The following is a 144179-nucleotide window of genomic DNA, read 5'->3' as shown; positions in this document are numbered from 1 at the left end:
AACTTCAAATGTCCAATGTGTGAAAAGTATCACAATGTTTGTAATAATGATAATAATATTAAACTCGAATGCATTGATTGTCATAGACTGTTTTATTCAGAAGAATGTTTTGACAATCATAAAACAATAAATGTTTCCGGAAAAAGTTTATGCGAAACAAAGAAAATTTGTGTCCAGTGTGGTGATATGATTGACATGCGTTCACGCAAGTCTCAACATGAATGTGGTGAACGTTATTGTAAAACATGTTATACATATGTAAGCGTTGACCATATTTGTTTTGTTCAAACGGCTATGATGCAGCATGTAGATACCTTTTTGTACATTATCTTTGATGTAGAAACAATGTTACTTCCTAAAAATGAACAAGGAGAACAAGAACATCACGTAAATTTTGTAAATTGTATTCATGCCTGTTACAAGTGTAAGGACATGAAACTTCATGATACATGCTTTGTATGCGGTGATAAAAATGGAATCCGTTCGTTTGATTTCAACAACATTGAAGAATTTGTTAATCATGTATTAATAACTCGACCAATGTTTAAAAAATCATTGTGCTTTCCCATAATGGCAGTAATTATGATATGCAATTCTGTGCTAAAACTTTGATCATAAACCATCATTTTACACCTGAAGTAATAATGTCCGGGCAAAAAATTATTGAAATGCGTTTAGGACAAAAGATTTACTTTCGTGACACATATTTGTATATGGGAGTTAAATTATCTAAATTACCTAAGGCATTAGGTCTTTCTGCAAATTTACGAAAGGGAGATTTCCCGTACTTGTTTAATACATTAGAAAACCAAAATTACATAGGCAAAATTCCTGATCTAAAATATTTTGATCCTGATTCAAGGAGCACTGAAGATCGAGAGCAACTTATCATATGGCACGAAGAACGTGCTGCAAGTAATGAGGAGTATAATCTCCAAAAGGAAATGATTGAATATTGTCGGAATGATGTTAAAATTTTAGCAGAGGCTGTCATTAAATTTTCAAACTTAATTGAAGACAAAACAAATGGTATCCAATGTTTTATCGCTGCACCAACTATTGCTAGTTTGGCAATACTAACATATCGTACCTTATATTTACCCAAAGAAATTATTCCAATTATTCCACCTTATGGGTTTGACCATCGTGATCGTCAAAGTCTCAAGGCAATGTATTGGCTACGATACTTAGAACGTACTACTGGTAATAAAATTCTTCATTCTGGAAATGGCTTGGAAAAACGATTCGGGAGATATAAGGTTGATGGATTTGAAAGTAAAACAAATACAGTTTACGAATTTCATGGATGTTACTATCACGGATGTTTAAACTGTTATCCTACACTACGACACGTGTCCCTAGATTCTATCTCTAAGCAAGGTACATCACTACAAGATCGGTATGAAAACACCACCACAAAAATAGCATTTCTTAAAAAATTAAATCTTAATGTCATTGAAATGTGGGAATGTGAATGGGACCTCATGGTAAAAAATAATAAAAAATTACAACAGTTTATTCAAACACAGTGTCATGATCTTGTCGACCACCTGGTACCTAAAGATAGTTTTCATGGGGGACGTACAGAATGTTTTAATGCCTTGTACGAATGTACCAGCGAAGAGTTTGTGTCATATTATGATGTTACCAGTCTTTACCCGTGGGTAATGGCACGTAAGCCATTGCCTATAGGTAAACCTATAATATACAAGGGGCCTGACTTTCCACAAGTGCAAAGTATTCATGGATTAGTCAAATGTAGTATCTTACCTCCGAAAGACTTATATTTTCCAATTTTACCATATACATGTAATGAACGCCTTTTGTTTGGGTTATGTCGTACGTGTATGGAACAAAGTGACAACAATTGCATCCATAATGATGCCGAGCGTGTCCTTACTGGTACATACTGTACTCCTGAACTTCATGTAGCTTTAGATCTCGGATACAAAATTCTACAAATTATCGAAATTTGGGAATTCAAATTATCCGGATCAGAAAATAATCTGTTTAAAGATTATGTCAATTCCTTCTTAAAAATGAAACAGGAGTCTTCAGGATTTCCTAGTTGGTGCAAAACTAAACAAGATCAAGAAAAATATATTGCAGACTATTATGAACATGAATGCATTCAGTTAACGGAAAATAACATTGAATCAAATCCTGGTCTAAGATATATTTCCAAAATATTTCTCAATTCGTTGTATGGGAAATGGGGACAAAGAACAGATTTATCTCAATCTGTAATTGTAGATACTCCAGAAAAATTTTTAAGTTATCTATGGGCACCACAATATGAGGTACAAACTGTATTGCCTATTGGAGAGCGACATCTCATTGTATCATATAAAAACATTGAAAACAAAAACAAGCCATGGAAATTTTCCAATGTTGTCCTTGCAGCCTTCATCACCTCCTGGGCGCGTCTAAAACTTTACGAATTAGTAACAGCTATAGATCCTGATCGTGTATTGTACTGCGACACTGATAGTATTATGTTTGTGCAGCAACGTAATGAAAAGCCTCCACTTTCTTTGGGTTCCTATTTAGGTCAGTTAACTAATGAAGTTCCTGATGGCTGGGAAATTGATGCATTTATAGGCTTAGGGCCAAAAAATTATGCCTATAGAATGAAAGAAGTTCAAACAGGAAAAGTAGATTATGTATTTAAAATTAGAGGAATAACTTTAAATCATCGTACACGACAAGAAATTAACTTTGATCATTTTTATCAACTAGTTCGGGATAAAGCTGACAAAAAACAGTTACACAATCCAGGAAGAATTGTTCGTAAGCCTGGGTTTGTCATCATATCCAAGTCTGAAACTAAAACACATCAGAAAGTTCAAAATAAAAGACGACGATTAAATCATAACAGTATTACTGACTATAGAACATTGCCATATGGTTATCAAAGTATTAAGTGTGTTAAATGATTGGTATTCTGTGTATATGTAAATAGTAGACTGCCTAAAGGTATCAAGATGTCATAACATAGTCATAATATCAACAAATATGTCCATAAGTTTTTCACAAAACCTATTAGTTGGTACTTCTACGTATATATAATGTAAATATGTCAATAAGTTATTAAGAATATTCTAAGTATAGTAAATATCTTATCTAAATATATCTATATATGTATATAAATATGCCAATATTGGAAAATACAATATTGTAGACTATATAAATATAATAAAGCGTTACAATTTACAATATTATGTTTTATTTCTCCAAACAAATATTCATATAATACGAAGTATCTGTATTCTATATAAGATAAAGGAAGAATACGTATGCTTCATATAAGGTTATTTATGCGTATTTATCATATTTTATGTTCCTACAATAAATGACCCTAAGTTGGAAACCATGTTGATGTCATAATGTCTTCTACAAGGTGAACAAGCATCTTAGAAGTAAGTAAAAGTATGAATATATGGCATTAGAATACTGTAGTGAAAATATATCTATATGTAAATGGCTTATAACACAGTGAAATCCTATGTGGTTAAAATACCACTAGAACATGTCTAACAAGTATCTGCGTACGTAAAAAATCATAATATATACATTCTAACATGGTATTCAAGGTAATCTAAAACACTTATATACATACGGATTCAAAATATAAGCCTACATTATAATCCAATATTAATATAATACAATTAGTTCAGGCATTTGCATTCATCTAGCATATCACCAAAACAAGATATACAACTCTACAATACGATAAAATAAGGCTACAATCCAATATTAATACAATAGAAACACTTCAGGTGTTTGCATCCCCCATATTATAGCCCCTAAAGCTACGCAACCAACAACACATGTTTAAAAACTTACATGAAAACAACACATAATATGTCTACAATATGATACATATATTCCTGTCCCGATATCAAAACCAATATACATACATACATACATGTACCCACTTACAAACTAATCACATATACATGCAATTTCTTATTCGCCTAAGCTTCGTACACCATTAGACCCATACAGTATCCAAAAGATGATATTCTATGCTAAAATCTCATATCAGCTACACATACATGTACCCACTTACAAACTAATCATATATACATGCAATTTCTTATTCATCTAAGCTTCGTACACCATTAGACCCATACAGTATCCAAAACATGATATTCTATGCTAAAATAACATATCAGCTACTAAAAATACAATATCAATACATAAAATACGTTTCTTACAGTTGCGCCATTTCCTCCCACATTATCTCATACATTTATGTACAATATGTAGTGCTCTATATTACATATATCCGCAACATACCTCTAAATATACGAAAAACACTAAAAATCATTCTTTGTAACCCATTCTTTAGCATCTCATTAATATTCATTATCATCTCATTAATATTCATAAATAATTAATTTAATAATCTAGTTTTTAAAAGGATAAAATCATTTATGCGGAAATATCTTAAAAATCTTGTTTGAAAACTTCTTCCAAAAAAGCACAAAAGGGAAAGTTCCCTTACGTACACAATTCATTCACTCTTTTTCCTCTTTGGAACTCAGGTAGGAAGGGCCACCCTTTCTCTCCCCTCTACGTATGTGGCAAGGTCTTAACAAAATGCGTAACAAGGCAAACGCTAATTTAAACTGGTCCTTTGCTCAAAATAACAACACAGTTCCCTCATGCAATCCTACGTGCGGTCTCTCAGTATGGGGAGCAATACATTAACTTTTAAAAGTAACATGTCACATTTAACTATCTCTTTCTTAAAATTTCTGTCCTCAAAATAATGATTCCTATTTCTTTTTTTCACATATTTTCAGTCTCCATGCGGTAAAAGTCACAGCCCCAATTAAACAACGTCTTTTACTCCCAGGACAGTACACTTCGCCCCCATCCATCACCGTGGGCCACCCAAAATTACAGCACAGCTGTGTCTATGTTTCTTTCTTTAGTACATATCAAAGGGCTCTCTCCCTCCTACGCCATCGATCTTAAACAGTCAATGTCTTTTACTCCAAAGGACAGTACACTTCGCCCATCCATAACCCTGAAACACACACATACAAGCAGGTGTCTATGTTTCTTTCTTTACTCTTCTCCATCAAAAAATTCTCTCCCTCCCGCGCCCTCGATCTTAAACAGTCAATGTCTTTTAACATTTGTTCTTTATCGACATTTTCCCATGTTTCTAAAAGTTATTTGACACGTTTAAAACACTCTTTTCTGGTTTCCAACAGTTAAAGTATTGTCCGACATCTATATGTCACGTTTAAGTGACAGTTTCTTATTTCTCTAATTGACACAATGATGAAAATACGTGACAGTTACATAAGACCATCTGTTACATATACAAGCCTTTGCTATTCATTAAACAAAGGACCCCCTGCGTCGATGGTATGTGGACATATCCCGATATCCCTACTCCATTTTCCCTCCTCCTGTGCCCTTTCCCCTGTGGTTACCTCACCTTACGACATCCCATTCTTTCTTTAGAATTAGTTTCTTGAATACTAAGACCAACTGTGTTCAAGATTAACGAAAAAAGACCTGTGTGGACATGTTCTGAAGTTCCTTTAGGTATTTTCACCACTTGAGGGATGAATAAGGAAGGAAGAAACAAGTTTCTTAAAGGCTTGGGGAAAAACGGTAAGTAATCAGCATAAATTGTATAAATTAACATAAAATTGTATTAAAATATATAATAAAATAAATCAGAGGAAATTTACACCCATTTTCGTGAGAAATTCGTACTGTTAATCAATTGTTACCAGAATGAAGGAAATTTGCATTCATTTTCGTGAGATTTTGGGAACATGGGTAAATTTTGGTAGAAAATGGCGGATTTTAGCCCCATTTTCGTGAGATTTTGGGAACATGGGTAAATTTTGGTACAAAATGGCGGATTTTAGGCCCATTTTCGTGAGAAATTCGGAACAAGTTCGTGAGATGTGCACGCTATACTACTCCGGTTGCCACAAAGGAAAGTGAGATGAAATTAATTCCCTTGCTGTTTAATATACAACAGATTCACCTTCGAAATCAGATTCATCTACCGTAATATACGTCTCATCCCCCCCTCACCCCGAATAAGCCCCAAATTTGGTCTGCTGAAGATAACTCTGCTCCCCTGATCCTCCACAGCATTATTTTTCAACTTCATAAAATGGGACATTCCACGTCATATTATCACCTTCTTACTCATATAAAACTATTTTTGTCCTAAGGATTCGCCTTACCGCCACCTTAAGCTGATTCTCTCTCTCTCTCTCTCTCTCAATATATATATATATATATATATATATATATATATATATATATATATATATATATATATATATATATATATATATATATATATATATATATATGTGTGTGTGTGTGTGTGTGTGTGTGTGTGTGTGTGTAAGGGCTCGAAAAAAAACGGCTTTTTTGAAAAAAACTCGGTTTTTTCTGCTTCGCTTTTTTGCTTGGGAAATTTTGGGCTTTTTTCAAAATTCTGCTTTAAATTGAACAACCAGATTTTATTTTGCTTCTCTATAACACAAAAAGTCATTTAATTAGTGGTTGATGCCGATAATAATATAAAACCTTGAAAATAAACCATGAATTTCGAAAAGATATTTCAAACAGTTTTACTTCTCAACATATTTACATAATGAATTCCAAGGGATTAACCAATGTATATAATAAGATTTTTTTAACCTCCTACATACAAAAGTAAGCAGGGTTGGCAAGAACCATGGTTGTTTTTGAAAATGCCAAAAACCCTTTTTTTTGGGGGGAGTTTAAAATAGTTTTTTTGGTTTAAGCCAGGTTTTTTGGGTTTAGATATTTTGCTTTATGTATTTATATTACATATTGACAGAAATAAGTTTGTTTCGCCTTGATGTTATTATGCAACAACGGGGTTATGCTCGAAGATGTCACATAAGTTTAAAGAAGTCCGGTCAGTAAATTTCTTAAATTGGGAAACTCCCACCCTAGCCATCGAGAAAATCCCGTCATTACTCTAAATGTAAAACAATAAGGAAAAAATCCTGTTATTGCTTTGCATGTAAAATTTAAAGGTCAACGTATCATAATCAGTACACTAAAACTGAGGTTTCAAATTACAAATTCAGTACGTACATATTGAAAGTCCAATCCAAGCTAATGTTGGAAGCTACGTAGGCAATCGATAAATTTTGCCAATTTCTATCAATATATTTAAGCAACCTTGGCTTCTTTATAAAACAGCAGGCATTCAAGCATGCAGAAATATACAATTTGGTTTCGTTTCGTATGTTCAAGCTTAACATCCTTACGTAATACCGAGATTATCAAGGAGAAGACTTTCGCTTAAAGTTACATCCGAACCGCTACTTTGTTTACGCATGAAAAATGGGTTGTGGTTCGACCGAGAATTGAACATGGGACACCTTGATTAAAAGGTGAAAAAGAAAATAAAACTAATGCAGATTTTTTGATGTGGGGAAACGTCAGCATGAAGTTCACACGATTCGCATTTTTTGTTCTTTTTATTTTTTGGTTTAAACCAGTTTTTTATTTAAAAAAACAGCTGGTGTAAACCAGCCAACCCTAAAAGTAAATACTTCTTTTTAAAAATACACAAATAACTAGCAGAATTCTATGTAGTATTTTTCAAAATATTCCATACCCTCTTTTTGGAACAAAATAAAATTAAAATAAAAGATAAGAAAAATACTTAGATTTATATGATACACTTAAAGGCTGCACATCTACAGTTTTATATAACCACCATCACGGTTTACTCAGTCCTCAAGGTTTCTGAATTTTTAACAAGAGGGATTCAACATATGAAGGGTGTGAGGCAAGAACATGATAACCCTCAATCTTACTATTTTAAGAAATTAGAAATTTTCTGCTGCACAATCCATTTTGAAAGGTGGAAAGCTGATTTTTTACATAAGACTATACATGAAGGATTAAACGAAGCGGAATGCGTTGTTGTCTATCTGGTTATGCATAACTCAGCAATTGAAAATTTGTTAGTTACCATGTTCTTGGCTCATACCCTTCATGTCATTATGGAACTCTTCCCACCCCACCACCAACACACACACACACACAAAAAAAAAGGAATATATTTAAGTAAAGATAAATACAACTGCACAACAAACATGACTGAGTGGAGCTTTTGCGCTTCTATCGGAAAGTCCAGAATTCAACTCAGCATTCGACCATTCTGACAAAGCTTTTCTTCATTCCATCTGTGAAGTAGAAATAGTGCGTGTACTGTGAGTTGGCTGACTTCCTTCCTTATTGTTTTTAAATCGTTATTATTACTAATTACCAGCAGTGACGCTTTTGCGAAGGTTAGGGGGCGGTCTTTCAGACTGAAGCCTGTTCCCCAAAATTACCGAATGTTTAAAACAAACGAAATATCTATTAGTCATGCCTTTACTCATAAACTTTAAGCTCCCGTCAAATAAAAATTACGAATGTTTAGAAAAACTAAACACTAGCAAGAAAAAGAACTCCCAAAATACTTTTCTAAATCCGCCACTGATTCTCAGTATAAACTGATCTTCAAGTTTGTATCCGGAAGATTATTGATAAATATATAAACGAAACTAAATATTAGTTACGCTGTACTCATAAACTTCAAGCTCCTCCCAAATAAAATTAGGACATTTTAGAAAACGAAATCAGAGAAACCCCTCCCAAATTACTTTTCTAAATCCGCTACTCATTATTTGTATAAATTAGTATTCAAGGTTATATCCGGAAAATTATTGCTAAATCGTTGCACAGCTACAAAGAAATGTTGAAGTACGGTTTGACGGATATATTGAAAAACGTACGCTTTGCCGGATATATAGAAAAACGTAAGTTTAACTTTTGCGCTAGAAGCTAGAGTACTAAGCTCTTAGAAATGAAATACGGATGACAAACTGAAATGATCCCGGGAAGAAAAAAATGTCGATAATTCAAAAGTTAAAATAAAGTCAAATAACCTCTAAAATTGCCCTCAAATACTACATTCTTCATGTTAGCTTTAATTCGTAAAACACGTGCTCCAACCATCTTGATGGTGAATTTTAGAGCGAAATATGGCATTTAGGTCATGGAATTCTTATCCAACTATAGAATATACTATAAGAAAACTATTTAGATAGAAAAATCATGATAATGAAAAAAGCCAAAATTTCCAAAATTCTCGTTTTTTTCCTAAAAAAGCCGGCTTTTTGCATATATACACCGTGTATATATATATATATATATATATATATATATATATATATATATATATATATATATATATATATATATATATATATATATATATATATATATATATATATATATATAATAGATAGATAGATAGATAGATATAAGGTGTTTCAAAACAACACCGTCAACGTTTGGGAGGTGATTCCTGACATCACCATCAGACAAAAAATACAGACCATCCTGGGTGCACAAATGCTTCCTTTCGGAGTTATAGGCTGCCGAAATCATGAAAAACTGAACTTTAAAGGTCCTAGCTCCGAAACTATGGGACCTACCGTAGTTGGGTCAGGACTTAACTTAGGTACTAATATGGGCACTATACAAAAATACATATTTCAGAATCCTAAGGTACTCACGCAACAAATTTTATAGAGGGAGTTTGGCTACGGGCATTTAATGAAAAGCACTCATAACTATCTCCAAAAAAATGTTGCGAAAGTACCGCAGGACTTGATATTTCTTCTAATTCTTGATATTTCTTCTTGAAATTCGAATCTCAGATCTTGATTCGTATCCAAATCTACATCTGAAATTGTGATGATAAAATTGAATATCTAAAATTCGTCAAAACATTTTTGGGATTCACTAATATAGTAGATTGCTGTGCTTTAAAATGTTTCCATAACACGTTTGTGCTACCTTTGTTCTTTATTTCATTTTAATCTTGCAATATTTACATGTTGCACTTTCTGTCGAAGTCTCTTCAGTAAAATGTTTCTAAGTTTGACTTCTTCCCATTTCAGAATATAGTGAACTGTCTGAAAACTGATGTAAATGGTAACAAATTCTCCTGTTTAGCTTCTCTTCAAAACTTCACATTGAAAATATGTATTTTATTCTTAGAAAATAAACTTTACTATTTTCTCATATACAAATGAAATATCTTTTAGATAAGACCCTTCTAATCGCAGGAGTACTAGATAAAACAAACTTTTTATTAATTGTAGTTTCGGACTCACTAGAGTCCAACCATCAACAAATGTAATGAATATCTTTCACTTCGAAGATGCAACAAAAAATATAGACTGGTTGGCGTGGCACAACAGTAGATTTTTAAACACACACACGAGAATCTCAGGAGAGCGATATGGTTGTGTAGTATTATTAGTATTAATAAAAGTGTTCATTGTATGATTTTATCACCTAACTTATCGCTTGCCCTTCTGAGGTCGGAGTTTGTTGAAGGGGTAAATAAAAAAAGAGATTTCTGTTATTTTTCTTCACCCTCCAGGTTTCTTTAATCATATATTGCAGGACGTAACCAAAACATATTCATCAGGGTGTCTATCGGTCACGAAAGTCATGAAGAAGTCACGAAATCAGAAAACGGTCATGAAAGTCATGAAAAAGTCACGAATTTTAACTTTTAGGTCATGATTTTTTTCTATCTGTACAAATATAAGTATAGACTGGAAAATTTTGTTCTATAAAGTGAATTTTGAACTTTATATAAAATGTCTATGGACGACTTTAGACGCTGCCATAATCGCAATCAAAGCACGCTTCTCTCGCATGCATGAAAATTCGGTCCAATTCGGACCCAAATTCGCTCTTGAGAATGTTACTAAATTTTATAGTTTGGGAAAGAAAAGGTCACGAAAAAGTCACGAAATTTCATTTTGGAATTTTAGTAGACACCCTGTTCATGCATCGTATCATTGAAGTGTTTTGTATTTTGTATATTAAAGTGTTCAAAAATATTTAACATATTCGCATTTGTTCATGTGATCTCAGGTTCAATTCTCGGTGGGAATATATATGAGACAATTGAAAGCTAAAACAATATGAATATGGTATTTAAAAGTCAGGAAATTGATATTAAAACTTAAATTATCTGTTGGGACTGTAAGGCTGTAGTTAAATTAACCCACACATTTAGTGAAGATGTATTATATCGTTATTGTTTATTTACTATAAGCTACCAGATACGAGCTCCTCCGTGGCTTAGCGTACGCGCCTTTGGCGTGGGAGACCCGGGTTCGATTCCCGGCGGGAGCTCATGTGGTTCGGATTCCACGTTAATCAGTAGGTCCACGTCTCATATAGCCTCGCTGCTGAAAGGGACGCTAAATTAAAAATCAACTCAACTCAACTACCAGTTACATCCTCACAGGCCACTTTACACTGTAGTAATCAATAGATGAAAACAACATTGGAAAAGGAATGGAAGGAAGGTCTCACTTCCTATAGTGGCAGGAAAAAGACCCGCTTTTGTAAACAAACACACTAAGTACGTGCCTATAGCTGCAATGTCCGTGCAAAGAAACATAGGCAAAACTAGAAAAAATAGGGAAAACGAGGGGAAAATGATACAACGCCCTTCAACTTAAAGAAAAAGCTAAAATAACTAAACTTAGAGCTACGAAAAACACCAAACAAATTTTATTGAAAAGATTGTTTTTCCTTAGTGATTAGTTGTGCTGACTATGAACATGAATTAATAATAAAAAAAAGAAAAAAAAAAACAAGAAGCTAGCTTTGAGTTTCGCAAACCAGTTGAAAAGAAGATATTGGATAAAATTTAATATTAAAGAAGGCATTTATGATAATTAAAACAAACTAGACTCTTGGCACGACAGTCCTTTGGTTCCTACCAGCGGGCTTACATTCAAAGTGGGAATGTGTAGTCAACGCATCGACACTAGAAGTCCCTAATGCCGGCTTTTTAGACTGGAGTCCGCTACCTCTTATTTCAGATAACTCCCCAATAGGCCCACGATGCTGGGTCAACACCGAAATTGTTGAGTGCCTCTCCTGAAATTGAACCCATGACTACGGGCACCGAAGGTACGCGCTAACCATTGTTTATATATATATATATATATATATATATATATATATATATATGAAAAGATAACAGCTTTCCCTAATAGCATCCGATATCCATCGGATGTTCTGAACAAGTCCCATTGATGTCACTGTCGTACGGGATATTGGGACATAGTCAGGATAGCCTGAGGATATCCTATCGGGGTAATCCCGGCTTTGTCAGTAGAGCGATATCCGTGGATATCCTGGCAGGATAATCCCGACTTTGTCAGTAGAGCGATATCCTGGCAGGATAATCCCGCGGTTATTATTATTATTATTATTATTATTATTATTATTATTATTATTATTATTATTATTATTATTATTATTATTATTATTATTATTATTATTATTATTTATTAAGCAGGGGTGTCCACAAGGGGGGGCTATGACGCAAAGTGCGTTATTGAAATATTTGGGGGGTAAAAATCTGTATAAATATGTTTGAGGGGGTGTAAAAATTAATCGAAAAGATTTTTTCATGGAAGAACACCTATGGATAGACAATTAGGGGGGTGCGTCATGGACATAAGGGGGGGCACCACTGTATTAAGTAATAATATAATAACAGAAAAGTATTATATAATTACTATATTGGTCCATCGTATTGTATAATTCTGCAATAACGAAGTAATAATGTTCAGATAATTAATAATGATAATAAAGTTCAATCACTATCAAATTATTTATTTAACCTACTGAACGCTTTGCATGGATTACGCTGTAACCATTACGACACCACACACACATGTAAGTAAACGAGGACAGTTAAAAACACCTAGCGGAAAGTCGGACAAAACCGGAACCCAAAATGTTTTTGCTTGTTCCTCAGCATCTATGGATAGTATAGCTTGAATTAGTTTTCAAATGCTAAATAAATTTGTTATTGACACAAAAATGTTTATTTCAGTGGAAAAAGCTGGTAAATTTCGAGAGCAAAAACATTTTTTAAAGGATCTTGGCCGAGCTCCTGATAAACTGTCTTTCAACAAGGTGAATTGTGGCAATCCGATACTTACATGAGGAAATTTTCCGGTTCAAGCGAAAGCTTCCATAATCAGCACCCTAATCAGTGGAATGTGCCCTGCTAATTTTTCCCCAATGTGAAAGTACCTAACTTTATTGTTAAAAATGAAAATGCCTTTATTTCATACAAGTCGCCATTAGATTTCGTATTTGAACACAACACTCATGAAAAGTCATGTTAAAGCGCGACTTACCCCTGAAAACGAATATTTATCTGTTTTTAGTTTCTCGTGTACCCCAAAGTACATGCGGACTTAGTGCAAGTGCCTTCCGCTCGCATTACAAACGGCTACGATCTTGGTACTAGCATATGTTTCGGTTTCCAGATCTCAAATAATTATTTATCATTCAGCCTGATTCTATATGAATCCGAAATTTCAAATCTAGATAAGGGGCACCAAAATTCATAGTTTATTTCAGTGCTTATATTGTGATTTACTAAAAAAAATATTAAATCTAATTGTAAGGCTAGTTTTAGACGGAAGCATTTATCGTAGCATTTCTTGTAGCAAAAATCGATATCCTACCGTGTAAAGTAGCAAATGCTATAGCATTTCCCATGCCATGGCATATCCTATGGCATTTCTTATCGATAGAACCTGATCTATTTCGTAGCATTTTCCCCAGCATTTCTGCTCCGATTGCAGCGCCGTGGTGTGTTAAAAGGAAGCGATGTGTGGGAAATTGAATTGTAGTAAAGAAAAAAAGTTAGAGTAGGGATGCTATTATTATGTTGATTAAAAAGATATGAGGAACATCCTTGTTTGTACAAAGTTAAAGCGTGCAGTTTCACTATACGGATATATACAGAAATTCATTTTAAAAAAAACTTTCTCGTTTCATTTATTGGTGTGCTCTTGCATTCTCCGGTGCAGGTTCACTTTAACAGGTGGTAACGTGTAGTTTTACTATACGGATCCATAGTATAAGTAGTAGTAGTAGTAGTAAGAGGAGGAGGAGTAAGTAGTAGTAGTAAGCAGTAGTAGTAGTAAGCAGTAGTAGTAGTAGTAATAGTAGTAGTAGTAGTAGTAAGAATAATAGTAGTAGTAGTACTAGTAGTAGGAGAAGTAAGTAGTAGTAAGAATAATAGTAGTAGTAGTACTAGTAGTAGGAGGAGAAGTAAGTAGTAGTAAGAGTAGTAGTAGGAGTACTTAATAATAGTAACAGTAGCTGTAGGTGTAGTAATAGTAAGAGTAGTAGTATTAGGAATAGGAACGGGTAGTAGTAGTAGTTGGAATAGGAGTAGTAGTGGTAGCAGTAGTAGTAGCAGTAGCAGTGGGAATGGGTTAGAAGCCCCGATGGGGATGGTTGGGTTCTGTTTTCGATACAAAATGGGGAAGTTAGAGATCTGTCAAAATTTTATGGCAGCTTATTGAAAATTACGTGTATTTCAGGTTCGACTTTAATTTCTATATTTCCACATGAATACGCATCTCAGATGTAAGTGCACACCATATTTCCATTACTTATACACTACTCTATTAAAACATTAGAAATTTCTTCTGTAAATTTTAAAATCTATGGATCTGTATAGTATAACTGCATCGTTAAAAGTCCTTTGTATCATAATAACCATATGCGAAAACGGGCTTTAGAAGAAATAGTGACTGAAATATCTGTTTTTAGTTTTGGAGCCATAATTGCGCTCTTCTCCAGTGATTTGTTTGCTACGTCACGACAAAATGCTTATCAAAATGCTACCATGTATTATAAAAGCACAATATACTTTTCATGCCATAGAATATTATACGAGATTTTTGGCAGCACATCTGCTACGATAAATGCTTTCGTCTAAAACTGGCCTAAGGTATACATTTGATATTTTGAGCAGACTGAGCAAGATAAATATACGTAAAAACTAGTCAATACTTGCCTTAACTTTATATTTTCTTACCCGTAAATGAAATAGGTCTCTTGAGGAATTTTAAATTTTCGAATTTTGTATTCCGGTTTCAAATGTATACTAGTTTCAGATGTTCCAAATCCCAGGTGTGTATCTCGGTCCTGGAACCGGGCGGACCTAAATTGGGCATTCGAACTCTCATCCGGATCAAATCAGATTTTATTTATTTATTTATTTTTAGTAAGGTAACCATTTGATCTTTAGAGTAGAATGAAGGTGACAAATAGACTTCTCAATATTCCTCTTAATTTTCTGTTTTCTTCTCCATTGTCAGGACTTCGTGAAATTACTTTCGGCGAAATTTAAATATTCAAGTTTATCACAATTTGGGATGTGGGTTTGGATAAGAATCAAGATCTGAGATCCGAATTTCGGACCCAGATCCGAGATTAGAATTTCGAATTCAGGTCCAGCATCCGGATCCAGATCCGAGATTCGAGATCCAGATTCAGATCCGAAATTCGAGATCCGGATCCTTTGGATCCGGACCCAATCAAATCCGGATCTTCGGATCTGGCCACCCTACTATAAACCTCATCAGTCAGCATCAGGATTATAATATAGTATCTCTCTTATCCTGATGTGAATAGTAGCATATCGGTTATATGTACGGGGTGTTTCAAAACAACACCGACAACATTTGGGAGATGATTCCTAATCCTAACACCAAGATAAGACAAACTATAAACCAGCCTTCATTCTCAAACAGGGGGGTCGGAACTGGGGAGGCAAGGAGGCAGCTGCTTCCCTGAAATTTTCATGAGGAGCAAGATACTCATTTTGACCCCCTCTCACTTTCAGACTGTTAAAACGTCACACAACAGTGATTATATGGACTAACTTTTGTTTTCTATGGTAATGTGAAAATATTATCTATTCCACCTTATCTTTTTCTTTGAGACATAAGATCGGGCGCTTTTTCTGCCCCATATTAGGCAGACAGATTTAGGAAAAAGATTTGAAAATTCTCTTTATTTCCATCGGTGTAGATTCTCAAAAGACTAAATTCTTTAAGAATTGTTGTTTAAGTAATCGTTGGTATGCAATATGAAACGAGTCGTCGATCAAGATTTTAAAGTTTAAAAAAGATAACAGTTTAATTGCATAACAGGATTTAAATATATGTTCTATAAATTTAAATTACTGTTCTTACAAATAATATGCACGGTAACAGTAAGTTTTATAGTAAAAGGAAAAATGTATCCCTTGTTTGGATGGATCATTCGTAACCAGACGGTGGGATGGCTTGATGCAGAGGAGGGGAGAGTACCCCATCCACACCTGCAAATCGCACACTGCAAAGGCATATATATATATATATATATATATATATATATATATATATATATATATATATATATATATATATATATATATATATATAGATAGATAGATAGATAGATAATATACATATATATAATTATTATTACCCCCGTAGGGAAATTCCAACAAACGTCTCCTTAATGCGGAAGATGCGGAAGGTCTCTTTTCGGGGAAAGGAACTTCGCTCTCCGTATGTGTGCAATATTAATGAGTAGGTGTAGAGCCTAGTCATTAATTTCCTTAAAAAGAAATTTGTCTTAAATCTACATCCCGATAATTCACAATATATTTTCACCTGTCTCTACACCGAACGTAAATAGCAGATTTTGGAAGAATTGGATGGTTTCACAGTGTCTGAACTAAATGCCAAGCTTCTCAAATGCGATCGCTTAACACCAGTTTCAGCTCTCCTTTCAGACCAAATTCGTAAACAACAAGAACAAGCAATACAGTCGCTACTTGTAATAATTAGTAGTCTTAGATATCTAACTATTGTAGTGGTCAAACAATCCGTGGACATTTTCACAATATGGGTAATTCGATATTACTCCTGGATGAAACAAAAATGAATGTGCTTGTTCTCAATCAATGGATTAATCGACTGGATGACTGGTTTAGAATGATTGCCAGAATAAAAAAAAAATGAAGATTATGGCACATACAATACAGGGAGACGTGATAGTGGAAGTCAAAGAGTCTCCATTTCATGCAATCATAGCCGACTCCACGACTGATATTTCGAAGACAGAAGAGTTGTCTCTCTATGTGCGCTGTGTTGACTCTGATTCATTAAGCCCAAAAGAAATATTTATGGGAATGATCAACCCACATGGCACAAAATCGGAAACATTAGCATTAGCGAACGAAGATTCTCTAACGAGACCTTACCTGAATGCAGATACAGTATATGCGCGGCCAGTGTTATGATGGTGTAGCCAACGTACCAGAACGAGTGAATGGTGTGTTGAAAATAATTTCAACTCAACATCCGAAAACTGTATAAGCCTACATTCAACTTGTAAATTATTCATTACAGCTTTGGAAAATTCAAAATTGCTAATAAAACTCGAACTGACCAAAGTAGTATAATATATTACATATATATATATATTTGGTCTAGGAATTAATTCGTTCGGGTGGACAAGAGATGGCGCAACGAACGGAGCGTCCCACAGTTCCGTGTATCCACACATGTGTTGCAAACCCCTGTCATCGCGTATCGTTCGTAGTATAGGGCAGTGGATTAAAGCGTCAACAACACCAGTTTGTAGTTAAGTGAACATGGCGCAATTTGTGCCTGATAAAGTGTTTTTGCGGGGTGTCCTGCAGCATTACTTTAACATGCAGAAAAGTGCGACTGAAAGTCATCGTATTTTGGTGGAAGTGTATGGTGACCATGCTCTAGCTGAGCGAGCGTGTCAGAAGTGGTTTGCACGGTTTAGAAGTGGTGATTTCGGCTTGGCAGACCGAGAGCGAGCTGGACAGCCAAAAAAATTTCAAGACGAAGAATTGACAGCATTGCTCGAGCAGGATTCGTGTCAAACGCAGGAACAACTTGCAGCAGCATTAGGCGTTGATCAAACAACAGTCTCCAAACGCTTGAAAGCCATGGGAATGATTCAAAAGATGTCACATTGGGTTCCACATGAATTGAAAGACAGAGACGTTGAAAGACGAAAAACCATTTGCGAATTGCTGCTTCAACGACAGAGCAGAAAGGGGTTTCTGCATCGAATTATTACGGGTGATGAGAAGTGGATCCATTACGAGAACCCTAAACGAAAAAAGGCCTGGGTGAAACCAGGTGAACCAGGTCCATCACAACCAAAACGAGATATTCACTGTGCAAAGGTTATGCTGTGCATATGGTGGGATATGAAAGGTGTGGTGTACTATGAGCTGCTGCAACCGGGTGAAACTATGAATGGAGAACGTTATCGACGACAATTAATGCGTTTGAAGCAAGCTCTGGCCAGAACACGACCAGAATGGGAGAACAGACATGATAAACTTATTGTTCAACATGATAACGCTCGCCCACATGTCGCAAAATCGGTCAAAACCTATTTAGAAAATGTCGGATGGGAAGTTTTACCCCACCCGCCGTATTCACCAGACGTTGCTCCTTCGGACTACTACTTGTTCGATTGCATGAACAACGATTTGATTGGACAGCGGTTTACTTCTTCAGAAGATATCGAAACATGGGTCTCTGACTGGATCGCTTCCAAGGATGAGGACTTCTTTCGCCACGGAATCCGTACATTGCCTGACAGATGGGCGAAAGTGGTGGCTAGCGATGGACAATATTTTTCTTAAGGTATTTTGTGTTTGTACTACAGCTTCAATGTGTGCGTACCAACCGCACGAATTAATTCCTAGACCAAATATATATATATATATATATATATATATATATATATATATATATATATATATATATATATATATATATATATATATATATATATATATATATATATATATATACTGCTTTGGTCAGTTGGAGTTTTATTAGCAATCTGTATGCATTCATTTCAGTAATCATACATTAGATCTTGCATTATAGGAAGCAGTACGAAAATGCAAATATTTATGTGACGTACTGGCCATAGTGACATTTGTTACATCATCCTGAATTCTGCAAACCGAAAGACAACTTACGCCGATATTGTTTTTGAACTCTGTAGAACTAACAGTGAAACTGCTGCTGATTCTGCCTTTACCTTACTCGATGGTGTGTTGGGGAAAATCTCTAATCAGATTTTAATCTAACTACAAACGAATTCAAATCACGTTGGAAGAAATCATCAGTAATATAAGTGGTCTAAATGTTGATCGAAAAGTAGTACTGAAAGAGTATTTGAAAAGAATGAATACATTCGAAATGTTTTTTCCTGATAGTCAGTATACATGCTTTTGTACCTTGCGAACAATTGTCGAAAATACTTCAAAATTCTGAAGCTTCTGCTTTTGGAGTTAAAAGAACAGCGATTCTAGAAGATACCCTGAGAAACATACGAACGGGCAGTACATTTGAAAACATCTATAAGGAAGCAAAGGAAAATGCAGACACACTACACTTGAAATTGCCCACTTCATCAAGAATATATAAAACACAAACTAGGTTGGAGCAAACTGATAATCCTTCTAAAGCAGCTACCCTAGAACCTGTATCAGACCTTCGAAAAAAGTACATCGAAATCATTGACGTTGAATGTTGAATGAAGTACAGCATCGTTTTAGTTATCCAGGCTTCAAACAACTCATATAACTCGAGAAGGTACTTAGTGAAGAAACTGTATGTTGTGAGCATCTCCCAAGAGATTCTATTTGAAACAGGAATTAGGAGTTAATGCGTCGGATTTTGACCTGGATAGATTATGCACTCAGCTCACACTGCTTCTACCTACTTTGATGACGACCAAGTCACTGATGACCACCAGCATATTAAAAACTATTAGTGCTGAAATCCCAACTGTTCACAGCCTTCTCGACCAAATTGTTCGTCTAGGGAGTCTCGTTCTCACTTGCCAGCTTCTTCAGCATCTTACAAAAAATCATTCAGATCTTTGCGTCGTCTAAAGACATATTTGAGAACTTCCATAACGCAGGAAAGATAGTCTCATCTACTGTTGTTGTATGTGCATAATGTCCAGAAAGACAAAGGAAAGGAAAGATACTTTTGGTCACTTTTAAAAAGGAATAAATCTAGAATCAAAGAAGTTAAAATTTTATGCGTTATATAACCAATTCTTTATATTACAAAATAGCACTCAAAATAAATTTGATTCCTTATTAATTGCGTCGTACTTTATTACTGTGAAGTGAATATAATGACATTAGGAAGAGAGAAGATGAATGTAATAACAAACTGGATATACTGAAACGAGTGTAGTAGCAAAAAGTACAAATAAATCTGGATAATTGGTGTAATTGAATTTTCTATACAAATTTTAGTCTATACATACATTGTATAATTTCTACATAAGTCTTTGGTGAAAATTCCCTCTTCCCATTATTGTCATAAAGTCAAGTAAGTAGAAAAAATATTTTCTTATTTGTTACTTGATTATGTAGTTTGTTTTAGAATGTTTAAATTACTTTGTACTACAAAATTTATAGTTGTAATAGCAATTTCATGTTACAGTGTACTGCAACACCAGAACTGAATTTTTTAAAAATATAATTTTAATTTCCTCGTTCCCAGGTGATTTAAGTAGCTTCAAGATTCTTGAATAGATCCATGTGGTCATTTCCAACACAGTTAAAAATACGTATATAAAATGGTAAAAATTGTACTTACCATTATAAGTAGTAAATTTTTACCATTTTATTTGTTTTTAACTGTGATTTAAGTGGTTGAAAATTTCTGCACCATACCAAAATCCAGCACTCGATTAATTAATCTTAAAAATGTAAAGCAAGATGCTTCTCGTATATGGAAATTTTACCCTCGAAAATGTTAGAGCTGTATTATTATTATTATTATTATTATTATTATTATTATTATTATTATTATTATTATTATTATTATTATTATTATTATTATTATTATTCAACACAAATCCAATCATTGTTACATTACAAACATATATTTGCATTATCTTATCTATGTTACATTCCTGTGTCTATTTTCAAGACAGCATTTCAAAAGCAGTTTTACACCCTCCAGCTGAAAAATACTTCCGACATCATTGTGCAAAATGCTTCCTTTCGGTGCTATGACCAGCCGAAAATTTGTCGAAAAAATGCAAAAACATCCATAAATATTGGATCGAAGTCGAGTAAAAGGGAAAGTACATTACGCCCTATTTTTAGTTGTAATAAAGCTGGTACAAAGCTGACACAAAATTTCGACTGGTCAAAGCGCCGAAAGGAAGCATTTGTGCACCCGGGTTGGTCTATTTTTTTTTTTTTTTTTGGTGTGTGTGTGTGTGTGTGTGTGTTATCTTGGTGTCAGGAATTATCTCCCAAACGTTGTCGGCGTTGTTTTGAAACACTCGGTATATACCCTTCAAACTGTTGGTATCCTTGTTGTTGGTACTGAAGGTTTCCATCAGCTGAAGTAATGTATTTATGAAATTCAATGTCAAAAGCTAATTCGAACAAACTTCCATGAGATTTTCCTATGTGCGAAGTTACTCATCGTGCGACATCACAAGCAAGATACGAATTGTCTTGACTCCGTCCAATATTTGCGGTGAATTTATACAGATCTCTCGCCCCGTAAACCCTCTGCCTTGACCTATCTCAGATTGGCTGTTCCACGCTGTGGTCAATTAGAGGCCGGCCTAAGGATTGAAGATCGCTTGGCCGAGCTCGGTTAGGAACAGACTTGGCTCGGTTTGTATATGGTACTATATTCCTCGGTAACTACAGTCGAATGTGAACGAAATTTGGTGGGCAAGTAACCTGGCATCAAAAGGTGTGTATGTGTTCTAAGCTTTGCACGCCGCTCACCGGGAGTTTCTGAAATCGACTCACTGACTGTTTCTTTCGTCCCTAACTCTTTAAATATAAGTGTCTTTCCTTAGAATGTGTACGTAAAATGGAAATAATAATAATAATAATAATAATAATAATAATAATAATAATAATAATAATAATAAAAACTACCAGAAAAATAATAATAAGCCACCTCACACAATTGCCATAAAATCAGATTAGCATTTTATATTTATTATAGGGTTTTAAGGAAGAGAAAAAGATGAAATAACGAATGAAACAATTTTATTCTGGCGGTTATTTATACTTTATTACAAAATACACATGTCTAAGTAATTAATAATATATTTAGAAGAACGCTCACTAAAATTCTCATCTTTTTATGAATATTCACATTTTTATCCGCTATCCTCACAGAAACTAAAAGTACGGTATGTGGATATCCGCATTCGCACAGGTCCCTACTTCAGAGCTAGGCGCTCCTACTGTTATACAGTGGCAGATCCAGGATGGCAGGATATGGATCCAGGATATGGGCATATGGTCAAGGTAGGGGCTAAACCATAATTTGCTGCGTTATGTGCAGGGTGGCCCGTTTTAATCTTTTCACAGAAATATCTTGAAAACGGTTGAACATAAATGAACTGAACAAAAGCTCAAATAAGAAATACCATGGGGCAAATCGAATGATGCTGTCGTGGTTCCCCCAGGGCCACTCTTCAAGGGGGCCTGGGGCCCAACTTGAAAAATTTAAATGGAAACTTGGGGCTAGTGACACCTCGTTCGATAGATCTTTAAAAACTAAAAAGCGATGTGGCAAAAGATTTTAGTAATAAGTAAAGTATAAGACATCACTAGTAATAAGTAAAAACTTGTGACTTTATTGAAACGTTTGGGTTATAAGCGGAACAAGCAAAAAACTTTTTAACAAATCTATTTCTTTGCAAAGCGACAATATTGATTTAATAGGGTGCCAATACGTTTTCGGGGCGAATAGGGATGCATTCGAGTCGAGTCGAGTCGAGATTTAAGCCTGTCTCGACTCGTCTCGAGAAAATGTTGTCTCGACTCGTGTCTCGACTCGAAAATATGTTTCTGTCTCGACTCGTGTCTCGACTCGACAGTCTCTGTCTCGACTCGACTCGAATTCGAGTCGAGACGTCTCGAAATTCGAGTCGAGACAAAATGTACGAGTTAAAATATACGCACACATCAGCCAGACCATCATGACTACCTACCTAATTGTCAGTATGTCGACTTTTGGCATGGATAAAAACGGCGACACGTCTTGGCATACACGCAATGATCCTTGATAGGTCACTGGAGAGAGCTGGCACCACATGTGCTCACTCAGGTCACCTAATTCCCGTAAATTCCGGGAAGGAGGGCGATGTGTTCTGACGTCACGTTCAATCACATCCCACAAGGGACATCACTCAAATGTACGGCTCCAATTTCAATGAAACTTTTTTTTTGCTGATAGAAGGCATGTATGCATCATTACTTGTGATGACAAATTTTTGCCATGGTGCATGTTTTCTATTTTTTAAAAAATAACTTTTAAGAGTTGTGATGTGGTTATTAGAGATTACTACAGAAGTCCCTTACTACCCTTTGTAAACGAAGCGTTAATGAAGAAAAGTGAAGAAAAACCATGTGGATACATATAAGTCCTGGGGGAAGTCGTATGGTAGATATGTCCTTGATGGCAGCCATCTTGAAATCCGCCATTTTGAATTAAGGTCAAGTTTTCAAAATGGGAATAGGGTAATATGATACATAATTTCGGGCTAGAATTTAATTAGAAAAATAATGGTGAGGTTAGTTTTAAGATACACCCATTTGGGGGAAAGTTACAGGCATATTAATTGTTTTTACTTACTGTGTGCGTAAGTACCTTCTTACTTTCGTCTCAAGACCTGTAAATCGATCGCAACGGCAGAGTCCGGTTTCGCACTAGTGTTTAGAAATCTTTAAACTCACTTGAGGCAATTTTTGTGGATTATTGTATTGTATTTTGCCTTTAATTAAATTTGAACCCACTTCATGATCTTGTGTAAAGTATCACTAAAAGAGAATTTCTGTTTTTATGGAGTACGTAAGCATGGCAATTATAAAAGGTGAGTAAGGTGCGTATATATTTATAAGAAAGTTTATTTTACGAGTCTTTTGTGGTTCCGCCAACGTATTCTTTAGTTTTTTTTTCAAAATACTCATATCTCATAAATAAAAGAGCTATTATAAAATCTCTTACCACTATACTTTAATACTTATAAAATTTTATTTATTGTAAAAGCACTGGCGAGATATTTCTTATCGCCCACTAAAATTATAGTGGAGCTCCTTCGTGGCTAACGGTTAGCATACTTGCCTTTGGCGTGGGAAACCTGGGCTTGATTCCCGGGGGAGTTCATGTGGTTTGGATTCCACATTAATCAGTAGGTCCACGTCTCACATAGCCTCACTGCTGAACGGGACGTTAAACTCAGAATCAATTCAACTCAAAATTATGATTTTGACTTTATTATGATGTCATTAGTTTAAACGCCCAAATGCCCAGTAATTATAAACATTGACTACATTATAAAATTGTAATTTGTGACGACTAAAATATCAGAAATTAAAGATTATTCTTTGGGTTTTGGAACATTTTGAAAAACGTGAAAAACTGGTACTGTACCGATACAACACACCTTTTGGATTTGTCATAACATGTCTTACATAGCTTTGGTTCGATTCTCAACACGGACTGCAACTACCCGTTAAATTGTGCATCCGAAAGGCACTCTTGGTTAAACCTCGCTTATCACCGCTCATCTTAATAATATAACTTCACCGCGAAGCAAATGTTGCATTTCTCTCTTTCATCCTAACACAAAACAAAACTAACCACAGCTGTGACACGAAGGAGCTATTTCGAAAAGAAACAAGCTGTGCTTCATAGAGATGTGTACCAAATGATAGAAGTATAAAGTATTGTTTTCTTTCCTGTTTATTGATATCAGTTGGTGTTCTTAATGAGTTTACTCATTAGTTTAGAAATAGTATATATGGAATTTGGACATATGTTGTACGTATTTTCCTGAGAAATTGATGAGACCAGAAAAATTATAAGGACAGATGGAATAGGTTTAAGTGCATCTACGTGACTTTATCAAATATTTATTCTCCATAATGGTACCACGCGGAAAACTTGGTATACTATAATCTTTGCCTCCCTCTGTTAGCTGTTTCGTATCATATATATTGGATGGTTTTGATATTTCTTCTGATCATTAAAATATAGCAATGGTACCTGTGTGCGTGCAGAAATGCAAAAGCACAAGATAACTTCCTATTTGTTTTGGAAACAACAACACCCATTTCACGTGTGCGAGAGAAATTGAGCACAGCGAGATCGGGTGTTTATGTTTACTCACGGTCAGTTCGCAGCAGGAGTCCATGGTAAAAGATTTGGCTAACTATCTCTTCATATTGACGTGAAAACACTCGCAAAACCCTACAAATACAAAAGAATGCGCTTCAAAGAAAGTTTAGACACAGATGTTTCAATTTTCTCTTAGCATCTTTCTTCAGCAAAAGAGTCGGTTCATTGTATTCGAAAAAGGGAAGGGAGAAAGGGTAAATTTATATTTTATGGGGGGGGGTAACATTGTAAGTAGTATAAACAATACATACCGCTTCCGACTCGACCCTCATCCTACCTCAAGTTGTAAAGTAGAAACTACTAGAAAGGGACAGAAGTATTCAACATGACTGCGACTTGAGTTTCAGTTCACAATACTAAAACCAGTGAGCAAGTAAACAGTCTTTTGTAGGATCGTGTTTTACTTCTTGAATTTATTTTTGAACATTTCTGTGAATTCAACAACAGAACGCAGTAGAAATGCGGACTAGTTTTTACTCCAAGCATTACTTTCGCTCCAACCCAGGGATGCCACATTTATGATTTCGTATAATACTAGATTTAGTGATTTTACTATTGAACTAGTGATCTAGTACGTACTTTGGGTAAATAGGCACATTCTAGTGATTTTTTTGCATTTTTTTCTGACGCAGACAAATGGTTCTTAGAATAAAAGGAAGAAGTATATTGCAGTTCAAAACAAATGTAGAAACTTTAAATTATTTTTTTTTCTCTCTGACTGAGTGAAACCCCTGCTGTGTAACGGCCTTAGGTAAACAACGGCTATCTTTGGTCCGCTACCTCCTTTTGTTAGCCGACATGAGATGGGTTACTTTTTTTTTTTTTTGAAGAAAGTGAAGAAATAATTATCCAGTACATTTACGTTTTGTCAGGCACACAGGCGCAGTCTGTACTTGTTTCCTAACGAATTTTAGCAACATAAATGAAACATGTGTACCAGAAAATAGAGGCAGTACAAACGGACATTTTCATCTGTGACACATTTGATGAGAAATATAGTTAGATGTCACGTGCAAGCACTCTAAACATGTCCTATCCTTTAATTCTATTCGTATGTTTATGTAGGTGAGACTGAGAAATCAAGAAACAATAATAACTGGTTTTCTTCCAGGGCAAAAATCTAAATGTGAAGGGGTGTTACACTGGGACTTTAATTGCGTCCTTTGTACAAGATTGACAAGTAATCGCAATTTTACAAGATTAACAAGTAATCGCAATTTTTTAATTTATTAGTTCTTGGGGAGAGGAAGATGGAAGCGAACCCTCGTAAGGACCTCTGCAAGAAAACATGAATACTATCCGCCACTGTTTGTTACATTACACAAAATAGTTATATATATACAGGGGCGGATCCAGGATATGATCAAGGGAGGGGCTAAACCATATTTTTCCGTTTTATCCAGTGTAAAGCAGGATTGAAGTCCATTTTATCCTGTGTATACCCGAGCGTCAAGGGGGGGTATAGCCCCTATAGCCCCCCCTTAGATCCGCCACTGTATATATATATATATATATATATATATATATATATATATATATATATATATATATATATATATATATATATATATATAATATTGAGTTTTAGTCAGGGTTTTCATTCTGCAGGAGAGGGGAGGATAGTAATACCTGGCGAACATTTTCTATTCTCAGAGTGTTGCAAATGATAGCATTTCCTTCATTATAGCTTGGCCAAGCTAGTTGCATTATATATAAGGATTAAGTTAGCCTAAAAAGCTTAAATTTTTATGGCAGTTTTACTCTGTAGCCATGTTTCTCATTTTCGGTCTACGGGACTCTGTGTCCGGAAATTTTCGATGGCTTCCAAGTCGGAAAATAAGTGTATCAAAGACATATATATTATATATATGGTTATATGAGGCATGAATCTACAGTTTAAAGTGGGATACCGGTAACAACTTCATGAGCTTCCACCGTAAATCGAACCAGAGTCCCCCGCGATCAAGGTGTATGTGTTAACCATACAGCCACGAGGAAATTCACATAAGCACACACACATATATATTGTTGAGTTGATTTTGACTTTACCGTCTCTTTCAGCAGCGAGGATATATGAAGTGTAGACCTACTGATTAACGTGGAATCCGAACTACATGAGCTCGCGCAGGGAATTGAACCCGAGTCTTCCACGACAAAGACGCGTACACTAGCCACGGAGTTCAAACACACACACACAGATACAGCGTCCTCACACACCAAGGGTGAAAGCTGTGCCACTGAGTCACAGCAGCCACGAGGCTAGGTCGAGTCCACTTTACGTTCATAGTTTCTTAGTACATAAATGTTACGATTACGAAATAGATTTTCCTTAATGAGCTGCATATAAACAAAAGCTTTCGAAATGTATTAAACAATTAGCTCGATTTGAGTGTGAACTTAAAGTTATATCAGAGTGTAAATACGGATACGCACCAAAGCTCGAAAACTTAATACACTATTTCTCCTATATAGTCAGCATGTACCAAGCAATCGTTCAGCTTTCATTTGAGAGGATGGAAATCGAAGGCTCCTGAACAACTATGTTACTAATGTGCGGAATGTATTTATCTTACAGTGAACTGCTTCGATGCCAAGTGGCCTAACTCCAAAATTGAAATTTTCCAGGAGTGAAAGTTAAAGTTTAATATCTCATGAACAATTCATATTTCTTTTATGTTGGGAACCAAAACCATAACTACTGTATGTAGTTCATTGTTTTATAATTTAGTGTTTACAAAAATCCTTTAAAAAAATACCTATTCACAGAAGTGAAAGGTACTTATCTGTACTAGTTCTTGGCATCCAAGCAGTCCATTTATTGTAATACTAGCCTAATATACCCATTCTTCGCATGGGGGCTGTATTTGGAAGTCAACACCTGTGGAACTATCACCATTCATTTCAGCGACCGCGAAAACTATGGATTTGACACTAGTATCAATCAATATGGGCTATTTATACATGTCTCGGTATTCCTCACCCGCTGACACCCGGCCCGCATACAGTGGTAGCTGAATTTGCAAGTCATCGCTGATGGAAGTGTCACCATTGATCTCAGCGACCGTGAAAACTATGGATTTGACACTAATGTCGATCAATTTGGATTACTTTTACTACATGTCTCGGTAAACGCCCCCCTGAGACCCCCTGGTTACAATTTTGACAAAAACGCTTTGCCTTAGACTGGGACCTGGACCAAGGTATCCGTGACCAAAATTTTTTAACTCTCGGTCAACTTGTCTGGTCCCCAGGTCGGTCCCAGTAAACGTCCCCTCCGAGACCCCCCTGGTTCGAAATTTAAAAAAAAACGCTTCGTCTTGATCTGGGGCCTGGACCAAGGTACCCGTGACCAAATTTTGGGAACTCTCGGTCCACTCGTCTGGTCCCCAGGTCGCACACAAACAGACAGACAAACTCACAAACAAACTCTTTATTTTATTTATATTAAATAAGATATACTATGTAAGATAGTCTCGTATCACAATATGTGATGTACAACAAATGTTTCATTATATATTATCCGTAGCTCTTGATATGCTGCAACATATTAAAGCCTCAAAATAGTTGGGCAAGCGAATAATCCAGAAGTTACGTAACCCTATTGCGTTCATGGGAACAAAAACAATAATTATAACTATGCTAAATTACTATAGACTATCAACTGCTCATTCAGAGAATTTATGAAGTTCACTTTATCGCAATAGTTTTATACAAACTAGATTTAAACTACGGATAATAGTTTTATACAAATTAGATAATCAATTATTATTATTATCATTATATTTGCAGTACAACCAAATACAACAACATTAACTATTAGTTCTAGTTAACTGAATTGAGCTGAAAATTAAATCTTGATCTTTAAAGATTAACTATTAATTTTATGCTTTCTGTGCCTTTCTGAAGGAATAAAAGCTGGAATTAGTTTCAAGGCTGTTTCTGAGTGAATACTTTCTTCAAAATAATATTAAAAATTATAGAAAAATTTTCGAGACATTCGAGTCGAGTCGAGATTTTTAAGAGCCGTCAAAATTCGAGTCGAGACACGAGTCGAGTCGAGACGGCTCTTAAAAATCTCGACTCGACTCGAATGTCTCGAAAATTTTTCTATAATTTTTAATATTATTTTGAAGAAAGTATTCACTCAGAAACAGCCTTGAAACTAATTCCAGCTTTTATTCCTTCAGAAAGGCACAGAAAGCATAAAATTAATAGTTAATCTTTAAAGATCAAGATTTAATTTTCAGCTCAATTCAGTTAACTAGAACTAATAGTTAATGTTGTTGTATTTGGTTGTACTGCAAATATAATGATAATAATAATAATTGATTATCTAGTTTGTATAAAACTATTATCCGTAGTTTAAATCTAGTTTGTATAAAACTATTGCGATAAAGTGAACTTCATAAATTCTCTGAATGAGCAGTTGATAGTCTATAGTAATTTAGCATAGTTATAATTATTGTTTTTGTTCCCATGAACGCAACAGGGTTACGTAACTTCTGGATTATTCGCTTGCCCAACTATTTTGAGGCTTTAATATGTTGCAGCATATCAAGAGCTACGGATAATATATAATGAAACATTTGTTGTACATCACATATTGTGATACGAGACTATCTTACATAGTATATCTTATCTAATATAAATAAAATAAAGAGTTTGTTTGTGAGTTTGTCTGTCTGTTTGTGTGCGACCTGGGGACCAGACGAGTGGACCGAGAGTTCCCAAAATTTGGTCACGGGTACCTTGGTCCAGGCCCCAGATCAAGACGAAGCGTTTTTTTTTAAATTTCGAACCAGGGGGGTCTCGGAGGGGACGTTTACTGGGACCGACCTGGGGACCAGACAAGTTGACCGAGAGTTAAAAAATTTTGGTCACGGATACCTTGGTCCAGGTCCCAGTCTAAGGCAAAGCGTTTTTGTCAAAATTGTAACCAGGGGGGTCTCAGGGGGGCGTTTACCGAGACATGTAGTAAAAGTAATCCAAATTGATCGACATTAGTGTCAAATCCATAGTTTTCACGGTCGCTGAGATCAATGGTGACACTTCCATCAGCGATGACTTGCAAATTCAGCTACCACTGTATGCGGGCCGGGTGTCAGCGGGTGAGGAATACCGAGACATGTATAAATAGCCCATATTGATTGATACTAGTGTCAAATCCATAGTTTTCGCGGTCGCTGAAATGAATGGTGATAGTTCCACAGGTGTTGACTTCCAAATACAGCCCCCATGCGAAGAATGGGTATATTAGGCTAGTATTACAATAAATGGACTGCTTGGATGCCAAGAACTAGTACAGATAAGTACCTTTCACTTCTGTGAATAGGTATTTTTTTTAAAGGATTTTTGTAAACACTAAATTATAAAACAATGAACTACATACAGTAGTTATGGTTTTGGTTCCCAACATAAAAGAAATATGAATTGTTCATGAGATATTGAACTTTAACTTTCACTCCTGGAAAATTTCAATTTTGGAGTTAGGCCACTTGGCATCGAAGCAGTTCACTGTAAGATAAATACATTCCGCACATTAGTAACATAGTTGTTCAGGAGCCTTCGATTTCCATCCTCTCAAATGAAAGCTGAACGATTGCTTGGTACATGCTGACTATATAGGAGAAATAGTGTATTAAGTTTTCGAGCTTTGGTGCGTATCCGTATTTACACTCTGATATAACTTTAAGTTCACACTCAAATCGAGCTAATTGTTTAATACATTTCGAAAGCTTTTGTTTATATGCAGCTCATTAAGGAAAATCTATTTCGTAATCGTAACATTTATGTACTAAGAAACTATGAACGTAAAGTGGACTCGACCTAGCCTCGTGGCTGCTGTGACTCAGTGGCACAGCTTTCACCCTTGGTGTGTGAGGACGCTGTATCTGTGTGTGTGTGTTTGAACTCCGTGGCTAGTGTACGCGTCTTTGTCGTGGAAGACTCGGGTTCAATTCCCTGCGCGAGCTCATGTAGTTCGGATTCCACGTTAATCAGTAGGTCTACACTTCATATATCCTCGCTGCTGAAAGAGACGGTAAAGTCAAAATCAACTCAACAATATATATGTGTGTGTGCTTATGTGAATTTCCTCGTGGCTGTATGGTTAACACATACACCTTGATCGCGGGGGACTCTGGTTCGATTTACGGTGGAAGCTCATGAAGTTGTTACCGGTATCCCACTTTAAACTGTAGATTCATGCCTCATATAACCATATATATAATATATATGTCTTTGATACACTTATTTTCCGACTTGGAAGCCATCGAAAATTTCCGGACACAGAGTCCCGTAGACCGAAAATGAGAAACATGGCTACAGAGTAAAACTGCCATAAAAATTTAAGCTTTTTAGGCTAACTTAATCCTTATATATAATGCAACTAGCTTGGCCAAGCTATAATGAAGGAAATGCTATCATTTGCAACACTCTGAGAATAGAAAATGTTCGCCAGGTATTACTATCCTCCCCTCTCCTGCAGAATGAAAACCCTGACTAAAACTCAATATTATATATATATATATATATATATATATATATATATATATATATATATATATATATATATATATATATATATATATACAGTGGCGGATCTAAGGGGGGGCTATAGGGGCTATACCCCCCCTTGACGCTCGGGTATACACAGGATAAAATGGACTTCAATCCTGCTTTACACTGGATAAAACGGAAAAATATGGTTTAGCCCCTCCCTTGATCATATCCTGGATCCGCCCCTGTATATATATAACTATTTTGTGTAATGTAACAAACAGTGGCGGATAGTATTCATGTTTTCTTGCAGAGGTCCTTACGAGGGTTCGCTTCCATCTTCCTCTCCCCAAGAACTAATAAATTAAAAAATTGCGATTACTTGTTAATCTTGTAAAATTGCGATTACTTGTCAATCTTGTACAAAGGACGCAATTAAAGTCCCAGTGTAACACCCCTTCACATTTAGATTTTTGCCCTGGAAGAAAACCAGTTATTATTGTTTCTTGATTTCTCAGTCTCACCTACATAAACATACGAATAGAATTAAAGGATAGGACATGTTTAGAGTGCTTGCACGTGACATCTAACTATATTTCTCATCAAATGTGTCACAGATGAAAATGTCCGTTTGTACTGCCTCTATTTTCTGGTACACATGTTTCATTTATGTTGCTAAAATTCGTTAGGAAACAAGTACAGACTGCGCCTGTGTGCCTGACAAAACGTAAATGTACTGGATAATTATTTCTTCACTTTCTTAAAAAAAAAAAAAAGTAACCCATCTCATGTCGGCTAACAAAAGGAGGTAGCGGACCAAAGATAGCCGTTGTTTACCTAAGGCCGTTACACAGCAGGGGTTTCACTCAGTCAGAGAGAAAAAAAAATAATTTAAAGTTTCTACATTTGTTTTGAACTGCAATATACTTCTTCCTTTTATTCTAAGAACCATTTGTCTGCGTCAGAAAAAAATGCAAAAAAATCACTAGAATGTGCCTATTTACCCAAAGTACGTACTAGATCACTAGTTCAATAGTAAAATCACTAAATCTAGTATTATACGAAATCATAAATGTGGCATCCCTGGGTTGGAGCGAAAGTAATGCTTGGAGTAAAAACTAGTCCGCATTTCTACTGCGTTCTGTTGTTGAATTCACAGAAATGTTCAAAAATAAATTCAAGAAGTAAAACACGATCCTACAAAAGACTGTTTACTTGCTCACTGGTTTTAGTATTGTGAACTGAAACTAAAGTCGCAGTCATGTTGAATACTTCTGTCCCTTTCTAGTAGTTTCTACTTTACAACTTGAGGTAGGATGAGGGTCGAGTCGGAAGCGGTATGTATTGTTTATACTACTTACAATGTTACCCCCCCCCCATAAAATATAAATTTACCCTTTCTCCCTTCCCTTTTTCGAATACAATGAACCGACTCTTTTGCTGAAGAAAGATGCTAAGAGAAAATTGAAACATCTGTGTCTAAACTTTCTTTGAAGCGCATTCTTTTGTATTTGTAGGGTTTTGCGAGTGTTTTCACGTCAATATGAAGAGATAGTTAGCCAAATCTTTTACCATGGACTCCTGCTGCGAACTGACCGTGAGTAAACATAAACACCCGATCTCGCTGTGCTCAATTTCTCTCGCACACGTGAAATGGGTGTTGTTGTTTCCAAAACAAATAGGAAGTTATCTTGTGCTTTTGCATTTCTGCACGCACACAGGTACCATTGCTATATTTTAATGATCAGAAGAAATATCAAAACCATCCAATATATATGATACGAAACAGCTAACAGAGGGAGGCAAAGATTATAGTATACCAAGTTTTCCGCGTGGTACCATTATGGAGAATAAATATTTGATAAAGTCACGTAGATGCACTTAAACCTATTCCATCTGTCCTTATAATTTTTCTGGTCTCATCAATTTCTCAGGAAAATACGTACAACATATGTCCAAATTCCATATATACTATTTCTAAACTAATGAGTAAACTCATTAAGAACACCAACTGATATCAATAAACAGGAAAGAAAACAATACTTTATACTTCTATCATTTGGTACACATCTCTATGAAGCACAGCTTGTTTCTTTTCGAAATAGCTCCTTCGTGTCACAGCTGTGGTTAGTTTTGTTTTGTGTTAGGATGAAAGAGAGAAATGCAACATTTGCTTCGCGGTGAAGTTATATTATTAAGATGAGCGGTGATAAGCGAGGTTTAACCAAGAGTGCCTTTCGGATGCACAATTTAACGGGTAGTTGCAGTCCGTGTTGAGAATCGAACCAAAGCTATGTAAGACATGTTATGACAAATCCAAAAGGTGTGTTGTATCGGTACAGTACCAGTTTTTCACGTTTTTCAAAATGTTCCAAAACCCAAAGAATAATCTTTAATTTCTGATATTTTAGTCGTCACAAATTACAATTTTATAATGTAGTCAATGTTTATAATTACTGGGCATTTGGGCGTTTAAACTAATGACATCATAATAAAGTCAAAATCATAATTTTGAGTTGAATTGATTCTGAGTTTAACGTCCCGTTCAGCAGTGAGGCTATGTGAGACGTGGACCTACTGATTAATGTGGAATCCAAACCACATGAACTCCCCCGGGAATCAAGCCCAGGTTTCCCACGCCAAAGGCAAGTATGCTAACCGTTAGCCACGAAGGAGCTCCACTATAATTTTAGTGGGCGATAAGAAATATCTCGCCAGTGCTTTTACAATAAATAAAATTTTATAAGTATTAAAGTATAGTGGTAAGAGATTTTATAATAGCTCTTTTATTTATGAGATATGAGTATTTTGAAAAAAAAAAAACTAAAGAATACGTTGGCGGAACCACAAAAGACTCGTAAAATAAACTTTCTTATAAATATATACGCACCTTACTCACCTTTTATAATTGCCATGCTTACGTACTCCATAAAAACAGAAATTCTCTTTTAGTGATACTTTACACAAGATCATGAAGTGGGTTCAAATTTAATTAAAGGCAAAATACAATACAATAATCCACAAAAATTGCCTCAAGTGAGTTTAAAGATTTCTAAACACTAGTGCGAAACCGGACTCTGCCGTTGCGATCGATTTACAGGTCTTGAGACGAAAGTAAGAAGGTACTTACGCACACAGTAAGTAAAAACAATTAATATGCCTGTAACTTCCCCCAAATGGGTGTATCTTAAAACTAACCTCACCATTATTTTTCTAATTAAATTCTAGCCCGAAATTATGTATCATATTACCCTATTCCCATTTTGAAAACTTGACCTTAATTCAAAATGGCGGATTTCAAGATGGCTGCCATCAAGGACATATCTACCATACGACTTCCCCCCAGGACTTATATGTATCCACATGGTTTTTCTTCACTTTTCTTCATTAACGCTTCGTTTACAAAGGGTAGTAAGGGACTTCTGTAGTAATCTCTAATAACCACATCACAACTCTTAAAAGTTATTTTTAAAAAATAGAAAACATGCACCATGGCAAAAATTTGTCATCACAAGTAATGATGCATACATGCCTTCTATCAGCAAAAAAAAAGTTTCATTGAAATTGGAGTCGTACATTTGAGTGATGTCCCTTGTGGGATGTGATTGAACGTGACGTCAGAACACATCGCCCTCCTTCCCGGAATTTACGGGAATTAGGTGACCTGAGTGAGCACATGTGGTGCCAGCTCTCTCCAGTGACCTATCAAGAATCATTGCGTGTATGCCAAGACGTGTCGCCGTTTTTATCCATGCCAAAAGTCGACATACTGACAATTAGGTAGGTAGTCATGATGGTCTGGCTGATGTGTGCGTATATTTTAACTCGTACATTTTGTCTCGACTCGAATTTCGAGACGTCTCGACTCGAATTCGAGTCGAGTCGAGACAGAGACTGTCGAGTCGAGACAGAAACATATTTTCGAGTCGAGACAACATTTTCTCGAGACGAGTCGAGACAGGCTTAAATCTCGACTCGACTCGACTCGAATGCATCCCTACTTATAGATATTATTATTTGTAAATATAGAAAACAGTGGTATTTTTTTTTCTTCTGATTACTGATTTTCGCACAGAGAAGAAAGCTCGATCACTGGGTTTTCCCCGTGATAAATCACTATGCTTATTTTTCATTTTAATTTAGAAACGGAAAACAATTGCAATGAAATATTGGATTTAGGTTTTTAAAAATACGCTTTCTTTTTCGAAAACTGTATCCAACCTTTTACTAAGAAGGAAAACCACTAAATAACGAACGAACAAACAAATCTCTTTTACTTGTAAAACACAAATGTAGGTAATTTGTCGAAAGGAATGAATGATATTTTAAATTTTCAAGTTACGAAATGGTCTGCAACAATAAAGAAGCAATAATGGTCATAACCATAACAAATCCTTTTTTCAACATTAGAAATGTACAGAAAAGTAACATGGTATGAAACTTAAAATTGTAAATTTCTAGTAAAGGTTCATAGTAATGTTCAATACAAATATACATTTTCCCCTACGTTTTGCAGTTTGATGCTATAGAATTAATAATTTTGTTTCAATTTCCTCGCGGCACACCAGCGACCATTCACGACACACCAGTTGGGAAACGCTGCTATAAGGTATAGTTAATAATTGTCATCATAGTAATGCATTTCGAATTATTGAGTTTACTTTCTCGACATTCGCTTTTTTAAATTCTGAACTATAAAGTTTGTACTTACGGACAAATATTATTTAAACTTTATTCAAACAAGCAAAACAAAACAAAAGCAAAAATAAGAAATAAAAAACAAAAGTAGTGCGATGGCCGGGAATCGAACCCGGGTCAACTGCTTGGAAGGCAACTATGCTCACCACTACACCACCATCGCAACACAATTTTAGACTTCGATTTTACTGTTATAACTGAATGGTGCTTAAGTGGTATCTATCTCATGGGAAAGTATGTTTCCTTTTGTCTGTTAATTAATTCCATGATTGGCAAAAACTTTTTACCCTGTATATTCTTCGCGTTAATGTACCGAAACAAGTGATAGTTTTGGTACAAAGGATAGACGCACAGAAAAGCGCTGGAAGTTTGTTTCATCGAAGTCGCCATTTTGAGGCCAAAGAGATACAACTGTTTTTGCTAGAAATTATCTCTTGCACAAAATACAGGCAAGCATATTTAAACATAGAACATCGATGTTAGAATAATTAAAATAGTCATTCTAGAAATACAGCTTCTCAAAAATTTGGAAATATAGATTTAATAATCTGTGCAATTTTATTGATTGTGGTATCTAATAATTTGTTGAATTTAACAAAAGATTTGCAAGAGTTAACGCTCACTTTTAATTTCTAAAGTGTAATTAAAAATCGTGAACAGACTCTTATGTAAAAGTCAAAGAGGTATCAACGAATTGCTCTAATCAACATTTGCAGATCACTATGCAACAAGCAAATATAACCATTGAACATAAATATGAAATCGTAACTAAATAAACGTAAATTCAACAGTAGAAGATGCTTTTCATTAATAAACGAATGCTTATTGGTTATTTCATTGTGCACTCACAGCGAGTAAGAAATTAAAGGTGTCATTATAAGGACAATACTCTGAAAACAGGAAATAATTTTTACAGAAAAAAAAATATATATATATAAGTATAATTTTCTTTTTGCTGATAGTTTGTCAATCTGCACAACTTTCTTTTGACCGAGAGTTATATTGAAAAATAGAAGTATAGAAAGATTATTCTCTTTTTGTTAGACGTTTGGCAGGGCTATAATTAAATATTTAGAGTTAACATTGTTTCTTCAATTTTTTTGGGTGCTTACTCTGCAATAAACATCAGCATACATTTTTTTTTAAGACACAATATGGCTACAGCACGTCTGATTCATGTTAACCAATCAAATCAGTTTACTCAAGTTTCTCACCCTGTTCTTTAATGATCTTTATATGGATCACCACCGGCACGACAAGATTCTAACAAAAGGACATGGCTTCTGCATTGGAACAGTTTGTAAATAATGTTCGTACACTCTCTGCACAAGGTAATAATTGTAATGAATATGTTTTATGTGTATAATGATACTGGTAAGAGTTTGACTCATTCAGAATGCTAACATTAAATTAAAATTTCACAACTATCCGGCTTTGATTCTTGTGAATGATGGTGCATGTGTCATTTTGTATGAATTCTTTTATTCAAATGACAGCGAATTAAGCGACAGTTAGCTGCTAATAGTTGTTTTGCGTACGTAATTTCTGTTCTACACAGATGAGGGATGCAAGTCGATACTGACTGTCTAAATTTAACAATGTGACTGTTCTTTATTGTACTTTATTTTTTGGTCCGATTAAGAAAAGAAATATTAAGATTTGACAAAATAGTACTGTCGTTAGGCTTGTGAGTTTAAAGCTAACAAATGCGTGATATACAATTTGCATATTGATATTCATGAAATATGAACTTCCCTTAGCAGCAAACTTGCTATTCCATTTTATGGGAGAATACTTATATTTTTATGTGAACTTAGTAGGATGCACTCTTCCTGCCTTTTTCTTAAGGAACAAGATGCGTTGAATGGTGGCAAATTTACTTTAGAAGGGCTGAGTATAAAACACGAACAAACTTGAAAAACAAACCAACTTAAGGTAGGGTCCACTAAAAAGCACGAATAGTATCGAAGCCAGAGCAGGAGCGCATGAGTGGAGACCAGGCGCATCAGCGATGGTGGGTATGTATGTAAACTACGTCTGCCAACACAACTAGTTCACTTCCGATACTTAGCATGTTCAATTACGGGAACTTCCCTAGCGCTAGCAAAACTGTTCTTTCCCAAAAATGAATTTATAAGAATTAACAAAGAGGTAATTCATATTTTATAAAGTAAATGTTTCAAAATGTCTTCAATGAAATTAAATATATTCTAGCTTAAAATAGTTTTATTGTTGAAGTATTCACTTCCGATGCTTTGTGCGTGCGGTTTGAAAAACTTATTAACAACTAAGGCCATTGCTTTTCATAAATATTCAACATTTTAAACTAACCTTTCATCAGTAATATGCTACTGCAATTTATGTGTAAAAATCAAATGTTATGACCCAAGATCTTGAGTTTTAAACTATGTATATAACAGCACAGTTTAGTAACTATACATGTTACGAACTAAAGCACACATGTATTATTTGTTTACGAAAAAATTCAAGAAGATAATAATTATTAAATAATCACTTGCTCCATTAAAACAATAATATAACAGAGATTAATACCATATTTACTCATTATACAGTGCGTTCAAATAGTTGCTCCGCAGCAGATGTACGTACTTGTTATTGTGAGAAAGGGACTGAAACATTCACTTTTCTCTTTGTGTATGTATGTGTGTTATACAAATATTCGACACAGTCAGGCTTTTAATTTTCCACTCAAGAGAGACATTTCTACGATAAAAACTGTTCTCGTTACAATGTAACCAGCTATTGTGTTGAAAAGGTGATCACAGTTCTGTTGAGTGTCGAGTAATACATGTGTGTGTTAAAATACTAACAACGCAACAATAAGTGTTTTTTTTTTTTTTTTTTTGATCGACGTAAAACTACTAAAATATTGGAGGACGCTGTTACATATACGGCACATACATTTTATTCATCATCAATCTCCATTTCCAAAAATCGTTCACTTTAAGGTCCCACAATTATGACCTTTTACGCTAAGGGAGATGATGATTAAAACAAGTGAATGACGATGGAAGATTTGATGGAATGAGAAAGTGCGAGAAGACGAGGATACCAGAGAAAACTTAAAAAAAAAAAAAATGAAATCTTTGAGTTTTACGTCCCATAGTTATGCCGGTGGAATGAAGAAAAGTAGGAGGAAACGGGAGAACCCCGAGGAAACCCACACACACGGTGTCTGTCCACCACAAAGTCCACTTGGCGGGGGCTGGAATCGAACCCGGGACCCCAAGCAGCAGAGGTAAACGCTCTATCACTAAGCCACCGAAAAAACCACTGAGCCACCGTGGCACCCTAATCTTTCCTTGAAATTGTAAGTTTTACTTCCCACGATTATGCCGGTTAGGCTAAAGGAGACGGTGATAATGAGAGATGAGTGAAATGGTGGAATGAAAAAGTGGGAGGGAACAGGAGAACACCAAGAAAACCCACGAGCACGGTGTTTGTCCACCACAAAGTCATCATGGCGTGAGCTGGGATCGAACCAGGGACTCCAACCACCGGAGGTGAACGCTCTATCACTGAGCCACCGCGCCCTCAATCTTTCCTTCGAGTATTCGCAAAAATGTATAGGAGGATTAACCTGAACCATCAAACGAACATAAACCATTTTCAACCTTTGCTGTAATGGAGTGTTTCTATATATTCCTTTGCCACTACCGAGCGACATTTTAAATTCACTGTTTAATGTGATAGCCAGGGCCCGGATCTTGTTGATCTAAAATTTTCTAAAAAGTGACCTATAAAATGACACTAAACTTCCTGTAAAATAACCCTAAAATTCACAAAAATTGACCTTAAAATTTACGTTTTTTTTTTTAAACGTTTATTTCGTTAAACATTGTCATTCTTTGAATATCTATTGGATTTTAATTATCGTTTCTCACTCATTCTCAAAAATTTTGTTTCAGTTAGTTGTAGTCTATTGATCAGTTCATTGTACGGCATTTTACGTATTGAAAGCGTCAATTCACTCCCGAATTGAAACTAGGAGCAGACTTAAAGAATAGAAGTTCGCAAGTGTAGACTGAATACATGAGAATAATAGATTTAAAAAAAAAAACTGTTTAAAATCTCTGTAAGTCTTCTAATCCACTTTTAGTTATTCTCGTGATCACATCCTTTGTGGTCAATAATCAAAAGCCTTCTATTTGGACTCGTACCAATCCTTATCCCTAATCAACCAGCTACAGCTTATTGATAATTAGCTTTTTTAGAAATGCACTTTTCCATCCCAATAGTCAGGAACCGGGAAAAGATATAACTTTGTATTTTTCGAATCCGTAAACAGTGTTCAGTTTAGGAGTTTCTTATGTAGAAGAAGAAAGATGAAAAAGACCATAAATGATCTGAAAGTTACCTTAAAATATTAAAAAAATGACCTGAAAATTGACCTCAGGCAAAAGGCAAAAAGTGACCCTAAAACAATACACTTTAAGAACCTTGAGTTGAAGGATAACATTTTTATTTGAAGTTGCCTTGTCCTATCCGTAAGAGAAAAAAGTTGACTTGTCAACAAGATCCGGGCCCTGGTGATAACTATGTTACTTCAACTGGTATGTATGTCTTCTAGCGGGCATATTAACATTCGTTTCCGAAGTTTAAAAAAAATCTCCAAAATTATCACAAGAGTTAAGTGAGTTTGCTATACAAGTTCAAAGTACAGAAAACTATAGATAGCAAAAATATTTCCTTTCGGTAGTGAAACAGATTAACAAAACTGACCTAACCAGATGTCCTCGTATGTAGGAAACAACGCTAATATTTGTTCTTAAGTCAATAATCCTAGTCACCTTATAAAGTTATTGATTGGTATCAGTATGTACAGGAAATGGTGGTTACGTTGAAGGCAACAACGAACGCAAAATTAATTGTTATGTAATTACAAAAAGCACTTTAATAAGATTAATCATTCAATGGTAGAGACTTTCTATTCCATCTGTGCCCTTCTGGCGATGCTATCGATGTGTGTTTTCCCTCCCTCCCCCCCTCCAATGAGGAGGGACAAGTTGCTGTGACCGAGCTACTGTGGCGGACACCTTATTTCAAGTATTATTATTACATTTTTTTTTTTTTTTTAAGTCTATAAATGAAAAGTAACACAAATCACCTCTATTACTCAACCAAATTAGATATTATAGACAGATTAATATTTGCAAATGATATTTTCTAAAAACAAAGAAATTAGTTATTTTGAGTTTAATTTTGTGCTATATAAGACGAAACTTTCTTTTTTTCTATTCTACAATTTAACGTAGGATTCGAACTGTATGTTTCCAACCGATAATCGGACCTGAGTTTTCTACATGGCATGCGAGAACACTAAGCACTTAGAGAAAAAAAAGTGGAAAAGTTCAAAGAAAAGTAATATTTTGTTATATAAATTGGATACGTACGTAATTGTTTAAATATTCTCAATACTATGCAATCTTAAATCTTTTAGTTTTACATCTCATACTTTTGGCATGGGGAGTAAAGGGTGTTAAGTGATTGCTCGAAATGAATGACAATGCAATAATTGGTGAAATGAGAAACTGGAAGGGAGCAAGAGAACGTCAAACCAACGGCGCAAATCTGTCTTCATCATTAGTGGCAACGGGTAAGACCATTCGCATAATCTTTTTTTTCTTCTTCTTCTTTTTTTAAATTTTCTAAGCAATGTTAATTATGAAGTTGAAAAACAATGCTGTGGAGGATCAGAAGAGCACAGTTGTATTCAACATTGGCGGGCAGGCAGATTTGAGGCCTATTCTGGGGAAGGGGAGATATAAGACTCATATTATGGTACGTGAATCTGATTTCTGAGATGAACCTGTTGTATGTCATAGTCTACATACAGCAAGGGACATCAATTTCATCTCACTTTCCTTTGTGACAGTCGGACAGAAATCATCACATTTCTTCCCAAAAAAACACATTTCAAGTCGGATTATTGGGAGGACAGTCCTCAGGTTCCAAGATTGGGGACATGTCTCCCATCGCCCCGGGATTTGCGCCAGTGTGTCACACTACACGAAATGTCATGGCATGGGATCGAACCTATTTGGAGGTCTATAAATTTTTAATTTTTTTAAAAAACGTAAACTAAGGGGGTATAACGATATTCATACACAGACATACTCTCACACACCCTGACTTAACATTGTAGAGATGAAAATTACCTACAATACGTGTACTTCTGGATCTTTTTTCCCATCCTCCTTTGGATTTTACAACATTCCCAGAATAGCTTTTGAAAGAGACACTATATGGAAACTTAATTTTAATATTCTGAAAGAAATTCAGCTTCGTAGAGCGATGTACGAGTTTTCGTATAGCAAAAAAATTCCAGAAGTATGCCCGTAAATATTTAAAAGGCAAACCAAATGAAATTGTCAGCTTGGCTCTCAAAAGAGCCTATTAAAAAGTCCAGAGTGAAGTTCTTACATCAATGGTTCCACACCTGATAAGCTATGTGTGTCGTCGTCACTGCTGGTCTCAATTTCGTAATCGTCATCGCTGGGAAGACTTTCATCATCGTCGTCGTTGCTGTCAACCCCACAATAACAAGTCTTTCGGCTTCTTCATTTGATATTCCATCCTGCTGCCGATACATATTCTCTAAGCGTTCAACATGATCACAACCCCTCACCCATTCCTCAACATAAGCTGAACGAAATGTTTCTTCTGTCAACTTCAATGTATCTTGCAGAGACAATTCAACATTTTGTGCCGCAACTCGCTGCTTTACAGTTCCCCATATCTTTTCAATGGGTGAAAAATCACAATGATATGGCGGCAATTGTATGGGAATTTGGCCGCTTTTTTTTTTTTTCTAAAACGCGATGGGAATAGTATGTTGGATTTGGCTTATTTTTCCTCAATGAGTTCTATTTTCATCGAAGGGAATATTATTTAAACGAAGCCAATTTTGAATATTTAATTTCTTCGCGCTGGTCGATGGTGGTTTGTTTATCTGATGAACGTGATAAGATGCTTTGTCCATCACACGCCGCCCTGGTATTAACTTTTCCTGCAACCACTTTTCAAAATTTGTAGCATTCATGTCATCATGGTAATCACCTGTTTTACATTGTGATTTGAATATAAGCAGCGCATTTTGAACAAATGCTAATCTACCCCCAGCCAGCATGAACAATAATGAGTCGTGATCCAGAACTGCTATTTACAAGAACACCATCTTCGTCTACACTTTGCCAACATTTTTTAACTTTGCAACTAGGGTGAATATACGTCTCATCTACACACACAATATTTTTCCCTTGTTCTCTGTATTTTTTTAATATTCCTGAGGAAATGTGCTCGCATGCTACAACATCAACCCTTTCCATAAGTTTGTACGGCTTATCTTTATACCTCTTATATTTGAATCCCATTTCAAGAAGAACCTTCCTTAACGTTTCAACACAACCCTTAAATTCTATTTCCTTTTTGGCACATAAAAGTATTTTGCGTAATGCAGAAACTTCATTTACGTAAAATTCATGCAAAATTCTAGGAAGTATACATTTATCCATATCATCAACTTCGATAAGTTTTCTTTGTTTTTTCTTACCTGATGTTGATAATTTCTCCCCCTCTTTGAGTGTTCGTGCCTCTCTTCTTATCTTCTTAATAAATCGTTCAGATTAATTAAGCATTTCCGCTGCTCTTTTCGTAGCATTGTCCCGAGGTAATATCCAGGAATTGGCTTCCTTTTCCCTGTCACAGAAATCGATGACATTCCGAATTACTTCACGGGCTTCGCTATGCACTGTCTTGTTAGCCATTCTAAATAGCTTACGATCTTCACTCGCCAAAACCAAATGACTGAATGACAAATTGACAACACAGCCGACGTCATTCACTTCCTCCCCAAAGCAAAGGGAAGATTTCCTCCGCAAGAAGGTGGCGGAGGTGGGGCCGAAGTATAGTTTACACATTTTTCGAGGGCACAGGTGAGTTGGACAGGCTCTAACGTATCTATTCTACAGTACAGATTAAGAACAAGGAACAAATTTATGTCACAGTGAAGATCAAAATGTCTTAGCAGAAATAGTATTTTTATGCCTTCTATACTATACTATTGTTGATTCATGCTGATACTCCACTTGGAACAGAGAAAGTTCAGGAGCGCCACCAGAGACATTTCAAAATTTTCAATTCTTTCACTGTCTGCTAATGCCTTCTGGTCTGTTATTTTCTTGGCGCCAGCCCAAAATCACAAACTTCCATGAGAAAAACACGCACCATACTAGGCTGTATAGTCACTACATCCTGCATCTGTTTCGGTTTCAGGCAAGGCTTGTTCTAGATGGTTACAAACTACCTTTACATTACAACTGCATAGTAAAGAACCACAGCTTTTAACGTTGTCTCTAATTAATAAATTATAAATATGTTCTCCGGCCATAACAGCAAGTTCCTTAAGAATTACTCTTACTTAGAGATACCAATAGATTTTACGTCTGAACTTTCACATAAGTGTCCCTTAATCTTCACTTTTTTTTCTTTTTTTTTAAACAGAAGCTACATGCAGTTTTTATAAAGTCAAGCAACAGCTCTATTTCGTCTATAAAGTCAAAGTTCTATTTCGTTCAGTTTTGTTTGAATTACTTGCCTACTGTTTTGCTCTTTGTTATTTAATGTTGCTCCGGTTCCCTACTCCGACCCTATGATTTGTTTACGCAAAAATAAACTACTCAAATAACTTATAATCCAAAAACCGGAATATTCGAGATCTATTTGTCAATAAAAATATACAGGAGGTGGGGGCCTAGCCGCACAATACGAACAGGAATATCGCAAAATGAAATGAAATCTTCGCGGTTATGCCGTGTAGGCTAAAGGAGACGATGAAGATGAGAAATGAATGAAATGGTGGAATGAAGAAAGTGTAGGAGAACATCGAGAAAACCCACGCACACGGTGTTTGTCCACCACAAACAGGAATAACGCAATACTTCTTCAGCCGAGTTTGAAGTTCATAATCTGCGTACCAGGAACAATCGTACTTGGGGAGCCTGAACTGCAGAAAAGTCTAATTTTTAGAAAAGGCGATTATCTATTGAGCTTGCGGGCATGTTAGTCCATATAGAATCTCGGTTTCAATTTTTACTTGCTATCCCATTTTAGGATGCTTAACTTTGTAAAATCAACGGAAGAAATATGTTACTAGATTTCACAATAAGATTGTATAAGTAATCAAAATATAACGGGTTCTTACCTCTCATATGTACAATAAGGCAGAAATATATTCTTTATCACATAGTACTTCATAAGGAAGACATGAGGAAGTGAAGTGCTATGTAAAGGTAGCGTTCAGAAAGCAGCATAAAAGTATCCAAAGTTGTGCCACACACAAGACATGTGCTTTTATGCTATGGATATGAAGTGTTTTTCAACTATCTTTGTTTATGCGTATACCCACAGTCGCTGATGTGCCTACTCCCTAAAAATGCAGCCCCGTCTGGGCTTAACTATTGCGCTACAGCCCTGACCCTAGGTAAAAATTTTAGTGGCCACCTAGCTGAACGACTGAATGGAGGTTAGAAGCTCGGCAGGGCCCGTATTTTTCTACCTTTATCATGTTGAAAATGGCCGGACATTTTGAAATTTTACGTTGGATCGCCGTCATTATATATATATATATATATATATATATATATATATATATATATATATATATATATATATATATATACAGCGAAATTAGTGTGTCTCCTGCTTCTACTCTGAAAATTCCTATTTAAAAGACCGAAGATTGTGCTTTGTAGCATGGATACCTGCTATTAAAAAAAAAAAAAAAAAAAAAAAAAAAAGATGCCATGTTGAAATTTTACATTGGAATGCCGCCAAAGTCTATACAGGAAATTGAGTGCGTCTCGTAGTTGGGCCTTGAATATTTAAACCCAAAGACCGAAAATTGTATCCGATAATGTGTGTGGTACAGGCAGACAAACGAACAAATGTACATCGAATCATCCCAGAAGTCTTAGTAACGTTCGCCAAATATGAATACCAAATATATTGATTTAAAACAAAGACATAATTCATGTATTATAAAATAAATGTTTCAAAATGTCTTGTATGGCACATATTTTCCAGCGTAAAATAAATGGTTTTATTTTGGCAGAACCATTTATTTTACGCTGGAAAATATTTGCCATACAAGACATTTTGAAACATTTATTTTATAATATATGAATTATGTCTTTGTTTTAAATCAATATATTTGGTATTCATATTTGGCGAACGTTACTAAGACTTCTGGGATGATTCGATGTACATTTGTTCGTTTGTCTGCCTGTACCACACACATTATCGGATACAATTTTCGGTCTTTGGGTTTAAATATTCAAGGCCCAACTACGAGACGCACTCAATTTCCTGTATAGACTTTGGCGGCATTCCAATGTAAAATTTCAAAATGGCATTTTTTTTTTTTTTTTTTTTTTTTAAATAGCAGGTATCCATGCTACAAAGCACAATCTTCGGTCTTTTAAATAGGAATTTTCAGAGTAGAAGCAGGAGACACTCTAATTTAGCTGTATATATATATATATATATATATATATATATATATATATATATATATATATATAATAATGACGGCGATCCAACGTAAAATTTCAAAATGCCGGCCATTTTCAACTAGCAAATATCAACGCTACATGGTGCAGTTTTCAGACTTTTAAGTTGAAATTTTGAGGGTAGAAGCAAGAGACATTCTAAATTTGCTGAGTAGATATTCTCGGCGACCCAATGTAAAATTTCAAAATGGCGGCCATTTTTTCAAAACAGTAATCACTTTTTTCAGAACATAAAATTGTTACAAGTCGCGACAATGACAATCTTGAAATGTAAATCACATTTTAATACTTTTACCCCAAATACATTGAAATATTTCGAAAAAAAAAAAAAAAACGAAAATACCCGAAAATCCCATATGGGCCTATGTGGGTTGGGTTTTTCCAAACCCTTCCGCTAGCCACTAGATGACCTGGGAAGGCTGTTGTATATGTCGTGCATAACAAGTTGCACAAGATATGTTTGATCCTTTCCCAACACTTAAAATTTGTTTTCCAGTTTGGTATAGTTGAAACTGCACTATTTCGACTCGCCCTTTTAAGAGTTGTAAATTATCGGTTTTCATGAGAGTCACACATGTGATAAGTGTCATTATTTATTGGATGTAATACGTAGTATTATTTCTGTCAACTTGTATTAAATGTATTAGATATTCTTATTTTAACACTGATTTTTATTATTCTTCAGGAAATTTTCGGGAACTCTGTGACTTGCTCAACAAATCAACGGAAGTTTTGATAAAGAATGGACAACATTTAGACACAGTGTTAGAGACATTAGATTTACAACAACATTCTTTAGGTGTTCTTGCAATTTTACGAGTGAAATTCTCTCTCCCGGCTCCAGCGACACCAGATCATGAACTTCTGTTCGCGCAGGTGCAGGAATTTATCACTGGGTGCAACGGAGAACAAGTGCGTTTCGCACCTGATACTTGTAAGTACTATATATACCACTATAAATATACCACATTGACTTGACACCTAGTCTTCCGTTTCAGGCGCTGCTATCGGCTGAAGGAATTCCACTCTCTTTCGCTAAGGCTCTCTCGCTTAGCAGCTGCTGAACCCTTATTGGCTAAGCGCGTGGGTGTGTCGGGGTGTGAGCTTTAGTTCGCGTTTTTGCCACGGCTCAAAACATTTTGGCAGCACAATAAAAGCATTTAACAAATACTGACTCGTTCAAAATTGTTGCAGTAGTATTGTAGCTTGGCTAATTTATTTAGAATAATCAGTTTCATAGGAACTGGTTCCTCGGACCAGTTTAGAACTGTTCCAAGGGACTACGTTTCACGGTGAATATATATATATATAGGGTGCGTCAAAAAATGTATACACACTGAACCGTCATAGAAAATTTATGTTCCGTTCTACAAGGTTCAATAGCTGGAAATGGAAAGCTTAAAGTCCAATTTGTTGCACAGATGTACTTTCTCACGCAAATGTGATTACTGTTCAAAATGGCGACCTTCAGTATCCATTCTGACATCTTGATAATACTTTTTTTTTAATTATTATTATTATTATTTTTTTTTTTTTTTTTTTTGTCCCGGCAAAAATAAGTGTGTTACAAAAATACATGTATTATTAATGGGAGAGAATCCTCCCTTTTACGAATACGGACAGGAATTATTCTCAGCTCAGACATCTTTTGCAATTTGAAAATAAATGTTGAGTCCTTCAACTAATTCAGCAGTTACAATCAAACTTCAATCAAGAACTTGGGTCCACAGACAACTATTGCCGAGTTTCTTTCCAAGAAATTCATAAACCATTATAATTAGTTATTTTTGCCCGTTTTCAGTATGTAATAATGTTGCTTGCTTTTGTTAAATTAATTTTATTTTTAGTGAATTAAGAAACGTTTTATGGTGGTTTGACTTATACTTGAAAAGAAAATTTCTTAAACTTATATTTTCCAGAGTTACATAAATTTGTGTATTATGATTCAAGACCGGCAGTTATGCAGGGTGTCTGTCGGTCACGAAGAAGTCACGAAATCAGAAAACGATCATGAAAGTCAAGAAATTTAATTTTTTGGGTCACTTTTTTTTTTTTTTTTTTTTTTAATCTGTACACATATAAGTACTGACTGAAAACTTTGTTCCATAAAACGTCAAAATTTACCGCCAAAAATGTCTATAGTCGGCTTTAGACGCTAGCAAATTGCAAGCAAAGCATGCTTTCTTTCGCATACATGAAAATTCAGCCTGATTCGCACTTAAATTCGTCCTTAAGAGTGCTACGAAATTTTATGGTTTTGGAAAGAAAAAGTCACTAAATTTCATTTTGGAATTTTAGTAGACACTCTGTTATGGCAAAGTCTCACATATTACCATTTTTACAAGAAATCGAGAGTAAATTAGGGTTCCTACTGGTCAAAGAAGTCAAGGTATACTTAGGGAAATTTTATAAAATAGATTTTTTCTAACATTAGTTGTACACCAATTTCAGCTTAGGCAACAATTATAATACCTATTTGATTTCTTTTTTTTTTTTTTTTTTTTTTTTTTTTTTTTTTTTTTTTTTAATTCTGAAATATTGTGTCTTCAGAGTAATTGATTGTCAGACGTTTGTGTGTAGATATTAATGATCTTAGTACGGGACGTTGCTCACTTTTTGATGGGAGGTAAGTGGAATGTGTGTAGCAATTGATTACTATTTGTCTCTATAGAACAAATGTTCTTACATATAAATATTCACAGTTATTTATTTCTTTATCGTATGTGTCAACGTCATCCGACACGTGTCATGAAAGTCAGGAAATTTCCTGCCAGAAGTCAGGGAAAGTCAGGGAAATAAGATTTCTCCAGATCTGTAGGAACCCTGTAATTGCAGTTTACCGGAAATACGATTACATTGCTTGCCGTTATCGAGGAATGCTCCTCTTCTCTCAGATATGGGATATAACGCTTTTCAGCGCTAGGGATGAATCATTGTTGACTAATTAAAAGCTTTGAAAACTTGTTTGATGTTCCTATGAAGGTAAGGTTTTAACGTTCATCAAATATGATCCTTTTACATCGGTAGATACTAAACGATTATTCTTTTTGGGGCCTCAAACATCATCTTGAAGGTTGAAGGACCTAAATATCGTATGAACAACCTAAAGAAAATACGATATTGTGGAATCAGACGTTAAACTATATTGTATGGCATTACTGCTTTATCAAGTACCCTGGTAGACTTTACGTGTTTGAACTGTTTTATTTAACATAGTTTTTGGCCACTATATTCATTACAGGGTTCCGACTGGTCAGGGAAACTCAGGGAAAAAGACTGGAAATCAGGGAAAGTCAGGAAAAATTTTATAAAACATATTTTTTCTAACATTAATTGTACACTAATTTCAGCTTAGCCAACCATTATAATACCTATTTATGGGAGGTAAGTAGAATGTACGTATGACCAATTGATTACTATTTGTCTCTATAGCAGGGTGTCTATTGGTACTGGAAATACTTGAATTATACTGGAATATAATTTTGATACTGGAAATATACTGGAATTTTGATCCAAATATTGGAAAAATTATGAAACGTAATTTGTCAACAGTACTTTTTTTTTTTTTTTTTTTTGTAATTATTTTAGTAGTCTTAGAAAATTTTTTACCCATTGAGATTGTAAATTTTTCCAAAGCAAGAGTTGTATACGTTTTGTAATTAGATATTTAAAGCAATAGGTGGAGTGGAGAGCTGTGAGGGAAGTTGGAAAGCCCTTTAAAAATATTAAAAAAATCATCCTATTAAAAAAAAATCAAGGTTAAATAAATTTATTACAAATAAAATATTCTTTTGATGGTAAAATAATTACAAACCTGAAATCATCAAGAGTGTGATTATTCTTAAAGAACTTTAAAAAAATCATTGTATTAGGTACATGAATTTTGCTGATAGTTATACAGAATAAACTGGAAAAATACTTGGGGGCCGCGGTGGCTCAGAGATAGAGCATTCACCTCTGGTACTAGGGGTCCGGGTTCGATCCCAGCCCTTGCCAAGTGAACTTTGTGGTGGACAAACACTGTGTGAGTGGGTTTCCTCGGGGTTATCCCGTTTCCTCCCACTTTCTTCATTCCACCATTTCATTCATCTCACATCATCACCGTCTCCTTTAGCCTAGCCGGCATAACCGTGGGACGTAAAACTCAATAATTTCATTTCATTTCATGGAAATATACTGGGATTTTGTAAATGAAACTCAGTAGACACCCTGTATAGAATAAATGTTCCCATATATAAATATTTACCGTTATTTATTCCTTAGTTATATGTCAACGTCATCCGACACGTGTCATGAAAGTCTGGGAATTTCATGCCAAAGATCAGGGAGAAGTCAGGGAAATAGATTTCTCCAGATCAGTAGGAACCTTGCATTAATGAATTTTCTTGTAGTTTTATGTTAATAATACTAATTCTGTGACTTGTAATTTTCTTTCGTGTTTCGTTTTGATGTGTTCTGGTTTTTGACACTTTGAAAGGCATACTTAATAATCGGTTACAATCCTTAGTGTAAATTGTAGTATTAACGCATTTAATGTGGGCTTTGGTAAAATAGTGACAAAAATACAATAAAAATATTAATTTTTCCAATATAAACTAGTATTTTTTTAATTGCCGTTTTAAAAATTTATTTTGTCATTTTGTTTGCAATTTTTGCTGTTCTATTTTTCCACAAGTGCAAGTCTTTAGTTACGATATTATTCTTTCTATATTAACATCGGTACCGTCATCGTCAACTCGTAATGTACATTTATCTTTCATCCACAGATGCCGAACTATGCCACGCCTTCACCCATAGTCTTGTAGAATTAAAGCTTCCTCAAAGAGGGATAGTTCTATTAAAGAAAGCCATTCAAAAAATTCAACTCTTCGATTCGCAGCTCACTTCTATTCATGCTGATTTATGTCAGTTGTGCTTGTTAGCAAAATGTTTAAAACCAGCTTTGAAGTTTTTGGACACTGATGTTACAAGTATTAGTCAAGAGGTAAGTAATCTAATAGTAACGTAAGGTAAATGATATTTAATTAAGAAATTAGTCCAACTATTGCTTGTACGGATTTTTGTGCACCGACAGCATTGTTCTCTCTTTCTAGTATTCCTCATCTGTCTCTTGAAATTCCAGTCCGACTTTAGTATGATAACATATTCTTCTGTCGTACAATTGAAAATATGTGACCAAATCTTCCTCCTCTCCCCTCTCTCTCTTCTTTTAGTAATTCCTTTGTCAAGTCGTTTGAAGAATACACACCCTGCAATATTCCCAAAACTACTCAATTTTTCTTCCTCCTGCAGTAAAGATTATTATATATACTAGCTGGACCTGCGCTCTCTATACAGCGCATCATTTACATATGAGCAGCAATCTCCTTGTTATTCCAAACAACACATGTAGGCCTACGTGGCCCTTTACAGACACAAGTGAAAGACGTCGTGATAAAAATCGGTAAACGGTACCATAAAGGGGAGATTTTTTCGATTATTTTCTCAGTATCTCGCACCGTTTGCAAGATCTGAGCCTACTTCCGGATGGGGTTTCTAATTCATGTATGATCAGTTTTTTTTTTCTTGCATGCTGTTTGTAAAAGCGAATACATTACACACACAATTAATTATGTGAGTGATACATAGTGTTCATTGGGCAAAACACTCCAAACAATAAAGATTCATTTTAGACTGGAGAAATAGTAAATCCTTCGTTTTTCATTATCATTTAACCATGAAACAAACGCCTGAAAGATATACAACTATGTTGTTGGAATGTATAACTCGTAGGATATAATGCTTTATTTTTTTTTTTTAAATTTCAACATTTCCAGTGTACTCCTAAAAAATGTAATAAAGAAATAACGGCCATGCTTAAAGAACTGAAAATCTACACAAAGTTTGCAATCGATCAGTGAAAACCCAATCTTTCTAGAGCCTATCGTTCCCGAGAACTCATTATCGAAAGGATTGGCCGCAAACATAAACTTTACTAGCATTTTAATATATAGATGTTTCTGGTGTTTTACATACTTTGTTTCTTAGATGTATTATCAAACATACTTCCAAAATGATGTGACGTGACAAATATATTTACTGTTTTTTTCGACGATTTTGATTTACTTGCCTTTTAAAGCCAAATGCTTTTCTGTTTAGGTTCACCTAAATAACTCACTGGTGCTTATACTTGAAAACATACCTTTTTTTCTGAACGAAGTCATGTAATTTATTTACATTCCATCTTATTTTATTGTCGTTTACTTCGTAGCAAATCATGCGTGCCGTTTCATAATTGGAAATTATTTCACGTTTGGTGATCTTTGTAGTGCGATACATATAAAGGTGAAATGTAATCTGTATTTTAGTTGATAATAAATTGTAGGTAAAGTTTTAACAGTCTTCATTATGCTGAAAGTGTAAGTCAAATATCTAAAATAATCTCTAAATAAAAAGACACGTGTAGCGTCAATAATTTCAATGACCTGCTGTTTTTTGTAAACGAGTAAACCGTGAATTACTTGTTGAGCTGCTGACAGTTTACATGTTTATCTTGTGATTTCTTCATCCATCTGGAAATAATTAATTTTCCTAAGTACTCCGTAAATGTTGACACTCACCAATCACTAGGGAATATATTAAAGGCAATTTAATGTTAAATTAAAATCAGTTACTAATATAATTGTACTACTTACCAGGGTTGGAAAAAACATGGTTTTTATTAAAAAAAAAAAAAAAAAAAAACAAGTTTGTTTTGGTTTAAACCAGTTTTTTTTTTTTTTTTTTGTTTAAATAATTTACGCTATGTATTTATATTAGATATGGACAGAAACTAGTTTGTTTCGCCTTGGTGTTATTATACAACAACAAGGTTATACTGGAAGGGGTCTAATAAGCTTAAAACGGAATCTAAACCGCTTCTCTACTTACATCCAAGAGAAATTCTCTCATTTGGACACGAAACCGGAACTAATTGGTCATAAATACGATTGCCAACTCACTCACGAAGGACTCCTGATAAAAATACGTTGTACTGATCTTTACATAGCAGTACTTGTTAATATAATTGTCAAAGTCATTTCAAAAGGACAAAAAGATAAACAGTTACATAAGTAGAATTATATATAAATCGGGAAACTCCCGCCTTAGCGATTGGAAAAATCCTGTTATTAATTTAAATGTATTAGTATGTAAAATTTTAAGGTCAACATATAATAATCACTACGCTAAAACTGAGGTATTAAATTACAAATTTGGTATGTAGATATCATTCAATAAAACTAAAACAAAGTCAAATCCAAGTTGATGTTGGAAGCTACGTAGGCAGTTGATAAATTTTGCCAATTTCTATCAATAAGAGGCAAGCTTGGCTTCTTTATAAAACAACAGGCATTCATTCAAGTAGAAATACATAATTTGGTTTCATTTCGTATGTACGGTATCCTTATGAAATACCAAGGTTATCACGGAGAAGACTTTCGCTTAAAGGGATAACTCGAATCGCTACTTGGTTTACACTTGAAAGATGGGTTATGGTTCGAGCGAGAATTGAACCATTGATTGAAAGGTGAAAAGTAGATAAACGTAATGCGGATGGTTTGATATGTGGAAACGTCACCATTAAGTTCACACGATTTAAAGCATTTTTCGTTTTTTTCTTTCTTTTTTTGTTTAAACCAGTTTTTTTTTTTATTTTTGAAAAAAAAAACAGCTGGTATAAACCAAGGTTTAAACCACCTTGGTTTAAACCAGCCAACCCTGCTACTTACTTTCCTTCAGTGACTTTAATTTAGCATTTGATTGCTTTTAGTACATTATAAGAAATTTAATTTTTAATTCCTTTGTTCGAATTAAAAACAAGTAAGGTCCCTATGCATGTCTTTGTATTAACAATGAAAATTTTTGATCATACACTTGAGCGATGTTGTGCTTCGTATCTATTTTGTTTGTTTTGAAAGACTCGATGTTTGAGCATCATTTTATGTCGTTTTTGTCAGATGTATATGTGTTCCTTTTCATTCAGTTTAACCTTCATCGATTATGCCCTTTAGGCTGAGAGAGACGGATGATTAAAGCAAGTGAATGATATTGAAGAATTGGTGGAATGAGAGTGTGGGAGGAAATGGGAGTACTCCGAGAAAATCCACGGGTACAATGTTGGCTACCGCAAACGTACTTGGTCTGGTATCGAACCAGGGATTCCACGTACCAGAGGTAAGCGTTCTACCACTGAGCCACCGTGCTCCCCAATGTTCCATTTCGTCGTGCCTATATAAGTGATTTAGCAGGTACATGAGATTTTATAGACATTTGGAGAATCCAGCGGGTTAATTGAAAAAAACTTCATAACATGTTCTTTGGGAGCACTCATGCTGTGTTAAAAAATATAGTTAGTGAACTTATGCTCAAAATTATTCATATATGTGAAAAGAATACTATTCTTATCCATTATTCGATAAGCTCGTTCGTCATGTAACTTTCCAATGTGGATTATTTTCTTTGATTTCAGAATGGCCACTTCGATGCTAGGCACTTTCTTCAATATTATTATTACGGTGGAATGATATATGCGGCTTTGAAGAACTATGATCGGGCGCTGTATTTCTTTGAAGTAGCCATTACAACTCCTGCAATGGCAGTCTCTCATGTGATGTTAGAAGCCTACAAAAAGTACATTCTAGTGTCTCTTATTTTACATGGCAAAGTAAGTACATCTCTAGTGAAATATGTTGTAGTGTTATAAAAATTCTATACCGAATTCCACTGTTTGACATCATTAAAGTAGTAATATGAATATCGGCATTTATGTACTAAGCTTTCCACAGGTATACGAAGATTAAATTTATTTATCCCTCAGTGTATTTTGATAAAGCTGCTTCTTACATTTCAAGCTGTAAGTATTGAGATTTTAATATGTGATAGATATCATTTTACACAAAGTGTACTATGTGAATAGTAAAACTTGTTACTTTTTTGCGCGCGATTATTGACTTGATTAATATTTCAAGCAGCGTCTTTATTGTGCCCTTTCTTATTATACAAGGTGTGGCTATTAATATCCAGGACTGACGTCACAGCACGAAACCGATCACTTGCCCGAGAGAGAAGCACTGCTGGTATCCGGAAGGTAGTACAATTGCACATCCTCCCCGAAGCGCGCGCAAGTTGGAAACAAGAGCTTGGCTGGGAAAGACGCGTGGAAACGTATCTGCTGCAGTGTTGTTGTCAAAGTGGTAAAGTGGTGTTGTGGAAGTGCAGAAATGGAGCAAAGGGTGAACATCAAATTCTGCTTCAAACTGGGCAAAGGTGCGACAGAAACACATGCAATGTTGAAGCAGGTGTATGGTGAGAAAACATTATTCCGTTCTCGCACATTTGAATGGAATGGACGTTTTTGGGACGGGCGCGAAAGTGTTGAAGATGACGCCCACACTGGAAGGCCGATTTCCTGAAAGAATTGAGAGTTTCCGAGCTTGTAACATCGGATCAGCGACTGACTATTCGAATACTGGCCAGTGAACTGGACATCGACAAAGAAATGGTTCGCCAAATTTTGACGCAAGACCTAGGGAAACGCAAGGTGTGTTCCAGATTTGTTCCGCACTGTTTATCGGACGAACAAAAACAACTCAGAATGGACGCATGTGGTGAACTCATCGACAACATTGACGCTGACCCTGCTTTCCTGGATTCGATAGTAACGGGTGACGAATCTTGCTGTTACCAATACGACCCTGAAACCAAGAGACAGAGCGCAGAATGGCGGTCTCCCACTCCCCTAAACAGAAAAAGTTTCAATTTCAAAAATCAAAGGTCATGTTAATCTCTTTCTTCGATAGTGAAGGACTTATCTTGAATTTGTTCCACCTGGCACGACTATTACAGGACAGTATTACGCAGAAGTTCTTGCCCGACTCCGACAAAGAATTCGCAGAGTACGTCCCGGTTTTCGACAGAATGGGAGTTGGTTTTTGTTGCACGACAACGCCCGCCCCCCACATTGCATTGCCAGTGAATCTTTTTTTGTTTGCTAAGCATGAGGTCGTGGAGCGCATCATTCGCCATACTCTCCTGACTTGGCCTCCGCACTTTTTTTTGTTTGTTTGTTTGTTCCCACAATTCAAAACTGTGATGAAAGGAACACTGTGGATGTTGAAGACATCAAGAAGCACGTGAGTCGATATTGAAGAGCCTTCCGAAAGAGGACTTTAAAAGTTGTTTCCACAACTTATACAGCCGAGCACAGAAGTGTATTACGGCAGGTGGGGATTACTTCAAAACATATTAAAAGGGTACGTTTTTCACATCATCTGTTCTGGTGTTATTACAGCAGTCCTGGAAATTAATAGCCACACCTTGTATGATTTTTTCCATAGTAAAGGAGATGGTTGAAATAATAATCAAGTCGCTATAGGCCATTTGTTACAATTTGTCCTTGTGACAGTTGCTTTCCTGTTTTTTTTCCTTCTTGCACGGGGGTTCATAACAATTAGGCAAGAACTGTTTCTATGGCAACAGCACGTTCAGCCAATTATAGTGGCTCATTTCTCTCGCTCTGCAACATTCCATCCTTTCCGCACGTTGTTAATTTGAATATAAACAAATGCAGATTGTTTTAGTCGAACGTCAACTTGAGTAATGGACCTGCTTGTTATTGAGAGTATTCTTTTTAGTTCTCTTTTGTATTATTTAATTTTATAAAACAGATTTACTTGCAGTGAATAATTTCCTGTTTCAACACCCGTCGCAAAAGCTGGCAACACAGCGTTGAGTACCATGTGCGCGCAGCAAGCTGTTAGAAAGGACAAGTAGTATCAATTGAAGTTTAAATCACGCAAGAATCCAGTCCCATATTGAAGTTCTTCCTCAAAAGAACAAAAGTGAGATCAAAATAGGTTACAAGTAGGCCATTCAGAAAAAAAGGGAACGTTTTCGTGTTTATCTGTAATGGTGCTGTATTATCCAAAGATTGCTGAAACAGCTTAGTACGGTTGAAGTGCATTTGGACGTAGTTAATTGTTTCACTTGTGGTATCAGATCATATCTTTAATATCCATTAAATTTATTAAAAACTCATCTTGTGTGTAATTTAGTTGTCGCTTTGTTGTAATAACACAGAAACCATTTTGCAAAGACGACAAAGTAATCGTATTCCCAAGTATGCAGTGAAGCGTTTCACAAGTATTAACAAAATTCTTATATACTTACCATTCCGTGTGTTTCCTCAGTTTCTCTTTATTTCTCAAGGCATTGATTTTTTTTTTCAAGACTTAAAAGGACAAAAGTTGAGATATAGAAGAGGTTACAAGGATAAAACCAATCGGAGGAATAAACATCAAAATGACTTAGATAAAATAGTCATATGACTATAGACACTTGGTCATCACCGAGGCACTTCTTCGAAAGAAAAATGAGATATGGTAAATAAATAATACGACTTAAAAACAAAAATGAAATAGAAACGTCTTTTGACACACGTTGAATTTACGAAGATTGTTATTTCAATTTTACCTTATACCTGTTGTACTTTCTCTTTTACCCTTTCGAGGAAGAACCTAGATATGACTTGGAGAAAAGTAAACATTAATGGTAAATGTCAGAAATGATTTTTGTAATGGTCTATCTGTGACGCACGTATAGTAAAAACTTTTAAACATTAAAGTAACTTCTGTGGATAACAATTTGCTCCTTGCGATCTGTACAATGATGATGCTTTGTATTGTAGGTCCTTAATATACCAAAATGTACATCACAAGTAGTAGGAAGATTCATTAAACCTCTTAGCCAGCCATATCACGATTTAGCAACTGCCTATGCTACCAACAGCTCCGAGGAAGTACGCACAGTGTTAAATAAATACCAGGAAACTTTTGTCAGGTATGTATATGGACTCATTTTACTTCATATAATTGTTTGTTCTTTGTATGAGTTCTCTGATAAATAATTGAGACCAAAGGGACTTAAAATAACCTAACTTAAAACAATCACTCGAAGAAACAAACATGCAAACATATATCGTATCCTGTTTCAATCTAATCCATTCAGAATTGTTATAATCTGTCTTCCTGTGGACTTCTTAAGTAAATTATGTATGTCTCCCTTTTGTATTTCTCATTTAGCTAATGTCGTGTCTATCTTAAAGGTGTCAATTAGCGACTGAAAATATATTCGCTGAGGACTTGTCCTCCTCTCTTTTGGCTCCTCTTACAAGTAGTATACTCACCACTGTTAGAACTGTGCGTCACTGTTAGGAAAATACAACAAAAGTTACAATCTGCTAATCAGCCATTAAACTGTCCGTGGATCATTCGTGTAACCAGTTCTCTGTGAATGAATCATACAGTGATCCATAAACAGTCAGTATAGAGTAGAATAGTTTTTGTTCGTGTGTTTGCGTCATTTACAGCCCGAGATAGAAATAAAAACATTTGTCGAAATAGCCGGTTGGTTCAGACATTTTCTAGTAATTTCAGGGAACAGTTTATAGGTTATTTTTTAATTTTTTTTAACGTATCCAGTACATAAATAATGTTTCACTTAAAAAGAACCTGTAAACTATGCATCAGAATTTATCAATCAGATCATTTTGTTTAGCTCTATGTGATCTATCGAGTGATATGTGTCCTATCTGTATACAATGTTTCAGTTAACCAAAAACTGAAGTATAAGAGTTAATAAAAAAAAAAATCAGCTATATCTCATTAAGGTTACTCTGTACTGTTGTGTTCCAGTACCATAATGAAAATTTCGATGAGGTTATAATTCAGCATAAGTTTCATGATAATGGGTGACTTGATAGCATTAAATTTTTGGCTTACGAAAAATATCATTTTCTCGAAAACTGCCCACAAGGACTTACCCTTATATGCAGAATTGTGTTCAACTAATGAGATCTGTCGATTGGTATATGTCTAAGGTTTGGATGTATTTTTTTTTTCTCTCTCTCTTAATCGCTAGTAATGTTTGAGTTTTCCTCTAAACTTTGTAGTTTTCAAGAAACACGTACATTCATTCATGCGAAATTAGAACGCCCAAGTTTTTGCACTCGTATAGTATAAAAGTAACCAAGAAAGTTCTGTCGCTTTGTGTGGAGGTCTATGTTCAGTTGGCTCTCACACCGTGAGTTGAATGCGAATGGATGGAGATAAGGCGAGGTCAGTTGTTAGTGTGGGTATATCCAACCTACTACCTAGTTGTGGCAGTTCAGTTACACCGTGACCTTACGGTAAGGACAAAGTGAACATGGGACCTCCACAGAGCGTTATAAGGGCGTGTATAGTTTACGAGCTCACACTGGGGTCAAACACCGCTGCAGCGGGGCGGAAAATATGCCTGGCCTTTGGTGACGGTGTCGCGACTACGCGGACAGTGCAGCGGTGGTTTAACAAGTTTAAGGACGGCGACGAAACACTCGAAGACGCACCACGTGCCGGAAGACCAACAAATGTGAAAATGAAGATGTTCAGGCAGCAATTGAGGCACACAGTGTCCAGACATGTGAGGAACTGGGACTAGAGTGGAGAAACAATTCCGCAGCACCTCCATCAACTTGGGAAGCACTACAAGTTGGGTAGATGGGTCTCACATGATTTGACTCCGGGCCAGAAGGCAATGCGAGCAGACACTTGTGTTTCTTTGCTGTCTCGTCTGAGAAAGGAGCCATTTCTGGACAGGATGTTGACATGTGATGTGAAGTGGGTTCTGTACGAAGTTCCACGGCGCGATCATCATTGGTTAGCATTCCATGAATCGATTCCAAAGCAGCCGAAACCAGCATTGCACCAGAAGAAGGTCCTCCATGTGTGTTTGGTGGACTGCTCGCGACATCGTGCATTAACTGCTACCAGTTAGAGCATCAATCCAGCTGTATACTGTCAGCAGTTGAACCGTGTTCAAGAAAAACTCAAAACTCTGTAGCCAGCACTTCTGAATCACAAAGGGGTCCTCCTGTTACAGGACAACGCTAAGCCCCAAGTGGCTAGGATGATCCGGGACACCATTCTACGCCTTGGATGGGAAACACTTTTGTATCCGCCATACTCCCTGGACATTGCACCGTCCGATTATCACCTGTTCCATTCCTTGGACAATCACCTTAGAGGACGCGTGTTCAAACCCTAGTAGAAGTGCAGAATGCACTTTATACCTTCTTCGCTTCACGGCCTATAACGTTCTACTGCGATGGAATCCATGGCCTTCCAAAACGTTGGCAGAAGGTGGTCGATGCTGATGGGGACTATTTTTGATCTTCCAGGTACGTCCTGAGTGACATATCGATGTTCGAAGGTGGTGGGTGAAAAAGCAATAAAACTTTCTTGGTTACTTTTATACAATCTACAAAATTGTGATTTTATGTATTTTTAGTTCCAATTTCTTCAATAGCAGTCACGGTGTCATCAGGTTTCATATGAAATACTGGCACAAGTTTTCCGCCATTAATCTCCTATTTATTTCTTTGGTAACTTTGTTTTTATTTCTCACTTAGGTTTATTTCCTACGCAAAATAAAGGGACACTTACTAAATAAACATTGATGTTCTGTTAATTCTATTACATTTTTAAAGTGTAAAGTTTCCTGTTACAAGAATCAGCGTTAAAATGAATAATTTTGCCTTTTGAAGTTTTGTATTCTTCTGTGTGTCAGCCAATACTGAAGAGTAAAGAGGAGTTGAACACAAGGTCCTGGCGCCTGACAGCACCCAACCTTTGAGTTATTGCTGTTATCAGAAGTTAGCATCATTAACTACTGATCCTCTAAAGAATCAATCTAATTGTTCTACGAATGTAGAATTACAAATCCCCGCCGTTTGAATATCCACTATCGAATATTGAAGTTCTAATTTAATTATAATTGGAGACTTCTGAGTGATGCATGTTTAAATTACTGTACTACTGTGAAATAAGGTGAAAACGAAACGAAGAAGGCTACCACCCGATTACAGTTGTGGACCAAGGTGGTCTAATAAACATTTACATTTATATCCTCCCCCCCCCCCCAAAAAAAAAAAAGTCAGTTTCTTGTACAAATCTATAGTGCAGCATACAAGTTGAGAGTTTCGTTGTACTAGTTGCCAAAATTTTCAGAAAAGCATGGACAACTTTTGAGCCTGTGTTTTTAATGTTTAAAATTATATTTGATTAGACCACTGTTGCACCAAAGTTCTAAATTGTTAAGCAGTATTAAACTGTGTAACTCCTACTTCAAAATAGAAAGGTTATGTGGCTACCAGAATCCGTAGAAGCCTCTCAGTTTGCGGTAAATTACCTTCAGTGATGGCAGAATATGTACTGTTTCGAAATGAAATGAAATCTTTCAATTTTACGTCTCACGGTAATGCCGTGTAGGCTGAAGGAGACGGTGGTGATGAGAAAGGAATGAAAACTGGAAGGAAAAAGGGGGAAAACCACGAGAAAACCCATGCACACAGTGTTTGTCCCCACAAAGCCTACTTTGTGCAAAGGGGAATCGAACCAGAGACCCCACACATCAAAGGCGAACGCTCTACCACTGAGCTACCGCGGCCCACGTGCTATTTTGTTGATAGTAATATCTATATTTAATTACTATCCCTAGTTTCTAAGACCTCAGTCTTTCGTAAGTCAAATAAATGATATTCCATGTTTGCGTAATTCAACGTGAAAAGGCCAAGAACGTATCATTCTTCAGTATCACTGATTTCTCGAATCCGTCGTAGGAGCTTTCAATCACAAGGCGAGATTATCCCCTTTGTTGTCGAAAAGTTGCATGCTGATTATTGTGTTCAATTAATTTTCCCTTTGTACATGCTATAAAGTAAATTTTATTCCTTAATGCGTAATAATTTTATTCCTTAATGCGTAAATTTTATTCCTTTTGCGTAATTCAACGTGAAAAGGCCAAGAACGTATCATTCTTCAGTATCACTGATTTCTCGAATCCGTCGTAGGAGCTTTCAATCACAAGGCGAGATTATCCCCTTTGTTGTCGAAAAGTTGCATGCTGATTATTGTGTTCAATTAATTTTCTCTTTGTACATGCTATAAAGTAAATTTTATTCCTTCTAGGGACAAAAATTTGGGGCTTGCTAAACAGGTGTTAGCGTCTCTGTACAAGAAAAACATACAACGACTGACCAAAACATTCCTCACGTTATCTCTGTCAGATGTGGCCAGTAGAGTCCAGTTGAGAGGGCCTTCTGATGCAGAGAAATATATTCTTAATATGGTAAGATATTTAAAATGCTTCTAAAATTAGAAATTTAAAATATTTGTCTCAAACTAACAGGACAAATGTCATTAATAGTTACCGAATATGGTACCAAGTTTTCTCTGTAAAATTTTATGCACAAGTTTGTATCCACTCTGAGATTTTCTCCAGGTTCATTTATTAGGAAATGACTGCTGATGGTTTCTTCTTCTTCTCCTTTTTCCTTTACTCGCCCTTTGGTAACAAAAAAAGCTGATGAAAACTGCAGTAATTGCTGAAAATTTGTTTACAAATATTAGCCGAAAAGACTACATAAAAGTTGGGAATTTAGAAGTGCAAAAATTATACTAGTTTTATTACTAACTAGCTTTTCTTGTTATTTTCCAGTCTTTTTTAGTAAAATTTATACTGTATTTGTATTGGAGAAACATTAAACGTAGATTATTCTAAAATATATAGAAAGCGCAATACTACAGTATGCGGCAAAACAAACAGTACTGAAATTCGCGTACGGATGGTGCGCAGATGCAATACGGTATGAGCTGTGAGCGCCACACGTGTGCTCAGTCGTGTGTGGACTAGCGTAGTGTGCAGTTGGCGCAAAGATAATGTTACAACAGAGGAAAAGGTTTTTATTGTCGAGCACTATTTCCGCTCATACGGTGTTGGAGCAGCATCTCACTGCAGGAGATAAGCGCCCACGTCTACTGTATTGCTCTGGAGCTATGGCATATGAACATGAAGTCTTCATTAGTAACATATGGTTCAGTGATGAAAGCCATGTGTACCTTGATCGCTATGTCGATCGCCAGTTGATTATTGATCTATTCTTGCATCTTTTGCGAGGTTTGCGCCGCACCAAAAATCTGTCGTTACAATAACAATGGATGCAGAAACTAGGGGATACCACCCACATTGCAACTGGGTCACTTATCTTTCTGCCTATGAGAGTTTAGACATCACTTGATTTCCTGCAAAATGGATTTTCCATATCTTTCCCATTCCCCTGGCCTCAGGGCTCCAGACCCCTACATATGGGGTATGCTGAAGGAAGCAATTTTCCGAACAGATAACCCCCTACCAGTATACCGTAGTTCAGAGAGAAGATTCGCTCATTGTTCTGTCGTTCCAGCCACCCGTGTTCACTAACATGTCCATCGATCTATAGGCCCACTATGAAGAATGTGCGCGATGTAATGGTCAACATTTTGAATACATGATGTGCAGGCACGAGTCTTCTTAAATTTACAATATGGGTTGAGTAACGTTTAGTTGACATCCATATGACAACGTTTCTTACGTTTCATTATGTTGTACAACAAATAAATAAATAAATGCCAACGATGGGATTTTAGTTTAGTACTGTTTGTTTTGCCGCATACTGAATATATCACTATTAAATGATAGCTTAGTGTTTTTTTTCAATCTTACACAAATCAGAAGGCAATTGTCATTTACTGTTACATTTTTGTGTTCGCGTAGCATGTGAGAAGATATGAATGAATGTAGAAATGGTAACTACTGTTTTTCTGTTATAGATCGAAGATGGTGAAATATTTGCTACTATAAACCAAAAAGACGGCATGGTGGTGTTTCATGATGATCCTGAAAAGTACAACAGTCCTGCGATGCTCAAACGCTTAGAAGAGGAGGTAAGTTACCATTATTTGCACTTGTAAGTAGAACAACTGATACTATAATTTCTTTTTCGTAATATTAGTGGAAATTTTCGTTGAAAACTATAACTTTTGTATTTATTTTATTTTATTTTTTTATTATTTTCCTGGTGATATGTCATCGTCAGTATTGGTATAAGCTTTCTTACCTGCGTTGCATATTTAGGAATTAGTGTGTAATAAATAGAATTTAACAATATGATAAATTCAATTAAACTAAAGATACATATGTGTATTAAAAAAAGCAAAACTTATTTTCTTCCAACGTTTAATTTTACTATAGGGGAGAGTCAGTGTAAAAGAAAAATAAGTGTTTGGCTGGAGGTCGAAAGTAGAAGTACTGCATACCATTTCGGATAACCACTATGCCATTTAGTTCTGCCGGAGACCAGCCCGGTATTTTTTATTTTCATGGGGCGTGCTGTCTTATATCACGTGGGCTGTAACAGAACCGACTCCGCCGATCTAGTGCAAGGTGCAGGGAATCCTGGGTCCGCTTTCCAATGGAACACAGTAAAAACATTGTAATGGTTCAGATTCCACTTTAAATTGTAGGTCAACGCCCCATATAGTTTCAGTGCTCACAAGGACTCTAAACTTGAAGCATTCAGAACCGACATCTGTTGTACTTTGGACGAAATAAAGGATTATTCTGAATGAACTCGTCAGTGGTTGTAATATTTTTATGAATATGGGGAAAGAGTCCCGAGGATCTCCGTACTTTTGATGTGCATCTCGTACTTTGAATAGTATGATAAATAAAATATATATCATACTTCTGTCCACCGCACCGCACAGGCACTGTTTCTGTTATTTTATTAAATGTAATATGAGGATACTTTTTTTTCTACAAAGTTTCATCACTTTATATGTAATCCTAATATTGGAATGCGTTACTTTTTTTCTTCATTTTCCACTTCAAATCACAACAATCAACATAACATACAACAATATTATAACACAACAAACCAAGAAATGGTTGTGTGTATTGACTTTTAATGCTTGTATTGTTCTGGTCACTAGAGTAAAGCATTCATACCTTCTCTTCCAACAATTTCAACCAATAATTTCATATAAACACACAACAGCGACTCCACAAAACAAACGCACGTACTCATCAGATAGGTAAATGAAGGATGTGTAGGTCACAGCCGTCTGTAACCATTTATCTTGGGCAGTTATCCTTATTATTTGTACTTAAATTCCTATATACGTAAAACAAATTAGTGAAAACATAATATACATTGAAAGATCTTCGTTATAAGTTATTTCGCTAAATATTTCATCAGACAAGAAAGAAAAGTAGAGAAAGAAACACGTAGAACAGATAAGTAGCTCTGAGCGGTGTGTTGAATCTCCATTTTCTTTATCATTCCCATCTCTTTTCCCTAGTTCTTTCCAACAAACTTAAAAATTTCGTTACTGAATTTTTCTCTCTCTCTCTCTCTCTCTCTCTCTCTCTCTCTCTCTCTCTCTCTATATATATATATATATATATATATATATATATATATATATATATATATATATATATATATATATATATATATATAATATGTCTCTGTCTGTCTGTCTGTTATTTGCAATTTTTTTCCAATTTTAAGGCCTCCACTTATAGAGAATCAAATACTACCTGAGAAAGTGATGGAAATTGTAGCGTCGCTCTTACCGTTCCCGAGATATTACGTAAAAAATGTCCGATTTCCGGAGATTTAAGGAGTCATATCTCGGGAACCCTAACGCATGCAAAGATCATATAGGTGTTGATCAATACCTAAGATTATGGTGGACATCTTGGTACTAAATAGTAACCGGTGGCCACTGGGCAACTGGCCACCGTTCCCCAGATATTGGCCAAAAAGAAAAAAAAGTTCAAATTTTGGGAGATTTAAGGAGCCATATCTCGGGACCCGTAAGTCATAGCGAGATGACACTTTGCGGATTTTTCCGAGAAACAGAAGAAGGTGCGGATAAAAAGATTTACTTTTACATGTAGGAGCAATCACGTTATCCTTCCCACATCATCTCTTTATTCTTTTTAAGTTCATTCTGGCATTGCTCCTGGAGCATTCTTAATTTTTTCTTTTTAAACCACTCACTTCTTTCTTTTCTTCATATTTACATTTCGAAGGATTGTAGCACCCACGCTTCTGCTCTGTACAATCAATATTGGACAAATACTGAATTGTTTTTTTCCGTTATTTATTCTGCTTTTCTTCTTCCTAAATCTTTCTCAGTTTCTGTTTTTCGTCATCCAAATAAGTTTGTGGTGAACAACATCGTGTCCGTGGGTTTTCTCGGGTACACCCGTTTTTTGTCACATTCTCATTCCATCAATTCTACCATCATCATTCACTTGCCGTAATCAGCCGTTTCCCTTAGCCTAACGGGCATAATCATGGGACATTAAACTGAAAGATCTTATTTCATTTTTTCAGTTTCTATTCTTATTTTTTAGATTTTGTGCAAAAAAACTAGTCGTTTACGTGATTTTTTTTCTCTTACAACCTTTCTCGATAACAGTTTTTGTGGTTTGGATACCACATTAAGGTGTACAAGCATTTTTATCGTCAGTGCTGGAAAAGACGTTAAATTCCCAACGTACTAACTATACTTAAGAAATGTAAACCTGTCTTTGTATCTCAAGATTCATCTCTGAGACACAAAGTTACTGCTATGTTTCTTCTTAGTAGTATGTGTCCGTCAGCTTCAGTTGGTACGAAGATGCTCAAGAAAGTAATGTCTACAAGGTGATACTTTTATTTGTGTTTGACAGATAGCACCGATACAGGTGTCAGTGGAAAGTTTGCAATGTCAGCTACAAATGATGACATCTATTTTCAACATGGGCAACCTAGTTTCGCCAACGCGAAACAAGGTTTTTCATGCCATCAACAAAGAATTATGGTGGCTGCAGACGACACCATTGCCAAAGTGCTGCTTCCATCTCCGCGACACAACTGTAGCGTTGGCCCTTAAGGTGATTCTTAAGTTTGAGGAAGGGCCAAAAGTCGCAGGCCGCAAGATCCGAACTATAGCAGGATGAGGCAAAATGTAACAACACTTTGCAACTTTGAATTTTTTTGGCGGAGGAAAGGACGTGTGGCGGTACTCCATCGACTGATGCTTCGCTTTCGGGTCGTAATTGTGTATCCACGACTCGTCGCCGGCGATGAATGTTCCTGAGTGCACAACCTTCCGTAGTCAGAAATTTTAGGACAGTCCGCTGTTTCAGTGAGACGCGATGCCATGGATTTGTCCATTAGTCTATTGAAGAGGTAGGAAGGTGAAACAGGTGACATTCTACTATAGCAGTGTATTAATAAACAGTTCAGAATGTTTGCAGTACTATTGACCAAGTAGTAGTCTCAGAGGCATTACTTTCTGAATCATTCTCGTAAATAACTATACTGACTTTGTAAGTGCTACAGCTCCCTTTCTTCGAGTCACTATGCTTTCGTAGAAATGAAATACTATAACACAAATAAAGTTAGATCTTAGGGCTCTTGGCAAAGCTCACTCCCATGTTTTTGTAATTTTAGTGAAGAGATAATAGAGAACATAAAAAAATTAGCAACTGGTCCAGATAGTGTCTACAAAATGCTATTACATTAACTAATACTTCATTTCGAAACCTTTTATGTAGGGCAGGAATTTGCCCGATAATTTAACATCGTAAACTGTGGCTAGATTACTGGTCTATAAGGAAAAACTTGACCTGAGTTGTAAGTTCATGTAATAGTATTTGATACTATCTGGCTTAGTTCATTTAATAGCATTTGATACTGTCAGACTTAGTTCATTTAATAGCATTTGATACTGTCAGACTTAGTTCATTTAATAGGATTTAATATAATTCCTGTTAATGAAATAAATCCTAATTCATTTCGTCTATTAGATGTAGATAATCGTATCGTATTACCCATTAATATTGATATTCGTATCTTATCTGGCTTAGTTCATTTCATAGCATTTGATACTATCTGGCTCACTGACTGAGTTCTGCGTGTTCATCATTATCTTAAGTAATTCACTAAAATAATAATAATAAAATGGGATGAACGTAGAGCCGCAAATTTAATGTCTCACCTTTACATTATTTAGGCCAGTAGTTTTACACCTGGCGGGGAGAAGCGTAAAGAGCGAGCAAGGGAGCGCAAGTAACTAAGATAGAAATAAACTGTGGGATCATGAATAAAGCACCATTTGTAGATCATCACTTACAATTTTTAGCTTCATCAAACTTCGCAGATGGTATCTTTCACATTTTGTCTTTGTTATGGGAATGAGGACGGTGCGAAGTATGCAAGGTTTACAACAACGAGGAAGGGGTTTGGCGAACACAAACAAGGTTGGGAACTACTGTTTACGCTGATAAATACAAATAGGTAATAAGGCAAGAATAATTTGGTAGAAAACTACATCTCTATAATAATATAATAAAAAAAAAAAAGTTTCAATCCCTTTGCCACAATAAGCTATGTTCGTAAGACATGTGAACTGATAGACAATTAGTTTATATCAAAAATACGTGAAGGAAAATTGGGGGGGGGGATCATTTTGAATTATGAATTGCAACTCTATGCTCTAGTTGACGAGATAAATTGATCTCCAGCATTGTAATTGATACGATAGTTCAAATCAAAGTAAGAACATAACAAGATATAGTATAAAAGGAAAACATTCACTCTTAGGAACGGTTCTTTAGAATAAAGTATGCATTTTCATATTGTAAATGATTTTTACTTATTAATTTTGCACAAAATACTGTTTGTTTAGGTTTCTATAACAGTTGTGACGTAACTTTTTTGCTTTTCCAGATGGCAATTTGTACGGAGCTAGACAAGAAAATTCAGTGTATGGAAGAAGATATAATGGTGAATCCGCAGTATGTGAAGAAGTCTTGCGGCGCTCAGGACGATGATCTACCTCCAACTTCAACCCAGGGTACTAAGATCACATCGTATTCTATGTGAGGTTAGCAAGTACAGCACACACAGGTTGCTGTATGTCAATGTGAGGTAGATGCCAAGTACCTGCAAACAGGCACAAAGCTATAGAATTTTCGCATGCTAGCAGCTAAACGTACAACAAAAACACACTGTTGCCAAAAATATTCGGTCGTCTCAGACTGAAATTTGCGTGTAAGGGGAAGCCACGGTAGCTTAGTGACAAAGCGCTTATTTCTAAATGCGAGGAGTCTCTTGTTTGATCATAGGTTATGTATAATTTGCAGTGGACATCACCATGTTATTGGGTTTTGTCAGGGTTTTCAGATTGTCATTCTACCAATTCAGGATTTTCAGATTTTCAGATTGTCATTCTACCAATTCAGAATTTTCAGATTGCCTTTCCATCAATTCAGAGTTTTCAGATTGTCATTCCAATTCAGGGATTTTAGATTGTCATTCCACCAATTCAGGGTTTTCAGATTGCCTTTCCATCAATTCAGTTTTCAGATTGTCATTCCAATTCAGAGCTTTATATTGTCATTCCACTAATTCAGGGGTTTCAAATTGTCATTCCACCAATTCAGGGATTTTAGATTGTCATTCCACCAATTCAGCGTTTTCAGATTGCCATTCCACCAATTCAGAGTTTTCAGATTGCCATTCCACCAATTCAGAGTTTTCAGATTGCCATTCCACCAATTCATGCATAATCATTCATTTTCATTGATCATCCGTCTTCTTTAGTCTAAAGGCGTAAGCGTGGAACACTTAAATAAAGAGACATTTCAAGTATTTTTTGTGAAGACTGAATGGAATACAAGGCTGAGTTGTTCTAAAAGTGGATAAAATTTATTTCTATTTTTCAGTATGAAGTTCTTGCTTACAGACAGGCCTGCAACTAGAGGGGGGCTGCCCCCCCTAAACTTTTCGTGGCCCCTCCAGACCTGAATACAAATTGCTATCATTAATACAAGAAAACACAATTTAGATATTTGTAAGAGACTTTTTAATGACTTGAACCCCCCCCCCCCACCTCAAACCTTTGACTGGTTTCGGGCCTGCTTACAGAAGATAGTTTGAAGCTAGTAAGGATTTATGAAGTGCAAAAGGGAGATACAGCTCATGGATTTAGATGTGAACAGTGTATACAATATGCGCAGTAGAGTTGGAAGAGTCCATCACGGAGTGATAAGAAAGAAAGGAGTTTGTTGGGTCAGTCGGATTTTAGCATTGAAACGGTGCGTATCGTGCGGTGTCGCGTATGGATCCGTTTTGCCCGGTGTTGCCAACCGTACAGTGATTGCACCAGTACAAAGTAAACTCAAGGGTAAAGTGCTGCACAGCCAAACGCGGGAGGTTGTTGGGAACGTGTATAAGTTCATGAAAACGGAAGCTGAGCAGGGAGCTCTTACTATTAAATTAAGTTCTGTTTTAGAGGGAGTTTCCAGAGCAACTGGCGTATCCCTAAGTGCAGTACGTCGGATAAAAGATGAACTGGCAAGTATCGAGTCGGGTGCATCTGCGTCATTCACAACACCACATAAAGAAAGGCCCAGAAGATGAAGGAAGGCGGAACTAGATGACTTCAATGAAACTTGTGCGTCCAACAGTAAATGATTTTTATATAACAGAAAAGCAAAGGCCAACCTTAAAAAAAAAGTCCACTGTAAATAAACCCAGTCTATAAGTTTCGATGACTGCCTCAACACACTTAGGAACATACTCCTTACTCTTGGATTTAAAAAAAAAAAAAAAAAAAAAAAAACCTAGAAAAAATAGACAAGTTTTAATTGAACAGAGCAATATCCGGACACAAAGAATTTCCTTTTTGCGAAGCATAAGGAAATACAGAAATTATTTCTCGCCCTGTTATATACATGGATGAGACACGTACATGCGTCGCACACGCCACCTTATGACTGGAGCGATCAATCATTACATGGATTATTCTCCCCGATTTCAAAGAGGAAGAGAATAATAATCATTCACGCCGGCAGCGAAGAAGATTTTGCGCCAAATGCGTATGTAAGATTTAAATCTGGCCAGAAAACTGGGGATTACCATAATGATATGAATTATCAAAATTATAAAAAGTGGTTGAAAGAAAAATTAATTCCCAATTTACCCTCTCGAAGTGTGGTCGTCATTGATAACGCTTCATACATAATAAACAAATTAATCCTCCTCCCAATACCAATTCAACTCGAAAGATAATGGTATCTTGGCTTACTGAAAACGGCATTCCTTTCAGTGAAGACATGTTGAAACCACAGTTGTACGCAATAATCAAAGCAAATAAACCAGTCCATCGCACCTACAAAAAGATACTATTCTATCTGAACGTGGCCACACAGTTCTCCGTTTGCCGCCTTATCATCCAGAATTTAACCCAATAGAATTGATCTGGGCAGATGCAAAAATGGATTGCAGACAAGAACACAACCTTTAAATTAGATGATGTGATGAAGCTGACAGATGAGAAATTTGCGTCAATTTCAAAGGAAGAATGGAAACGAAAGTGTGACAATGTTAAGGCTATTGAGGAAGCATATTTTAGAAGAGAGGGTTTGTTGGATCAGGGGATGAAAAGAATAATCGTTAATGTTGGAGAAGACACTGATTCGGATATGAGTGATAGTGATAATAGTTTTACTGACAGTGGTGATGAGGGTGATGATTGGGGGGGGGGAACTTCCGGTGTGACAATGTCGGGTATTCGTCCCATAGACGTAGACAACGATAGTGAGTGAATAGTTCCAGTACCGTGATGTGAGTTTTCTTCCTTGTGATTGTTTCACTTTTGTAACTCTTTGTGTGTGTGTGTGTGTGTGTATTTGTCTTTTCACATTTTGGAATACAAAACTATATTTCCTTTGTTATCCAATAAAACCACAGTGAATTGTGAGAAGAGAAAAATTATGGAGGAAACAGCACTTTCTTAATAAGGTAAGTTTAATTGATTTTAACCCTTATCTTTGTCATACGATAGTTTGCTGAAGTGTGGTTTTATTCAATTGAGATCAATTTATTTATGCTATTGAGCCAACTTTGGCTGAAGCCGGTGTGGTTGAATAGCATTTGCATAACTCAACCTTACTGCAGTTTCTTAACTTCTTTGAAGGTCGACACATTTTGGACACCCTCTATTGAAGTATGTCGATACTTCTGGGAGTCCCACCTAGCCACGGTAGCCAAGTGATATTGTCGCAGACTTCGGACTGGCAGTGGGGAGGTGCGTGGATTCCAACCCACTGCCGACCATCCTGAATGAAGGTTTTCCCCAGTCCCGCTAGGCAAATGCCGAGACTGTATCTTCATAATAGGACCTGACCCACAACCTTCTCAAGCTCTGTCCCGGCCTGAGCCATAATTGTCTAAAGGCAATAAAATAAATTTAAATTCTGGGAGCTGTAAGGGAAATGTATGCTGTAACTACTTTTTTTATTTGGTTACTTCCTACGAATAAAATAGAAGAGGACAAAAGTACTATTCTACAGTACATTTTCAACTTCGTCTTTTTAAATTCACAACATAGCATCTGTTCTTGACCTACTGCTGAACACCGAAGACCATTTCTAACAGCCTTTTTTGTTCCTTCTGTGTCCAAGCATTAGTTACGGAAGTTATACTGTCGTTACGAAAGAATGAAAACCACTTAGTGTTGTTATATGGTGGAATCATCGGAGTGGATGAAGAGGGAGATAGCCAAAATAGCCTCACGCGGTGTTGTTCCTGTCACAGCTTATCAACCAGGAAAAAATATGACGTAGTTGTCAGAACAAATGGCACCTTTGTATTTATGAAACACGTGTTCACGGATCAATTCCTTGAGTCATTTTTTTTCCTCTTTCGTCTTCCTATGCAAGTAAACATTTCAAGTCAATTTATTTATTTATTTATTCATTTATTTTTGTCCAGAATTTAATTTTCGTCTGTTGTTTCAGAGCACAATTTTTTGACAAATTCTGCCCTAACAGAGTTGGTACCATTGCAGCCTTCCTTTTTGAAACAATCTTATCGCTCTCGCTACTTGGTCTTTCCCTTCGAACATAACCCACACCACTATGCTGTTCGCTCCTCCACGTACCCTTCTCGCGCAGCTTACTATTCACGTCTATTTGCATGAGCTATAGTATAACTTGTAGGGGTACGGGGGTCTGTATTATCTTTCACTTTGGATGTTAATAAATTGCTCATACGAGCACTACTGGAAAAGTTTCTGAAAACTACTGGCGATATTATAAAATTAGGAAGAATAGATCTTTCTATGTTTAAGCCTTTTTGTTTATTTTTCAGAACAATTTGTAGAAGTGTCTCAAACTACTATTCAGAATGCGTCAATAGCTGCTTCAGACGACACAAGTTACTCTTCACACATCTTAATTTTCGTGTGTGGAAACCAAAGAAGTCATTAGGTGTTAATCAGGAGAGCACGAGCAGTGAATCATTACTTCAACATTTTTACGGGAAAACATCAACAGTTTGGTGTGCTAAGTGGGAATTGAAGTTTTAATGGAAAAGAATGATGTGACGATTTGGGTTTGTTTTACGCAATTCATTGGTGACCTCGGGTAAACAAATTGTTGCCTATCATTCAGCATTTAGTCCTTTGATCCTTTAAAGCTATGGTTGCCACTTGTCTGGTATAACCGAAGAAACGAGGAATCATTGCTTGTCAGCACTCCTTGAACGAACAACTTTTGTTGGTTTTGGCTCACTTTGAAACACGCAAACAGTGGATTGCTATTTTGTTTCGAGTTCGTATGAATAGACCCAAATTACATCCCCTTGAACGATGTAATACACAAAATTTTACCTTTTTTTTTTTTAACCAATTTACACGACCCTGTTTTTAAGCTTTGAGTAAAATTAAGTAGAATCTGACTTACTGAAAGTTACATATGTTCAGGTGGCCATTCAAAATCGTATGTATTGATTTCATGTTGATGTGCAAGAATAACTGAATTTTACGGTATGTTGCACTCCGGATTCTCTCAGTCATTTCACGAATAGCGTCAATATTGCTGGCAACAATATACATGTATGGACGACTTCACGAAATTCATCACTGTGAAATGTGCAACCACGGTGGAATTCATAAAACCAATTGTACACAGTCCTGTTGGATGGTACTTCATCCCCAAAAGCCAAATTATATCTCTTGATGCATTATTTTGGACTTAAACTACATTTGAAATCATAAAAAATCATTTCCCGAAAGTGTGCACGAGAAATTTCCATTCCCAACAGAAAACAGCTACTTCAGATTACTGTGATAAATAGACGCATCAGCTTAAACAATCAAAGATAGTTTAAACATAGAAAAGTGTATTCTTCCGAATTTTGTAACAGCAAACATTAGCACCATTGTAAGTAGTGGTTTGCAGAAACTTTTCCAGCAGCTCTCGTATTACAGTTTGCAGACTGTGTCCGTGGGAATAGACTTTTATGTAGTCGATTGGGCAAGCCACTCACATTTCAGTGTTCAGCCACTATCGTGAGGTAGATCGGAACAACTTGAATTTGGGAGTCACAGCTCGACTGTAGAAAGACATAAATGTGATGGAGGATGATTTGCTTGTTAGATATTACCAAATGACCAGCATGGCGGTGAGAGGATTAGTCTTCTGTAGCCCTTTCTGTTACGCATCTGATATATAAAAATGAAAGTGGTTTTGTGTGGGATCGAGTCATAGCAAAAGAACTGAGCCATTTGATCTACCTTGAACTAGGTTTTCATTTTATCATGTCACTTCAGGGTTCAACATTTGTGAGAAAAATATAGTGTCTCTCACAAGCCTCTTAAAAGATGGAACTCAGTATGTAAACTCCTCATTAAAAAGAACGGTCATTTGACCCAGCGTTTTTCAAATTCCGATTTTAAGAAAAGGCCAGGAGGGGGAGGTGATATATTTTTTTCTCTACATGAAAATTGATGTTTGTTGTTTGTGATCGCATCACGAGAAAATGGATGTGAATTTTGGAACATCGTACCTATCTCAAACTTTTTTTTTAATCATATCGCGTTGATTATAGGATAGTGGAAGTTCAATATATACAAGGGTCGTTCAAGGTTGACCGGAATTTTCGTACGTAAATAATCGATGCATAGCCGGATCATGAAACTTGTGGGTGACGTAATGTATTCCTTCTCGAGTAACTAGCGCCCGGCATAACGTATTTGACGCATGCGCAGCAAACAAGGCGGCAAGCAGTGTGTCTGTGACTGGAGCAGCGGTGTGTACTCAAAGTTCTTGTGAAGGAGAAAGTTAAACCAGCTGAGATTTTCAGAAGATTGTAAGCACAGTATGGTGAACAAACGATGTCACGGACAAGAGTGTACGGATGGTGTGAACAATTTCGCGAAGGACGGGAGCTGGTAATGAAGCGCATGGACAAAAAAACATGAAGGGTGTTACCCATGTGGATTTTCTGGAAAAGGGAGCACAATTAATGCCGAGTATTACACCACATTGTTGAGTGGTGCAGTACGAAAGTCCATTCGCAAGAAAAGACCTGGGGTGTTGTCTGGAAATGTTATTCTTCTCTATAACAATGCCCGCCCTCACACGGCCAATGTGGCAACAGCAACTCTGGCCGAAATGCGCTGGGAAGTTCTGCCCCATCCCCCATACAGTCCAAATTTAGCCCCCAGTAATTATCATTTGTTTGCACCCCTTAAAGACTATCTGAAAGGGAAAAAATTCACAACAGATGAAGCACTGCGGAACGATGTCTTCCAGTGGCTACAACAACAACCAAATTCTTTCTAGGTCAAAGGAATCAGGGAGCTGCCACAACGATGGCAATGGTGCCTCGACGCGCACGGAGAATACTTTGAAAAACTGACATAGTTTGGTGTTTCTTGTGCTGTCTGTTTCCTCTGAAGAAATAAAAGTCCCGGTCAATCTTGAACGACCCTTGTATGTCAAATGTAGAGTATCTTATGAGCTTTTATCATTATATTTCCATTGAAAAGCGGTCCTAAGGGAAGGGGCCCAATATTTTCCTTAAACTTATTCTTCTCTTGCGAAGAATGGGCGTTTCAGCTGGTTTGAAACATTTGCAAGTATATATATGTATTATTATTCTCTGATGCGAAAAGAAGGAAGAAGGGCTCATTTTAAGCCCAGATGTTTAAAGGAAGCTTTCTTCCGTCCTCAGCCATATTGAATTTGTATATGCCAATGAGTGATAAAATTTCGCATCTTCTGATCATACCTCTTCTCCAGTATTACATTCAGTGGTTTAAAATATATATTACGTCCGGCCCTTTTTTTGGCCATGTTCTGATTTTTTCGCTCTTGTTTTTCGTCACACTGAGATCTATATACTGAAAAAAGTTGGTAATGGCTTAGTTTCCCCACTTATGAAGAGAATTTAACAAAACCCAATGTTAACCACAGTTGTTGGTTCTAAATTTAATGTTCTTAAGACCAACCCTTGAGGAGACTTGGTGAAGAACTAGAAGAACTGTCACCTTCCCTCTTAGAGCTTGAACTTCGTAAAACCCCTTCTTATCAACAATTTAGGGTTTAAGAAGAATTGTACAATTTTTTAAGTATCTAGTGGCTTCGCATAGCGTAGTTGAAACACACACTTCTTTGGCGCGGAAAGCTTTTTCAGGCCAACCAGGTGGTTTTTCCTGAGTGAGGTTTCTCCTAGATTTTCGTCATTCATATCAGGCAAATGCCTAACATACAGGTCGGAAGCCGTTTTCTTCCTTACCCGGATAGCGTGATCGATCAGGACGTAATCTCGCATACGTGAAGGGCTAAAAATGGCCATAGATGCCAAAAGCCCAAAAATATAATTCCTAATTTCTCTGATTGAAGTTTCTAAGATCAACGATTTTGGAGATCTGGTCGTGAATGAGTTAGTGAGCTTTTATATGTATAGATAGATACAAAAAAAAAAAAAAAAAAAAAAAAAAAACTTTTATAATATGTGGTTAGCACAGACACAAAGCTTATTGGACTCTGAATCCACTGAGTTTGCTATTTAGGGTTAGCTTATAGGAAAATATTACCAAATTTATCATACTTTAGAGTTGACCTCCATTCATGGAGTAATTATAAAAGAAAGCGACGTTTTACTTTAAAAGACCAAAATTGAAGGTGAGTAGAATATTTGGAAGGGCTACTAATAAAATGCCTAATCATTGTTTTAATGTCTTCATTCACATAAATTCAAGTTGAAATCACACATAGAGCTATTTTTAATAAAGAAAAAAATGTGATATACAAACATACCTCCGCAGTGGGAGTGCAATAAAAACATTTTGATACTAAATGATAATTGCGAAAATATAATTATATTTGCTGGGTAGTAATAGATTATTTAAATTCATTGGTAACGCGAATTTTTAAAGATGCGTTCAAGCTTTCAGTGCGATAGTTATTGTTCGTGCAGATTTTTCTGAATAATCTGTTTTGTTGGCTTGTGATATTTCCGTAAGACCAGGATGTAGTACTGCTGGACAGTGTGTCCCGTTTCACATTATAGCTATTTCGTCAGTTTTATGAATTGCATTCTGAGCGTGTAAAAATTGAATATGTTTATTTTTCCATTTTTGGAAACTATATTCGTCGTTAATTGGAGAAACTTAGCATTCATGAAATCCTGTGTGTGTGAGAGATGGTTCTCTTAGCATATCTTTTTATTTATTTTATTTGTGGGCAAGAGGAGGCCCGAATATTTTTTGGTAACAAAGTGTGTATTTTTTAAGTACAGTTCGTTAGGAACAATTGCTAACTTAATCGAGCGTTTTAATTTTGTTTGTTTTTATTATAAAGTTCGCGTATGCGTAAATAAATGTATGCATCTTAACGATAGACTCTTCGCTATTATTCTAGACGCAGATACATACATTAGCTGAGTTTAGTAGTTTCTAGTGCTTATTGAAAAAAAAGTATATGCAACTACCATAGCGAGAGGCTGGGGTAGATGCATTTTTCTTTTGAGGGGACTAACATATCTTTTTTACTATTACTACTACTACTGATAATAATAATAATTTATATTTCCTATTCCTTAAAACCGAAAATGCTGAAATTCTTTCTTTTTTAAAGTCTCACATATTCCCTGTTATTGAGGATAGACCGACTTTTATTTTAATCCCGTTTGGAGGGGTTCGGCTGTTCACCTATGCATTCCGCATCCACTTTTGTCAAAGCTTGTCTTTTGCCTACTTTTGAACCGTCTTGAAGTTAGATTATCAGAGAATTCTGTTGAGAGCATGTCTGAAAATATACCCTCCAGAGAATCCCTTGCACATTGATGAAATACGTATTTTTAGATTGCGTATGTATGACTTATTTACACTAATATGGACCGCTGTTCCTCGGTTTTTTGATTTCGAAATAGCGCGTGTTGAAATTTAGCTTTTCGACCATTTTGGATAGTCCTAGCTCTGAAACTATGCACTTTTCCTCACAGGACCATATGAACTTTTTCTCTTATTTTGATCTGAGGAATCACCTCACAGTTCGTTGGTGTTGTTCATTAGCACCCTCGATTCCCGGCGGGAGCTCATGTGGTTCGGATTCCACGTTAATCAGTAGGTCCCGTCTCATAGCCTCACGGCTGAAAGGGACGTTAAACTCAATATCAACTCAACTCATTAACACCCTGTATATATATATCATCGCTGCTGATGACTTGTCTGCATCCTACCTTCCTTAATACTGCGTGACTCGATTCAGCAAAAGGTGATAAAAGTTCAAACTGTGATGTTTTTCTTCAAACTTCTACGCTTTTTCTCTCCAGTATTTCCTCAAAGACATCTGACCTTAAGTTAACAGGAGATAAGACTGAAGACTAGGATCTTTCTGAGAGTTTGTATCAGACATTATTTGCAAAACATCAAAGGAAATGAAAATCTTCTTTCTGCATTAAAATACGTTGGAATTAAGTGAAAAATGATCAATTTATTTTAAACACCAGGTATTAATAATAATAGTAAAAATTAGTCACTCTCATGTCCGCACTATAGTAGTTCTATCATTCAACCTGATCTATTAGTTGAGTATTAACGTAATATTAATCCTCAGAGTCACCTGTAAATTTCCTTTGTTGTTGAGATTCAGCTAAATTGCTGTCTCTTACCCGGAAGCGATGGATTCCCTCCATACCATGAAAATGGTTCGACCTCAAATATGAATTTCCACCAAAGTCACATATGTTTCAGATTTTCAGTGATATAAAAGACTTCATCAAGAGGTTATAGAGGGTGTAAAGTTCGGTGACGATCAGTTTATTTACTTACATGGTTAGGTGATAACAAAAACTTCAGAGTGGCTGTCTAAAGAGTTCATGTACTCTCTCCTTAATAATCCTTAAGTAGCATTTGATAAATCTTATAATCTTGTACAGTGTAATTCGATTGAAATCGTAATGTGTTCATTACTTGACTTTTTTCCTTCCAATAGTGAATATGTACTTGACGGTGAAAACAATCTAATGATACTTAGTTGTATTGTATGAAATCAGTACTATGCTACATGTTGAGCTTGTAAGACATCTTCATTGGCGTAAGAAACATTCTTGGGTAATGCCTTTGGTACACGAGGTCTCGAGTTCGATTCACGGTGAGAGATGGTTCAGATCTATTTTAAACTGTAGGTCACGTCCAATGTAGGTTCGCTGCTGACAAAGACCTTAAAATACGAATTTATCAGTCAGTTAAATCAAGAAATCATGTAGAACTTTAAATAATATTAACATTTATGATTGTTATATAGAGAGCAGGATGTCATACAACATTGCTTTTTTCTGTATCTCTCAGCGATTTTATGCAAATTTGACAAGAAGCGAGTAATAAATGTGGAAAATATTTTTTAATTTCTACAACATTTCTTCGTAAATAATGTGCCACTCAAAACGTTTGGAATTTGAAACAATATTTCACATTGAAAATCATTAGATTATTTATTTACGGGAAGAAGTTGGAAAATACGTTTTGCCACTTTTTCCCATGAGAAATCGTAAAGCAGTGGGCCAAACAAGACATCGATTTAATGCGAGAGCTATCTATACGTAATCTCATGACGTACGACCAAGATACTGCAGATGGTTCTGTCATAGTGTTGGCAGAAAACTACAGTGAGCGGTCCATTCTGTACCCGGTAAATATGGAAGAAGCAATGCTCATCAATAGTCAGTGACAAGAATATAGTGTGCTATTCGCAGAAATCGGCGTGTATTTCCGATATTTTCCTTTTTGATTATAATATGAGACCACATTTGGCGGCGGCAGTATAAAACCATCTTGGCACCCTCGATTGGAAGCGCCTTGTGCATCCGCCATACAGTCCCGACCTCGCGCCTAGCAGCTTCTCTTTCCGACATTGAAGAATGCTCCTGTGGAAGGTACTTGGGAACCAATGATGAAGTAAAGATAGCAGGAGGTTTTTCTCGCATGCAGGCACATTTTTCAAAGAGGGGTTTCTAAAACTTTACAAAGCGGTATGATAAATTAATCAACGTCCTTGGTTCGTATGTGGAAAAATAAAATAAGCCTTATAATTTATTTTCGCAGTATATTATTTGTCCATACCCGCCAGAGGAAAGTTATTTGCTGACTCACTCTTATATCATATTGTATTGATCCTCTGTGTACAACACAAAGGTATTATTTTATGGTTTAATACATAAAATTAATATATGGTATTAATTAACAAATTCATGTAACTCATTATTTATTTTTTGCAGGGCTGAGGCCGTCGTGATGAAGAATCTTTACATTTTCTTGCATATTGTGCTTACCTTTTAGAAGAAAAATTGCCAGTTGTGAAATTGTAATATAAATAAAAATACGTATATATATAATAAGGCAATTTACAGAAGAAAAATGGTCAAAATTAAAAATTGATCTAAGTGTTTACAGTTGATACGAACATTTTTTCTTTGTGGAACAAATTAGATGTATCAATAATTTCAACAGTGTTCATTATTTTTTGGCTTATCAACAAAAAAGAACCAATTGTAGAAGTAAACGTCCCCTTTTATCCAGTTGTAATATTATTTTTCCCATCTCCTGGAGGACATAGCAGTTCATCATTAAAGAACAATAATTATAAAATTAAAATTTCTTGTACAGAGCTGGTTTATTTAAAATATATTGCTGTATTTATTAATGATACTTCAGTGAATAAAACCATTGATTACAAAATATAAAAATGTGTTGTATCAGTGGCGCCTTAATATTATTATGGGCTCCTGAGCGAACCGGTGTGCTGGGATTCCTATGACTAAACTTTACATGTATATTAATATATGTAATTCTTCTTGTGAGACCCCTGCGCAAGTAGCCATCATGCCTATGCATTAAGACAGCCCTGTATCACATTGTGTTGTACACTTGGTGGATTTTGTGGTGTGTGTGTGTGTGTGTGTGACTAGTAACTGTCTAGAGAAGGAATGTGAATAAAGTGTTATCAGCGGATGCCTTCAGTATGTAGCTAAATTACGCAGTGTGTGTGGTTAAATTGTCTAAACCTATCGAAAATTATAGTTAAATTTACAACAATATTACAATAAAGTAAGCCAAATATTCCTAACTTCAGTGTACTCTCTTAAAATATACTGTAATAATTTCCTGGATATTCTCAGTCAAACATTTTCACTCTTATGTCGTACTTTAGTTTCAGGTTCTTACGATAATGCTGCTATATTTTGGTGGCATGATTGATCTAGTACGACATTAAAATAAATAGCCCAATGCGAAAGTATACTCCAAACAAATCATGCAGAAGTTAACTATGTATTAAACTTAACTATAGGAAGGCAGGAGTTTTCGTAACTCCTATTTGCCGTAAGATCATGATGCTTAGGTAAGAGGATTACAAGATACCTATTGTGCTGTGACAATATATAAGTGGTGCTGCTAGAGGACGAACCAGAAAAGTAGGAAGTTGTACTTTTTTTGTATTCATATATTTCTAAACGAAATTTGATTGGAAAGGAGATTTAAGTACTGCTGAGAAAAATGGCTAGAAATCCAACAGTAGCAATGTATGAATAGAAGAAACGCCCACAGGCGCACAAAGAGGGATTCTCCGGGGTAGCGCAGAATTAAGTAGAGGCAGAGAGAGAGAGAGAGAGAGAGATCGAATATGTTACTGAAATACAAGATATTACTGTTTCCTAAACAACTCCTACACGCCATAAGACTAATACAACACTGACATAATATGAAGACTGTATACCTAGTGTTGCCAATCGTACAAAAAGCAGCTCCACACAGGGGTGCGATAGCCTGGTAGAGAATCCAGAGACAGGGTGGACATTGGGCGTGGCATGTCCAAGTGGGTTCACTGAAACAATTAAGGTTGGGGCAGACACAAAGATAGCAAAATAGAAACTGCAATGGTGCACTAAATAATGTAAATGAGTAAATGTTCGAAATATGCTGCATGTAACGTCGAAAATTGTAGCCTGTGTCTGAATAGTTGCACACGCGTTGGTGTAGATGCTGCGTACACAGGTTGGCGTACGAGCGTTTTCAGATAAACTCGCAATAATAAAGTTGATTAAAATCTAGCGCATCGAGGCCATGAGGGAGGACTAACTTGACCTCTGTCGTGATAGTCTGCTTCAAATGCCGATGAATAGGACTGGTAAAGTGTGTGAATCTCCATTGTGCATTGTCCACGTAAGTCGTACGTTCAGCGGCGCCATTAGGACTGGTAATGTTTCCTGCAGAAATTTTAGATGAGTTAATGAGAGTAACAATATGGCCCAAGTAAAGTGTTGTGACTGCTAAAATTATTTTCTAAAAACTCACATCTTCCTTCTATAGTAACAATCATTCGTTGCCATACGAAACCCTTAACTTTTATATAATTTACATTTAGGACTTCCATTCCAATTATAACCAGTCGAGCAGGTCCGGATATCATGCGTGGAAGTAGATTCACAGCATTTAACAATCATAATAATAATAATACAGATTCCAAATCTCAGTTCCAAAATTTTAATGCTTATTTTAATTACCAGGATAGAAGAGCCATATTACAGCTGTCTGCTTTTAAACGATCCGGATTGTAGGATATACCAGTTATCTCACCACTTTTACTTCCTACAGCCAGTACATATATTATTTCGAGGCAACGACGTATTTCCACATGACTGCGAAGCTTTATACACAATGGCTAAGAATACATATAAAACATCCGTAACATCCATCTCGTGTTAGTACATAGGCTGTAATGTTAGCTTTCTAAATTCCGTAAAATCCATATTTAATAAAATAATTATTTCATACAAAATATAACTTAATAATTTAGCATTGGGAATCATCTGGGATACGGAAGTAGGCGGGGTTAGGCTCTTAGCAATTCATATTATATTGATTGATATTTCTTGAACACATCTTACCATATATGTTAATTTGCCGCACAAAAGAATATGATTATCACTATTTTATGCTATTTAACTTAGACAACAACTCAAATTGTTTTAAAAACGTCAAATTAATTCGTTTTTACGTTTATCAACTTTACTGCTTATTTTGTATATCCATCAATCGATCAATAATTAGAAAAAGATAAAGATGCATGTATACAGAATTTAAAACACTTTCCGCCCAGTGATTGATTTAGTATCCCAGAAAACTATAATTTATCGACTCGTTTTAATAAAATTTGAGTTGACAATTCATAATAACATTTTAAAATTAGTAACAGCAAATCTTAAAATGAAATGAACAAGTATTTACAATAAAATAAAACAATCAAATAATACAAATGTAGACCAAACAAATCAGATTTGTAACGATCGTTTTTCAGATCGTTACAGTGTCACTTAACATTCCGGCGCATACATTATATGATGATAATACTGGCCTTGGACACGTGCTTATGAATTACTCTTTATACACAAGTATTATAAAAATTAGGGATGTTATCCGTCGTCAGTGAAAAGCATCGATGATGGTTACTCATCATTCATAGCCTGCTGTTGAAACCAATGGCAAAATGCTCCACAGGGCAAAAGACCTTCTACATGTTGTACGATACTTGTTTTCATAAAGGAGAGAGAACACGGACACCTGGCGAACTACATTCCTGGAGCTCTCACGACGTCTGTTTAAACGTCTTGGGGGAATACTTCCCTGATTGCAGATGTTCGTATTATAGGTGGTGGTCGTCATTGGTTTAGTCACCAATATCCTCGTCTTACCTTGGTGACGATGCACATCAAATTTTGTAAGATTGGGCAGAGCTCTGTCGGAATTCGTCGTAGTACAATCGTGCAGCCTCGGAAATTTCGTTGGTAACTTCTATCATCCACGTGCAAGTTCCAAATTCCCCTAATAAACTACCTCCACAACATCGTTACTACTACTATGTCGACTCGACTGCCCGCTCACGAACGTGCTGAGGTACATTCGCCAACTGAATAATGTGCGTAGCACCTGCGCTACGACGGACCTTCCAATCAGCTGCCGCTGTACATGTCCCATACATCCTGTTTTTGAAGCTGTACTAATCGTTACAATTACGCACATGTGCTGCCATACGCCTGTTTTCTGTGTGCAGTTGGTAAGACTAGCTACACATCCATTACGGCATATCAGTGTTATTGATCCTGTGGCGTATGTTGATTGTTTAGGAGTGGTAACAACTTTGTTTATGCTGCCCTCGGGAATCCGTCTGTGGACATTCCTGTTAATACATTGTGACTTTATGGGTCTCATCATTCATTGTATAGGTTCTCTTTGCTTTATTGTATGATACCTATTTTCCATTCCCCATCTGTCAACACAGTATCTTCCCGTGTTCGTGAGATACTCGGCATTATATCAGCGCCTTCGCAGATATTCCAATGCTTCTCACGTAAAAAAGCTACTACTATCGATCCATGTTCATTATTATTATTATTATTATGCTTAATTTCATGTCTACTATCACCATCTTCACTTTGTCGGTATATTACATTACAAGCTATTTGTGGGGTTTCGTTTTCCGCTTTATTCCCAAACGCGTTTTATCATGTTTTTGTCTTGCTATGTCATATTTAAGCCGTTTGGACTGCGTTAGTACGTCAACTCGACCAACTTAGAAATTTTACTTTAAACGTTCAGAAAATTAGAAGTTCTGTCCGAATCTACTGTAGTGAGGATAAGTATTTTGTAGTATAACGTGCATGAACTAGGTTCAAAGTAGTATCTTTTTGATTGCACATATTTTCCAATTGGAGCTTTAAGAAACTGTTACGAAGAAATGCGTATTTTATGAATTCTTGAAAATAATTGAGAGAGAAAGCCTAACGCATCATTAGATACGATTTAATGTAAAAAATAGAGTGGACTCTCTCCACTCACGAAAAGGCTGGTCAAATCTTTTGATATAGGTTTTCTGTGTAAATAAACAAGTTTGACAGTTCATCTTAAGAAATACCATGTCGCCATTAGGATTGTAACGACACGTATCTTACTTGCAGCAACTTATTTGTTCCATCTTGCAACCGAATTACGAACTTCCAAGTATGACCATCTAGCCCAACGGGAAGGGCTTTTCTTTTTGTCTTTCAGTTCAGTCCCTCTCATTATGAGAGGTTTTCTGCGTCGATAAGGAACCCGGGCCGCGGTGGCTCAGTGGTAGAGCGTTCACCTCTGGTGCATTGGGTCCCTGGTTCGATCCCAGATCGCGCCAAGTGAACTTTGTGGTGGACAAACACCGTGTGCGTGGGTTTTCTCGGGGTTCTCTCGTTTCCTCCCACTTTCTTCATTTCACCATTTCATTCATTTCTCATAATCACAGTCTCCTTTAGCCTAACTGGCATAAACGTGGGACGTAAAACCCAAAATTTCATTTCATTTAATACTCTGTATTTTCTCCATTTACATAAGCTCCGCAGTAATCGGTACGTATTGCGTTGAATTAATCACTTTTCAAAAGTCTTTCTTCCCTGACTATAAAGGTAACCAAGAAAGTTCTGTCGCTTTTTGTGGAGGTCTCTGTTCAATTGACCTTCACACCGCGAGTGAATGCGAATGGATAGAGTTAAGGCGAAGGTCAGTTGTTGGTGTGGGTATATCCAACATATCCCCCTACCTGGTTGTGGCAGTTCATTTAAACCGTGAACTTACATAAGGACAGAGTAAACATGGGACCTCCAGAGTGTCATAAGGGCGTGTATGCTATACGAGTTCAAACGGGTCAAACGCCGCTGCAGCGGAGCGAAAGATATGCCAGGTCTTTGATGAGGGTGTCGTGACTACGCGGATAGTGCAGCGGTGGTTTAACAAGTTTAAGGACGGTGGCAAAACACTCGAAGACGCGCCACGTGCCGGAAGACCAACACATGTACAAAATGAAGATCTTGAGGCAGCAATTGAGACGAACACTGGCCAGACATGTGAGGAACTGGGACTACAATTCAGTGAGAGTGGAGAAACTATTCGGCAGCATCGTCATCAACTTTGGAAGCACTACAATTCGGGTGGATGGGTCCCACATGATTTGACTCCGGGCCAGAAGCAACGTGAGCAGACACCTGCGTTTCTTTGGTGTCTTGTCTGAGGGAGGAGCCATTTCTGGACAGGGTGTTGACGTGATGAGAAGTGGGTCCAGTACGAAGCTCCACGGCGCCGTCATCATTGGTTAACATCCCATGTAGGGGTTCCAAACCAGCACTGCACCAGAAGGTCCTCCTATGTGTTTGAACTGCTCGCGGCATCGTGCATCGAGAACTGCTACCAGCTGGTCAGAGCGTCAATTCCAAGGACATCAGTTCAAATTCCTATAACCGTCACCAGGTTATATAAGTAATTTTTGTGTACGCTGTATATTTTGGAAAGACAGAAATCATTCTTCGATTTATACTTTATTTTTGCGACGCAAATAATTTATTTCTTCGATGGGAACTGCTAGTAACTGATTTCCTTCCCACGAATTGGAACAATAGAGTCTTCCATCGTTCACCAATATATATATATAATATGTGTGTGTGTGAAACGTGTTTTCATGGTGAGAAAATTTTAGTAACAAAGACCATATTCATTTTCTGAGCTATATTTATGAAAATCGTATTTTTACTACTTGCATACTTCAGTTTTTCTTCGTTACTCATTAATGTGCTAAAACTACATTATATATGGTTATTTGGAACTAAATTAAGTGTTTTCTTCAATTATTTATGGAAATACTGGTAGGCCAGAGCAGACCAGGTGCTTGAACGTCAGACTGGCACCAACCATATCGCTCAGTCTGTTCTTATCTCCACGTTCTCACGTCCGAACTACACACCTCTTCTTCCACATTGTTGCCAGTGAACTTTGAATTAACGCCGATTCTTTCAGCATCTATAATTCAATTGATACAACTTATCCCTTGTGATAGTTGCTTTCTTCTGTTTTTTTTTCTTCCTGCACGTGGTCATAACAATCAGCCAAGGACTGTTTCTGTGGTAACAGAACGTTCAGCCAATTATAGTGGCTCATTTCTCTCGCTCTGCAGTGGTGGTAAACATTCCACCCTCTTCGCACGTTGCCAGTTTGAATATAAACAAATGCACATGGTTTTTAGTCGAATGTGGACTTGAGTAGTGGACCTGCTGGTTAGTTATCTTTTGTGTCATTTAATTTTATAAAACAATTTATTTGCAGTGAATAAATTCGTGTTCCGTGTATACTACTAGTGTAGTTTCAGTATCCGACGCAAAAGCTGGCAACGCAGCATTGAGCACTACGTGCGCGCAGCGAGCTGTCACAAGGGACAAGTAGTATTGATTGCACTGTAATTTGCATATCCATTACTTATTACATTTTAAAAAGAACTACCAACATTGACCAGTCGGTCAACCCGGCTCGTACCGAGAGCACCTCAACTCAAGGAGTTTTCTCCGCTTGTCGATGTAGCCAACACGTTCGTTGAATTCGCTATAGAATTAAGTAAAGGGGCATACGTCCAGTAGCCACTCAAGGACTGGCACAGCGGCTAGCTCCCATTTAGTAAAGTCGAGGGTCCGCTGACCCAGGGCGTATAATCAGTAAACGGGTCCTACCAATGTCCTAATTATACATTGCACTCCCTGTGTTTAGTCTGTTGAATACTACTGTCAACTTTTTACCGATTCTTCTCGCAGCAGCTAGAAACTTACGTCGTGGGATTACCTTTAGTGTTACTCCACTAAATAATCCCAATGTTCCATTATTTAATGGTGTGAGAAAAGTGTTTGTGGTGAACCCCCAAATATAATATTTTATTCATTCATATTATATAGTAACAAAAAGGTACGGCAAAATTTCAGGCGTGGATTCCTTATGGGTAGACAAGCAAAAAAGTTCATATGTCCATATATCGGGAAATGCATCGTTCCAGAGTTACGGCCATTGAGCTGCCTAATGGTGTGGAATAGTCACATTCTGGTCGCTCCTCAATGTGACTCAATTTAAACCTCAATAACTCAGACCCTAATTAAGCTAGAATAACTTTGGTTACCTTTGTACATGGATACACGTCTGCAGTATCGTATAAAGATATAATTATGCAGTTTCACACACCATCTATGCTGGACGAAGGCACGAGGTGATCTGCAAGAACGAACCAATAGAATTGTGTTTTTTCACAAAGATTTCGGACGGTATTTCTTTCCCTGATATCTCCAAATATTAAAATGTGTTTGAAGGAAATACTGTATACAGTACAGTATATACTGTAATTCATGAATTATATTTTAATTATTATTATTTTCCATTCTATTAACGAAAGTAAAAAAACAAAGCAGTACCATATTATTCAGGAACACTTGTAATAAGACAATGCATATGCATAGTATTTTAATCTCTCAACATAAAAGCTCGAGAATACTCAGGTATTTAATTGTATCGAAAATATAAAATTCCAGTATACTGCTGTTATCTTCTGTTTACACATGCATACAGGCCCGTATTTATATATTGTTCCCCCCTTCCCCCGAAAACAACCAATATTAGAGTTGAATTCATAGTTTTTGGGGTCGCTGAGATGAATGGTGAAGTTTTAATCTAATTCAACTTCAAGGTCATACTCCACTCCCCAGGAAAAGAGGCGAGATTTTATAAGTAATAGAAAACGACAGATGTTAGTGTTGAGTTCATAGTTTTTCGAGGTCGCTGAGTTTAACGGTGAGTTTTCATGATGTTCAAGTTCATCCTCACTCCTTGGAGTGGGGGGCGGGAGATGATGACTTTTTAAAATTAATCAGATAAGCTAGCTAGCGTGGGACTCTGCGGGTTGCTAGTTTTAAATATTACTTGATTGTGAATCTTAAAAAAAAAAAAAAAAATCTAAAATTTTGCCGCCTTGTGCTTGAGCACAGAATAGCACTTACCTAAATACGGGTCTGCATACATATTTAAAAAAGACAAGGGGGCACCGGGCACGGTGGCAGAGCGCTTACCTCTGGTACGTGGAGTTCCTGATTCGATCCCAACTAGGTAAGTTTGTGGTGAACAACATCGTGCCCATGAGTTTTCTCGGGATATTCCCATTTCCTCCTGTCTTCTCATTCCAGCTATTCTTGCATCATTCACTTGCTTTAATCATCGTCTCCCTTATCCTAAAGAATATAATTGTGAGACGTTAAACTGAAAGATTTAAAAAGACGGTTATACTCGTTTTCCTGTGTTTTCGCCAGATAGTGCTGTTGTAAGTTGTCGTTTAAGTCTCTCTCCCATATATATACACATATCAATTGTAATCTTCATTCAGTACTCCAGTGTTTTCCTTTGCAGTAGTAGTTGCGATACAGCCAATTCTTGCATCTTCGTTTACTTCCGAATTTCTTGACGGTATACCTCTTGTATTGTGACAATAGAGAGCAGTAGCGTAACTAAGGATCCATGCTCTTTCTTCCCGTCTTTCCATGTTCATGAAGGCATATAAAATTTATGTAACAATAAGAAATATTTTTGATTATGGATATTCCGTCTAGCCAGTCACTTCTTGTCCATATTGCACGAAAATTGCACATTATTATTACTAAGAGAAACCAAACAACAATAGACACAATACTCTACTTAATGGATCATATTTTTTCTTATACAGTGCATAAATTAAAAAAAAAAAAAAAAAAAAAACTATTTATTGATTTTAGAAAGGCTTACGACTCGGTTAGGAGAGAAGCATTGTTCAACATTCTTAACACAATTTGGAATACCGAAAAAGCTAATTAAATTAATTAAGATATGTTTAAATGAATCCCAAAGTAAAGTCCGGGTAGGAAAATATTTGTGCTCGAGCTTTCACGTCGAGAATGGCCTGAAACAAGGAGATGTATTGTCGCCATATTATTCAACTTTGTTCTGGAATACGCAATAAGGAAAATTAAAGATAGCAACCAGGGCCTAGGGCATATGGGTTCACCAGGTTATGGCATATGCTGATGATGTAAATTTAATAGGGGATGATAGGAGAACAATAGAAAGAAATGCAGAAGTCTTATTAAACGCTTGCAGGGACATGAGTTTAAACGCAGAGAGAACTAAATACATGGAAGTTCGTCGGAATCGTAATACGGCAAATTATGGATGCGTTAAAATATCGAATAATACTTTTCATAAAGTGTATACTTTCAAATATCTAGGATCAATATTAAGAGATCAAAACCATATTCACGAAGAAATTAAATGTTGACTAAAAGCAGGGGATTCGTGTTATTATTTGGTTCAAAATCTCTTGTCGCGAATTCTTTTAAGGAATTTGAAGCTTAAAATATATAAAACGATAATCATGCCTGTTGTTCTGTATGGTTCCGACACATGGTCGCTTACTCGGAAGGAAGAAAATAGATTGAAAGTATTGAGAAAAAGATCCTGAGATGAATATTCAGATCCAAGAGAAACGGGAATGGCGGAAACTTCATAACGAGGAACTGCATAATTTATACAGTTTACCCAACATTGTTAGGATCATCAAATCTAGGAGGCTCAGGTGGGCAGGTCATGTAGCCAGGATGGAAGAAAGTAGGAATGCTTTCAAAATCTTAACTGGAAGAACAACCGGAAGACCTAGGCGCAGATGGGAGGACAACATTAAGATGGATCTCGCAAAAATAGGAATACAAAGTAGAAACTGGATCCAATTAGCTCAAGGATAGAAGTCAGTGGAGAGTTTTCGTTAACGCGGCATTGAACGTCCGGGTTTCATAGGCCATAGAGTTAGTTAGCTGAATAAACACTTTTAACTGCATCAGATTGCAACTAACGAACATGTTATCGCCACGAAAACTCGTTCCCTTCAATTAAAAGAAAATAGCATGTTTCCCCTTCAAGCATGGTACTTTTTTTCGACTCTTTCTCCACCGGGAACGCTCACACCAAAGGCAGAGCGTTAGCAACTACGCAAGGCGGGGCTACGTGTCTTCCTCTTATCATAACGAAAAGCTTAATTGGTATATACTTCAGGATCACTTTCATCATAGATGGCGTGAATGTCTAACAGTATGCAATATTAGTATGTTTCATGTTTACGAAAAAGAAACGTCTTTCTCGAAAACTACGCATGAGTATTTACACTCACCCACATAATATGTTCACTTCAATGAAATCTATCGTTTGTTCTATCTCATGTATAATCTTTCATTTTTTTTTTCGTTAAACGCTAATAATGGAGAAATATTCCAGTCTCTATACAGTCTTTGCGGTAAATTAAATGCCTTCTTGAGCACTTATTTGAGAATATTATGAATACTGAACAATATTGAGAGAAAAAAAAAGAGGAAATATTATGAAACCTGAAAAGTGGATTTTAACATCGTAACATTATATGGTTAATCTCCGATACTTAAATGAGTCCCCTTTTTGCCGTGCTCCCCTTCCCCCCGTATTGCAGGCCGGGTTAATTACGCCACTGATGGAAACTGATGATGAGTGTGAAATTGGGTTACATTAGTTCCACAAGTTGCATAGGTAATATTGGCTCCATTGCGAGCACGAATATACTCGGGATTTTATTTTAAGGGTTTCAATAAGATGTATCTCATTGTTGAGTTGTCAACAATCAATATTATCACCATTTATAATGTTCTCAAGTGATTATTTCCATCGAATAATAATAACCATTAAAATTGAAACAATTTTATGTTCAAAATCTGAGGTTAACTTCTATATTTTCTATATGATAAAACTCATATATCAAACAATGCTCTTTCTATCGTCGTGAAAATAACTAAAATTCAGTTAAATGCAATATTACTACGCTCATATTTGTTTTTGTTAAGCGTCTCCTTCCCACTCCTTCGTCACTAAATTACTATGGAAGAATGTTGCTGGTGGTTCTCAAGTAAATGGAACTTTTTTTTTTTCTAGTTTAACGTCTCACGATTGTGCACCGAGGCTAAGGGAGACTTATGATGATGAGATGGATGATAGTAGTGCAATGACGAAAGTGGAATGAAACTGGAGAACCCCCAAGAAAATCCATACACACAAGTTCACTCAGGCAGGTGCAATCACTTGACAACAATAAGATAGTACCGATGCGGGTATAAATCGCATTTGTGTGTGCTTTTTGACATTAAGAAAAGGATCTTTCTGCCGTTTGCTCAATGTTACTGGTTGTTGTAGTTGCAGCACTCACAGAAATCCCTCTCTTTGTTTCAGCTTCATATGAATGTTTGAAAGATGCACCAGTATTTGTCTTGCGCTGAAAGAGAAGGTTTTATTTTTACTCAAACACTACTCGCACTTCAAATACATTTTCTGAAGTTTCTTTATAGGCGGTTACACAGTAATGCAACCTACAGCGGCAGCCACCTGCTAGGTAGTATTCCCAGAATTCGTGTTCAATTCGAAAATTTTTAAAACTGTATATTCAACGGAAAGATTGTTTAAATTCATCATTCCGTCATACGTACCGTCAGTAACTCAGAGGATGGAAAAACTCGTGAAACAAACTTTTACGCTCATGCTGAAACATGAGGTCAAGGCCTATTCTTCCATGAACAATTACCTTTGTACAGTCCGCAGCAAAAAACCTGCAACATGAGCATGTAAGTTGATTGTGAAACTACGCCTAACAACCCAGGAAATCAACGTCTAAGTGGCACGAATCACGCAGGAGAAACCTCAGCGTCCTTCTCCTGCACACTTATTTTGGAGCAAAGACTGTCATTTCACAATAAATTTACATGCTCATGTTGCAGTTTTTTTGCTGCGGACTGTACATGCATACCGGGACGTGAAAGCTTTCAGTTCCATGTCCTATGGTCATGCCCTATAGGCTAGAGACGGGTAACTGGTGGAATAAAAATGCGAGAAAAGGAGAATCCCAAGAAAACCCATGGATACCATGTGTGCACTTGAAAGTTATATCGCCTGGGATTGAAGCAGGGACCCTCGCATCAGAGAACAAGTATCGATCATGTCTTTGAGAAGTCCGCTAATCCTCGACCTAGTTGTAATGTGGACATTGAAGGTAATTTACCATTTCAAATATTGTTTCCTAGTTACACCTATAAACCTGTATAAGATGAAATTTTTTCAAAACTATGCAAACAATACTAACATTGCCATTGAATCATTAAATACAATATACGAGGTATGGTCAACAAATACAGCGAATAATTTTATTAGAAACAAAATAATAAGCTTACATGAAATTTGATTTCTCTCTTTGGCTAGCAATGTACTTATTCCAACGTTGAATCCATGATTGGAAGCATTTCTGGAAGGCTTCTTTTGGAAGTACGTTCAGCTGCTTTGTCATTTGCTCTATCGTGATCCTCTCAATGTCAGGAATGGTGTCAAAACGTTTGCCTTTAAGCACGATTTTAATGGTTAGGAAGAGCCAGAACACGCATGGTACTATATCTAGAGAATGTGAACAGACTGGAATATTTTTTCGGCCAAAAACTCACGAATGCCTTTCACGGACTTACGTTCTTCGGAAAGCTCTCGTATAGTCATTTGCCTGTTTGAACAAATCTTTTGTGTCACTTTTTTTACTTTATCTGAAAGCTGTCGTATAGTCATTTGCCTGTTTGAACAAATCTTTTGTATCACTTTTTTTCTTTATCTGAAAGCTCTCGTATAGTCATTTGCCTGTTTGAACAAATCTTTTGTGTCACTTTTTTTTCTTTATCTGAAAGCTGTCGTATAGTCATTTGCCTGTTTGAACAAATCTTTTGTATCACTTTTTTTCTTTATCTGAAAGCTCTCGTATAGTCATTTGCCTGTTTGAACAAATCTTTTGTGTCACTTTTTTTTCTTTATCTGAAAGCTGTCGTATAGTCATTTGCCTGTTTGAACAAATCTTTTGTATCACTTTTTTTCTTTATCTGAAAGCTCTCGTATAGTCATTTGCCTGTTTGAACAAATCTTTTGTGTCACTTTTTTTTCTTTATCTGAAAGCTGTCGTATAGTCATTTGCCTGTTTGAACAAATCTTTTGTATCACTTTTTTTCTTTATCTGAAAGCTCTCGTATAGTCATTTGCCTGTTTGAACAAATCTTTTGTGTCACTTTTTTTTCTTTATCTGAAAGCTGTCGTATAGTCATTTGCCTGTTTGAACAAATCTTTTGTATCACTTTTTTTCTTTATCTGAAAGCTCTCGTATAGTCATTTGCCTGTTTGAACAAATCTTTTGTGTCACTTTTTTTTCTTTATCTGAAAGCTGTCGTATAGTCATTTGCCTGTTTGAACAAATCTTTTGTATCACTTTTTTTCTTTATCTGAAAGCTCTCGTATAGTCATTTGCCTGTTTGAACAAATCTTTTGTGTCACTTTTTTTTCTTTATCTGAAAGCTCTCGTATAGTCATTTGCCTGTTTGAACAAATCTTTTGTGTCACTTTTTTTTCTTTATCTGAAAGCTGTCGTATAGTCATTTGCCTGTTTGAACAAATCTTTTGTATCACTTTTTTTCTTTATCTGAAAGCTCTCGTATAGTCATTTGCCTGTTTGAACAAATCTTTTGTGTCACTTTTTTTTCTTTATCTGAAAGCTGTCGTATAGTCATTTGCCTGTTTGAACAAATCTTTTGTATCACTTTTTTTCTTTATCTGAAAGCTCTCGTATAGTCATTTGCCTGTTTGAACAAATCTTTTGTGTCACTTTTTTTTCTTTATCTGAAAGCTGTCGTATAGTCATTTGCCTGTTTGAACAAATCTTTTGTATCACTTTTTTTCTTTATCTGAAAGCTCTCGTATAGTCATTTGCCTGTTTGAACAAATCTTTTGTGTCACTTTTTTTTCTTTATCTGAAAGCTCTCGTATAGTCATTTGCCTGTTTGAACAAATCTTTTGTGTCACTTTTTTTTCTTTATCTGAAAGCTGTCGTATAGTCATTTGCCTGTTTGAACAAATCTTTTGTATCACTTTTTTTCTTTATCTGAAAGCTCTCGTATAGTCATTTGCCTGTTTGAACAAATCTTTTGTGTCACTTTTTTTTCTTTATCTGAAAGCTCTCGTATAGTCATTTGTCTGTTTGAACAAATCTTTTGTGTCACTTTTTTTCTTTATCTTTTTTATTTCATGTTTTCATCTGTTTTTGATGTCAAAGGACGTCTTGGTCATTGCTCGTTTCCAACCGACTCCTTGCCGCTTTTGAATCGCTCATTCCACTTGTACACAGTCTTCAATACCACTGCTTCATTGCTATACTCTGATTTTGACATTTCGTGAGCTTCTTTGACACTTTTTTTTTTTTTTTTTCAGCTTAGAACAAGACTTAATATTGGCGACGCGACAGACACTCTTAACACGTCCTCACTCCTCTGCTTCTGGAAGCCAACTAACATGTCACAACTCATTTAAACTCGACACTGACGGTATCAAAGGTTTAAGCTACCGGGTTTACTAGTTGAAATGGATACAACATCGATATGTGTCACTGTCCAACTACATTCACTGTACTTTTTAATCATAGCTTGTAAAACGCGAAGAAGTTATTCTTTATCTTATTCTAGACACCTCAAGTTCCTCTGCCGCAAAGCTCAATTGCTGGTGACACTATATAGCCTATAGAACACGAACGTTGCATACTGATCTTTTTTTTTTTTTTTCCTTTCTTTTAATGGTAGAACAACGCTACGAGCGAATTTACCGAGGTGTTGCTCTCATAATCTTTTTATTTTTCATTGGAATAATATAGTACAGTGTATTATTCTTACATTACTTACTATTCCCATTTGATTACTTTTAGACTTTCCAAGCCGCAAATAAATATCTTTTAAATGCAAATAATCATTTAAACACATTATTGATGTTTGTACTCGCCGAAGCACCAGAACAATAAAAATATTAATCTTGACTGCAGACGTTTCAGCAACGACTTGTTGCCTTCGTCACTATGAATCCTTTAAGGACTTTTACGTTGCTTGAAGAATCACACTATCGGTATCATTTTTCTTTTTTTTTTTTAGCATACGTATAAAATGTCTGTTTCTTATTCCCGGATTTGAATACAGGTAAAGAAAAAGCAACATATATACGTAGAATGAAGGAAACTCAGAACAATTTGATTAACCATTCAAGTATTTCTTACGTAAAGAAGTACATTTATAGTTAATAAGAAGAAAGCATAGTTTTAAATTGTTTATACAGTGAAGTAACGTTATCGATACGATTTTTTAAGCAACATAAAATGCCGTACAGGACCCGTACTCATGAAAGCGAAAAAGGTATCACTGAAACGTCTACGTTCAAGATTTTTAGCGTTCAGGCACTTCGGTGAGTACAAATTTTCTTAATATTGCATACACAGCAAAAAATGAGGTGGTAAAACAACACGGATTTCATTGCTTACAATGAGCAAAGCTTTACACAGTATATTTAACATTTATGCCAAGTAAAATAACATGATATGTTTTGCTGTAATCGGTCACGAAAATAGTTTTGTAAGCTTATGAATTGTGTGACAACAGTTACATGAGTAACAGTACTGCCATCTGTTGTTCTTATATCTTAGTACATAAGAAAAACAGATAAGAACAGATTGGAAGGCGATATAACACACAAGTAACATCCTAAATTGGTAACCATTTTGTGTTTTAACACATCATTTTTTGCTGTGTATGCATCCTATTAGTTTATTAATTAATATAATCATTTGAACATAAAAAACCGAAAAGAACATGTGAATATTCGTATATGAAAAAAGTAAATGCTCATTCTGTAGTTTATTTATAACTTGTGTACCGTTAAGAGTTTACACTGTATGTTTGTGTATCCCATACAATTTTAATCAGCGATGCTCCAAATAACAAAGTGATATATAAAAGAAATCTCCGAGTACTATTAGTATGTATCAATATTACAGATGTAAATTATTATATTTACAGCAAATAACATAATTTATATTTATATATATATAGATATATATACATAAGAATATTTTTGATTTCCCAACTATATAACGTAAAATAAAATATACATAACACAATGTAACAGGAAAATATAATTCGCAAATAGAAAAATAACTTCATTCACATAAGATTGGTCCCATTTTTCATTATTATTATTACGACACGTTAAGAGAACCCAAATTATACTTTTTATTTTTATATTTTTGATATGGTTTTATGGATATACGAGATTTATTATTTTTATACAGGAAGGCTGTCATGGTATTTATAGGTTTCCAAATACTATGGACAAATGAAACAATTTCTTCTTTTAAATTAAGTGTTTCGTCGAGTATATGTTTTAATATCAAAGTGTCTTATGATCAGACACCTTAATACACACGACGCACAATACGAAAATATGTTTTATTTCAACGAATATTTGTTGTAAGCCTAAACAAACTTAATTTTATTTAATCTTCGGATGAATCTGTTTATAGAAGGAACGATAACATGCTATGGTATAATTCACAAATACAAGTACATTATTATTTTAAATTGGAGTTTAGTAGGCTTGATTTTCACTTAACTTTCATAGAAAACCTCCAAACATTACATTCTGTACTGGAGTGGAAAAAGAATTATAATTTAGTGATCTGAATTGACAGAATTCTCAGTTAACATTCAACCACAAAAATAACTGAAGGTCACTTTTGTTTATTGTTAATTGATAATTACTGGATTAGAGTTCAATATTTCTTTTCAGCACCGAGGCCATATAAGACGGGATTCTATTCTTTAACGTGGAATCCAAACCACTACTCGTTTTCTTTATTTTAACGCCCCACGATTATACTCCGAGGTCGATAATGAATTAAATGGTGGAATGAAGAAAGTGGGAGGAAACGGGAAAATTCCGAAAAAACTCACATACATAACACTTGTCCGCCAAAACTACTACTTGCGTTGAATTCGACACAACAAGTACCTTCCAGGAATCGAACCGAGCCCGCAACCTCTCGCGTTACCTACCCGGCCATGAACGGCCACTATGCTAACAAGTGAGTATGTATTACGTTGAACGAGAAAGAAATTAATCTCTATAAACAACCTACATCTAAACTGAACTAGAGTTAGTGGGACAGACACAGTTTGGATCCCGTCTTTTTAAATGTTGTTTCACGTTGCATATAACTGAGGAGCTGAAAATGGAAGTTAAATTACAGTAAAAAGATCATCCGTGTACAGGTTAAAAACAAAGCTTTCTGCATTTGAATATGATTGGTAAACTACTTATCTTCTACTACAGCTTTTAAGGATTAGTAATTAGTAGAGCAACCCATATTATGCCTTTTTTTATATAATTATGTTTTATTTTAAATTTGTTTAACATAAATAATGGAACACAAATATTATTCGGAATACCTTATTTTGTGAGAAAAGCAAAAAGGTTAATAGTACCGCAATATATATATATAGTATTCTTCTACATGTAACAAGAAGAAAACTCTACTATATATCTTTTTCGATGAGCATTAGCCTTTTTGCTTCTCTCATTAAATATCATCGCCGCTCGCAATACTGTGGTACCTTATTTTGTGTTTATTTATTATTTCATATATAACTGTTTCTTTCGTATCAATAAACTACTGTCAAATGCTGTTTTATCAATACCAGAAACATTTTTTTTTCTGTCACAGTTGGCTAAAATAGTATAAATTCAAACAAATACACAACGCGATAATAACAAAGCAAGGCTAAGAATGACAATCGACTTATTTGTGTCACTCTTACTCTCTTCGTCTGAATTCTGCAACTGCCCTGAAAATATTGGATACTTGCAAGCTATAGGTAGGCATCCAATCTTTCTGATGTCAGGCACGAGCTCCTCGAATTCAAAATCCAACTGAGTGTAGGAAAGCTTCTCTTCTCTACTAACGCAAATCATAAATTGTTCCACTGACCATGAAATCGTTCATCTTCACATACACTATTGTTAATGAAATTTTTAACCTGTCTGTCAGAAAACTGCTTTAAAAAATCTTGTTTGAAACTTAATCATACGTATGTAACTTTTTTTTTTTTTTTTAAATACATTTTAGAATTTCCCTTGTTCGAGTGCCTGCTTTTTATTGTTGATGAAAATAAAACTTATAATGAATGTACTTCTTAACAATTAAACGGCTACAATTTCCAAGAATTATGTTTTATTTATTTTTTTAATTAGGCTTTATTATGCTTTTAAGGTTAGTTTTATCTGAACCCCTAGATAGCTAAAATTATGTTCAGGCTAGGAACCATATTTATAATGTTTTTGGGTTGCTCTAGTAATTATCACGTTTTCCCTTCCTCCTGTTCACTTGCTAACACAGCTTATATTGGCAATATTCCATGACGATCTTTTGAGAACAGTAACAACACAGATCAAAAATGGAATCTAACTTAATTTTATACGGAATGTTATTTTTGTATCCGTGTCTTCCTTAGTAGAATTGAAAACTAACACAATTATCTAGGTAAGATTCTTGTTTCTTCACTTTGATAAATTATTTATTTTGAAATACGAAATTCATTTGGGACTCCAGCATAACAAGACTAAATATTTAACGAAGTATTTTGATAAATAAGACTGAAAATGTTCAAAAGCAATGCATTCATGTGAGAAACTTCACTTGCGTCCTTTCAGTTTTGATATTTATTAAACAGACGCAAATTAATACAATGTGAATAGTAACATAATTTGCCTTATAAGCGAGTACCTGATGGGCTCCAAAACACGAATAGTATCTGGAGTATACCATGGAAATCATTATTTCTAGGAGGCGAAATATGAAGGCGTAATAACAAAAGAGAGTTCCGTTCATAGATGATTGTCACTAATAGTTTTAGGCCCATCCGCGTACAGACAGCAACAAAAAGTTTTCCAAAAGTACTCTCAGGGTAACTTCCCAAAAGAAAAAAAAAAAATCAAAATTAATCGTGTTTTCTTTTGTAGATTCCTAAACCAATATATATACTGAAATATGTGGAAATATTTGATAAAACGATAATTAAGTAGACAAAACTTCGTAACACTTGAAAAAACTTTTGTTGCTGACTGCAAAATTATAGTATTGGAATGTATTTAGATTATATTGATTCGCTTTCTTCTACGTAACAATCGTGTTAATGACCCAAATTAATGGAATGCTTTGCATAGTTGCTAAATTTGATATTTACTTGTATATGTATACACAAACAAAGACTCCACTAATAACGCAAATATATATATCCCCAAAATATAAGTTTTTTTTTAGTAAAGTCACACATTGCATCAGACTAAACAAACGCAGTGAAAAGAATCATGCCCTCATATTGTAGCTCTCTTACTGCTTTTCAAAGCTACTTTAACACTTATACCCTGCTCGTCCATACTACTATTATTCACAACTCTTCCATACAACAACAACTCATTTTCACATACTCTACTACAACTAATTCTTATCGCGCCTCGCACACACTGATTCATCGTACGTATCTGCAAACTGTAAAACAGCTGCCTTCACTTCTCGGAACATTTTCTCGAATGTCACATTCAGGGCCATTTTCCCATCCACTACTCGCACGTCGAGAACATCTTTCATCACGTCATCTCGGTGTCTCTCATACTCTGGCCAAACACAGGCGTCAAAATAGCCCGGGGGATCAGCGGGTAGGTACTGCCTCACTCGTCGACGAGCCCAGCAGTTTTCCCTGTCCAGGGTGACGTAGTATTTCATATCACAAATTTCGACTATACGTTTGTAATTGAGAATAAGAAACCCCTCCAAAATAAGAATTGGAATGCTTGATTTCAAGCGGTAATGTTCCAGTTTTGGCAAATTCACCAGGTCAGTTTGGTTAAAATCAAAGTCATTGATACTCAACATGTAGATAGAACTGACCGTGGACTGAGGCGGACAGCGATTCGTAATCTCTTGGATCACCGCCCACATTTTGTCCATGTCAAGACTTGACATGATTTCCCAATTATAGTGACTTAATTCCGGAATCAAAACATGGCGATCGCTATCCTCAGGAAGAAAATAATCATCCTGATTGATTAGCACAGATCCCGGCAGTGCCTGGTGCAACAATCGCGCAAGAGTAGATTTTCCTCCACATGTCACACCAGACACACCAATTATAAACCAGCGATTCATTCTGTACATACACACATATATATATAAAAAAAGTTATCACAGATTACGAAATGTTCGCATGCATCACTGACTGAAACATCTAGGAGGATAAAAAAAAGAATTTCTAACTTTATTCTAACCTATAAGGAACATCATAAAATGACATTCATTTTTCACTTTTGAAGCATACCACAGTAAATACAAATAAACTACCTATGAAACATAACCCCATCACAGCTGGTGTCATAACTCCATAAGTAACAGGCGGGAACAGATCATGTAATATATGGTCTGGGTCTACAAACGGAAGAATTATAATCCAAAAGGTATAGTACAAGGTAAACAATAAACTCCCAATCAGCAGTAGTTTTCCTAATGTTTCATCTGCTATTGTCATAGCTTCATTTTAAAATAGATTTTTTTTCATATATTGTCATGAAAAGAGTAAGAACTTAGTCAACAAAATATTCCCGTTCAAATTTTTCGAAGTCCTCTTCTGTGAACACTGTTTTACTTTCTTCTTTCGGTTTGGATTCCACTTCCTTCTTCAATTTCGAAAGAATCTGAAACAGAATAAAAATTATTCATAATATTCAGCAATTTTATGGAATTATTTAGAATGTTCTACGTAGTGCCAACAGACATTTAAAATAAATAATAATAAACTGTTCTCAGCGTTGAGTTAATACCACGGTCTCCAAACTCACCTCTGACACAAAGCAAATAGAATGTTTGTAGTTAGGAAAAAACTTGGCATAACAGCCTATTTGAGGGCCTGAGACGCTCCAATGCCATCTGTCAGCGATTGACTGAATTACGTCGTCTAGCGGCGAGCATACGCGCATCGGGAGTTTTCTAGACCTAGTAGCCGTCACGTCTTTCAACCATGTGACTCCCCAGTTTGCCTCACGACACGGGGTGGACGCAGAAAATTGGAAAGCACCGGCCGGGAATCGAACCCGGGACTCTAACCACTAGACAACGGTGTCCAGTTGGAAGTGGGAAAGTCGATTCACCAGATCTATGATCACCTCATCATATAATCAATTCGCGCCCAGTGACTGCTAACTTGAAAGGAGTTCCTACAAGATAATAGTAGAGGAAGACTTTTTTTTACTTCCAGTAGTCCTCCTAAATATTCTTCTTCATGAGAAGTAACTCGTATATTATCTAACTGATTAATACTAATCAAACAAACATTGCTTACTGTTCTCACTTGTTTTATGTGTTTTAACTCACTCCACTAATAACGTAATCGGTCGAAGAGAAGCGTTAACGATATACCAATCTGAATCTCTTCCACAGTCCTCACAAATCAAAATTTGAGAAACTCTCTTTTTTTAAATAACAGTATTTCTTCATATTACAATTGTAATGAGTCTTAAAGAAGAAATACAGTTGAAGAGTGAAATTTCGTAATTTCAATTCATTGGATTCTTTACCAATAAGTGTGAACAATAAAATATTCGCTGCTCGAGACTATATTGATAAATTTTTCAATTACTCTGTGCGTAGATACACACATACTAATGCACACTCACGAACAAAATCATATTATGCACATACCCTTACCCAACTGACAGAAACGAAGTAACACCAACAGAATAAGGGCAGGCTTAGGTGCCAGACTACACACTTATTTCATTTCTCACACAACGAAAGTACTCCTATGGAAATTTTATTGCAATATCTTCATTTGTATCAAAAATTATTAACGAAAGACCGGGTTTGGTTGCGAGTGGGACACTCTGTATATCATTGTTAGAACAATTAAATCCTAACAAGTGTATACGGAAAACGAAGAAGTTGTTTATAGCGCATACACACGAACTGTGCGTGGCCAGAGATTTGACTCTTTAGACGGGACCTTCCGTCTTTCATTATTGAGCCTTACAGACAACAAACACGCAACAAAATACCTCTAGCGACCTTTTAATTTTACGTTAGATATAAAAACCGAAAATAAATTATATTATTTTAATTCATTCGTAACAAAATATTTTCTTATCTACTTTTTGTAACTGGAGTAAAATTAAAACTTGCTAAGTTGATATGTTTACAAACTTCATGTGTATTCATACAGATGGTTATCAAAATAATGGAAACACTTGGTGGCAACACGTAAGATAACACGTGAGGTGGTAACATTGTAACGTACTGGTTTACCGGTAGCGATTACATTACACTAATATTAATACCGGTAGGCATATTAATACTCGTTACATGTTTGATGGCTCCCGTATTGTGTATTTGTACCAATTTGTTTTATTATTGTTATGTTCGTGTGTTTGTGTTAGTTACACAGGTTAGTTGTTAGGTCGGTTTGACACACCTTGGCAAACTTTTGTTTCCCCTGCTATTGCATAATTATATAGATTTAAGCTATTATTCTATATCTGAGCGCACGTTTGACTTGTAAAACCTATATTGTTAGGCGGAATATAATTATGTATAAATAAATTAATCGGTGTTACAATGTGCATTGTGCTGAGGAAGAACTGCATTACAGTAATACAAATATAATTACGATAATAATAACGAAACATTACCAGTACACTTCAAAATCATATTAAATAGTTGAATAGGAAAAGGGGGAATTTGTATTTCACACTTTATTAATTTGAAAAATGTATTAGTATTGCTCACCGAGATTTAAATCCAAAATTGTTATTTTAAACTTGAGAGCATTAGGCCTAACGTTAGGCCTAATAATAATGACAATTCAGTGAAGTTTAGTGAAGTTTCTCTGTTGGGTACTACCCAACTCCATTTTGTAATGATAAACCGACCTAAGATAATAAAATTGTTATCCTAACTTGAGCTTATGATTTTGATAAAATAAACTAATTTATTAAATAGCAATGTGAACAGTGATACATATAGAGGTTGTAATAATACGGAATCTTACTGCTGGTTTACTGCTTAAGCAAGAACCTAAATGTCATTTTCTAGAACCGAGTCAGTTGCGCGTTATTTCGTTGGAACAAAGCTAATGTTGAGCAGTATTACAGAACTTAGTTTTTTTTTTTTTCTTTATTACCTACTCAAAATTTATAAATCATCATAGTGTATAATATTTAAAAATACTCATCACTCTGTTTTACTGGATTTTAAGAATCTTTAACGAAGTGGTAATCCAATGCAGGATTTTTTTTTTTTTTATTTATTTTCGAGATTTTCTCATTCCTGGAAAAGACCGTTTACAACATTGAGGATGCGTGTGCAATGCCTGGACGTTGTTAATTGTGTGTTAGGTGATCGTCTGTAGTACATTAAGAGAGACAAAACGAAGGAGTCTGGAGCAGCGCATACATGGTGGTAATGGAAAGTGGTACAAGTTTCTGAGTTTCAAGGAGGTCAAATTGTAAATGTGCAGTAAAAGAAAGAAAAATAATTCAATGCCCTACAGTTATGTCCTTCAGTCTAAATCAAACGAATGATTAATGAAAGTGAATGATTGGTAAAGAAAGAATTGGTGCAATGAAAATGCGGGAGGAAACAATTCCGAGAAAGCCTACGGACATGATTTATCCAGCAGAGTGCGCGATTAACAAGCGCCAAGTGTATCTAAGGTACACAATGTGCTAGTAAATCACGAGGAACAGTGTCCAAAGTAATGATGGCGTACACAACTCATGGCAAAATAATATCCGCGAAGAGTACAAGTGGACAGAAGACAAAGCTTCAGCGACAGAGATCACCAAGCACTGAAGACGATAATTACCAAAGAACATAGAATAAATGCGGCAAAAGTGGTTACGGAATCCAACCAGCACCTGGAACAGACTATTGTGACAATCATTGTCCCACGCGAGTTGCTCATAAGGATAATACGTGTCTTTCTGCATTCATTTTGATCACCATCAGAAGGTAACCTTCGTCTAGACCAGCCTAATACGTTTGGCCGGACCGAAAAAATACACTGAAATGCCAAATACTTACAACAGAGCCAAAATACAATTTGCTACTCCCTTACGAACTAATGCAGATCCCCTAGCGAGTGGGAGCCAACCATCATAAGCAGTGACGGCACTCGGGTGTTATAAGGCAAGCTCACCTCCTCCTTGGAGAATAAAGCTTCTCAAATTCACCCTGTATATTTATCTCTTTGTAAACAACGGGTTTTCGTGACGTATTTACTACTACGTAACTATTAACAGTATCATTTCAAACAGTAATTCATGTAATTATGGGTAAAACTTTGAATCTCACTATAGTAAAAGGGTATTGTTATTGATAATAACTGGATTAAAAATCGAGAGAGAGTTCGAACACTTGACAACGTTTTTGTCCGAATGACCAGCTTTGGCTGCATTTCAAAGCAAGACAATGGGATATGTGATGACGACTAAATATATAAAAAGGGACTTTACAAAGTTGGAAGAACTTTTGATATGTTTTTTAAAATCAATTTAGAAAAATAAGTATTTGATAAGTCGTATTAATTTCCAAAGAAATACATGAAACGGAAGTTGGTTGTTGCTATGTATGCAGTAATTGAATATAATTTCACGTGTGGAAGAACTCAAATAATATCCACCGAGTTCTGATCTCGGTAAAATATTGTTTGAAAATGTTCGTGATAATACTGATTTTTGCTTCATACAAGACCTCATAAGTTAAAAAAAAAAAAAAAGTAGGTCAATTTTGAACTAAACTAATATAATTATTGGACTAAATTAACTTATTATAAAACAAATGACTCAATTGAATTAAATTACGAAGGCTGAAATTCAGCAGATAAAAGACAGTTTAGTAGTTTCTAAAATTTTGATGTATGTATATAAAATGTCTGATACTATTCTTATACAAAATAAATTTGTGGTTTAATATATATATAAGAAATTAAGAAGAAGAAACAATACATAAATATGTGTGTTGAGTTCGCACGGTTTTTTTATTATTATTTTCGTAGTGCTGGGATATTTTTTAAAAAATTGTTGTTGTATGTTTTAATTCGAAAAAGCAATAGAATGAGTATTTTGATGTGGATGTATTCAATAATGAAAAGCTTATTATTCTTTGTTGAAATGATTTTTTTAAATTTATTTATTTATTAAAAATTAAGCAGAAAAAAAAATCGAATCCCACGGTATGACCACATCCCAGTAAAGTCCAATCCAACCATCAACCCCGGGGAACTCGGATCCTAACCTTATCTACCTACTTGTCGTTCCACCGCGCCAAGACGTACCACGCAGAGGTCCAACCTCCACCTCTCGGATCCAAGAGGACAACCTTAATTACCTATTTGGGAGGTATTCAAAAGGCTTCCCTTCCCCGGTGGGAACGAAAGGGTATCAGACCCTGCCTACCTTATTTTACGGAAGAGGTGCACCGTGCATGACCAGCAACAATAAGTCCCATTTGGAAGGCACCAATCGCTCTCCTACGGTAGGGGCAGCTTCAATAGGATGACACAATTACCATGGTGAGGTACGCGAGCTACACAACCTGAAGATCCACGATCTGGTTGCAACTTCCAAATTGTTTATCTCGGACAACACTTCAGCGCGAAAGAAGTGCAAAGTGGACCCCGCCGATGGTTGGATTCGCTTTCACCTTATTTCCAGCAACAGATTGTGTTTATGCATGGCAGATGCCTGAAGAAGCTTAAGCTCAGAATTGTCTCATCTCTACTGTGAAACATAGCGGCGGCTCTGTGATGCTGAAAGTCGTAATACAGTAATTATGCGGGCATTTTAGGTGATCAATGGTTCATATGTTATTTCTGGCCAATGGCTTAATTTTCCAATATGACAATGTGCTACTTTCAACACTGGAGTTGTTAAAATATGCTTTCATGAATGGTGGGTAGAACTACACGAACAGCGTTTCACTTGGTCCACCCAATTCCCAAACCGCAATATGAGCTGTAAACCTATGCTCAGGTTTAGTGCTCAGACTCCGGAACTGAGTGCTGCACTGTATGAAGGATGGTACTACATTCCTCTGGAAACCATTCGACGCCTATATTTTCTACACGAATCAGATCTGTTCTTCAGGTTAACGGTGGTCCCACTCCAGTTGCATTTTCGGTGAGGTCACTCGGTCGAAAAAATGTAAAAACTTTTTCAGGCCAGCCATTCTGAGCGAGCTTTTCATGGGATTTTCCTTCTTCACACCAGGCAAATGCCAGGATGGTACCTAACATACATGTTCCAGGCCGCTTTCTTCCTCCCGTTTCCTCTGATAGTATGACCGCCGATGGACGTCATCCCTCATACATGACGGGCTAACATGGCCATAGATGTCGAAAGCCCAGAAATCTAATTTCTAATCTCAGTTGTATTTTCTTCACGTGATTCCATTATTTTGATAATCAGCTACATATGTGTCCTTCCATGTGATCTATCAAATGAAGAATTTAGTTTGTATGTGACATGAAGTTTTAAAAATCAAAACACTTGCCTTCTTTTTAAACAAGGAAGACTTCTTCTCTTGTTCATTTTGTTTTCACCATTCTATAATTGAGTGGTGTTTATTTACCTGAGATTTTTATTTATTTGTGCATTCAGCTTCTACACTAAATATCCCACGATTATGCCTGTCAGGATAAGGGAGATGGATGATTAAGGAAGTGAGTGACGTTGAAAGGCTTGGTGGAATGAGAATGTGGGGGAAAAGGGAGCACTCTGAGAAAACCTACGGACACGATGTTGTCCACCACAAACTTACTTGGACGAGGATCGAACCAGAGACCCCACGCACCAGAGGTAAGCGCTCTACCACTGGGCAACCGTGGCCCCACAGGCGTGCGCAACGTGGGTGCTATGGGTGCCTTGGCACCCCCATTAGACAAACTTTTTTTTATGTAGAATTATTATAAACTGAGAAGAGAATAATCTACATTCTGCTTCAGAAAATCACACTTAACTTTCACGTGCCAAATATGACATGTTAATTTTATAATAGTTAACAGTACAATTATTTTTTTGTGAATTAAAAAAGATAAAGAATGTATGCGCTATATTCATAAGGTGTAACGACTGAATGTCAGAAGAAGAGGCGTTTACAAAATAATTACGTGTAAATTATTTCCCGTCTGCATGTGTGCCGTGAATCGCCGACACAGCAGCGGGTGGACGACATTCCATATGGTGGTATTTTAAATCTGGCACCCACATTCCCAATGTCCTGCGCACGCTAATGCGTGGCCCCTGTAACGAAACTTTATAAACAAAATTATTACTGATTTTGCTGCTTCTAGCATAGTTTTAGAATTTAATACTTTATTCTCCGTTGACTTTTCGCTGCCATGACGCAGGAATTTTAGAAAGAAAGAATTGAATTCTGATTTACTAATAACCACTCAAGTGGTTGATTTTCTCGTCTGATGGACATAACGATTTAAGTACCCTGCCTCCTTGAGTCCATTTCAATCTTAAAAGGTGTACAAAATGATAAAAACTGACAACAGACAATATAAATGTTAAGTAAAAACCGAGCAACGTCGCGAACGTTTATAAACAACAAACCCACTGTGTTTATATTGCACAACGTGCCAACGAACAAAAACCACTTGAGAAGTAAACGTTATTTAAGAGTAATGACTAAACGTACGTAATTTTGATTATTTACGGTTTTGTTCTCTAATTCCTTCACATATAAAACAGCTGATTTACCTTATTTCCCAGTTCTTCGTCGATTTCAAAATCAGTGAACATCTGTAGACGTCGGAGATTTTCCTCCGTCTTATCCTGCAGTTTACGTTCGGCTTTCACCTGTTCTATGGTTTTCAAGTTTCTGAATCTCGGCTTTGGTGGCTTCCCTGTAATTCAGAATAAGCAATATGATTACATATTGTGTTGGAAACAAATTTAAAAAAAAATAAAAAAAAATGCTAATTTGTTAAAAAGTGATAGTGCTTAAGTATAATTATAAAAAAAAATTGAAAAGTAATCAAATGGAATTAATATGTTTTTCATTTTTCATAATAACTTGTCCTAAAGAACAACCGTAATAGAAACTAATAAAACTTTTTAATCGCAAAAAAAAAAAAAAAAAAAAAAAAAAAAAATCATAAGTTAAGCACAATTTAAAGACTAATAAATTTTATAGTATAATAACGATTTAGGCTGGCAGAAGATGTGAGTGGAAAGGAGGCAACAAAAACATCAAAAAAACATCATTTTAGCCATGTGCATAGAGACTAATCTTGGACTTTGGATGAGATTTACCATATACTTATGAGAGTTTCAATTGCTACCACTTGTAAAAGTTGCTATAATAATATATAAAAAAAACTTTTTTGGTCGGTAAACAGTTTTTGTGACAAGTAACTCAGATAATATGCAAACAGCACACTAAAAGGTATTGTTCAGATTATGTACACTTTCAGTGGGGTAGTATGTTGGAAACAGATTATATATATATAAAGGAATAAATGGATATGCTAATCTGTTAAAAAGTGATAATGCTTAAGTGTAATTATAAGAAAAAGTCCTAAAAAGTAATCAAGAAAAAACATTAATATGTTTTTCCTTTTATTTATAATAACTTGTCCTAAGGGACAACGGTGATAGAAACTAATGAAACTTCTTAATTGAAAAATAAAAAAAAAAACATAAGTTAAGCACTTAATTTGAAATTAAAGACAAATAAATTTTGTAATATAATGGAGATTCAGGCTGGCAGGAGGAGGAATGGAAAGGAGGCAACAAAAACATCAAAAAACATCATTTTTAGCTATGTGCAAAAAAACTAACCTTACTTTCGAGTTTTGAACACTTTGAAGCTTTGGTAAGCTGAACAACAGGACTGACGTAAAATGTCACAATACAGGGTCTTAATGGGGTTTCAGCTGAATAAACTGATATACAGAGTGAATGATTGCACGACTGGACCGAGTATCTAAGCCGAGTCTCCTGCTTACCATGCATATGCGTTAACCACTATGCTACCCAGCTCGTTCACTGAACAGCCATACGTTCTATCACTCATAAGTTCAGAATTTAAAAGAAGATCATTAGCCAGATACTCAGGTTCGATTCTCCGTTCAGCCGTGGATTTTATCATTTTTTTTTTTTTTTTTTTTAACTACTGCTTTGAATTTGCACCTATAGAGGAATTGGTGTGATGTACAATTGATGTACTTTCTCAACACGTTTTCTTTTAAAACTCACGGATTTCATTTGGTTCTAGAATTTCTTACTGAGGTCCGATTTTCATGCGTTTGTGGCAAATGATCAAGTAAGGATGGGACATTTATTGGACTATGCTTATTGGTTTAAATTCATCCGGGGTAATATCGGCCACGGCTCAAGAAAAACAGCAAATATTCGCCAGTGTACCTTGCAATTGGAATGAGGTTTTGGATTTTTGAAGCAAAATTGCAGAATACAAATTAGGTGTTAGTGAGAATATAAATAAAGTGTTAGCGGTAACATCCAAAAATCCCATGTTGAATAGCTAAAGCCGATTTCTTGCAACAAACAACGGAGAGATTTCTTGGGAGACCTAAGGAGTCGATAAATGACAGTTTCCACAATAGCTGCCTACACGGTCCGATGTTTCCCTGTCTCACTCAGAAGCGATCCTGTTTCTTCCAATTTATTCACCAGCGACCATAGGCGTATTATGTTACTATCTGGGGCAGAACGTGAGGCAAATTTGTTTCTAAATGACCTTTACGAAGCAACAACAGATTCCGTTTACCAAACATTTTTAACGATAAACTCATGTTGCTCCAAAAAGTACACTATTCTCACTATGTCCTGATTATACTCACACAGTAGCACAGAACTGTACAGTGCAATTCCCAATACAACGGCCTAGTTTTCTATTTCTTATTCTTATTGACCTTGGCGAGGTTTCCATGTACGAAGAAAACTCAAATCTTCACACTGCACCGCACTTGATTCCAATTGTAAGGTACACTGGCGAATATTTGCGGTTTTTCTTGAGGTGTGGCCGATACTACCCGGATGAATTTAAACCAGCAAACATGGTCCCACAAATCTCCCATCCTTCCTTGATCATTTGCCACAAACCGCATGAAAATCGGTCTTCTGTTAGAAATTATAGACCCCCCCCCCCCCAAAAAAAAATCCGTGAGTTTTTAAAAAATCACCCTGTATTATGTATGAATAAAACACATCTAGTTTGTTATTAAGAAAAGCACCTACCCGATTTGAGAAACAACGTTTATAACAGGGAACGAAAACAGTCCTTTTATTTCACTGTGAAACCACGAGAATGTAGTAAGTTAACTGGAGATAGCATTTGTTCTGTTCTTATGCGGTGTATCCAAACCTGCTTTTGCGCTCGCTTTCAGAGGACCGCCACAAGAGAATAACATCTATAGGTCGCAGAGACGTTTAGTGGAAACCGAATGCCAGTGTAAAAGTGAAATTTGAAAGACACTGGACCAAGTGTGAATAAACTGAAGACCAATGATAGACAACTAGTCTAAGGGCATATAAGATAGTAAAAAATTATGTTATTCGCTTAAATACCAAATGAAGTTTTATACGTATCCATGTTAATTTGTCACGTACTTGCTATGTACCTTCAACTACCGCTCGATATTGAGCACTCACAGGGCTTTTCCCGCCTGAATGATACACAATCTTCAGAAAGTAGAAAACGAAACTAGCCATTGTTATAACACGGAGCAGTAGTAATTAATTGTACGTATCCACGCCACGTGACACTCGTTTATTTAGTAGTTCGTGCATTAAGCTGGGTAACATTAACTAGGCCAAAACCCTGCAAAATACGAATCGCGGAAAGTGCGTCAAAAGGTCTTCGATTACACTTTGTTACAAAGATTCTATTTCTAATATTAAAATCAGTAATCCGAAGTATTTTACAGCAGTAAATTTAAATTTGAAATCAAAATTTCGCTGTCAGGGATAGCTTTCCAGTAATTTCAGTATTTAACATATGAATAATATGAAGGAATAATAAGCAAATTCCAGCGCTAAATTCAAATCTAAAATAAGAATTTCGCTATTAGGGATAGTTTCCCAGCAATTTCCAGTACCGGTAGTTATATTTTTTAATAATACGGATAAGAAGTAATTTACAGAGATAAATTTAAATCTGAAATCAGAATTTTGCTGTCAGGGATAATTTTCCTGAAGTTCCAGTAATTATATTTGAGCATATGGATAATTAGTCATCGTTATTTGCAGAAAATACAGTGAACCTGTGGAAAGAATTGGAAACATTACTTTCGCATTTTTGACTCTTTTTCTCAGATACTGATATTACTATTTAGATAGTGCGAGACGTTAATCTTAAAGTTACAGTGAGAAAGCATCAATCTGTTCGAACTTAACATTAATTTATTTGAATTCTTTGAAGATACAAACTGAGTTTAAATGTATATCCGTAGTACAAAGAACTTATATGAAATCTCTTATCCATGTTTATATTCAGTATGTTCGTAAGTACAGTAGTTTGAAGATGTGCAACGGAATAATCTGGTATTTTGTGAAGATATCCTTCTTGTATCCCTTAAAATGGGCCTAATTAAACAACATTTGTAAAGGCAATGGCTCCAACAGGCAGAGGGTTTGCATATCCTATCCTATCCTCGTCTATCATATGCTAAAAGTAAAGATGGTGTATTTGTGGGTCCTTCGATTCGACAACTTCAACAAAATGAAGGGTCTGAAGCATACCCAATAAATAAAGAAAACCGAGTATGGGTATGTTGCAATAAAATAACACAAAACTTCCTTGGAAATGGAAAAGACTCAAAATACGTACAAGGAATTTGTGAATCAAGTAAGCAAAACTTACAAAGGTTTATGATGCAACATGACCTTGAAAGAAAATTGCAGGTATTCAATTTCAAATCTAGATTTCTTTCTAGGAAGCTGCAGTGATGTATCGGAAGTTCACGGGAAAAAGTTTCATAAACATACAGCTCCCACGAAGAAACGGTGCGAAGGGAAATTGATGCTCACAATGTTAGTAGATTATTGCTTAACTATAATTCAGGATAAGAACACTCACAAGGAAAGTACTTGGGCTCGAACGGGTAAATACGCACAAAAAGGACAGCATGTGTAATGTTAGCAGCCCGGAAGCAAACAGTGATGTCCGTTTTTCTGCAAGATGCTGTAAACGTCCGCAAGAGCAGGACAAAATAGAGCACGTGCCATAATTACAGGGCGTCTATACTGTCTGACTCCGAGCCATTTTCGGCGAAAAGGGTTGGGTGAATGGAAAAATAGGCGAACAAGTATCCCATTATTTTTAGAGGCACATATTTTGAATGAAAAAATTGTGTCCCAGGGTCACCCAAAGGGTTCCACACAGGGTCCAACCAAAATTTTCAAATGGTAAGGGGGTCAAGTAGTATATCATTGGAAAGGTATTGTGAAAAGAAACAAGATGAAGCAAGTCCCGAGTCTCCACGCTCACCCTGTACATTATGGTAGATAGTCAAAATGTCAACACAATTGTCATAAAAGAGTCTATGACCACCATTTTGCATAGGGTGCGCATACAGACTAGGGACTTGTTGCAGATTGTTTCTTTTCACAATACTTTTCAAAAAATATACTACTTCACCCACCTTACCATTTGAAAATTGTGATGTTGTAAGGGTCTGTCCTGGTTCGTATTTTAGTAATCTTCAAAATAATTCAAAACATTTTAACACTTTCTTATCTGGTTTTTAATACTTAACCATGAGAAGCGTACATAATCCACTTTCTGCATATACAACGAGATGTCTCTCGACAAGATGTCTACGTACATGTACATTTATTTACGACGTTGCTATAGTAACAACTCTCTTTTTAGTTACCGATTACAAAAATAATGTCTCGAAATCTCTATATGTCTTTCTTTTCTTTATACACAATACTGCTCAAATAATTCGCCTCTGATCCCTTTCTGTAAATTGGCACAGATTGTTAATATTACATACAACGTTATCGTTGTAATGTGGACCCTGTATGGGACACTACGGGGTTCCCTGGGGCAATACGTTTTCATTCAACATGTTTTCCCCAAAAAATAATGGGGTACGTGTGCGCCGATGTTTCCATCCACTCAAACGTGTCCGTAAAAATGGCTCGGGGTCAGAATTTATAGACGCCTTGCCAGCATGGTATGCTCTTGCGGACATTTACACCAGACTGCAGAAAAACGGACATTACTATTTGCTTCAGGGGTGCTAACATTACACACGTTTTCATATTTGTGCGTATTTGACCGTCAAGGAAAGTAGGTGAGCTCGGCCGAAAAAATACGCATAGAAATAAGAGTATGAATAGTGTTAGAACTCCTAAGGCGAAAGATGATGTCAATCTGTTTGCAAGATGGTGCAAACTTGCACCAACAGATGGCGCTACACAAGGGCAGAGAGAGCCCACCTCATGTCTACTGCTACACTACCTCCAACAGTGAAGCTGCAAACGCTAGTACTTCGCATGAGGAAAGGTTGAATGTGTAGAGAGACGTCAAGTGGATCGGAGAGTGGTGATCAATCCAACGAATGTAATGCGATTGGTTGGAGTGAAAGTGTGATGCAAGGTACGTCATTAGGAAGGAAGTGATCTGGAAGAATTAATTATGCAAAAATATGGAAATCAGTTAGAAACCGAAAGTTTACGAACACTAGAACGCAGTGGTGAAGATTCTGTAGAGAATGAAGAGGAAGAAGTGAGATCGTATAATAACACTGTAAGTCCTGCAAGGGACAATGAAAATAGCCAAAGTGAATACGAACCGTCGCCGAAAAGATGTAATGTCGACAATGTGATCACACAGTTTACTGGTATCACACTAGAGAATATATTCAAGGATTATCATGTGCGCGGATTCAATTCATATAAAAAGCTTCTGCAACGATACCCGAAACTGAAGACAGAAAGCAATATTAAATGGTGTTACAATATGTAGCAAAGAAACGGTAAAACACGGCTGCGTTCAAAGGAAACCGTACACTACAGTTAAAGACAATCAAGCAGGGCACCATAGCAAAGTTTAATGAAGCGCGACCTATGGGAGCTAACGCCCTGTAATTATGACACATGCTGTATTTTGCCCTGCTGTTACGAACGTTTACACTATCTTGCAGAAAAACGGACATCACTGCTTTCGGGATGCTAACATTATACATGCTATGTTTTTTGTGCGTATTAACCCGTTCGAGCCCAAGCTCTTTCCTTGTCAGTACGAAAGGAAGTAATAAAATATTCTGTTCAAATTTAGTCTATTCTTTCTAAATATTCCTTTAAAATAACTGTTAAAAAGTGAATACATGTGTGAATACAAGTGCCGTCACGGGCGTCTCCGGCAAGGGGGGGGGAACGAGAGGGACGCGTCGCCCCCAATATTTTGAAGTACAAAATATTCAATATTTTATTCTATTTTTTTTTTTATATATTTATTTGGAATATAATATTCAGGCTGTGAAACGATTATAATAGAGTTCTTAGTATACCTCAGGGGGTCCGTGAAGGTAAGCAGAAAGGCAAGAAATGGAATCGTGGATAATACACAGGTTGGGCTAGGTTACCATTTAAATCATTTTCTTTGATGTCCCCCCCCCCCCCAAATTTTACATGCCAGAGACGTCAGTGAGTGCCGTAACATGGAACTTTTCATGGGGGATCAAGAATTCACTCACATCTGGTATCCCTAGAAAACTATGAAGTTGGTCTTCCTATGAAATATACGTAATTTAGGCCCCCGTGGAATTTAAAACCTTAACAAACACTTTTACTACTTCTAATAACCCCAGTTAACCTTTCACGAAAGGACTCAGATTACATTTATACTTTATCTTAAGTGAACATACTTTGTTCAGATCTATCTTAAATTATTTTCAGTTCTTTAGGAAACTGTATGGTGAGGCCACTCATTATTCACAAATTAAACTGAGTGGACAATATTTGACACAACTAAAACCTTAAGAAATACAAATTATTTCTGGGGATTAACAGTAGACATTTTACTGAAATAGGGATTATATTTTCGCTTCATTTAACAGGTTTTCTTATGTTGTTTTCAGAATGTAGTGAACTTATTTCCTGGTTCATTTACACATTCATATTATGTAAAACTTTATCGTATTATATAAAACTTTCTCTTAAAGTGAGTCCCTGCTCGAACGATAAGGAGCTTAAATGACGGAGAGGGGCGTAGTTCCTCACCTGACTCCCACATGTTACGGCACTGGTGAACACTGCATCAAATATTACTTTCCGTTACTATCTAATGTTATAAACTTTTTTCTTGAAGTTCAGCCAGTATATCTATTACTATATGAACATAATGTCTAGAATTATAGAAAATATTCAAATAAACTACAATTCTGATTACTTTTAAAACTATTCCTGACTCTCAGTCAAAAAACTAAGTATTTGAATGAATTCAGCTCTCAAATATCTGTAAGAATCACAGCCTTTCTCTCTCCCTCTCTCTTTTATATATCGGGTGTTCTAAAAATGGCGCTCACGGACCACAGACTGTAATAAACTTATTTATGCGTTATTTTTGGTGTGCCCAGCTAGGCCCTGCCATGAATTTTCATTTTATGAAGTTCCCGTCCCACAGTTTTCGATGAAACCGGGTTCTGTAGACCGGAATTGAGTACAGACGTAATTTTCTTTGCAGTGGTCTTCTTTTTAGCTGCTACAATCCGTTTTAATGCCCTTCGGTCTCTATCTGAAGGATTGTCTTTTGACCACTGTTGTGCTTTGCAGACGTCGTTTGCCCATGAATTGTGTATGCGCTCGTGACATTGGACACAGTACCTTTCGATACCCCCACAATGTTCGCCACTGTTGCCACTGAAGCTCTAACCAGACGGGTACCAACGATCATGCCTCTTTGGAAGTCTGTCAGGTCGCCCATTTTACCGTACCACTTATACACCACAACACTCATAGGTGAACTGGTTACTGCTGACGGAAGAAGAAGGTCCACATGACACATTGAAAACAAAAAACGATCGTCAACTGCAACACGTGTTGTACAGTGGGGGGCCAAACTTACGTGTCCTGTATGAAGTGTTTTTAGATTTTTTTGTCCAACCCCTGTATATTGATATCAGTAATTTATTGTTTTATGTTCCTTTTCAGTTCAAATGATGCTGAAGTTTTATTCTATTCATAAGTCTAAGGTTGTTGTTAGAATCTTCGCCTACGTGTTGTTAGCGATGAAATATAATGCTCGGGCGAAATACTCGATCAATGATTATCTATTGTAATGCTTGCTCTATTTGGATCCCCATCCTATAGGGTAAACATCACAAAACCACTATTTTACAAGTTAAAATAAATCAATATTATATATATGTTTGTATACTTTTCGGTTCCTCGTCTGGAGACGCAAACTGCACTATGTGGCAACGTCGCAGATAAAGAATCATAGATTAGATATATCAATCGATCAAATAATTACATCTATTCTTGCCAGATGGCAGTTAAAGTCAGTAGACGTTGACACCAGCACCACTTATTACTTTAACAATCGATGTAACTGAAGATTTGTAGAGCAATGCTAATGGTTCCAAGTTAATATGCGATGTTGCTACATTGTGAAATTTTGATTCACCATAGCGGTTGAAGAATATCCTGGAGAGCATTCCACCATATAACATTTTCGCTTTATTTTGATCTGTAGAGTAGTGCTCTGTGGTTCGTGGGCGCCATTTTTTAGAACACGCGCTATACATACATATACGTATTATTATTCGCTTTCGCCCTACGGTTGACTTCAGAAGGTATTTATTTCCAACATTTATTTGCCACAATTCGTAAATGGCTGTGAATCACTTTCGTGGAGGATGCCTTATTTCATTTCTAGCCAATGAGATACTCTACATGATATCACAATGTTTCTCTTCTTTTGAGTTTTTACGCTTAGTAAACTGTTCTAACTAATTAAAGTATATTAAGATGCAGATTACCTTAGGGTATTGTGTATCATCCACGTAAATTAAAATGAGAAAGAGAAAAACAATAAGTCATGCACAGACAATTTGTATTAATTGAATAGATCAAATATCAGTCAGTCTATTGCACTCATTAGATATGGTATATCCTTCTATCAATTAAATTATTACAGAAAGTTATTTGGTTTATTTCGGATCGAATTAGGAACGCCTCTGACATTTGGAGAATGACGCTGAAGTTATAGGTGAGTGTGTGCCGTCAAATGGCGCCTAAACTAAACCGTTAGTGTGAAGTGTATGTCCTATCACGTTTCCATGATCCTTTTTTCCTGTATACACATACTCAGAGTAGGGAAAACGGGTTCACACTTGGGTGACTACTGCGAAAGCTACTGTGGTCGGTGGCGAAAAAGTCACCTACGACAAGTATCGGAAAACGGCTGTAAGGAAAGAGACACCGCAGTGCTGCAGAGGATAAGCCAATTGGCGTATTAAGAAAATCCACCGACCCAACGTGCAAATGGGCTGGCGATTCAATTTGGCACCTTCAATTAAGGACAGAACCGTTCATAAGCGGCTCCAGCTGAAGTGCGTCCGACGTACATCAACTGCTCCCGCGCTACACTGCAGAACGAAAAACGAACAGCAGAAAACTGTACGAAAAGAACCTGACGAGGTCCAAAATGGCAGTCATCATAAATGGATTAAGCATACTCCACTTTACTGTCGGTCACATACCAGAGTTGACATAACGTGACACAGATGGCCACTACAACTTTCTTCACCACCACGAGAAACTTTTCTGCATGTGTCTAGTTGTTGTTGTGGGATTCAATTATGGGGAAAATTGCTGATAGGCAATGTTGTTAAAAACGTGGAATTGAATGCAAGATACTTCCAGGAATCCATTATGACACCTATCTTTACGGTCGTTATTTCACAATCGTAAATTATGGATGTCAATCAGATGAGGATTTATATGAATAAGACTTAAAGCCTTAACACTAGAACGTCTCTTGAGTTTATATCAGCAAATGGAAAGGGGTTTAGAAATTCGTGTCATCCCGTTTCACGACATTTCTTTGAAAAGTCTTTGTGTCAATCCAGTGGATTTTTGCGGCTGGCCGTTGAAAAGATGTCTCCAACATCGGTGTCCGCGCACTCTCGCATGATCCCTGAAAACCTTGCCGGAAGGAGTGGGACCAAATTATCTTACACGTGCGTAAGGTGTACATGTGTACGAATTTACTCCAGTGACAACTTCGATTTTGGGCGATAGTTTACAGTATTAAGGGTCCAACAGAAGATCATCAGTAGTGATGGCGACGTTCCTCGTGAGGACAGTCCCTTCAAAATCGATCCGAAATAAACTGAACACCTTCTGTATATGTCTAATTGTATGTACACAGTATGTCGGAAAAATAACGGAACTTTTTTAAACTAAACGAAACGAATAAGATATTTTACAACTGTAGTTCTTTTTATTCAAAATACATCCCTTCCGCATCAATACACTGCTCGGTACGTTCAACCAATGCTAGCATAGAGTTTTTAATGTCCTTTTTCGGAATCGCCTCAATGACCCTCGTCACAGCAGGCTGGACGTGTATAACATTGTCATAAAATGTTTCTTACACGGCCAATTTTAATTCTGGGAATAGGAAATAGTCATACGGCGACAAATCAGGTGAATATGGAGGATGTGGAGGCACACAGATGTTTTTTTTAGCCAAAAAGTTACGAACTGTGACAGTTCTGTGACATGGTGCATTGTCGTGCAATAAAACCAACTGGCTGGCGTTTGATACTCGGGCCTTACGCGAACAATTCCCTTCCACAAACGCTCCATAACACCCAGATAATATTCACCATTATCAATTTGACCCTGTGAAACGAATTTCCAAAGTATAATGTCTTTGGAATCGTAAAAGAAAATCAACATTGTCTTCTCACGTGACTTTTGAAAACGCAATTTTTTTCGCTTTCGGAGAACCTGAGGACTTCCACATAGCACTTTGGCGTTTTGTTTGCGGGTCGTACTTGAAACACCAAGTCTCATCGCCAGTTACAATCGATTTCAGGAATGTTCTGTTCCGTCTGGCTATTTTAATCAGGTCCTTGCAATTTTCAACACGAGCAAGTTTTGGTCGTCAGTTAAGGTGTGTAGAACAAATCGAGCACAGACTTTCCGTTTCTTTAAATCCTTTGTCAAAATTTCCAGAATCATGTCTTTCGTCATATTTCATTTCTCTACCATCCATCTCACAGGCGAATTCGCATCGTGGGCAATCATTTCACGCATCTGTTCCACCAACTCATCGCGATTTTTGTTTTTTTTCGGTCTGCCTGGCTTTCGGTCATCTTCCAAGGTCTCACGACCGTCCCGGAACCGCGCATACTACTCGAACACACGTGTATGAGATAAGCACTCATCAGCATACTTGTTTCATCATTTCCAATGTTTGTATAAATGTTTAACCTAGCTTGAAACAAAATCTAATATTGGCTCTTTGCCCGATTGTGTATTTGTGACGAGGTGACACCAGATATACTCAACTCTTCTTGATATAATTTGACACTCATTTCATCGGTTCTCATCATTGTGGTCTCATTTTCTTGAGCAGATTATCCAGCTTTCCGGTGATATGTTGCTTCAATAAGTAGAGGTAGTGGTTATCTGTAAATAAAATAATATTTTCCGACATACTGTGTAACTGCGATACAATGTAATAGGCACTTTGTACGCATGTGCAAACTCATACAAAGTGCTTCTTTTTACAGTGAAGCTGTATTCAGAACGTGTTTATTCCTTGTGTTGCGGAATGTAACACGTAAGGTTTGTGGCATCTTATTTTTGACACATGTGAATTAATTTACAAACATAAATATGAGTAATACTTTAATCTCTCAACCTACCAGAAAATACTTGGCGCTGTTTCAGCCGCTTCAAACTCTTTACACCATAGTGTTCTGTGCAAGACAATTCTGCTGTTGGAACAGATTTCTTTTTCTTCTTGGTATCTAGATTAAAGTTTAAAAGTTACTGATAAGTACAAGGAAATGTAATTAATTACTACTAGACAAAATCCCAACAAACTCAGAAAATTTATCAATTATTATTTACTTGAAATTCTGATTCCTGAAAATACTTTACATTTCCAAGCTTTTGGCTGTGTCCTGAAGGCTTGTTCAGGAAGGAGAAAAATAACAAAAACACTAAGGAAATAAAAAGGAACGGATTCACAAGGATACACCAGTAAAAACACTGTCAATAGCTACCGATCATGCGTCCGATAGTAGTGTAGTACGTTCCGAAATGACGGATTCAAGTTGCTTATTCTTTTGTTTAGGTGAAAAAAGGTAAGCTCTTATTACTACTTTTGTTGTTGTGCCAACACTGTGTATTTTTTAAATTATTGTCCCCATTTCTTGCTTAACTAACCCTTATCTATGTAAAGCTTTGGATCTTTTAAATGTTTTGAAAGACTAGAAACCGGGCATTCTGCTTCAGCGTTTCTAGGCTATTCCTTGATCCGCACTTTTAAATTGCTTTTCGTCATTCCTGTATACCCTCCAGGCAAGCAAGTACTTTTTATGTCGCACACTTCCTGGATTTCGGATTTTTCATTTGGACTGGTGTACAAACTTGAACACGACTCCAAGGGAAAACCGAACGCTTGGAAGTATAAGATATTTTCATTAATCAGAATTTTAAGTAAATAAAACCATCATTATTACTAGTTACACACAAGCCAAAAGCAAATTTCTGAGAATAATAAAAATTGTAATTATATCTTAATGCTTTTTATGGAGAAGAATAAAGTGAAACATTATGGTAAAATATAAGGTAAAAGTGATGCAATATTGTGCGACTACAGTGCCTAAAAACCAGGGTTGGCAAAAACCATGGTTTTTATTGTAAAAACCAAAAAACCCGGTCTTTTGGTTTAAACTTTTTTTTTTTTTTTTTTTTTTTTTTTTTTTGCTTTAAATAATTTGCTCTATGTATTCATATCATATATGGGAAGAAATAAGTTTGTTTCGCCTTGGTATTATTATGCAACAACAGGGTTACGCTGGAAGGAAATGAAATGAAATTTTTGAGTTTTACGTCCCACGGTTATGCCGGTTAGGCTAAAGGAGACGGTGAAGATGAGAGATGAATGAAATGGTGGAATGAAGAAAGTGGGAGGAAACGGGAGAACCCCGAGAAAACCCACGCACACGGTGTTTGTCCACCACAAAGTTCACTTGGCGGGAGCAGGGTTTGAACCCGAGACCCCTAGCACCAGAGGTGAACGCTCTACCACTGAGCCACCGCGGCCCCTTTACGCTGGAAGGGTCACATAAGCTTAAAGCGGAATGCAAACGGCTTCTCAACTTACATTCGAGAGAAATTGTCCTCCATTTGAACTCGGAACCAGGACTAATTGGCTACAAATGTGATACGTCCGCAGACTCACTCACGAAGGACTCTTGATAAAAATACGTTGTACTGATCTTTACATACTTGTTAATATAATTGTCAAGAGTAATTTCAGAAGGACAAAAAGATAAACAATTGCACAAGTGAAACCATTATACAGAATTACATATGGACAATTTCAAAGTACTACAGAGTACAGAAGAACGAATTTAGTCCAAGTTAGTTAACAACGACTGTTATTAGTCCAAATTAAAGAAATACAACGACTTAATTTGTATATCAGTAAGAAAAGTGAATAAAGATACGAATTGAGTCCACTTTGGCTCAGACTCATTTATACATAAATAGATACCAAAGGTACTTCTCATTTCACTAAATGCCTCTCGTAGGGTTTTATGACCCCCCCCCCCACACACACACACACAGAAAGAAAAAAAAGTACGGCATTTCGATGTATTTTATCAATAGTAAATATTATTGAAACGAAACAATATTTAGAATTTTTCTTTGATTGCAATTACATAACAATAATAACAAACTATAAAAAAAAATCACAAAACAAACATTCATGAACTTACATATATTTAAAAAAAAAAAAAAAAGTTGCTTTTGTAGTATAATCTTTTTGAGTAATGAATGGGGAATTTAGGTCTGAATATAATACGAATAATGTACGGGAGTGAAACGTGATAACCCACAAATGTGTGTTCATCAAGATTTTACAAACACTTGCAGTTTTACGGCATATGAACTCCTAACTTACAGTAAAACAGCACATATTTGAGTTTTTCTTTTTTCTTCCGAAATTCTCGATGGAACTAGTCTAAAAAGACCGAAATACAGAAGAGGAATCAGAAGAAGAAAAAAAGTTAGCACGAACTTAAAGAAAATATTTTAGTTTACCTTATTATACATTAATATTCTAGTGTGTGCAAAGAAATGAAGATCTTCACCATTTACGACATGTGATTCCAGCCAGCAGTCAAGATCTTTTTCTAAGATCATCAAATCTGACGAAGATTCGAGCACGATTCAGAGTGAAAATTATAAGTGATCATATCTTGTTTGTTACCAAGATTATCATTGGCAACACTAGGATTTGCAGGACCCAAAACTTCCAATATTACGTTTGCATGGAAAAGAATGAAAACTTCAAACTATTTAATTATTTGAGTATTACAGACTAATCCGTTAAATACACCTATGCATGAAGATTAAAAAAATGAAGCATTGCTGGCCAAGTGGATAACTTGTTTATCGTCTATTTCTAAAGGGAAGGGGATATATGCCTCGAATATAAATGCAAGTGCTGTTCGGTTACTGCTTTAAGCAGGAGCCTCGTCTTATGCTGAAATAAAGCATTAAAGAATCAATCAATCAACATAAACCTTGGGTATAATGCGAGAATTAGGATGTCTTTGATTATGAAACTTTGCCAATTTTTGGGTATTTATATTACAAGTATTATAATATCTACCTGAATATGTCACCCCGAGATAATAAGAAATAAAAAAATTCATGATACATCTTATAAGTCAAAACGTTAGTATTTAATTTTTAAAGTATATATAAAACCTCAAAAATTCGAATTCTTAAAGTTTGTAACAATTCACAGTAAGGGTTATCATATTTGGAAAAGTTTGCAGAAGAAATATGTACCGGTGGTACTAATCTGATAGAGTACTTTGCCAGAGAGATGAGTATGAACGTATAAATAGATGAATGAAAATGGAAACTGTTATCGCATGATGCGCAACCATAGAAATGTCCGCAATCATACACTGCGTAATGATTGTGCATGTTGCAGTAGTAATGAGCAGAACTTATAGATATCATGTAGAAATATCAGAAATATGTGCAGAATTAAATAGGAAGTCCACATAAATTCAATGGATAAGTACTTCTTTTTTCACTAAAATTACTCTAAGAATCATTCTTTATGGATGGAGTTCCATTCCTAAGTACACATTTACTTCAGGAGCGCTTAACCCTTACTGGAATTGGCACAGTGGTTTCTTCGTTATTTTTTTCTTTTTTTAACAATTGCCTACGAAGTCATATTTTACCTACACTAAATAAATTCAATGGGATTCGTATCTTTGGTGAGTACGTGTTAGAGGTCGTGTGAGAGCGCGTCCATGCACGTGGGTAAGGTACCGTGCTCCGAAAGTATTGTTCGTTGTCGCCGCACGCTGGCGAAGTAATGTCAAAGGCACTCATCATCATACTTTCCATATGAACACTTATACAGAACTTTGTACATTTGACCTATACGATGCATATAAACGAAAAGAACAAGGGGCCACGGTATCTCTACATGAGCTCAATGTCCACGGCCGTGCGAACACTGAACCCATGAGTAGAGATTCGAATAATCCCATTGTACGGGATATCCAGTACAGGTAAAAAGTGACTTTGTAGGCAGTCGTAAGAAAATATAGCTTTCGTGCTGCAGAGAGCATATTAAGGCTTAGGTTACCTTATGTTCCATAGGTATTCGTGGACCTCCCTGCCGCACTTAACCCATCTTAAGTCAATGTACTAGCTCATGACTCACAACTATAGAAATGTCCGAGAACTAAGGGATCCACATAATTGCGTAATTTACGTCAGTTCGCAAAAAACATGTCAGTAACATGGCAAGCAATGAAAACATGTCAGGATAATACCCATAACGTGTTTAGTAACGTACAAATATATAATTTAACACGTAAGAGAATTAATTTTATACCATATAGGTTACAGTGTTTTGCGCTATTCTTGTTTCTGTATACCCACCTTCGCTGACGCACCTGCTCCCAAAGGCCGCAATCCTCGCCCCCCTCCTGCCCTGACTCTGTTAGGGAGCATTCGTGCTTCCTAGCGGCCACCCAGCACAATTTCGTGTCTTTTGCACAACATTTCTTATCGTATGCATACACTGAAGTTCCTAAAGTGAATCTGTACATAACCTAACATAATATTAACAGAAATTAACGAAATTGTAATATATTTTCGACAAAAAAGGAAAAAGAAAAAAAACCCGGACTCTTGGTCGAAAACGAGGAGGACTATCAACTTCGGAATAAATGCCCCCGAAAGTAATAATTTAGAAGGCATTAGAAGATAATTAGAGAACGTCGTCCTAAAATGAATCTGTATAGTCTCGGAATGCAATTCCCCACCAGAAATAATTTCTGAATTTACTAAGAGTGAATTTCATGAAGAATATGCAATCAATTACTATATGGATCCAGACTGTAAATCTGCACCTATCTTATAACCCATAAAAATTTTCACGCGAGTTTACTTTGTGCCAAACAGCCTTTAATTTGCCCATTTTGTGTCGAGAACAGAGCCCAAAAAACCCCTGCGGGGCTTCTAACCCGTTCCTACTGTTAATGATATTGCTACTACTCCTCCTCCTACTATTACTATTACTTATACTGGGATACCGGTTCCAATCACTGTTTGACACAAAGTAAACTCTTGCCAATTTCCATTTTGTGTCCACGCTATTCTTCATTTGTACCTAGTTGATTCTCCCCTAAATTGATAGAAAGTTCAAGAAAAAAAAAACGGTTTATCAATTTATTTACCTTTAAAATAGCGCTTTATTTGGTACTAAAATTAATACAGAAATATGTTTCTATATCCTATCAAAACAAAGATAAACCACAAATAAAAATAAATAATTTGTTTTAGATTTTATAAAAAATCTACTGATCATCAATTGCAAATAAGCACTTATCATTACATTCTAATCGATTACTACAATTTCCTAAATACCTTCGTGTAATTGATGTGACTCCAAAATCTCTAAACTTTTCCTTACAAGTGAAGCAGACATCGCCAATTAAAATATCTACATTATTATCATTCTTTCTCGAAGTAAATGAACTACTTTTCGCCACCTGCAACAGCTTCTTCCTTACCAGTGCCACTTATCTTTACATCTCAGTGTGGTAAACTTTTTAAAGATGAAATATCTTACTACGATGTTTGGTGTGTTACAATCGCCATGATCAAAAAGTAAAAGTGTAAAATAATTTTATTATAAACATATATGATAAGCTCAACGAAAACAATATACTAAACATTGTTTAATAATACAAACGTAAAATACGAACACGTGAAACTCAATTCTCGAAATATTTTATGCTACTTATTTATTTTCTAAATCCTATATTGGTGATTTGATATTTCCTATTTTTTATTTTTGTTTGTTTTAATGTTAGTACTAGTTTAACCACAAACTGCCTGTAAAGTTTAACACACAAAGCAGAGATAAAAAAAAATATATCTATTAGGAGCAGGAAGGAAACCGAAAGCGATAGGATATCTATTAGAATTACTGTTTATCATTAGGATTAGTGTAACGCCTACGCACTGAGAAGTTTGCCGGTTTTTTTTATTAGGATAAGCAACCAAATAGTGGGATCATCATACTTTGGTTAAATTGTATTTTACCAGTACCTAGTATTATTGAAGTAAGTATTTTCTGTTGTATTAGTCTACAAGTAATTGTAAGTTCAAACTGAATTTTCCTTATTTCTGGATTAATAATAATAATAATAATAATAATAATAATAATAATAATAATAATAATAATAATAATATTTTACTGTAAGTACACATGTACTGAAGAGAAAATAAATATGCAATTTCCAATTCCGAGAATTCATAATTTAAATTCTACATTCTTGAACCACTGAAATATACTACTATAGGCAACCAATCCTGGTTCTCAGCGAAGTCGTAAACAAAATCAGTGTTAGAATGGGGTTTTTCACTATTTATTTATTTATTTTGATTTAAAAAGAACAGTATGCAGAATAAATAAAGAAATATTTCCTTTTTGATATATATATATTAATGAAATAGGCCTATATTGACTTCGAAACGGTCTTTAAGCTCATTCTACTGAAAACGACCCATCGCCATGTTTCTGTTGAAATGACTTAAGTGGTAAATAAATAAGATGGATAATAAATTAACAATTAATAACATGTATTTGTCGTTGTCCTTGAACTAATCCTACACATAAAAAGCTAATTGTCATTGATTTCTTTGTAAACACCGAAATGAAATTACTTTACGTCCAACGGTTATGACTTTTAGGATAAAGGAGAAGAGGAGTTACTGAAATTGAAGAATAATGAAACAAAATTTTGTGCTTTCTCATCGGAAAACCGAACCCAGGACCATGTGCACCAAAAGCACGCGCCCTAACCACTAGACCAACGTGCAGGTCTTAGCTCTTCTGCTTTCAGCGCAGTTCATTGCCTCTCATTATCAGAGAGGGTCCTGGGCTGAGAAGGAACCCAGCACACCTGCTTTAGTGCTCTTCGTATGTTGTCCTTTATTTAAGCTACACAATAATCTGTATTGCGATTTATCAGTTTTCAGAACTATATAAGTATTCGTTGTCTAATTATCGTATGAAGATATTGCATACCGTATGATTATCGTATGCAGTTTCTCACAATATCTAGACTGGGCAAAAGCAGACGTTGTCTTCAGGAACACCTATGATTCTGTTTAAAAAAATTATGGGTTTATTCGAGAGGATTCTGAGAGGTTTTCTTAATGTCTCTCTAAATATTGAAATGTATTGATGAAATATTTTAAAACGTTTGATATTAACATTTTATATTTATTTTTGAATTTAAACATTAAATAAATCTTCTTATAACAGCCAATGATAAATTTAATTATATATTATTTTCTCATTATATATTTCTTATAGGAGATAATGATAAACAATGCAAAATACTCAATGAGTTTAAAACAATAATATATTTTTTGATAATAGCCGTTGGCATACTTTTAAGAAGAATGTAATAAAATTGAAGATTTTTTCCTTAGGGGATAGAAATCAATATTGAAGCACCCAAGACCAAGGGTCAAAATTTTAATCTTCTTTTTCTTTTTCTAAGCCTTTTTTCCTAGTTAGTTGGGGTCGGCTTTTCCGGTCTCTGTCCTCCATCTGTTTCTATCTTGTGTCATTATGCGCTGTGACACCACACTGCAGCATATCATTCTTAAAACAGTCTCCTCACTTCTTCTTTGGCAGGCCTCATGTTCGTTTCCCATTCAATCCTATAGCATCCACTCGGTGAATTACGTACTGCAAAGGCCTTCCTGTTACTTGCCCAAACGATCTCTCAGCATACTTTCTTGCAGATTTTCTACTACTGATCTCACATTTACTGTTCTCCAAATCACTTCATTTTTAATTTTGTTCTTCCGTGTTACTCTACACATCCACCGGAGAATCTCCATCTTCGCAATATCTAACTTCTGTTCCTCTCTCTTCTGCGTCGTCCAACATTCGACTCCGTATAATATGGCAGGTCTCACTACTGTTCTGTAAACTTTTCTTTTAAAATATATTATTACCCTACGGTAATACAGTACTACTGTCGCTTGTCCCCATTTTGTCCAACCGATGCTAATTCTCTTGTCTACATCTTTTCATATCCATGCATTTTCTTGCACTATTGAACTCAAGCACTTGAATTTTCTCGTCATTGAAACTTCTTCTTTGTTCAGTTGTATTATTGTATTCTCGGTTACATTTTTTTTCTGAAAGGAAAATGTAAATATTCTGTCTTGGTTTTACCAATTCCAAGCTCTTTGCTCTCCAATGCTCCTCTCCAGGCATCTAATTTTTCTTGTAGCCTTGGTCTTATTCACCAGCACGATGTCAAATGCAAATAGCATATTCCAAGGTGCTGACACTTGAATATCCTATATGTAAGTTCGTCCAACACAATTGCAAAAACACAATTGCACAATTGTTGTAAGGACAAGCGTTTGACCTTACTGTGTTTATTTTTTGTGAATAAAGGATTAGTGTAAAAGTGTATATTGTAAAACTTTGTCTCATATAGGACTTTTGAGTAGAGCAGTTAATAAAAAGAGCGTCCGGAAATCGACTCCCACTACGTTTTATTATAAAAGCTTCCACTATAAAAGTATTTTCACAAAATACTATACAAATTAATCTCTCTAGAATCAAAGGTTAGTTATAGGTGGTCTTTGACCGTAAGGTCTCAGACAGGATCTCCAACAGAGCCCCGTAGCAGGCTAAGAGGAGTGGAATTAAGGAACCAATGCTCCGTAGCAAGCAGAGGCGGGTTAAGTGGCCAACAGAGCCCCGTAGCAGGCCAAGCCAGGAGATAGGATAAGCGTAGTCCCGTAGCAGACAAGAGGCCAGAGGTTAAGTTACTATGAGAGTCCCGTAGCAGACTAAAGGAGGGTCACCATAAAACTGGTGTCGAGCTGTCTTCGTTCATCCAATTTATAGGGTCCTTTGGGTGGCGGTGGTGCTGCTGCTCCGATGTCGTCTTCTGCTCCGTGGGAGGGGCTAGAAGCCGTCGTCTGCATGTGATTATAGGTCCATCTGGTGGGAGATCCTCTTGCCGAACCACGTGGTGGTGTTTGTAAACACTGATGCGTGGAATTGTTTGTTTACAATATCACATAGGATATTACAATATAGTTTTGTTGCTGATAAAGATAATTTTGGTTAGACATATATATTTAATTACATATATACGTATTATGTGTTATATATTTATAATTTTATTTTGGTTTTTGCTTACTTATTTGTATGTGTATATCTACTTAAACTGTGTATTTTTTGCTTGGATTTCTTTCAACTTTATTTAATGAACTCAACATTTGTTTTTTATATAGTTTTTTTAGTGATTGATGGCATTTTCCAAGAGGTTTTGCGACGGTTGCTTGCATTCAAGAAACTTTTCTGCGGATTTTTAAGTGAAAATAAAATTAATTAAACTAAATAAGAGAAGGGTTTTTGACCATATAAAAGGAAATATTTCGGAGCATAGAGGTTGGATAACTATGGCTGTTAGAGCCGTTCTACGTTGAAGGTTTTGCTTTGCTTTTTTTAACTTTCCTATTTTGAAGGGAACGGTCTAAATGATGACCAATAACATAGAATAAATGATTTCTCTGGAGCCTGAGTGATGGCGCTGCAATTTCTGATTTTATAAGGAAATAATTAGGGACTTGCCTACGTGATGGCTAGAGCAAGAAATGAATAATTTTCTTCGGTTTGAGTGATAACCAAGTTTTGACTACATTTAGCTAGCCAGGTGATAAGCTTGAATAATAGCTTATTGGGACCAGTGATTCCCATTATCTTCTACTTAGGAGAAGTGGGTTATATTTTTTTAAAAAAAACTTGAGAGGCAGAAAACACTTTAAGAGGTCCCATCACGGCGAAATTAAAACACCGTTAATTTTACAGTAATTACGTGATATCTTCAAATAGGTAAAAGATAATCAAAAATGGAACAACAGCTCCCTAGACAATATTATTTTACATGAGATACCGTTATCGTGACTCACTTATCTACTTTCGATTTCCAGCCATTTAGAAAATCGGTTTTTATTTTCGCGTTTGTAAATGGCTGCAAACGGAAAGCTACTAGGTGACTCGTGATAACGGTACCTCATGCAAAACAATAATGTCTATGGCGAACTTGTTCAACATTTTGATTATCTTTTATCTGTTTGAAGATATCACATAATTACTGTAAAATTAACGATATTTTAATTTCGCCGTGATAAGGCCTCTTAAGGTTTCTTATAGATCTTTTTTTTGCTAGGCCAGAGAAGTCTGAGTAATGATTTTCTCTTTAAAGAAAAAAATCAGTCTTTAAACTAAATGCTGTCCATAAACAACAAGGTCTCTTACATTTATTGACGGAAAGTTGTAGCAAGCTTTTCTGATCGCGGTAGGCGTCAAACAAAACTGTGAGGGAGTGACGGATCGGTGGAGTCTAACTAGCTAAATTTGTAGGAGTCTGCTGGTTTGAGTGATAATCATCTGACTTAGGAGATAGGGCTCTAAAGTGAAAGAGTTCTTGATTTTTTTTATTTTACCTTAAGGAATTTCGTCAAATCATTTTTCAGTTCAATTTATTATATAAATAAATATTTATTTACCTTAATAAGACTAATTTTCATTTGAAAATAAAACAACCCATATATTTGATGGCAATTTTTATTATTTGTTTGTAGTTTATTGTAATTGGATACCCGTAAAGTGCCGAAACAGTCTGAAAAAAAGTGAACCACACCAAGGTATGGGCTAAGACTAGAGCTCTGATGATATTCCATTCTAACTGTGAACTCTTCTGTTATTCCGCGAGCATTCGTCACTCATGCCCTACATCCATTATACATATCTTGAATCATATAGATGTATGTATTTGGAACACATTTCTTCTTCAGTGTCCACCAAATAAGATCCCGTGGTACTCTATCACACACTTTCTTTAAGTCGATGGAAACCATATGAAGATCATTCGAATATTCTTCGTACTTTTCCAGTTGTATCCTAAGTGCAAATATTGTATCCGTTGTAGATCGACCTGGCATGAAACGAAGTGGGTTCTCTATTATTTCGGTCTCTTCCCTAATCTTGCTTATATCAGTCTCTTCCCAATCTTCGTTGTATGACTTACAAGTTTTACAGAAGGTCAATTCACCTACGGCGGCCAATTTTACAGAGCTGATGACGAGCATAGCGTAGGAGAAGGAACCAGAAGTAAATTGCCGATGAATCCAGTAATGGGTCACGTACAACGCTGTGTGAAAGTTGTTGTGGTAAACAGCTATTATGTCTGTTAAAGTGACACCTTATTGGGAAGGGTACATATGTGCATTTTTCGATGCACAATTCAGTGCGTCAGTGATTGTGAAAATGTATGCTGCAAGGGGCAGGCGTACAGTAGAAAGGGTATGCTAGCGCTGTAAAAGAACTGCCTCTAAGTATCAAGTTGTGAGAGTGGAAAGGAAACAGTCATGTCCAGACACAACATCACACGTTGTGAGAAACATCAGGGCATCAGTTGTGAGGGAGGACCCACCTACCCAAAGCAACTTTGCTACCTCATGCTGGATATCACAGAGCACAGTGTGTCGTATCATAAAGGACAATTTTGGACTGAACAAACGCCATAAGGCGATGGGGCATAAGTTTTCACCAAGGCACATTCAAGAGAGATTGAGTTGATTTTGAGCTTAACCAGGAGCGTCATTTGAGACTTTGCTTGAGGAGGGCAAGAGCACCACCGACATAAGACTTTCACGTTTTGTACTAATACATTAGTGGACAATTGATTAAAGTATATATATCCTCAAACTCTTGGAGGGGCAATTACCCCCTGCCCCCTAAATGACACCCCTGAGTTCAACGTCCCTTTCAGCAGCGACGCTATATGAGACTGGACCTACTGATTGACGTGGAATCCAAACCACATGAGCTCCTGCCGGGCAGGTGGTAGTGGGTTGTCACTCTGGATGAAACTTGGATCTACCTGGATGACAACAATAAACCCAGGGCCATTTTTATTCATAACATGATGCAAAGGACGGCGGCGAGTTCTTCCATAAATGTCACGAGAAGTTTTCGAAAGGTTTCTGTGCCCGTGGGAAGTTGCCAATGCTTCGTGTGGATTCGAAGGCCAAGATGAATGCAGCCTACTTTCAAACAGACATTATAAATGCAGTCTACATTCATACAACTCATATCCCATAGTCGTATGGCAGGGACATCTGGAAGGTGTTGATCTACATGGACAAAGCATCCAGCCGCACTGCTCGCAGTTCTGTCGCGTATTATTGGCGCATGACCACGGAGAGTGGTGGGTCTGTTATACTCATCTCGTCCATGGCTGTAAAGTCACCAGATGCGCCACCGATGAAATTCTGCTCCTTTGGTATTCTAAAACAAGGCCTCGCACAAAGTCGTCCCACGACCTAGCGGGGCTCTGGAAAGCTTGTCAACCGGCGAGGTTTACAATTTCACTAACACACCTTCGACGCGCACTGCTTCAGTGGAAATTGCGTCGCAGGGCGATAGTCCAGGCTCGTGGCCACCACCTCGAGCACAACTGTTGGTGGAGGAAGGGATTATCGTGAACAGGTGACCCCACAAACTTTGGCCATCTTAGGTGAATTGACCTGTATTTCTCTGTAATTGCCACATTTTAGCACTTTTTTTAAATTAAAAAAAAGGTACAATGTAGATGTTTCTCCACTCTTTTGGCACATTTCTTGTTCCCAATATCCTATTTAAAAGTCGAATAAACCGCTGCACTCCTTCTTTACCTAAACTTTTCCATGCTTCAATAGGGAGATTATCTGGTTCTGAAGCGTTAGCACTTTTCACCTTTTCCATGGCATTTTCTACCTCTACCATGGTCACAGGCGTAACCAGTTGCTGTTTGTTGGATAAATTTTAACAAGTTTCCCTTAGGTTTTCTTCATTGAGAAGTTTCACGAAATACTTCCAGCTCCTCTTTCTTTTCTCTTTGGTTGTCAGAACCTCGTTATTTTGGTCCTTGATGCAGCGCACATGTGAAATAGCTTTCTTTTGCCTCTCTCTTATAGTCGAAAGCTTGTATACAATCTTTTCTCCTTGTTTTATTTGCAGGTTGCACAACTCATCATATGTCTTGCCTTTTGCTGCACTAACTGCCTCCTTGGCTGTATTATTCGCCTCCCTGCAATCAATCTAATCTAGTTAATTGTCAGGGTTCTGCTATTTTTGTACCGTTCTTTCTCCTCCTCCACAGTTCACCACGTTTCCTTATCAATGAGACAACTTCACTGAAACTGTGATCCACTCCTCTTCTACGAGCAACTCTTCTTCCTTTATTTTATTATTTTGGAAATTATTTTAATTTTTCTGCAAATCTTTTTAGATCTTCTGCTAGGACAAGCTACTGATATAATAAACAATTCTGTACCAAAATTCTTGCTTTGTCTCTTTATCACACCCAATTTCCGGGCATAGACACTGACTATATTCAAAGTTTTTTCTTGTCCTAGCACAAGTTTGACTATAATAATTCAGCCACTCTCTTCATGTCCATCAATTTCTTCTTCAAATTCTTATCCAAGACAATTGCAATGCCATCTTTCTGTTGTTGTTCCCCGTATACTATATATTAGATTGTATCCATTTCCTATGTCCTTTGATCTTGAACTCTTCCATCTCGTTCCCTGTATGCATGCTATGCTTACTCTTCTTCTTGCCAGCGTCTCCGATTGCTCCTAGCTACTCAGGCCAGTATCCACGGGAGGGCAAGGGGGCCAGCCCCCTAAATTTTTACTGCCCCCCTAAAGTTTTCACGGAATGCTAGCAAAAACTCTCGATTAATTCTATGTGTAAACACTAAGAATGAAATGCAATATAAAAGAGATTATTCCAAGAATTTTTCCATTTTAACTATTTGACGAACACTTCTAAACATATTTTAAAGGAGTTAAAGTAAAGTTTATCAGTCTTCTCTAATCTCGATATGAAATGACACAATACATATTGAAGCAAGTTTTCCGAAAAGAAGGAATATGTTCATAATACTTCACGCCACAGTTGTAATAGCGATCTGGGAGGTAGACGAAGTGTGAAGTGCTTACTGCAAGTCAAATCATAAAAACAGGAGCAGGAACAAAGCGTTTATCTTTTGTCGATTGCATTAACGGCGGTAGGTTATTGTTATTCTGTTGTGTAGTTGTAGTACATACATGCATTGCAAAATCCTCGTCAACAGCAAATCTTAGATTAATTGTGGAACAATTAGTTGTGAAGTGAATTAAGAGCTCCGAGTTCTGTTAAATGCGACAAATTTTAGTAAATAATTGTGGTGTGATATGTAAAACAAGGATTGTGGTGGACCATTCACCGAAAAAGTAATGGTTGCAAAGACTTTCATATGTTTGTTCTTGTAGAAGAATAAAGTTAAGCTAAATCACCTTAATTAGATGAGTAACTGAGCAAGTGAACATATTTAACGTTTAAGGATTAAATTCCGGGTTGTGGAGCCAGGACTAGTAAAAATTTGCAAGATTTAGAGGAGAAATTAAGTAGCAGGATGTTTTGTATTGTACTTGGGGTGGGGGATCCCGTGGAAATAGCTAGTTTTTATATAAAAACGTTGTAACTTGGAACTATTTCTTAGTCGCGCAAGCGTAATAATGTTGTAATTCAACAAGAAAGAAGCAGTGATCCTTTTACTCGATACTAGATGGGTGTAGCGTTTTACTTATACTGAGAATGACTTATATTTGACTATGACTTTTACTATGACTTTTACTTATACTTGATGAATTTTTATCAAGCTTCTTGGACAGACTATTATAACAGTCAATAGCGATCATTATGTATTTCTTTACAAGTAAGATTTGTTTTCAAGAGGCTTAATTTGGACTTTTTGTTAAACTTAACAAAACTACCTTTGGTTGTATACGAATTCACTTGTAGAACAGTTGTGCAATTTAAAACTTTTACAACGTTTCAAACTATCGATAAGAAATGAAATTTCAATACGTCAGAAACTATGTTCAAAATGAGTGACAGTATTAATTTCCAATATTAATTGTAATCTTTTGCAATTTTATTCTGTATGTAACCTCACAAGTAACATTTTAATTTCGATTCTTTTACTGTAAAAAAATATTTTGTGAAATGTAAAGGAAATTCAGAGGAAGCCTTCTTTGTGAATTTCTCAATATTGACTGATCGAGTTGAAGAATATGTTTAATGATTGTATTTAAAATCCGAAACATAGTTTGGCTACTTACATAAGTTTGAAATTATAGAAATTACTTAATTTTTTAATGAATCAAAGTTCTGCATTTAAGATTATATATTATTAATTTAATTAAAGCTTTAAAAATTCGCTAACACCCCTATTATATATACAGATGGTGATCAGAAAAATTGAAACACCTGAACGAAATTGCAATTTACCAGATTAATATGGTGTCGGACCACCTTTAGCCTTCAGAACAGCCTTGATGCGACGTGGGATTGAGGCATAGAGGTCGTGAATGGTAGCAAGTGGAATTTTACACCATTCCTCGTGCAGGGCATCGGCCAGTTCTGTGAGAGAGGATGGAGGTGGAAATCGTCGCCGGAGTCTGTTTCCAAGACGGACCACAGATGTTCAATTGTGTTGAGATCTGGGGATTGGGCGGGCCAGGGGAGGTGTCGAACTTCATCCCGATGTTCCTCAAACCACGCTACAACAAAGCCAGCTGTGTGAATGGGTGCATTATCATCCTGGAAGATGGCATCATTGTCCAGGAACAACATTCGGACCATAGGATGCAAGTGGTCTCCTAAAACTGCGACATAATCGTTGGCAGTGATTCGTCCGCTAAGTGTGACCACAGGACCCAATGAAAACCATGATATGGCGGCCCACAGCATAACCGAGCCACTGCCATGTTTCACAGTTGTGCGGAGACACTGCAGATCATAAGCTTCTTTGGGCGTCCTCCACACATAAACACGGTCCGTGGTTGGGAATAGGGTGAAGGATGACTCGTCCGACCATATCACACGTTTTCAGTCCTCAACGGTCCAAGTTGCATGGTCACGGCACCATTTGCGGCGTGCGAAAGCGTTATGGTCCCTGATGAGCGGTTTAGCCCGTGCAACACGACCCCGTAAGTTCATGTCATGTATAGGGATGCATTCGAGTCGAGTCGAGTCGAGATTTAAGCCTGTCTCGACTCGTCTCGAGAAAATGTTGTCTCGACTCGTGTCTCGACTCGAAAATATGTTTCTGTCTCGACTCGTGTCTCGACTCGACAGTCTCTGTCTCGACTCGACTCGAATTCGAGTCGAGACGTCTCGAAATTCGAGTCGAGACAAAATGTACGAGTTAAAATATACGCACACATCAGCCAGACCATCATGACTACCTACCTAATTGTCAGTATGTCGACTTTTGGCATGGATGAAAACGGCGACACGTCTTGGCATACACGCAATGATCCTTGATAGGTCGCTGGAGAGAGTTGGCACCACATGTGCTCACTCAGGTCACCTAATTCCCGTAAATTCCGGGAAGGGGGGCGATGTGTTCTGACGTCACGTTCAATCACATCCCACAAGCGACATCACTCAAATGTCCGGCTCCAATTTCAATGAAACTTTTTTTGCTGATAGAAGGCATGTATGCATCATTACTTGTGATGACAAATTTTTGCCATGGTGCATGTTTTCTATTTTTTTTAATAACTTTTAAGAGTTGTGATGTGGTTATTAGAGATTACTACAGAAGTCCCTTGCTACCCTTTGTAAACGGAGCGTTAATGAAGAAAAGTGAAGAAAAACCATGTGGATACATATAAGTCCTGGGGGGAAGTCGTATGGTAGATATGACCTTGATGGCAGCCATCTTGAAATCCGCCATTTTGAATTAAGGTCAAGTTTTCAAAATGGGAATCGGGTAATATGATACATAATTTCGGGCTAGAATTTAATTAGAAAAATAATGGTGAGGTTAGTTTTAAGATACACTCATTTGGGGGAAAGTTACAGGCATATTAATTGTTTTTACTTACTGTGTGCGTAAGTCCCTTCTTACTTTCGTCTCAAGACCTGTAAATCGATCGCAACGGCAGAGCCCGGTTTCGCACTAGTGTTTAGAAATCTTTAAACTCACTTGAGGCAATATTTGTGGATTATTGTATTGTATTTTGCCTTTAATTAAATTTGAACCCACTTCATGATCTTGTGTAAAGTATCACTGAAAGAGAATTTCTGTTTTTATGGAGAACGTAAGCATAGCAATTATAAAAGGTGAGTAAGGTGCGTATGTATTTATAAGAAAGTTAATTTTACGAGTCTTTTGTGGTTCCGCCAACCTATTCTTTAGTTGTTTTTTTTTTCAAAATACTCATATCTCATAAATAAGAGCTAATATAAAATCTCTTACCACTATTCTTTAATACTTATAAAATTTTATTTATTGTAAAAGCACTGGTGAGATATTTCTTATCGCCCACTAAAATTATGGTGGAGCTCCTTCGTGGCTAACGGTTATCATACTTGCCTTTGGCGAGGGAAACCTGGGCTTGATTCCCGGTGGGAGTTCATGTGGTTCGGATTCCACGTTAACCAGTAGGTCCACGTCACACATAGCCTCGCTGCTGAACGGGACGTTAAAATCATAATCAATTCAACTCAAAATTAGGGTTTTGACTTTATTATGATGTCATTACTTTAAACGCCCAACTGCCCAGTAATTATAAACATTGACTACATTATAAAATTGTAATTTGTGACGACTAAAATATCAGAAATTAAAGATTATTCTTTGGGTTTTGGAACATTTTGAAAAACGTGAAAAATTGGTACTCACCGATACAACACACCTTTTGGATTTGTCATTGTGTAAAGTGATACAAACTAAAGAAGAATTACAACTTTATGAAATTGTATTAGGACTTATTATTTAGAAATAAACACCAAATAAGTGTAATAGTTCATATCCGTATCAAATACCAAGTTTATGATGAATCAACTACACAAAGTAGGATCCAAAAACGCTCATTGCAATTTGTTCCATCCTTCAGTCGAACCAGGAACTCAAACATAAAGAGTGACATTTTCTTTTTAAAGATACTTTGTCCAGCTAAGTATTGTGAAGGTTTATGTCAGTAGAAGGAATTGCATTCCATTATACAAGCGCAATTTCACAACTTTATGTACACATTACTAAATATCGAACACCCTTGTCCATATGATTAGCGTACGCGTCTTTGGTGCGGGAGACCTAGGTTCGATTTCCGATGGGAACTCCTGTGGTTCTGAACCCACGTTAATTTGTAAGTTCACGTCTCATATAGCTTTGATGCTGAAAGGGACACTAAACTCTAATCTAATACTAAATACAAATATTTAAAGAAAAATGATGACGCACCAAGATGACGTGAATTTGGCTATCAAATCCATTTTGTGTTTTCAGTTATTTTCTAGTAGTATTTTTTCTAGGCATCCTTTCAAAAGACAGTGATGCAAATTTCGTAACTGCGAATTCCTGTTAGAAGCCATGAAATTATCCCATTAGATGCAAAATTTCCCGTCCACTAAAATAGATATCGTAAATTTACAATATCTAACAATAAATAATTTTGAAAGATATCGCTTTCGAGGGAAAAAATGAAGTGAAATCTTTGAGTTTTACGTCCCACGGTTATGCCGGTTAGGCTAAAGGATAGGGATGATGATGAGAAATTAGTGAAATCGTGGGATGAAGAAAGTGAGAGGAACGGAAGAACCCCGAGGAAACCCACGCACACGGTGTTTGTCCACCACAAAGTTAACTTGGTGCGAGCTGGAATAAAAACCAGGGTCCCCAAGCACCAGAGGTGAACGATCTACCACTGAGCCACCGCGGCCCCGCTTTAGAGGGGCCATGACGTATAGTTGAACTCATTCTCGTAGTATGAAAGGCATTATTTATAATTATGCATGATAGAATCACAAACAAAATTTAAAAATATTATGTGCACTTTCTTTTAACAAACATTATATTGTCTTTTATGGTGTGGAAGGGAATGTTATGTTCGGAAAAAAGTCCTTAACACGATTCTTGTTGCTACACACTGCATGTTCCTAGCCACAGAAAAGATGCAGCGATAGGTAGGCTATTTTTCAATTGCTTTACATTAGCTTGATGTTTCAAGTCTTTTGTGTGTTTCTGAAGTTCACTTTTACCACAAAAGAGCTCAATATTAACATGTCTTACATAGCTTTGGTTCAATTCTCAACACGGACTGCAACTACCCGTTAAATTGTGCATCCGAAAGGCACTCTATGTTAAACCTCGCTTATCACCGCTCATCTTAATAATATATATAATTTCACCGCGAAGCAAATGTTGCATTTCTCTCTTTCATCCTAACACAAAACAAAACTAACCACAGCTGTGACACGAAGAAGCTATTTCGAAAAGAAACAAGCTGTGCTTCATAGAGATGTGTACCAAATGATAGAAGTATAAAGTATTGTTTTCTTTCCTGTTTATTGATATCAGTTGGTGTTCTTAATGAGTTTACTCGTTAGTTTAGAAAGAGTATATATGGAATTTGGACATATGTTGTACGTATTCTCCTGAGAAATTGATGAGACCAGAAAAATTATAAGGACAGATGGAATAGGTTTAAGCGCATCTACGTGACTTTATCAAATATTTATTCTCCGTAATGGTACCACGCGGAAAACTTGGTATAGGCCTACTTTTATCTTTGCCTTCCTCTGTTAGCTGTTTTGTATCATATATATCGGATGGTTTTGATATTTCTTCCGATCATTTAAACAACAATGGTACCTGTGTGCGTGCAGAAATGCAAAAGCACAAGGTAACTTCCTATTTGTTTTGGAAACAACAAACCCATTTCACGTGTGCGAGAGAAATTGAGCACAGCGAGATCGGGTGTTTACTCACGGTCAGTTCGCAGCAGGAGTCCATGGTAAAAGATTTGGCTATCTCGAAAACACTCGCAAAACCTTACAAATACAAAACACTGCGCTTCAAAGAAAGTTTAGACACAGATGTTTCAATTTTCTTTTAGCATCTTTCTTCAGCAAAAGAGTCGGTTCATTGTATTCGAAAAAGGGAAGGGAGAAAGGGTTAATTTATATTTTATGTGGGGGTAACGTTGTAAGTAGTATAAACAATACATACCGCTTCCGACTCTGTACTGAAGCACTTCCTTTAGCGGTATATCACTAGATCTATCCTGACCCTCATCCCACCTCAAGTTGTAAAGTAGAAAGGGACAGAAGTATTCAACGTGACTGCGCTCTTGAGTTTCAGTTCACAATACTAAAACCAGTGAGCAAGTAAACAGTCTTTTGTAGGATCGTGTTTTACTTCTTGAATTTATTTTTGAAGATTTCTGTGAATTCAACAACAGAACGCAGTAGAAATACGGACTAGTTTTTACTCCAACCATTACTTTCGCTCCAACCCAGGGATGCCACATTTATGATTTCGTACTAGATTTAGTGATTTTAATATTGAACTAGTGATCTAGTACGTACTTTGGGTAAATAGGCACATTCTAGTGATTTTTTTGTATTTTTTTCTGATGCAGACAAATGAGAAGGAAATGGTTCTTAAAATAAAAGGAAGAAGTATATTGCAGTTCAAAACAAATGTAGAAACTTTAAATTATTTTTTTCTTTTCCCTCTGACTGAATGAAACCCCTGCTGTGTAACGACCTTAGGTAAACAACGGCTATCTTTGGTCCGCTACCTCCTTTTGTTAGCCGACATGAGATGGTTTACTTTTTTTCTGGAAGAAAGTGAAGAAATAATTATCCAGTACATTTACGTTTTGTCAGGCATACAGGCGCAGTTTGTACTTGTTTCCTAACGAATTTTAGCAACATAACATAAATGAAACATATGTACCAGAAAATAGAGGCAGTACAAACGGAAATTTTCATCTGTGACACATTTGATGAGAAATATAGTTAGATGTCACGTGCAAGCACTCTAAACATGTCCTATCCTGTAATTCTATTCGTATGTTTATGTAGGTGAGACTGAGAAATCAAGAAACAATAATAACTGGTCTTCTTCCAGGGGAAAAATCTAAATGTGAAGGGGTGTTACACTGGGACTTTAATTGCGTCCTTTGTACAAGATTAACAAGTAATAGCAATTTTTTAAATTTATTTTAGTTCTTGGGGAGAGGAAGATGGAAGCGAACCCTCGTAAGGACCTCTGCAAGGAAACATGAATACTATCCGCCACTGTTTGTTACATTACACAAAATAGTTTTATATATATATATATATATATATATATATATATATATATATATATATATATATTGAGTTTTAGTCAGGATTTTCATTCTGCAGGAGAGGGGGGGATAGTAATACCTGACGAACATTTTCTATTCTCAGAGTGTTGCAATGATAGCATTTCCTCCATTATAACTTGGCCAAGCTAGTTGCATTATATGTAAGGATTAAGTTAGCCTAAAAAGCTTAAATTTCTATGGCTGTTTTACTCTGTACCCATGTTTCTCATTTTCGGTCTACGGGACTCTGTGTCCGGAAATTTTCGATGGCTTCCAAGTCTGAAAATAAGTGTATCAAAGGCATATATATTATATCTATGGTTATATGAGGCATAGATCTACAGTTTAAAGTTGGATAACGGTAACAACTTCATGAGCTTCCACCGTAAATCAAACCAGAGTCTCCCGCGGTCAAGGCGTATGTGTTAACCATACAGCCACAAGGAAATTCACATAAGCACACACACATATATATTGTTGAGTTGATTTTGACTTTACTGTCTCTTTCAGCAGCGAGGATATATGAAATGTAGACCTACTGATTAACGTGGAATCCGAACTACATGAGCTCGCGCCGGGAATTGAACCCGAGTCTTCCACGGCAAAGACGCATACACTAGCCGCGGAGTTCACACACACACACAGAATCAGAGTCCTCACACAACAACGGTGAGAGCTGTGCCACTGAGTCACAGCGGCCACGGGGCTAGGTCGAGTCCACTTTACGTTCATAGTTTCTTAGTACATAAATGTTACGATTATGAAATAGATTTTCCTTAATGAGCTGCATAAAAACAAAAGCTTTTGAAATGCATTAAACAATTAGCTCGATTTGAGTGTGAACTTAAAGTTACATCAGAGTGTAAATACGGATACGCACCAAAGCTCGAAAACTTAATACACTATTTCTCCTATATAGTCAGCATGTATCAAGCAATCGTTCAGCTTTCATTTGAGAGGATGGAAATCGAAGGCCCCTGAACAACTATGTTACTAATGTGCTGAATGTATTTATCTTACAGTGAACTGCTTTGATGCCAAGTGGCCTAACTCCAAAA

The 144179-nt window shown here is 36.2% G+C and overlaps 3 protein-coding genes and 1 non-coding gene across 6 annotated transcripts; 1 reads left to right on the top strand and 3 right to left on the bottom strand.

Moving 5' to 3' along the window:
* Positions 1 to 36471: 36471 nt before the first annotated feature.
* TRNAG-UCC (transfer RNA glycine (anticodon UCC)) lies at positions 36472 to 36543 on the bottom strand. Its single transcript has one exon. It is a non-coding gene; the product is annotated as a tRNA-Gly (tRNA).
* A 1010-nt stretch (positions 36544 to 37553) lies between these two features.
* On the top strand, positions 37554 to 82004 carry CSN3 (COP9 signalosome subunit 3). Of its 3 annotated transcripts, none has more exons than XM_081750747.1 (9): positions 37554 to 37711; positions 47655 to 47903; positions 51736 to 51953; positions 55458 to 55652; positions 58674 to 58825; positions 62992 to 63151; positions 64672 to 64785; positions 69630 to 69830; positions 81474 to 82004. In XM_081750747.1, the coding sequence occupies exons 1-8, from the start codon at positions 37657 to 37659 to the stop codon at positions 69783 to 69785; spliced, it is 1299 nt and encodes a 432-aa protein (XP_081606873.1). In that variant the 5' UTR covers positions 37554 to 37656; the 3' UTR covers positions 69786 to 69830; positions 81474 to 82004. The 3 variants fall into 3 exon arrangements, with proteins under 3 accessions (XP_081606873.1, XP_081606874.1, XP_081606872.1); XM_081750748.1 differs by having other exon boundaries at positions 37555 to 37711; positions 69630 to 69756; XM_081750746.1 differs by having other exon boundaries at positions 37555 to 37711; positions 69630 to 69786.
* Positions 82005 to 98861: 16857 nt separating this feature from the next.
* Positions 98862 to 102361, bottom strand: LOC145680345 (nicotinamide riboside kinase 1). The gene has a single exon (XM_081750738.1). The coding sequence runs from the start codon at positions 102218 to 102220 to the stop codon at positions 101504 to 101506; it is 717 nt and encodes a 238-aa protein (XP_081606864.1). The 5' UTR covers positions 102221 to 102361; the 3' UTR covers positions 98862 to 101503.
* An 87-nt stretch (positions 102362 to 102448) lies between these two features.
* Positions 102449 to 127424, bottom strand: LOC145680346 (uncharacterized). The gene is made up of 4 exons (XM_081750739.1): positions 127252 to 127424; positions 121974 to 122078; positions 109816 to 109961; positions 102449 to 102753 (listed from the first exon to the last, which is right to left on the bottom strand). The coding sequence occupies exons 1-4, from the start codon at positions 127310 to 127312 to the stop codon at positions 102643 to 102645; spliced, it is 423 nt and encodes a 140-aa protein (XP_081606865.1). The 5' UTR covers positions 127313 to 127424; the 3' UTR covers positions 102449 to 102642.
* Between the last annotated feature and the right edge of the window lie 16755 nt (positions 127425 to 144179).

This window comes from Thermobia domestica, chromosome 3 (genome assembly GCF_964235325.1).
Source record: "Thermobia domestica chromosome 3, izTheDome1.hap1.1, whole genome shotgun sequence".
NCBI classification, from domain to species: Eukaryota; Metazoa; Arthropoda; class Insecta; order Zygentoma; family Lepismatidae; genus Thermobia; species Thermobia domestica.
This window is presented reverse-complemented; position numbering and strand designations above follow the sequence as displayed.

Bases quoted from the DNA above. Each gene is read 5' to 3' on its own strand.
- LOC145680345 (XM_081750738.1), bottom strand. From the start codon at position 102,220: ATGTACAGAATGAATCGCTGGTTTATAATTGGTGTGTCTGGTGTGACA.
- LOC145680346 (XM_081750739.1), bottom strand. From the start codon at position 127,312: ATGTCTGCTTCACTTGTAAGGAAAAGTTTAGAGATTTTGGAGTCACAT. The intron at 122,079-127,251 runs GTATTTAGGAAA...ACTTTAATCTAG, and splicing joins GTCACATCAATTACACGAAG to ATACCAAGAAGAAAAAGAAA. The intron at 102,754-109,815 runs GTAAATCAGCTG...ATTCTGTTTCAG, and splicing joins ACGAAGAACTGGGAAATAAG to ATTCTTTCGAAATTGAAGAA.
- CSN3 (XM_081750747.1), top strand. From the start codon at position 37,657: ATGGCTTCTGCATTGGAACAGTTTGTAAATAATGTTCGTACACTCTCT. The intron at 55,653-58,673 runs GTAAGTACATCT...TTTGTATTGTAG, and splicing joins CTCTTATTTTACATGGCAAA to GTCCTTAATATACCAAAATG. The intron at 63,152-64,671 runs GTAAGATATTTA...TTTCTGTTATAG, and splicing joins AGAAATATATTCTTAATATG to ATCGAAGATGGTGAAATATT.